This window comes from Chionomys nivalis, chromosome 9 (genome assembly GCF_950005125.1).
Source record: "Chionomys nivalis chromosome 9, mChiNiv1.1, whole genome shotgun sequence".
Taxonomy (NCBI): Eukaryota; Metazoa; Chordata; class Mammalia; order Rodentia; family Cricetidae; genus Chionomys; species Chionomys nivalis.
The window spans coordinates 43,268,600-43,412,778 of record NC_080094.1 but is presented as its reverse complement, the minus strand read 5'-3'; positions in this window follow the sequence as shown (position 1 = coordinate 43,412,778).

The window sequence follows — 144,179 nt, the reverse complement described above, 5'->3', positions numbered from 1 at the left end:
ACCTCGTCTCAAAAAGTAAGGTGGACAGCTCTGAGGAAGACTACCAAGGTTGACCTCTGACCTCTACACACAAGCACATGTGCACACCTATGCACATACACACGTATCACGTGAACCCATAGCAACACACGGAATAATAATGATAACGATAACCACAAATGACCCTTGTTCAGTCTACGTCTCCCAGGCATCAGGAAACAGCATCCACAGAGGAGCAGCTGCCCACGTTGATACCTTATCTTAACCCGTTCCTTTGCGTCAGGCTAAGAACAGCAAGGTCACAGGTAGTTTATTAGTCATGAAACAAGACACCGTGAAGCATCTATGGCCCCGCTCTTCTCACCTGTGTGAAGATGTGGAGCAGACAGGACCAAAAGAGAGAGGCACAAAGATTAACCTATGAAAGGCCCCACCTACAAACATGGAAGAAGGTGGTCACTATGTAAGTTACTCACAGTGGGCCACCACCTGCAGCCTGCTTGCTATTGTCTGTCCTCCGATGTGAGCCTCTAATATATTATCTTCATTTTTACTACTGTCCATGTATCCCTGGTCCAGTTCTTTGTTATGGAATATGAGAACCTGGGAATCCCAGCAGGTGCCCCTGGATTCTGATCCATGTAGCCCTTGTTCCGTTGTTATAGGCAACGAGGGAGTGAACACAGCTGAGAAGGTTCCAGTGTTTATGGAATGACGAGTAAATAAATAAGCAAGATTGTTTAGCTAATAATGAGTCAGAAGAAAAACCCAGCAGGCCAAGGTAATACAGAAGCAGCTTCTTAAGGTTCATAGGTAGAGCATGGGACAGGAGTCAAGAAAAGCAAAGGCCCACGAAGCCGGAGCTGCTGGAGGGGGACAAAAAACATGGTCAAGGGTCCGGGCTTTATTCCAGATGTGATGGGATGACCAAGCATTGCTATGCATATCTCCCGGCAGGAGTGGGTAGCAGCTTTGACAAGTGCGCAGGTTGAAAGGTGTTTTGGAGGCACCTGGAGGAGGCTCCTGATGAGTTAAGTGTAAAGGGGGATTCAGGTGTTATGGATGGAGCATACGTTTCTGAGCTGCATAACTGACTGGGTGGGGGTGGATGATATATCTGGGTTTAGTGATGTGGGGCCAGGAGTTATAGCTGGGGTGCAGCACACTCGAGATGCTCTGAGGTGTCCAGGAGGAGGCATCAGGGCACTTTGACATTCGGCTGGGAGTCCTGAGGAGGGGAGTGAGGACACTAGTCTGGGTAAGGGCAGCACCTAGAGGGGAGAAGAGAAATGCCACTGAGGCAGGAGACTAAAGAGAATGTGGCAGGGGCAGGGGTCGGGTGGGGGTAGAGTACGTTGGGTGTGTAGTTGTTTTTAATGTTTGTTGAGCTACTGAAGGATTGTCTCTGGAGTTACCAGACAGGTTCGAGAACTGGAGTTCCTTAGGCCTAAGGATTAGGTGTGTTCAGCCCTTTTCCTTTCCTTGTGGGGGGAAGGAGCTGCAGCTTCTTTAGAGCAGTGGCTCTCAACCTTCCTAGTGCTGTGACCCTTTAATACAGTTCCTCATGTTGTGGTGACCCCCAACCAGAAAATTATTTAGTTGCTACTTCATAACTGTAATTTTGCTACTGTTATGAATCATAATGTAAATATATATGTTTTCCAATGGTCTTAAGTGATCCCTGGGAAAGGATTGTTCTAACCCTGAGGGTTAGACCCACAGGTTGAGAACCACTGCTTAGACTGTGGCCACAAAGACTGCTGTGGCCTGAAGAGGGCAGATGAGAGGAGGGCAGGGAAAATGCCCCAGAACCCAGAGTTCTTGATGAGATTCACCCCTGTTTTGGAACAAATGCTATATGATACACAAACTCTGGCTAAATTTCAGAGTCTTGAAAAAGTGGCCAAATTTTTGGCCAATTTCCTCATTATTTTTATGTGAGAGAATTTTCAGAGGTCTGCCTGTACTCCGTGGCTTTGCTAACGTCACCTCATTCTTTGCTTGTTTTTATGGTGCTGTGGATTGGATCTATGGCCTTGCGCATCAGGAGATTCCCCCACGACAGCTGCAGTGTGGGAGTGGATAAATCTGGAGTGAGTGTGTATTGTTGGCGAGGGCACAGCCACGTCAAGGACCCCAGTGCCTCACACTCACATTCCATGGCAAAGCCTTTCCTGGGTCAAGCTCAGGGAACCGGCAAAGCTTCCTTCCTGTCCATGTGTAGATTTTGACAGTGTGTGGAAAAAAACAACTATAAATGGCAGCTTGCCCTCCATGATAACTACAGCCTGAGCCTGCTCCGCCAGAGACCTCCTCCCACGCAGCTACAATCCGAGCTGCTCCGCCAGAGACCTCCTCCCGCAGCCACAACCTGAGCCTGCTCCGCCACAGAGACCTCACCCTGTGACTACAATCTGAGCCTGCTCCGCCACAGAGAACTCCTCCCGCGGCTACAACCTGAGCCTGCTCCTCCAGAGACCTCACCCCATGACTACAAGCTGAGCCTGCTCTGCCACAGAGACCTCACCCCACAGCTACAACCTGAGCCTGCTCCACCACAGAGATCCCACCCCACGACTACAATCTGAGCCTGCTCCGCCACAGAGACCTCACCCCATGACTAGCTAAGTCACCTGCTTGTGCTGACACAATAAACCCCGAGTTTACAGGTCGCCTAGTGCCCTCCACCCGATCCCAGCTTTTCTGTGCAGAGCCTGTCACTTCTTCAGCATCTCTTGCTTCTTCGTCTCAGTGTCGCCTCAAGCAGGTGTCCAGGACCAAGCTGTGTTGGACATAGCCCTACACTGGGATCTCATGGGACATTTTCTCAACTGAGTTTCCCTCATTTCAGGTGACTCTAGCTTGTGTCAAGGTGACATAAAACTAGCCAGCACACACATCTAAAGGGATATATACAAGGGTGTGTGTGTGAGAGAGAGAGACAGAGAGAGAGAGACAAAGAGAGAGAGACAGAGAGAGAGACAGAGAGAGAGAGAGACAGAGAGAGAGACAGAGAGAGAGAGAGAGATTGGTAAGTATAGATACTGTGCACCCTGAACTTCTAGGAAGGGTCCGAGAAACAGGTGACAATGCCCTGCTCTGTGGAAAGAAATGACTCAGGGGCAGGGCTGCTAAACACAACCGCTTGAATTATTTTCCTTGTGAGTTTTTCCCTCTTGAGCTTTCATTTTGCATATACACTATGATGTATTCAAACATAAACTGAATAGCAGAGTTAAGTACACATTGGGAGCAATAAAGGACTTATATGAATCACAGAAAAAAATGTTAATAGAGAAGCAAAGATAGAGCTGTTTCCTTGATGCCATGCGGCAGGTTACAGTGGAGAGCAAGGACTCCCGAAGAGAGAGGACACTTTATCGCAAGGAAGGGACAGAAGCAAGAGCCGAAGTCGCATCATTCTTTCCTAAGATAGGAAGTAACCAAAAGTGCTTCAATGACCACTGTGCATAACTCAGCACCTTGATGAAGCTTTCATAGTTGAGTACAAGAAAAGAAGTTGGCTTATGATCTTGGTACTTGGAAGGCTGAGACAGGAGGATCTCAATTTCAAGGCCAGTCTGGGGTACACAGTGAGATCATGTCTGAAAGATAAAAAGGGTTGGTGTTGGCTTGGCTCACTCCCTGATTAGGAAAGCAGGGTCAATGCTGCCACAGCGTCTTTAAGCAGACCAGCCCGTCCCATTGGTTTGGGAGAATGTAAAATACAGACTCTAAATCAGAGTCTCCAAAGCAGAGCTCCTGATCAAATGTGGAAGTGCTGCACACTGCAGACTCCGACTTCCTTTGGGGATCTAGAAAGCCTATTAGTTTAGGTTTTTTTTTTTTTTTTTTTTTTTTTTTTTTTTTAAGTTTGTCTTCATGTGCTGGCTAGTTTATGTCAACTTGGCACAGTTAAAGTCCTCTGAGAGGAAGGAACCTCAATAAAGAAAATGACTCCCATAAGATCCAGTCGTAGACCAACTTTTAGAGCATTTTCTAATTAGTGGTTGATGGGGAAGGATTCAGTCCATTGTGGGTGGTGCCATCCCTAGACTGATGGTCCTGGGTTCTAAAGAAATCAGGTTGAGCAAGCCATGAGGAGCAAGCCAGTAAGCAGCACCCCTCCGTGGCCTCTGCCTCCGGTTCCTGTCCTCATTGCTTTTGATGACGGAACTGTGTGTGAATGAAATCCTTTCCTCGTTAACTGGCTTTGGCCATGGTGTCTCATCACAGCAATAGTGGCCCCAACTAAGACACTTCATTACTTACGCTTTAATAACAGAGGTTGTCTGTATTCATTTTCACAGGCAGGCTCTCCAGCTACTGGAGAATTAGTAGCAGCACTCAACACCTATGACCCAACACTAGGTTGTTCAAATGCGAAGGTGACAGTCTTGACACACAGAATCTTAGAGAATGTATTAGCTCCTTTAGGAATGTTGCCAGTATGAACATAGCACTACATTAGGATGTGGGATTTATCTAGAGAGGGAATGAGCCAAGGCAGAGTACCACACCAGGCCTCAACAACTCCAGGTGGACCCCTTAATTGTGATCTGATCTTCACTTGCTCAGCTTTTGGTGTCTTGATTCCATCATTTGAAAAATGGTAATAATTTCTACTTAGCCTCTTAGCAAACCATAAAAAATGAATCTCAGCGGGCTAATAAAAATATGTGCACTACCCTAACTTGCATTCTCTAAGAAGTAGACCTTGAGACCAAGGTTTAAATACAAGTGGTTTATTTGCAAGTTCCTGCACAGCTTAAGAACAGGAAGACGAGGTGGGGAGGCATTTGGCTTATGAAGACTGCAGTTAAGTTCCCTGAGGAACTTTGGGATTTGGTGGAGAGCACACATCTGTTTCCTTCTTATAGGGTGAGGGTGATGGGGTAGCCACACACCGCTGCTGTCAATCATAAGGCTGCCCTGTTGCGGTGGGTGTTCCTTTCCTGTCCTTGCTAGTCTGACTCCTATTCATGCATAGAAGGCTCCAGTATGATAGGGTGGCTCTGTGCGTACATAGAAGTAGATATAATTCCTGTACACTCACTCTTCCAGGCTTAAATGCCTTCAAAATTAATGTTGGAATAGAAATGCTTCGGTGTTACCACAATCTCTTTTCTAGACACTATCTCAAGATCTTCCTGTCTACAAGGACAGCTCCAGCTCACCCTCCTCTCTGGGTGCAGTATTGTTGGGTTGCTGTCTTCAACCCTTTCCTTCCTGCTCCCCTTCTCCACCTGCCACCTGTTTCAGTAACAGACTAGGAACACACAGATGTTGGGGATTAAATTCAGGCCAAGGCTCGGGTTACCGCTCTTAGACGTCTCCATAAGTATCGTTTCAGAGCCAGATTCATCCTGCAACTTGAAACCAACCTTCTTGGGACAGTATTTTTTTTTTTTTTACAAGCAGGCATGTTCTGCCAGAATCTTTCTCCCCTCATGCCAGCCCCTCTAATCATGGCTCCACCTTGTGGATGCTTCCACATGTGGTTGGTCCCATCTTGTGGATGCTTCCACATGTGGTTGGCCCCTTCTTGTGGATGCTTCCACATGTGGTTGGTCCCATCTTGTGGATGCTGCCCCAAGTGATTGGCTCCTTCTTGTGGATGCTTCCCCATGTGGTTAGCTCCACCTTGTGAATGCTGCCCCAAGTGATGGGGGCAGGACTCCTGTAATATTTGCTGACTTAGTTTCCCTCTAACTCACACGGGGCTTCTCAAGGTTGCTTCTTAGCTGGACAAATGGACTTCCCATCAAAAGACAGCCCCCCGCCTAAACTAGCTGTGAATGAGAATCAAGTGGGAGAGATGGACCATCCTGTAAGCATTTCTGTTTTGCATTCCTGCTCCTAAGTCTGGTGTCTGGAGGTGGCACTTGCTCCTGGGAAACAGCGAGGGCCTTGACTTTTTCCATTGTTACCGTTTTCTGGTTCACAGGAGGTGAAAGCCCTTGGAAAAGTCAAAACAGTGCCTGAAACAACCCATTGCATGTTCTCAAAAAACGCCAGCGATTTGCCTTTGGCTTTATTTTCTGATAATATAAAACAGTGCTTTCTGCATTTTTCCCATTCAATTGAGTGACTTTTTGATGGATTTGACTGGTTGTTTTGGCATTGCGTAGGCACAAACTCAAGCTGGGGCTCCACAGAGGCGGCAAAATCAGACATGAATAATAATCACAGTAAGCCTTCATAGCGTTAAAATTCCAAAGGACTTTTTCTACATTTATCTTGCTTCATTCTAACATGCCCCATGGCAGTGAAGGCACTGGTTCTGTTTGTTCTAACGGATGGTGGAGAGGCCTAGGGATGGGCATTGACTTACTACTGATCCCGATCAAGCCTGGAATTCTCATCCAGAAACACACACACACACTCCACAAAAACACACAAATGCACAAGAGCACAACACAAACACACAAGTTGTGCTGGGTAGTTTTATGTCAACTTGACACAAGCTAAAGTCATCTGAGGGGAGGGAACCTCAATTAAGAAAATAACTCTGTAAGATTCAGCTGTATGCCAGCTTGTAGAGCATTTTCTTAATTAGTGGTCTATGGGGGAGGGTCCGCCTATTGTAGGTGGTGCCCTCCCTAGGTAAGTGGTCCTAGGTTCTATATGAAAGCAGGCTGAGCAAGCCATGGAACAAATCAGTTAGCAGCACCCCTCCATGGCCTCTGCATCAGTTCCTGCCTCCAGGTTCCTGCCCTGTTTGAGTGCCTGTCCTGACTTCCTTTAAGGATGTACAGTGATAAGGAAGCATAACCCAAACAAACCCTTTCCCCCCCAACTTGCTTTTTGGTCATGGTGTTTTATCATAGCAATAGAAACCCTAAGTAAGACACACACACACACACACACACACACACACACACACACACGACAATGAAAACTATTTCTGATCCCATTAATGACCACCACAGTGACCAGTTTAATGGCCAGTCAAAGTAGAAACTACAAATGCCCAACAGAGTGATCACTATGGTGGACCACAGCAATGACCACCACAAGGCACCACTATGAATGACCACCACAGCAGCCACTGTGACTGACCACCACAGTGACCACTACAACTGACCACCACAGTGAACACAAGTGACAGTAGAGTGAACATGGCAGTGACTACTACAGTTGACATCAATGACCACCAGAGTGACCATTAGAGTAACTACTATGACTGACCACCACAGTGACCACTGTGACAGACAGAATGCCACAGTGAACACTAAGTGACCTTTAGAGTGACCACTAGAGTGACCATTATGGATGACCACATCAATGACCACCACAGTGACTACTGTGACTGACCATCACGGTGACCACTATTACCACCACAGTGACCACTGTGACTGACCACTACAGTGACAACCAAAGTGACCACTACAACTGATCCTATCAATGACAACCACAATGACCACTTTGACAGAATGCCACAGTGAACACTAAGTGACCTTTAGAGTGACCACTATGGATGACCATATCAATGACCACTACAGTGACCAATAGAGCTGACATCACAGTGAACACTACAACTGGTCACCAAAGTAACCATGACAGTGCCCGCTATAGCTGAACGTATCAATAGCCACAACAGTGACTATTAATGACTGGCCACCACAGTGGCCATTATAACTGGCCATCATGGTAGACATTACAACTGACCATCACAATAACCATGAAAGTGACCACTATGACTGACCACATCAGTGACCGCCACAGTGACCATTAGGATTGAACATCAGAGGAGACACTACAACTGGTCACCACAGTGACCATTATGACTGACCATGACACTACAAGTGACCACCAGAGCAAACACTACAAGTAACCTTCAAAGTGACCATGACAGTGACTACAGCTAACCATAGTGAACACCACAACTGACCATCATAGTTACCACTATGACTGATCACACAGTAGACGTTAAAGCTAACCTCAGTGATCACTGGCTGAGCACCACAGTGACCACAAATGACCACTAGGTAAATATGACAGAGATTACTATGGGTTGCAACATCAATGGCCACCACAGTAACCACACAGAGGACACTAAAAGTGACTACAATGATTGGCCACAGTGGACACCATAGCTGACCACCACAGTGGCCACTAGAATGACCACTATGGCTGACCATATAAATTACTACCATAGTGACCACTATTACTGATATCACAGTAAACACAACTGACCACACAATAGTGACCTCTATGACTGATCGTCACAGCGGAAACCACAGTTAACAATTGCTGTGTGCTGGTCTTTCCATAGGCTGTGAATATGTGCTGTTCTCATTGTATGATAAATAAAACTGCTTTGGCCTATGGCAAGGCACGGTGGAGCTAGGCAAAAAATTCAAGCAGAGATACAGAAGAAAGGCAGAGTCTGGGAGCTGCAAGTCAGACACTGAGGAAACAAGACATATAGAAAATGAGGTAATGGCCAGGCAGTGGTGGCGCACGCCTTTAATCCCAGCACTCCGGAGGCAGAGGCAGGGCTACAAGAGCTAGTTCTAGGACAGGCTCCAAAGCCACAGAGAAACTCCGACTCGAAAAACCAAAAAAAAAAGAAAATGAGCCATGAACCACATGGCAAAACATAAGAAACATGGATTAATTTAAAAGTAAGAGCTAGCTAATAAGCCTGAGTCATCAGCCAAACATTTATAATTTATTGTGGACCATGACAATTTCTGTCATATTGTTCATTGTGGTAATCATTGATGGCTCATGCTCACCCATAGTGTTACTATGACCACTAGTGATCACATAGTGGTTACTATGGTGGCCAGTTAGAGTGTCCACTGTGGTGGTCAGTTGTTGTGCCCCCTTAGATGGTTGGACATAACGGTCACTGTGGTAGTAACCTTCACAGTCAGTCATAGTGGTTACTATGGTGCTAATTGGTGTGGTCAGCTGTAGTGGTCACTGTCATGGTCATCTTAGAGGTCAGTTGTGGTGTTCACTGTGATGGCCAGCCATTGTATTCACTGTTGTGGTCATTGTGGTGCTAACTGTAGTGTCCACTATGATTGTGAGCCATAGAGGTCTCTGGAAGTCAGTTAGAGTGTCCTCTGTGATGGTCAGTTTTAGTGTATACTGTGACGGTCAGTCATAGTGGTCACTTGAATGGCTACTCTGGTGATTAGTTGTAGTCTTCACTGTGGTGGTCAGCCATTGTGGCCACACATACCCAAATACACACCTAGACATACACACACACACACACACACACACACACATATACATACACACAAACATTCATACACAATCATACACAAGCCGGGTGGTGGTGGCACACGCCTTTAATCCCAGCATTTGGGAGGCAGAGGCAGGCGGATCTCTGTGAGTTCGAGACCAGCCTGGTCTATAGAGCTAGTTCCAGGACAGACTCCAAAACCACAGAGAAACCCTGTCTCGAAAAACCAAAAAAAAAAAAAAAACCACAATCATACACAAACACACAAACACATGTAGACATACACAAACACACACAGAAAGTTACCCACACAAACATACAGACACAAACAAACACACACACGTGTGTGTATGTGTGTGTGTGTATATATATATATATATATATATATAAACACGTAAATACACACAGAAACCCCTCACAAAGACACATATAAGCATATATGCACACAGAAAACACCACACAAACCAATATACACACAGAACGATATATACACAAACACACACACGCAGGCGCATGTGCCTGTGTGTGTGTGTGTGTGTGTGTGAGAGAGAGAGAGAGAGAGAGAAAGAGAGAGAGAGAGAGAGAGAGAGAGAGAGAGAGAGAGAATTAGTGAGTACCTGGTGGGGCCTCCATGACTGAAGGCGAGGGAAGAGATTTCAAGTTTTGTTGCGTAAATGAAGGGCCCAGGCTGCAGTGGTTTAGAGATGCAGATTCTCTGAAGAGATGGTGCCCAAGTCACTGTGTGAAGGCATTGGTAGTTCCCAGTCCACGGTGGGTCATACCACACTTAGGGACCTCCCATTCTGTCTTTATTTGCTGTCTGCTGCTGTGATGAATCACCTTGACTGAAAGCAACTGGAGTTTATTTGGTGTACACATTCCGTTTAGTCCACTATGAGGGGAAGTTAGCACATAACTAAAGGCAGGATTCTGCCGGCAGAAATTGAAGCAGAGATCATGGAGGGGTACTTCTTACTGGCTTGCTCTCCACGGCTCGCTCAGCCTTTCTTACACAACCCAGGACCACCCGTCTAAGGGTGGCACCACCCACTGAGCGGGGCCCTCCTGCTTCAGTCATTAATTGAGAAATGCTGCTGCCAGCTGGGCCTTCTGGCAAATCTGTGGGGACGTTTTCTCAATTGAGCTTTTGCCAAGTTGACCACAAACCTAACCAGCACACACCCATCCTCTACTGCCTTCCTCATAGCAAATGTGAAGTTATTGTCATCGTCCACTAAGAAGCATATACAGTTTCATTTCATGATAGAGGATCACGATTATTCAACTAACCACATGACTGTTCCCTCAAACAGAATCACAAGAGCCTCTGTGAATTATTTTTGTCACCGTTACCGTATATGCCAGCTCACTAAAAAGTTGTAATCAAGTGAGGCCTCTCTGAATTTCCTTCTCCTAGGAAAGGCCTTGCCAGTCTTGGTGACAGTCATATACTTGCATGGATTACACCACTGGAAACATTCGGATCCAAGCTCTTTCAGCTCCTTCTATTGCTTTGGAGCTTCCTCCCTTCTCCACTCCCTCAAATGCTGTGGTCACACGCTCCTGGTGATCCCCAGCGTCTTCATGGGCTCTACTGTTCTTATTACCCAAACCTAGGCAACCAATACATCTCTTCCTCCAGAGTCCCCAGACCTGGAGCCACTGGAATGGAGGGTTTGTGTCCACAGAGTGCTCATGGAAGGTTTGTGTCCTCTGGGCAGAAGTCTGGAAGCTTCTTGGTGTGGGACAATTGTCTATATTCTACCAATTATGTTTTAAATAAATGCTGATTGGCCAGTAGCCAAGCAGAAAGTATAGGCAAGACAACCAGACAGGAAGTAGAGGCAGGTCAATGAGAACAGGAGAATTCTGGGAAGAGGGAAGCTTCCTCTGCAGTCCTGTCCAGACACAGAAGCAAGATGTTACTACAGCGCTGAAAAAGGTACTGAGCCGTGTGGCTAACACAGATAAGAATAATGGGAAAATGTAAGTTATAAGAGTTAATAAGAAGCCTGAGCTAATGGGCCAATCAGTTTATGATTAATGTAGACTTCTGTGTGATTTCTTTGGGATGTAACAGCTGCGGGAACTGGGCAGGACAGAAACCTCAGACAACAGCTTCTGAAGTTAATCAGAAGAGAGAAGGGCTATGGTTCATGATGATTACACTCAATTGATTATCTATTTTTTAAAATTTTCCACAGATCTTGTCTGATCCCTAGATGGTCACAGCTGACAAAGAGTTCACACCTTCTTGGCGTGTGGTGGTTTGAATAATGCCCCCCATAGGCTTCTATAATTGAATGCTAAGTCATCAGGGAGTGACATTATTTGAAAAGGATTAGGAGGTGTAAGCGTATCACTGGGAGTAGGCCCACCCCAGGCTCAGTGTCTTTATCTCTCTCTGTGCTCACAGATCAGGATGTAAAAGTCTTAGTTATGCCTCCCAGTGCCATGTCCCCTGGTACTGAGGGGTGGTGTGCATGTGTGTGTGTGTGTGTGCGTGCGTATGCGCATGTGTGTGTATGTGTGTGTGTGTGTGATCTTTGTACATCTTAGAGGTGAGCCTAAGGTAGAAGAGGGAAGACAAGGTAGTTGTGATGACATAGTGAAGGTAGCAGATGGGTTTGTATGTAAGCCACTCTGAGGATGTCAGAATCATTGAGCAGGGACAGGATGCCTGTGTGAGCAGGGGACAAGCACCAGAGCATGCTAATCCTTACTGCCAAGGGGACCCTGCTTTAGCCAACCTAGAGAAAGGGGGTTGTAGGCGAGTGGCAGGAAGGAATTTGGGTGAGCTTGGTAGACATCTGTGTATCTGGCATGGTTTCAGGCAACTTCTACACGTCTCATTTCATTTTTTTACCAAGAGCCCATTCGTTTATTTATTTGATTTTTTCAACAAACATTTACTAAGCAAAAGACTATGGTGGAGCATGTCTGTAATCTCAGCACTTGGGAGACTGAGGCAGGAGGATGAAGAGTTTGAGGCTAGCATGGGCTACTATATATAATGAGACCCTGTGCCCAAAGCACATGAACCTCACTAAAAACATATTTCCAGGGCCCTCTCATTTATTTGACATGTTTCTTGGCTTCAGGGATAAAAGTCAAATGACGAATCTCTCTCCTCCAAGAACTTACAGTCTAGAGTGAGGCGTGTATGGGCCCTGTTGGGTGGTCCAGAGGGAGGCATGCCTAGGACCTGTTAGATGGATGTGGTCACTGGTGTCTCCTGGAAGAGAAAGCCTCCAAGTTGTGTTTGAGGAATTTGACTAAGAAGCAAAACAAGAAATACTTTGTGGGCCGGGCGGTGGTGGTTCACGCCTTTAATCCCAGCACTCGGGAGGCAGAGGCAGGTGGATCTCTATGAGTTCGAGACCAGCCTGGTCTACAAGAGCTAGTTCCAGAACAGCCTCCAAAACCACAGAGAAACCCTGTCTCGAAAAACCAAAAAAAAAAAAAAAAAAAAAAAAAAAAAAAAAGAAAGAAAGAAAGAAAGAAAGAAAGAAATACTTTGTGTCTATAAGAAATCTCCGTGTGTGATGTCCATAGTGGATGACCAGAAAATAAAATGCGTGACCAGAAAATAAAATGCGGCTCTTACCCCAGGGCTCTGGACTTCAAGTTCAGGTTCAGTTCCCTTAGCCTGTCTATAGCAGTTGAAGCCATGGCATGAATCATGAAAATGATTGGCTCTCTTCTCTTCCTCTCCCCTTTCCTTCTGTCTCGCCTCTTTATTCTCCCCCACTCCTAATCACCAGGTCTTTGAGAAGAGAAATGCGTGCACATAATATTCAAACAACACAAAAGGATGCAGTGACTAGCACATTTCCCTCATGCTCCCGATCCCAAGCCACCCTGCCCAGTCCCCAGTGTTGAGCTAGATTCTTCCACATTTATCCTTACAAGCTCTGTGTCTGTCTGACAGTTTTATGGCACCTAGAGAGATGGCTCAGTAGTTAGGAATACTTGTAAAGGCCCTGGGTTCAATTCCAGCACCCAAGTCAGGCTGCTTATAATCTGCTGTAACTCCAGTTCCAGATGGGCTGGGCTGTGTGGGCACCTGTGCGCGCGTACACACACACACACACACACACACACACACACACATACACACACACATCTTTTAAAAAAACTATATAAATGTTAGCACACTGTGCTGGCTTTTCTGTATCTTTTCTTAAAAATTTATCTAAGTATCTTAGATGCCATTCCATCTTAGCACTAAATATCTATCTCCTTTATACATTTATAATAGAATTCCTTATGCATAACTCATAATTTAATTAAATAGTTCCCTCTAACCAGGAATTCAGGCATGTTTCTATGTAAGCAATATTGCTCAAATATCTTTGCATCCATAAATTTAGTTAGGGGCTAATTTTGGCTACATGTGACTGAAAATACCAACAGCAGGGATTTAAAAAAAAAAATTAGATTTGTTCTTTTCGTGTAATAAGAAATCTAGAGTAGGTAAATGAAAGCATTTCTTTAGTGGCTAAATGAAATCCCGGTGAGTTCTCCATGCCATTTCTGTGGTCACAAAGTAGCTGCTCCAGATCTAGACACCATGTCATACTCTGGGCAGGTGGCTGCAAGGAAGAGAAGGGTACAGCAGCACCTCAACCTGCTCTCGTTCAAAGCTTCCTTGGAAGCTGTAAAAACAATTTTTCTTAGAGTGACTGTCTTAGTCAGTGTTCTGTTGCTTTGAAGAGACCCACGGCCACAGCAACTCTTATAAATGAAAGCATTTAATTGGGGCTGGCTTAGGGTTTCAGAGGCTTAGTCCATTACCATCATGGTGGGACATGCGGAGCATGCAGGCAGACAGGGTGCTGGAGAAGTACATGAGAGGTCTACATTTGGATCTGAGGGAGACACTGGGCCTGGCTAGAGCTTTTGAAATCCCCAAATCCACCCCAAGTGACACACTTCCTCTAATAAGGTCACAGCTTTTATACCTTTCAAATAGTGCCACTCTCTGGTGACCAGATCAAATTTATGAGCCAATGGGGGCTGCCCTCATTGAAATCATCATAGTGACCTAAGACTTTAGTTGTGTTTTGTTTTTTTCTTTTCTATTTTTTATTGCTTCTGGGAAAAAAATCTGTTTTTTCCCCATTGGATAGCTGTCTAGTTGGTTCTGTTTCTAAAATAAGTTTCATAAACAGAATTGCTGCATTAAGTTCCTAGAATTTTGGTTGTGCTCGACATTCTTACCCTCACGGGGGTTTTACTCCCTTACACTCCTGTTATGTATGAGAGCACTGCTTCCCCACTTGGGTCCAGAGTCTTGCCTCATGAGTGAAAACCATTTATCCTTTAAAATCCACAGCACGTTTCCTCTGAGGAAACATTTGGAGGCTGAGGGGTGGGCACTCTGCAATGGACAATTAGAAGCAGGGACTGGAGGGTGTAGAATCAGAACAGATGGGGGTGAAGAGGATGGAGGAACTTTCCAGAAAAAAGGGGACAGGGAGGGATGTGACAGGAGCCACTAAGGGCTGGCAAGGACAAAGGAGCACTTTGATTTTGGTGACAAGGAGGATACCTGACTCCATGGAGGAGAAAGCAGGTGACCGCCCTTCCTGCAGGGCTTTGTTGGGTGGATAGGGCATCCAAAGGGTTAAGTAACTCCTGCAGGGACCTTCTGGGGGGATGCTGGGTTTGAAGCCAGGTGGTTCAGTTCCCTGGAATCTCTACAGTGAATCCTACAGATGTAGCGGCTGAGGAGAGCAATTGTTTGGGGTTAAAAGAAGTTTTTAATTTGTGGATTCACTTGTCTGGCTTTTAAATAAGGGAACTGGGTCCCTGCATTTTCGAGTTTTCCGTTACTATAACAGAATACCAGAGATGATCGACTTAAAAAAGAAGAAAGACTTACTACTTTGGCTCGCAGTTTTGACGTGTTAGTTCATGACGGCTTGTCCACTGCCTTTGGGGTTGTGGTAAGGAACCACAGTGTGGGAGAGGGTATAGCCATCCTACAGAATGGCTCCAGTAGTCTGAGATCTTTGATGAGGCCTCACCTTGTAAAGGTTAAACCATCTTCTAGTAGTGTCATGGGCTGGGAACCAAGCCTGCAACACAGGGTCTTTCAGGAATTTTGAAGATCCAAACTTTAACAGCTTCACTAAAGCAAAGACTGGTCAGAAAGTGTGAGACCCTAAGAACTCAGGACATGCTTACCCAGCCTTGTGTGGCATGACGTTTTTCTTGGTGCCAGTCAGTAGCTTGGGCAAAACAGAAGTCCCCTGAGCCTATCAGAGAGATGGCTCTGACGGACAGAGTCATGTCCCTGGGCCCTAGAGAATGTTTCCCACCCTCCTTCATCCAAGAGACCTGTTCCAACTTAAGAAAAACAAAAACAGACAAATAAAAAAACCTAAATCATATTATTGATTATTTCTGGGCCCACTTGTTCTACTTTGCGGGTGATCTAGGAGCTTGAAGCAGACACTGTCCCCATCTTCTCTCATGACAGAGTCTCTCAATTGTCCTGTCTGGCGCTACCAACCTCATTTGCCTTCCCCATTTAGCTCTCAGTAAAGCTGCCAGATGGCCATACCTCCAGGGTGTGGGATGGCTCATTCATCCTTTCATCTAGAACATTGTTATCATCAGGCGTAAGTTAATTTACTGATATCCTAACAAAATATGGGTGAGCACCCAGAAAAATCACAGCTGAGAAGTTCGTTAAGCATGGCAATGTGTAGACCCCAACTGGCCAAGCCAGACGGTATGGTTAATGTTGCTTTTTCTAGAAATCCTTGCAAGTAGATGGATGGTCATATGACACAGTCTGGCTAATGAGATGTAAGAGACAAGCTTGTGAAGAGGTCTCGTAGGCATCAACTACTCTACCTTCTTCCTGTCTTGAATGTGGATGTGGTGCCTAGAGCAGGAAGTGACTGCCAAGGATGGAGAAGCGGAAAGTCAGGTCCTCAGTGACTTTCTTGCTGTATGCAATCATTAAGTCTCTACTACTTCAGCGACTGTTACTTGTGCATCACAGCATTTACAGGTGAAAATGTTTTTGTTATTTAGTCATTAAGGTTCACTCACTGGTTAGTGAATTGACTACTTTGCTTTAGATTCATGTGTGTTAGAGGTTTATTTATACCCTGGTACTTATGTCTACCCAGTTCTTTGCTGTTACCTAGCATATTGCATTACAATGTGATGGTAGACATAGCGCAGTTTGCTACCTACTTCCATATTGGTTGAAGATGAGGTTTCTTTTAGTGGTTGTCTTAGTTACTTTTTTATTTCTATGCCAAGATGTGGCGGCGCAAATGAATGTAGACAGATTATATAGATATATACAGCTTTAATAAGGAAATAAACTTACAGGACCACAGGTTCCCGCGGTGTACCGGAAAAGCGGAGCAAAAGAAAAAGGGCTGCTGGGCTCACGCCCGGCAGATTTATCCGTAAACATTAGCCCGAGGCGAACACGCCCCCAATGGGTGGGGCTATGTCCCTACACCAAGACACAAAGGTAACTTAGAAAACATTTACTTCGGGGCTCATAGTTGCGGAGGATTACTTCATGTCTTCACAGCAGGGAGCACAGCAGCAGGTAGGCAGGCATGGTGCTGGAGAGGTAGCTGTGAGCTAACATCTGGAGACACAACCATCAAGCAGAGAAAGCTAACTGGGAATGGCATGGGCTTTTGAAACCTCAAAGCCCACTCCAGTGACATACCTCCTCCCACAAGGCCACACCTCTCAATCCCTCCCAAACAGTTCCACCCACTGGGGACCAAGCATACAAACAGATGAGCCCATGGGGGCCATTCTCATTCAACCCACCAGAATGTTTTACTACGCCACAGAAAAGACTCAACAAGAAACTCAAATATTAAAATCAGATACATTTGAAAGTTAAACTGGCAACCATGGAGCTGTGTGACATGATACTGTGTGAATTGTACCACATGGTGGGGTTGCCAAACCATCCTTAGGAGGAGTCTGTCAACACACACCTACTAGCAATGTGCAAATGCCTGTTTCCTCAGCAGAGACTCCATGTTCCTGACAATGCAATCAGTGTCCAAAGACATCTTAGCATTCAAATTCACATTTAATTGTTTATTGTTCAAGTGGTACATTTTTCTTATGTTTATTAGGCATTTGCAATTCTTTTTTATAATAGATGTTCCTATTCATTTTCCATTTTCTTCTATGGGGTTTGCAGCTGTGTGTGTGTATGTATGTATGTATGTATGTATGTATTTGGAGACTTTGATATACATTTTTACTATGTTGCCTGTTGTTTATTTTTTGGTTTTCTTAATGTGCTTTTTTCATTCTTAAAATGATTTTTATTTTGATGCAGTTGTATGCATGAATCATTTCCTTTGTGGCTTTTGGGTTTTTAATTTATTCAGAGAAGGCTTTATACTCTACAATTACTGACACATTTACCATTTTTTTCTTCTAATACTTTCAGTAATTTGAATAAGGAATAAGATAAAAATATACCTTTTCCAATGGCCTCTGTGAGCTGGTTCAGAAGGAGTGGCCTTTCACGTGAGGCCTGGGTAAGTCATGGTTGTCTTGCCATTTCTGGCACTCAGTGTGAAGACACTAGGTAGTGTTGAAACAGGGAAATGTTACCATGGAGACTAGTACAGGTGGGATGGGGGAGAAAACTGGGGAAAGAGGGGTCTGTCCTGAATCTATTTTGATGGATCTGTTTTGAGGAGACTCCTGGTGGGGCCTAGATTATAAAATCCCTAAGGATTTTCTTTTCACCAGGCTGGAGCTGTTAATCAGACAATCTCCAGGGGCTCGTCCAGGTTCTCTGAGGGCAGGTGACAGGTCGCCAGCCTTTGCTTCCTCTGTCCTGTACTAAGTTATCCAATAGCCCTGAGGCTTCCCAAGGCCCCTTTGCTGGACCAATCCCACTCCCAGAAACTTCCCATTAAAATCCCAAGACAGAGATTTTCCTCTGACAGGATAGGGTCCAGGTAAAACCAGGACTCTTGGCACCAAGGGAATTGGATCTTAGTGGTGTAGAACTATTCTCAGTTGGAGCTCTCTGGATCTAGATGCAAAACTCTTCACAATTCTCAGGATGCAGATTCCACAGATGGATGTGCTCTGATTCATTGTTTAGATTCTTTGAGAAAATCTAAAATAAACTAAAGTGACAGATGGCAGCATCCGCAAAGGTATGAAGTAATCAGACCTCAGGCAACCCTTGTGGGGACCACATGGCTACTTTGTACAAGTAAGTATAGTGGAGAACTGCTGGCAGGATTTGTTAGTCCAAATACATGTGCAAAGATCCACATTTTAGGGTGCATGGGCTATATTTCTTGGACTGGGTAGAAGGACTTGTGCCCCCAGAAAACATGTAGCAGAGAGGGTATTATTAGATTTACTGGTTGGGATCTCAGAACTCAGGAGCAGAGGTAGAAGGATCACAAGTTGAAAGTAAACTAGAATTGCATAAAAAGTTTGAGTGTAGTTTGGGCTACATAGCAAGACCCTGTTTCAAAGTCATCTAACCCTCCCCCAACAACCAACCAAACAACCAATCAACAAAATAAACAAAAGGAAAAGTAAAAAAGCAACTTAAAAATGTTATGTCCTAGAGATATTGAGAGGAGCAGTATTTGCAATAATGGAAACAAGTCTATCAGTAAGAGAAAGAATAAGTATGGGTAGAACCACACAGTGAAATATGACTCAGCTTAAAAGAGAATAAGCTGGACTTGGTGATAGTGTTGCCTCCCATGTCTTGAGTTGCAGAAGGGATAAACTATTACATTGTTCTTATGGTGTTAAATGAATTTTCTGTACTTTTAGTGTTTCATATAACTAGTAATCTCTCATCCTACCTGGTCCTGCATCCACTTTTAAAATAACCACTCAGAGGCTTGATATTAATTAAGTACTGCTTGGCCTATTAGCTCAGGCTTATTATTAACTAGCTCTTACAACTTAAATTAACACATTTCTGTTAGTTTATATTATACCACAAGGCTCATGGATTTTTATGTCACATCTTGCTTCTCTGGTGTCTGCTGGCATCTCCCTCGACTCTACCTTCTTTCTCTCTGTATTCAGTTTGGCTTTCTCACCTAGCTATCTTCTGCCCTGCCACAGGCCAAAGTAGCTTCTTTATTTATCAATGATAATAAAACAGATTCAGAGCATACAGAGGGATATCCCATATCATCTCCCCTTTTCTGTCTAATTAAAAAGGAAGGTTTTAATTTTAACAGAGTAAAATTACATATAACAACACAGGTATCAAGCAAGAATTACAGTTACAATATTTAGTCTATTTATATCTGATAAAATTAAAGAAAATACTTTATCATCCATCTTTGTTTGTCTAAGGTTTCATATTTATTGTTTATCATAACTAAGGAAAACTATAATTATAGCTATCTAGTCTTCAACTCCATCAAAGACCCCAGAAGGATATATTAACTGAGTAACCGGGAAGTGCATTGCAAGCAACTTCCAAAATTCTAGAAATGGCAGAGACATCAGGCTGCCTGATTAGTCACCCAAAGTTCTTCTGTAACATTGGAGCATCTATCTTCAGCCTGTAGGCCAAGAGTATCTGGCAGATTTCTCAGTGAAGCAGGAAATTTGAAACAGTCCTGCTTATCTTGGTAGTTTGTCAGTTATTTTCTCTGTGTCCTGCAGAATGTCTGGCGGACTCTTCCACGAATCAGGAAGCCTGAAGGACCTTGTTTTGGCAAGTTCAACAGTAATTTTCCTGTGGGTCCTGTATGTCCAGTTTATACAGCATCTTGTCAAACAGTCCAGGCAAGTGCAGTTTCCTGCCCAACAGCTAGCCTTGTCATATTGAAAACAAACTTCATAAGGAGTGTCTTTGATGCCCATCATCCTCTTGAAGTAATTGGTACTTCCAGGATCAGACATGTCTCACTTTTGAGAAAAGTCTTAAGTTTTTAAAACATTAAAAATGCCATATTCTGTAGGTATTTGAAGATTACCTATCCATCTGAACTATATCTCTGTATATCTAGAAAACTTAATTAACGACTATAAGTTTTACTATTTTGAATGACTATTAATTTGTATTTCTTAACTATACTTTACATTTTAAAATGAGCTGCATAAACATAAACCTTAAATGAGAGTAGAAATATACATATAGTATAACAAAACTGACCTTAAATTTATATCAGTAAACCAAAATCTATACCAATATAAAGTATCCTGAGATTAACTGTTGTTTTTGGTTTAAGGATTTAGATTCTACCCCTTTCACTCATTTCTATATCAAATCCCCTTTTCTTCTTCTAGGAAGAGATTGATTATGACTATTAACCATTTATAACCAAACCCCTTTAACTGAAACCAAACATTTATAAACAACATTTTGGGAATTTGGGCATAGTTTTCTATACTATTTACTACTGATTGGGGTGCTGGTAATCTTATGGGGATCCTGAAAAATTTAGAATTATGGTTAAATTTTGGCTGTAGAAGTCTGTGAGATTATGTCATCTCAGTCAGTTGTTTCAAAGTTGTTCTGGGTGTTGGATCACCTGGGCCATTGTTCTCATGGAGACCTTTTGGGGGGGGGGTCTTACTTAATCAAACCATGTTAACCTGGAAGGAATTCACAGCTTCTTATCTTCTGTGGAAACAAAAGCAGAATCTCTTTTCCAAAGAAACATAGCCTTAGACCAAAGTTTTGACATCAAGATATCTTTATGTTGGTTTAGCTTAGTGTCTCCCACAATCAAATATCTCCTCTATCTGCAGTTAGCTCATTAGCAGCCAAAAATTCAAAGAAAACAAAATAGTATGCCCAATCCAGACTCTCTGTGTATTTTCCATTTTTATGTGGCTTATTATTTTTATATTATTTTACAGTCTCTTTAATGATTTTATTTTTATTTTTAAAAACTATTTATATAACTGCCTATATTCTTTTTCCTCTCTTTCCCAAGCCTATGTACATTTTTAAAGCACACTGTTACCCATTTAGAGGTTATTTTTGTCTGAATATGTCTTTATTGTGTATGTAATCTTTTCTAGATCAGTTTTAAACTTTTAAATGTGAGTGGCCATAATTGGTTTCTAGCCATAAATAAAGGACATTGAGCCTATAATTCGTGATCCTAGAGAAGCTAAATAAGAAGGTGAACCCAAAGAAAAACATATAGTCATCCTCCTGGATATTAACCTTCATCAGGCGATGAAAGGAGACAGAGATAGAGTCCAACATTGGAGCACCGGACTGAAACCCCAAGGTCCAAATCAGTAGCAGAAGGAGAGAGAGCACGAGAAAGGAACTCAGGACTGAGAGGGGTGCACCCACACATTGAGACAATGGGAATGTTCTATTGGGAACTCACCAAGGCCAGTTGGACTGGGTCTGAAAAAAGCATGGGATAAAACCAGACTCGCGGAACATAGCGGACAATGAGGACTGCTGAGAAGTCAAGAACAATGGCACTGGGTTTTGATCCTACTGCACGTACTGGCTTTGTGGGAGCCTAGGTTGTTTGGATGTTCACCTTACTAGACCTGGAAGGAAGTGGGAGGTCCTTGGACTTCCCACAGGGCAGGGAACCCTGACTATTCTTCAGGCTGACGAGAGAGGGGGAGTTGATTGGGGGAGGGGGAGGGAAATGGGAGGCGGTGGCGGGGAGGAGACAGAAATCTTTAATAAATAAATAAATAAATGAAATGAAAACCAAAATAAATAAATAAATAAATAAATAAATAAATAAATAAATAAATAAATGTGAGTGGCTAGGACCAGAGTGGTTGCTTTGGCTGTTGGTTCTGTCCTGCTCAGTTTTTCAACATGGTTGAGGTAGCAATGAGCATCACGCTTGCCCTCCACCCCCAGCCCCCAACCTGCCTGCTCAATGCTGACATCAGGTAGCATGAAGCCAACCCACAAACCTTTTTGTGTGTATGAACAAAAGCTAAATCTGTCGTACAGAGCATGACTGATTAGCCTCTCTGTACCTAGGCCTGTGTGAGACTGCAGAAACCTGGCAGACAGCTTAGCTCGTGGTCGCTGGCATTCAGCTCCATCTTGTAGGCAGCTATTGGGAGACCAGTCTCTGTACCATGACCAGTATGAGAGACTAGGAAGCCCACTTCAGCTCTGTTTTTATGGTTTTGTTTTGGTTTTTGTTTGTTTGTTTGGTCTTACGTGGATCCACACAAGACAGTCGGAGCCATTTGGAACTGGTGGTTTCTTGTCCTGCCTGGCCCATCAGTTTTTTAAAATAGTCACTCAGAGGCTTAATATTAATTGCATACTGTTTGGCATATTAGCTTAGGCTTATTATTAACTATCTCTTACAACTTAAATTAATCCATTTCTATTAGTTTATATTATACCACGAGGCTCATGGTTTTTTACGTCACATCTTGCCTCTCTGGCATATCTCTCTACTCTGCCTTCTTTCTCCCTGTATTCAGTTTGGCTTTCCTGCCTAGCTATATTCTGTCCTACCATAGGCCAAAGCAAATTCTTTATTAACCAATGCTAATAAAAAATATTTACAGCATACAGAACTGTAAGCATATTTCTTAGCGTGTGTAAGAAATAAATTGTTATGATTTGTTTTTTGTATAAGGTATGCTGTACTTAGAGCTCATCGGAGTCACAGATAAGCAGGGACTGAGAGGCCCTCTGGTGTCTGTCTCCTAAGTGACAGAATATTCATTAGATAAAACTTTGCATCTTGAACCAATTTCATAGGAAATTTGGGAAGGGGGCTAAGCTAGAAGAGTATGAAATGCTCTCTGGGGTACCAGTCTATGGGGAAAGGGGGTAGAGATCTCTCGAGGTCAGGGACTTTCCAAACTACTTTTTAGAGTGCTGGACAGATGTCTCAGCAGTACAGAGCACTGGTTTTCTCTTACAGAGGACTTAGGTTTGGTTTCCAGCACCCACACTGTGACCTACAATTATCTTCAACTCCAGTTCCAGGGAATCCAACATCCTCTTCTGACCTCCACAGACACCGGGCATGCACGTGGTGGTGCAATACATACATGCAGAGAAAACATTCATATGTATTTAACAAAGCAAAACAAAACAAAACAACTTACTACTATTTGGTGGCAAATCAGCATGTTAGCCATTTCACATGGTGCACATAACATGTAGACAAGTGCACAGACATATAATAAATAAATCTTGGTTAAAAATGTCACTGGGCAAGTCAGGCATAGGGATGCATATCTGTAATTCTAAGACCTGGACGTAAAGGCAGGAAGATCAGGGTCAGCCTCTGACTTTTATACCGCCTATAGGATGCAAGCCTAGGCTATGTGCAACCTTATTTAGAAAAGAAAAGCAACAACAAACCAGTGGGAAAGGCTAGGTGTATGTATGTCTGGATCATTCAAGCAGCCCATCTGAATTCTGAATGTAGACAATAAAGAAGAAGAAAATGGTGGGAAAAAGCCAGTTGACATTATCTATTATGGAATGAGTTGTATCCTCCTCCCTCCAATGGGTACACCAGGGCCTCTAACCTCTAGTACTTCAGAGCATGACTCTGTTTAGAAATATGGCCTTGAAGGAGACAATGACCTCAAAATGAGGTTTTTATAGTGGTTTTATAGATTAATGGTTCGATAGATTAGGGTGTGCATACACATATAAGAAAGGCCAGGTAAACACAAAAGACAGCTATAGGAGCCAAGGAAAGAGTCCTCATAAGAAGTCAGCCCCCCTTACCCTTTCAGATTTCTGGCTATCTAAATTGTGAGAAAATGGATTGTTGTTCAAGCCATACTGTCAGCAATACTTGGTTATGGCCGCCTGTGCCAGCTGGTAGAACACGGGATAATTTTTTTTTATGTATACTATTGTGGTTTTTTTGTAAAAATTTTTTTTGTATGTCACATCTCTTTTTCTTCATTCAAAAATTTACACTTCCTCCCTTCCTCCCATTCCCCTCCTGTTCCCCCACTCACTCTCCTCCCTCCCCCTCCCTGCTTGAGAGAGGGCAGGGAATCCTGCCCTGTGTGAAGTCCAAGGCCCTCCCCCCTACATCTAGGCCTAGGAAGCTGTGCATTCAAATAGACTAGGGTCCCAAAAAGCCAGTACATGCAGTAGAAACAAGTCCCAGTGCCTTTATCAATGGCTTCTCAGTCAGCCTCCATTGTCAGCCACAGTCAGAGAGTCTGGTTTGATCACATGCTCCTTCAGTCCCAGTCCAGCTGGATTTGGTGAGCTCCCATTAGAACAAGCACACTGCCTCAGTGGGTGGACCAACCCCTTGCAGTCCAGACTTCCTTGCTCATCTTCTCCCTCCTTATGCCCTTCAATTGGACCTTGGGAGCTCAGTCCTTGCTCTGATGAGGATCTTTGTCTCTATCTCCATCCATCCCCGGAAGAAGATTCTATGGTGATATTCGAGATAATCATCAATGTGATAGTGGGGCAAGGCCAGTTCAGGCACCCTCTCCTCTGCTGCCCAAGGACCTAGTTGGGGACAACCAGAACACGGGATAATTGTGATGAGTCTCTATGCTGTTGGGAGTGGATGGAGCCATAGTGGAGGCACACATAGCACACAGCTCCATTTGTGTGAACTTAAGAATCTGTGAATCTAATCTGGTTGGCCCTGAGGGGTGTGTATTGCCTGGGAAGGAGTACGGGGGAAGCCCTTTGGGGTGTTAGAAAGGGTTTGTGTCTTGAATTGGGCAGGAGTCTTATGGTTATCCACACACTGTGCCCATGAAGCTCTTAGAGTGTGAGCATTTCAGTGTTTGTAAGCTATACCTAATAAAAGAACAAAAATAGGAATCTGGAGCAGAGACATGAGCACTTGGGGTCAGCGTCACCTCTGTGCCGCTCATTCTGTGGCCTTTACAAACAAAGTGGTGGGAATCCAGGCCAAGCCAGCAGTGTCCAAGTCAGAGGCAAAAATAACCATGCCTCAAGTATGTTCTTTCCTTTTTTTTTTCCAAAAGGGAAAGGCACAAGCTTTTTTCAGATTCCCAGCGAGAGGGAATCTTTCTCAGACTTTCCACAAAGATTCTCCTTGGGGTAGACACCAAACATGGATATTTTCTACCAGGGAACAACAAATTTTGGACTTCTAGGCATCCAGAGAGGAGAGCTGGGGAAACAGTGGCGGGTCTGCTCTCCTCCTGGCCTTTCCCTAGCTCTGGGGAGCCAAGTGGAGGATTCTTCTGTGCTTCTCCCATGAAGGCAAAGGACTGTGACATCATCCCGAGGATCCTGGGGACAAGGTGGGAAGTGGGCTGAGCGGAGCAGGCAGGCTCCAGTGTACTTTGGCCAACTTCTGGGGCTCCTGTTTGTTGAGTGTTTCCTTCTTTCCAATTAGCTTCGAGTGCTGAAGAATGGGAGTCCGAAGGGTCGACGTGGAGTTCTTTGGTTCTGTCAACTTCTGGTGGTCTTTCAGTGTGTCCCTCACATTCAAGGCTTTCTTCTTGTTTCAAACCTTGCAATCCCTGAAATGGGAAACTCACTATTGCTAGTTGTCATCACTGCTTTGTGACTAATTTAGAACCAGAGTAATAAAATTGCTCAAATTTACTTTTTGTTTAGTGTCATGTTCAATATAAATAAAATAAAATAAACATATAAAACATATGAACATATAAAATAAACAAGAAGTAATAAGTCATTAGCTAAACATAGTGAGAAATATGCACTACAGTGATGTGTTACATAACCATGCTTGTTAAGAATGTACTCTAATGCCAAACAGCCAGTGTCAACAATGTGAAAACTACAGTTGCATTTATATCAAAAAGGATGCAGCAAGGGTGCTCACAAGCTGTGCTGGTGTTTATTTTCAAACGTTTCTCATAGATACCTTTTATTTTTCCTTTATGAATCCGGATGAACCATACCTTCAACTGACCCCTCCTGGGAGATTGGAAGAAGCAGCATCTTATCTGAGGGCTGTAGCTGGGGTGTGGGGAAGAGGGAATAGCTTGCCTTAGAGTTGGGTAGGAAGGGTAAGAAGTCAAAGGCAGGACTGATGTTTTTGAAGTATTTTCTTATTCAATATTTAATTCTCTGAGTGACTAGTGAAAATCCACGGCCTTCAAGGCACTCGCTAGGAACTATGGAGACAAAGATGAAACACCACTTAGTGCTTGGAAAACTCGCTGCCTGGTAGGAGACACACACCTATGATATATTACAACCATACTACTATTCATCCTTCTAGAACATACCATTTGGAGCAACAAACCGTGCCTGAAAATATGGGTTTGGAAGGTTTCCCAGTAGAGGAGATACTGAGCTAGACTTTAACATTGGATGGGATGAGAAACATTGGTGATGGTGATACCTGCGGTGAAGAGGAAAAAGAACCAGAAACCCAAGATATGACAAACAAGGAGAGATTCATATCACAAGGTGATGATGGGGTTGAGGAGGTGTGCTGTTTAGCTTTGTCAACTTTACACAAATTAGACTTACCTGGGAAGTTGGACCCTCAATCAAGGACTTGCCTCCATCAGATTGGCCTGTGGACATGCTTGGGGGGTGTTTTCTTAATTGATGATTGATGTGGGAAGGCTCATCTCATGATGGGCAGTGCCAATCCTGGGCAAGTCGTCTTGAGTTATGTAAGAAAGCAGGCTGAGCAAGCCACGGAGGGCAAGCCAGTAAGCAGCGTTCCTCCACGCTGACCCCCTCTCCTCTTGTTGAGTTCCTGCCCTCACTTTCCTCAGTGATGGACTGTGATCAGGATATTTAAGACAAATAAAGATTTTTCTTCAAAGTCGCTTTTGGTCAGTGTTTTGTTGCAGCAAGAGAAGCAAATTGGGACAGGAAGGAACTTCGGTGACACTAATGCAGTAACAGGGACTAAGCAGTGACGCTGGCCACCCTAAGCAAGATTGCTTGATTTCAGGTCCCTTCTTGTAGTAGTGGCTTAGGAGCTAAAGTATAGCTCGTCTTTTAACTTACCTTCTTAAATGAGGAAGCTCTCAGATCCCAAGGCATTTGCTGGACTTACAAGTGGGATATGCAGATCTTTTTTTTTTTTTTTCTGACTCTCCACTTAGAGCCACTTCCTTGCTCTGCAGTCACACTGATGAATTTTTGCCACTGGCTTTGGCTTGATTTTTACATGAATAAAAAGTCACTAAGAACGGAGCAAAGGGGATTTTCACACTAATTGCAAGTTAATCAACTGGCAAAGAGGTTGGACAGTTGATCCCATTCTTCTTTCCCCAGTGGTGGAGTTGTCCTCTGATTCAGCATCCGTGACTAAAGGACTGGATCCCAGGGGAGTATCCGTGCTGTGTTTGGAAGGCTTGTGCAAGACTGAAAAAGACTCTGTGTGCTGCTATTCTCTTATCCTAGGACCACTGGCTCAAACTCTAGAGGGTCTTTTTAGTCTGGAGAGGATCTCTCACCGGCCTGCCTCATGCTTTGAGCCCCACCGCTGACTTAGGTCTTGCATTTTCATTCAAGGATGCGACAAGGAGCCTATGACTTCCTAGTGTGGTGAAATTTAATGCTCACTGTCTCTTGAGTCACTATATCTCAGAGCTGTGGAAGAGGAAAGGACTGCTCAGACCGAGTCTGGGATAATTCTCAGCAGGAAGGATTCTTTGAGGATGTGTGACAGAATAGTTGACAGGTTTGGTACCTCCCTCCAAGCCTTGTTGAGTGGGATCTTCAGGTGATGGGACCTAGGGAAATGCCTGGTGGTGGCATAGAACTTTGGGTTGAGCTAACTTGGTAAGTAGAAGACACTTTAGTTGGCTTAAAGACATGGGATGTGATCCTGGAGACAAATTGGGAGTCCCTGCCACTTCCTCATGCTCTGCTGCTGTTCTCCACAGCTTTCTCTTTGGCAGAGTGGGCACAGTTCCACGACATGGTTCATGCCAGACTTTCTACAAGCAGCCAACATGGCAGTTGTATAGTCATTTTCTCTGAAAAATGACTTGGAGGGAAGGGGGAGGAGCATGCGTGGGTTACATGAAGCACGGACAACTTAAGTGGCTATACCCCTGAAGGAGGTGTCTCCCTCTCCCAGCAACCACTGACTACTTATAGTGTGGAGGCCAAAAAACGCAGGCCCATTTCTACCTTGTCTGACAGTGAGAGAGCTTTGAGACTGACAAGCATAGATGCTCATCCCAACTCAGGATGTGATTGCTTGGTTCTTTTGAAATTGAAATAGCTTCATATTATCCTGACAGGTGGTCAGGATATGCAAATGTACTTCTGCTCCTTTTGTAATTATGAGGTCACCTGGGGAAGGGGGGTCTTCAAAATAAGTGACCAAGAGCAGCTTTGATACCTAGATTACAAAATGCTAATGATTTGATGTCTCAGAGTGATAAAGCGATTGACTATGTGTTATCCTTTGTATCATGTTAATAAAGTCTTTTGTTATTGTTTCCTGCCCCCCCCCCATTTACGTTGGGTATCAAAGCTATGGAAAAATAAACACAAGTGATTTCAGTAATCTCTGAAATACCCTAATACCCGCCTGGTATTACTTTATGTTTTCTGTCTTATTATTTTTATATATCTTCATATTCTTTACTTATATTTCTCCAATTCCCATGCCCCTACCCTGGCAAGAGGCGATTTTGTGGAGACCGGTCCTCAACATTAAGATAACAAAGAGGGGTGAGACCCTGTGGATTCCTCCCCTTTCTGTGATGGAACGTTGACAGGCTCAATCTTGTGCAGGCCTTCTGCAGTAGCTACAGCTGCTGTGAAGTCTAGAGTGTCTCTCCCATGCATGCATGGAAGCCAGTGTTACAAACACTGCTCAGACAGCCGTTTCTGCTCAGCATTTTGATCAGTTATGAGTCTCTGTAGTCACCACTGCCAACGGCAAGAAGACTCTTCTTTGACAGAGCTGACAGCAACGCTAATCTATTGGGAGGAACACAATTATTTAGAAGGCAATTTGGTGCCAACAAAAGAACAATAGAAGCTTCCCGAGCCTGTGACTTCCCTGGACACTGACTTCTGGCCAGCTTTCCATTAACAGATGTGAATTTCTTCCCGTGGAGTAGATTTTAATTCGATCAGAAAGTGGTTGGTTCTCCCCATAGCAGACTTGCGTCAGGGGGCAAGTCTTGTCTTCCATATTGTTACACACAAAGTCCACAATGGTGTAAGACTACTGATTGCGCATCTTCCCTATGGAGGCTGAAGAGATGGATTATGGGTTAAGAGCACTTGTTCATTGCTCTTGCAGATGACCTGGTTTGATTCCCAGCACCCATATGATGGCTTACAACCATCTGTAAATCTAGTCCTAGGAGATCCAACACTTTTTTTAATCCCTGTGGGCACCAGGCATGCACATGGTGCCCATACATATATGCAGGCAAAACATTTAAACACATAAAATAATAAACTAAGTAAGTCTAAAAGTAGAAATTCAACAATAACAACATTCTCCCTCAGAAGCCTGCATGACACCTTCTGGTTCTGTGAACACTAGTAAGGAGGGAAGAAACTTGATTTCTACTTTATGTCCTACAACCACAACCGGTACCCTCTCTAGTTATGATAGGGAACCCACCATAGTGACAGCGCCTAAAATGCTTTGGGCATCCCAGCAGCCCCCTTGACCTATAACTCACAGGGAGATAGTCTGCCTCCTGTGCTGGGAGCAGCTTTATACATCCATGCCTGTTATTTCTGTTCAGACACTGACATTTTTGAAGTATATAGGCATTGTGGAACTGAAACTTTCCACTTTAGAGAGACACTCTCTAAGACTCAGGAAATAAACAACTCATAAATCTCAGGAAGTTCCTGAAGACAGATTCACAAGGCCACTCCCTCACCCCAGGTCCCATAAGCAGTAAGATGGGCTGAGGAGAAGAGCGTCTCCAACCTGCAGTTTTGTGCAGCAGTGCAGAGAGCTCTAGAGTTCAGCTTCGAGTCCTCGCCCACACTGCAGGAGCCTTTGCAGAGATGAGGCTAAGTTGGGTTTTCAAACTCCTGGGAGAAATTCAAATGAACTCATTGGCTAATCAAGCTGGGATGTGGTACACTCTTTACTTTGGTCTGACTTTGGTGCCTTATCTGAGGCGGTAGATGTCTGTTCATGTCTCCCTAGAAACAATTTCACACAACAGAGTGATGCTGTGTACAATTTTTCTCAATTTATCTGCTGCTTCCTCAGATGGGGCGTCATGTTTCCAGTTACTCCACAGATGTGACTGTTGCCTGTCTTTGTTCATAAATCGGGGGGCAAATGATATTAGTTGCCTAATTATTTGTGAAATTAACTCTGAAATATTTCATCTGAGTTGTCGAATTCATGTGTTTAGAATTGTTTGTAGCATTCCTTTAATAGTCTGAGGTGATAATTTCATATCTGATATGAATAAGTCACACATTTTTAAATTTTTGTCAGTCTTGCTAGACATTTGTCAGTTGTATTGGCCTTTTTGATGAACCAGCATTTGTGTTTATTGATTTTTTTCTCTGTTGGCTTTCTACTTTCAATTTAATTAATCTCTGTTATTCTGTCTTCTGTTTATTAATTTCCAGCTTTCTTGATTTGGACTTTAAGCCTCTCTGTCTCTCTGTTTTTATGTCTCTCTGTCTCTCTGTTTTTATGTCTCTCTCTGTCTCTGTCTGTCTGTCCATCTGTCTCTCATATGCACACACAGTATAGCCTGTGTGTGAAAGTCAGAGGACAACTTGCTGAAGGTGGTTCTCTCCTATCATGTGACTCTCAGGGTCAAAGCTGGTGGTCGGGATTGTTGGCAAGTGTCTTAACTTGCTGAAAGTCTTGCTCTTCTCTTTTTAATTTTTAAAAATTAAAGAAGTTGTCTTTTAAAGTAGGTTTCCTTATGAAATTTTTGTACGTATTTAGTTTAGGTTATCCACGCCCCTCCATTCTCCCTCTTCCTTATGCCCATGCTGTCTCTCCCTGCTCAAACACTTCCAGCCCCACTGCTCCCCTTCTGCTATCCTATCACACGTGTTCTAACACCCTCCCTGCCTGCGGCTGTTACAACATCTTCTTTTCCCCTCCTATCATGGGTTCCTTAGTTTGCTGTAGTCCTTCACACACTCACTTCTACACAGATGCAGACTATAAAAATTAAAACCTAGGACCCACATATGTGAGAGCACATGTCCCATTTGTCTTTCTGAGTCTGGGTTACTTCACTTAACAGAACATTTTCCATTTCCTTAATTTTCTTCCAGGTTTCTTTTTTCTTTATTGTCGAAAAATATCCCATGGTTGTGTTTGTTACATTTCCATCATATACCCATCAGCTGATAGACACCTAACTTGGCTCCATTCCCTTGCTGTTGTGGGCAGCAATAAACATGGAAGGGTGGATATTGCTGTGGGAGGATATAGAGCCCTTGTCTACCTGCCTGGGACTGGTTATGCTGGGTCAAATGGCAGATCTACTTTTAATTTTTTTGACAAACCTTCGTGGTTATTTCTAGAGTGGCTGCACCAGTTTGCACTCCCAACACCCTTGCCAGTGTTTGCTGTCACTAGTAACCTTGGTGATTGTCATTCTAACTGAGTTGTATTAGTTGGCAGTTGAAACGCTGTTCCTTTTCTATCTCTGTGGTCTGTGAGAAGAAACTTATTATCATAGGCTTGTTTTCCTCCTATAGAAAATTTCTGTTTTGTGACTTCTGAGGTTTTCTGGCTGTGATGTGTGAAGCTGTGGCTTTCTTTGGGTTCATCTTGTTCAAAGCATTGAATCTTCAGGTTAATGTCTTTCACTATATTGGAGACATCTTCAGCCAGAATTTCTTTTAATACTTTGAAAACCCTACACACTTTCTGCCTGTCTATAGAACACAGATGATGCTGATTTGAAATCTTCTGTCTTGGCCGCACCTGTTTCTGATGATGTTCTTGTTTTCAGTCTTGCCCTGGGAAAGTGATTTTCAATCTCTAGTCTTCAGAATCATCATCTATAAAACGGAAATAATATTTCATAAAGGTTAAATGACACTGAGTCTTCAGAAACGCTGATGGAAGAAATGAGATAAATAACTGAATAATTGACCAGGGAGCCAGCTAAGGCTTAGGCTTTGCCAGTTTCCTATGACCACTATTACAGCACTACATTACAGTAAACGTCTGCATCTTTCCTCTCTCCACTCCTACTTGGAAACCCTTGGTGCTTAATATTTGCTTTCTCTTTACAGTGTCTTGATTATCTTCCTAGCTGACAGTGGTCTCTTCAAGAGAAGGATAAGATATCTTCCATTTTTCTCTCACTTTGGCAGATGCTCAATAAAGTATCACCACATATCATGTCCTAATTGTCTAAAATGACCCTGGAATGCTGACATGGAGACAGCAGCGTTCAGGGGAAGGGGCTATATGAGTGGCTTCTGTCTTCACACCCTGGCAATCTCATTCTTGGTATGCACTCACTCACCTTGGAGTGGCTGAAATGCTAACCCACATGCAGGGAGAAGACAGAAGAACCTAGGGACTAAGTACAGATGAGCAGAAGAGAAATAAAAGTATAAAGAAAATAGGCAAAATGTTCATAACTTACTGGCTTTATTGGACACAGAATAGATTGCTGTGGACAATATTGTGGATGTAATACTGGAATAGTATTTTCATCCATATTTCCTGAATACTTTGCTACTTTTTCATATGGACAGTTAATTATTCATTAACCATGCACAAAAGTGCATTTGAAAGAGGTTTGAATGGTTCAGCACACTCAGTTACCATCATGTCCCGTGAAAGACAATGGTGGTAATCTCAGAGGATGAGAAAAGCACATCTAACAATTAGGCCTTCCACACCCATGGTCCTTCTAAAGATGTAACCACTGACAGTGGTCAAGTATAAGGAACCCAGTAGTGGGTCCCCAGCAGGGCACCAAGGGCAGACGATGCACAAACTGGTGGTAAGAAGACAGATGTGAGGTTCTGCCTAACAGAGTACAATGGATACTTAGGACACTGGAAAATCTCTTTAGAACATTTAGCCAGGGAGTCAGAGAAACCTCCTGTAAGGATTATGGTGAAGAGGAAGATTAAGGCACAAAGGAAGCAGAGATCAAGCAAGTGGCTGAGTTTCAACAATGGTGAAACAGAAGCATCAAGCAGTAAACTCCTTGTGGTGAGTCATGGCACCAAACCACTTTGTCCCTGCATGACTGAGTCTCTCAGTCCCATTGAATAGTGGTATGTGGGTGGGTCCTGCTCTTCGGTTATGACTAAAACAGGTTCATTTCATGGAACATTTTTCAAAATGGAATTATATACTTAAACCATTGCTTCTTGATTTTAATGTATACATGCCTCTCCTCCAACTTTATGTCCTTTCTAATTTTCTTATCTCATTGAGTCCATTTAATGCTGCCTATCTATGCATGGTGTATAGTTACCAACTGCTGCTATGCCCACCCCATACACTATTCCTCCCTCAGCCACCATCAATTGCCAATCTTTTCTCAGTTTCTCAGGAGATGGGACTCACAATCTCCTCCCTCATTCACCTGGAGATTTGAATGTGTGGTTCACACCTGGCTTGACGGTGTGCACATCATTACAGATGCTGCGGTCATGACTGTCATGGCTGTGTGCTGTTCAGAAGGCAGCATTCCACAGCTCTCCACATCATTCCACTCTTTATTCGCCCTGGTACAAGATCTCACTATGGAACCCTGGCCGTCCTGGAGCTCACCCTGTAGACCAGGCTGGCCTCAAACTCACAGAGATCCGCTTGCTTCTGCTTCCCAAGTGCTGGGATTAAAGGCCTGTGACACTATGTCTGCTTTATCCTTCCAGTTTTAGGTTCTATTATTTATTTATTTATTTACTTATTTATTTGATCTGTTGTAGCTTTGGTTGTCCTAGAACTTGTTGCATAGACCACGCTGACCTCAAACTCACAAAGATCCATCTGCCTCTGTCACCAAGTGCTGAAACTAAAGACGTGTGCACACCACAGCACCCAGCTCAGTTCTTTAACTCTAAGACTAGGAGATTGGGATGTGTGAAAGCTCCCCGCTGAGACTGGTGCTGCTGGCTGGAGTTCCACATTTTGAAGGGCAAGACTTACGCAAGCAACACACATGCATGCACGTGTACACACTCAAACATGTATGCAGGTGTGAACATACATGTGCACTCACATACCATCTATTCCCAATTTAACATTTCACACAGGACCTATCTGAAAGTCCATGAAAGACCTCCGAGCTATTTGGCTGATCTTGTCCGCCCTTCATTTAACTGCATTATGAAGACTTTAAAAGAACCAAATACTTCTCATTTTAATTTTATTTTTGGATTTATGGGAATTTGGCTTCTGATAATTAATAATCAAGCCTTTAATTTGGGCAAACTTTTTTCTTTTGTATTTTAGACCAAGAAAATTCAGTACTTAAGAACTTACAGTATTTGTTTAGGCTGCTGAAATCATATTGTTAAACATCTCCCTGGGAAAGGACCACAAAGCATTAGGAAAGAAATGAATTATTCAATATACGTGGTGCTGAGATAATTATCTAGCAATTCAAAAATTCAAAAATTCTCTCTCATCTTTTTGGAACAAAAATAAAATTTAATTGATTAAATAACCAAGCATAATACTGAAATACTATTAAGGCACAAAATAATGCATAGGTAGAGAATACTTGATAAAGTTAAGAGTTTTAAAAAATCACAAAGAGTTACACATTTTTATTAGATAACATTAAAATCTTCTCTCTGTAGCCTTTTCCCTACCCACCACAATTGAATAAAGATCCTGATAGCTGTATTAAGTCAGAATTTTAAATCAAGACATTAATAGTTCTATTAACTTTATGTACTAGTTGAAATTCAGAATTCTACTTCTTAAAGTGAAAACATTTTATTTAGATTAATAGACAAATTTTGAGAAGGATGTAACAGAAGAAAATAACTGTTGAAAACACAAAAACCTTAAATACTATCAAATTAACTAGGAAAAAAACATTTTCGAGATACATACCAACTAAAGGCAATGTTCTTTATGTAGAGAAGCATGCTGGGCTTGGGGCACACAGCACTGGTATTCCAATAGGCATGCATTTAGAAGATGAATTAGAAAGGAGAGAATTTAAATCGCTAGGCTGTAAAATCCTAATTTACTTGTCACTGGTGTTTTGTGCCCTGCCCATCAAATTAACCCAAAGCAAAGGGAAAATGACAAAAATGTTAGCAGGGCTGTGGTGCGGCAGGCTGAATAATGTGCAACCTTCAGAGATGTGTGATACGTTAGGATTAGACCTTCATCCCCAGAATTAACGCACATCACCTTATGAGGCCTGTGGTGTTGTGTGTGTCTAAATAAAGGCCCCTGAGTGGAGGAGAATGAAAGGCAGGGAGAGGGAGGGAGGGGGAGAACGTGGGGAGCGAAGGAGGGAGATACATCTGTCTGTCTGTCTGTCTGTCTATCGGGAGATTTTTTTCCACAGGAGACTACCGGAGGCATTATGATGGCAATAGCACTTTGGCATTGACTCAGGGTGAAGCTAGAAGGTCACAAGTCAAAGGATGTCTTCTGGGTCTAAATGGGGCAGGAAAAATAGATATTCTTCCATGACTTCTAGATGGAAGTAGCCCTGATGACCTTTGGACTCTAACCTAGTGAAACTGTGTTTTCATAGCTGGCCTTAAACAACCACAGAGAATACAATCACAGTGTCTTGAGGCTCCGGGTTTGTGGTGATTTGGTACAACAGCTTTAGGAAATGACTATGTGCAGTCAATGGCTTCCCCACATGTTTTCAATAAATAAGAACAGCTTTAAACGTTTCATATCTACCAAGTCAGGGATTCTATATCTTGGAAACTATTTTAGGGTGAAAGTTCAGTAATGAAATCAGGTCTTAAGTGAAAATGCCACCAATCACATTAGCAGCAAACCAAAAAAGAAAGCAAATATGGGGAGGGAAAGATAAGTAAGCTAAGAGTACAGATAGACGCTCTTTAACTATAGAACATGCATAAGCCTTTTATTAAAATATAGGATATTATATATTATCTAAATATTGTATTAAGATGAAAAATCAAGACATAAAGTACTATATGTACTTTTATGACTGAACATGAATTGTCTCCATAGGCTCATATGAGACTTGGGTCCCAGTTGGCGGCATTACCATGGAAAGTTCTGGAAGACTGTAGAGTGGGACTTAGCAGGACCTTAGGTCACTCGGGTATGGGTTTGAGGTTGGCACCTGGTTCCTGGTTCCTTCCTCCCTCACCACTTTCTGTCCTCCATGAAAAGAGCAGCTTCTTCCTGACATGCTCCTGCCTCCATGGGGGACTTGACCCAGGTTCACAGGGCCAAGAGCTATAAAGCATCAGAAATCATGGCCCCCAAATAAATATTTCTTTCCAGAAACTGTAGCCGTGCACTGTGATTTTGATGATATAAAAATGAATAGACAGCAGACTGGAAGGTTACAGGCCAAACTGTTGTCTGCAAAGAACGACAGATTTTGGTCATATGGCTGTCCTACCTTTGCATATTTTCTACAACAAATCAAAAGGTATTAGTTCTAGAGTAAAATTCATATTGAAGTCTGTATTTGGGAGTGGACGACTGTGGGGCTTGGGTCTCAAGGCTGGACTTGACAAAAGTTGAAAAAAGTATATCTAAGAAGCTTACTAGGGACAAAAGCAGAGAGGAAGGGAAGAAAGGACAGGGTGGCCAGGCTCTTGGTGGTCTGGCCAGTGGAGGTACAGAAGACAGGGAGGGGCCAGTCTGTTAAAGAACAGCTAAGAGAGAGCTGGGCAGCTAAGAGAGAGAGAGCTGGGCAGCCAGTCAACTGAGTTGGAGAAGAATCACCTTAGATTTTCCCTTGCCTCACAAAGTAAATATTAGAAAGAACAGTTGAGGAGAACATATAATTACCCACTATCCACTGCTTCCATTTCCAGAAGAATCCCATTAATTATGTATGTCCCAGCCCCACTCTCTTCAAAACATGTGAGCAAAGGGCGTCCCAGGCTTAGCTAGAGACTGAGGGGCATCGGGAGTTCAGGTTGGTCTAAGAAAGTTCATCTCATCACTCTTGGTATTCATTTCCAGAACTCAGATTTCAGCTCCTGCAATTGCAGACCTTAAAATGCCCCACGTGCAGCAAACATTTATAGATGAAGTGCTTAGTGTTCCTCTAGCAATTGCTCTTGGTCCGGGAGTTGGGACATGAGGCCATGATGGTCCCAGCAAAGCCTTGGGGGGACTTTTATTGTCTGAGGATAGGTTCGCTGAGTTCCAGAGACTTCGAACAAAGAAGTATACATCCCCAGAGACTGTTAGATGTCATCTTGTCACTTTAAGAAGCATGATGAAAACAGAAAACCCAGAGAAGGATGGGAGAATCGGCGCTTATCCTACCTAACTTCCAGTTATATGAGTTGGTGCGTTTTCTTCTATGCCCTTTGAGTTGGTCTTTTCTTCTTTTCTATTAAGAAAAATGTCCTTTGACTTACCTTTTATCCTTGTGTGTACAATGTGTTTATGTGTATATGGGCACATTCATGTATGTGTCTGCACTCATACATGTCATGGCAGGAATGTGGAAGTCAGAGAACAACCTTGGGTACTTATCCTCACCTTATCTGAGACAGGGTCTCTTGTTGCTTTTGTTTTATTCTGCTGTGTATACCAGGCCAGCTGGCTCATGAGCTTTTAAGGTTCCTTTTGTGTCTGTCTCCCATCTCCTCAGCTCTAGTGTAGAGAGGAGCAAGAAGATTTTGTTACAACAACCTTCAAAATATTTAGAATGTTTAGAATTTAAATTATCTGGGCGAGACACGGTAATGAGCACTAAAGTTATGCAAATGGCTCATAATTGGATCTAGATTACCACCCAATGATGGAGCTAATGTCTCACTGAATTGTGAATTGATGAGAAGGGACAGATGTTATCTTTTTGGTTGTGGAAGGGGTATGTCAGTGCTTATCTTATTGTGGTAAATACATGTCAAGCAAGAATTCCTTATCTTAGTGAGGGGTGTCCATAAATCCGGATGTGTTTTATGTTGCAATAGCCAGCACGCAAGCACATGTTTATCTTTCGCTGGGCTGCAAGTCTCTTATGGAAGGGAAGAACACTGATGGATTTTCACAATCTTGAGTGTTCCTGTTTTTTTCTGTTAGAGGGAAAGGAAGATCTCTGTAATGTATCACGGGCAATCAGCAGCTTCAAGCAGGATATGTATGGTCGGCTTTATGGGCATGTCCAGTCACACTGGGTCCCACTTGCAGAAGAATTTTAGGTTTGGGTTAATTTTCTTATCTTTAATTTTAAAATAATTTTTCTTAACAAGGGACTCCACATTTTTAGTTTTCAGTTGGCTCTAGGAACTATGTACTCAACTTTGGTGCATGTCATTTATATACTGTGGTGGTTTGAATGAGATGTCCCCCACAGACCCTAGCATTCTAATACTTCATCCCCAGTTAGTGGCATTGAGGAGACGTAGGGCATGTGGTCTTTTGGTGGTAGAATGTCACTGGAAGCAGGCTTAAAGATCTGCCGTTTTCCATTTGCTCTTTCCACTTCGTGCTTGCGGTTCAAGATGTGAGCTCTCAGCTTGCTATTCCAGCCACCATGCCTGCTGCCGTCCTGCAACAGGACTTTTTGTTCTCTGGAGCTGTGAGCCCAAATAAACCCTTCCTTCTCTACGCTCCCTGGGTCTAGGTGTTTTGTCGCAGCAACAGAAACCAAATTAGTAATGTCCTTATACCTCATTGGCTAGAACTGGCTACACAGCCACACTCTAACCACAAGGGAGCGGAGATGTGCACTCTCTTTTCCACCCGCAAAAGGGAAATACCAGAAATACTTGGTAAACAGCATAGATGCTGACAGAGTATCTGTCATAAGGCTTTTGTGAGTCAGAAGGCAAGCTGCCGGTTGGCATGCACAACTCTAGGTGTGTGTGTGTGTGTGTGTGTGTGTGTGTGTGTGGTAGGGGAGGACTTTTACAAAGATCACCAGATCTTTTGTAGAAAAGCAACGAAGATTCCAACCACTATTCCTCGAGAGCCATGACTGGTACTATATGCTTGTTGAATATTTGAAAGGCAACCACACTGTGTTCATCTCACAGATGAGGTTACTGTGGCTAAGGAAGTGGATCAAACCGGGTGACAGCAGGCAGAAGGCTGGCCCTCAGGACATTCTGTTTAGTCTAGAGTTCTTTCTCTCAAATTTAACTGAAACATCCCTTTCTGCATCTTTCCTGCTTCATTCTCTAGAATGGCTTTCCCTTCCACAGGTGGGAGTGGACAGATTGGCATAGACTTAAATATTTACACTCCATTGTCTTTCTGCTGACAGCATACAGAGCCAGCTAGCAGTTTTGGGGTGTACATTCAGCTTTGGACAATAAGCATTTAGTTTGGACACACTGAGGAAACACCAGAACCCATTTTTAGCCTCCTCATTGAGCATTCTGTGTTCTTCCTTCCACACCACGCTTTCTTTCTCTCTCTCTTGAAATCCTACAAATTGCAGGAGAGCAGGTGGCAAGGCACCTGTCTATACTCTTGGGGTGTACCACTGTGGTGCATGTAGGCCCCCAAATTCTGACTGCCACCACTGACATCTGTTTGTAAGTTTTTCTTTGGGACTCAAGGTTCATCTTCTGCTGCAAACTTCCTGCCTCTCCCTAGAGCAATGGTTCTCAACCTTCCTAGTGCTGCGACCCTTTAATTCAGTTTCTCATGTTGTGGTGACCCCCAACCATAAATTTATTTTTGTTGCTGCTTCAAAGCTGTAATTTTGCTACTTCTATGAACCATAATGTAAATATCTGTGTTTTCTGGTGGTCTGAGGTGGTCCCTGTGAAGGGGTTGTTCGATCCCTAAAGGGTGATCATGACCTACAGTGTGAGAAACGCTGCTCTAGAGGCTCTCCTCTGACGGTAAGTGGGAGCCAGTGTAGGAACAGTCTAGTCCTTTCGCCCTGCGAGTGGGCACCTCTCCACCATGTCCAGCGTTCTCCTCAGACTGCTCCCCTGAGTTTAGACTTTAGTGGACTCACTGGTTAAGGCACCTCGTATTGACTGACTTCTCTTCTGCTTCCTCCTTTCCCCCTTACTCCCCTCTTGGCGTTTTCCAGAATAGCTACTCAAAAATAATTTGCTCTGCAATTCGTGTCAGAATTTATCTTATCTTGGGGAACCCAAAGGAGGCAAAGAAGTTCTTCAGTGGGATGGCAAGTCTCCCAGAAAGGCTAACATCTTGGAGAGGGTAGTTGAGGAAGCAGGCTGGTGATAGACTTACAGATGGAGAGTCCTTTTAGGGTTCACTGAATGCCCCCCTGCACACTGGCCTCAGAGGCCCCAGGCATTGTGCAGTTGTCTCCTCATATAGCGCTCCCTGAAACCCTTACTTTGGGTCCGTGCTATCAGCTGACTATGTCTCCTTCAAAATCCAGGTGTTACCAGTGTGAAGGTCTTAAGAGGTGGAGCCTTTAAGATACAATTAACCTGGAAGGGCTTCTTCCTCATGAACAGGATCAAGGACATTACACAAAAGGCTTAACAGAGCCCAGTTGCTGTCCTTTCTGCCTTCCTCCATGCGAGGACACGTCTTCCTCTCCTGGAAGATGCAGCCCTAACTGGACTTATTGGAACTCTGATCTTGGACTGCCTTGCCTCCATAACTGCACAAAGTTAAGTTCCTACTCTATAAATACCGAGTTTCAGTTATTCTGTTGTAGAAGCAGAAGTTGACTAGGACACCTTGCTAGTTCCGTTTCCTGGAACATATCCGGGGTCAGATACGCTACTTTTATATCTATCTCATCAAAGGGCTTGCTATCTGGTCCTTTTATGAAATGACAAACCCTTAGATAAATAGTTTCTTTATCCCCAGCTTACTGTTTGAGTGGATTCATTTTGTCAATGGTAAGATTTGCTACATGGAATCCTGCCTACTTTTGGACAGGTCAAAGTCTTGTGTAAATTAGCATATGATAATCTCAGTTGTCTATACGGAGCATTATCTGCGGTGGAAGTTTTAGGTGCAATGAAGATTTGTAATGTAGCCTAAACCTTCATTCACTCAACCCAAGGCCTTGCCCTCTCTTTCTCTCATTTTCTTTCTTTCCCCTCCTTCCTCCACTTTTTCCTTCTTTCTCTTTCCTCTCTTTCCCTCTTCCTCCCCCCCCCTTACTTTCAATGAAAAATAAACTGAAGGAAAATGATAAGGAATGTTAAAAATAGGAGCTGTCTGCTGCATCTGAGCCTACGGCTCCTCGGCCTCCCCACCCCTGACTTCCAGCACATGGCAGGAACAAGTTCCACTCCCTGGGGCCTTGCTCACTTGCCCCTCAGCCTCCTTTGGCCAGAGGACTCTGCCCTGAATCTAGCCTGGCCAAGAGCAGCCGACAGAGCAGAAGAGTTAGAATGACCCACATACGCTGATAAGGTCTCTGTTTGTTGATTCGGGGACTTGCTTATTCTCTAAATAAACTTTCCTGTTTTTAAATTTTCTCTTTCAACTGGAGCGGAGTGTTTCCCTGTCACCATTTCCCAGGGGAGATGTTGTGTTTCTCTTTGTATAAATTTATATAAACGGTTCCCACACTCATACCCACCAAATACCAAGCTCTTTTGATCCCTCCTCCCCAGACTGGCCACAGAGGGTGTTTTTGCTATGATGGAAGAGTCCTGTGGGGTAAGTGGGAGGACGAGAGGGTTCTGCTACGAGAAAGGAGACTTTCAGGATTGAGGATGGACAGTGCTCTGATGTCACATCAGAACTGGCAACAGAGTAAGAAGCATACTCGTCTTGCCTGTGTTTTAAAGATGGAGAGATGGATGTGTGTGGATACCTCATTCATAGCTACATGGTAACTAAGTGAGGGATAGAAAGTCTATACCACAACCCTCATACTTCCTTGCCTCCCTAGCCGGCGGTACAAGCTCATTACTACTAAATCAACAATTACCATAAAATAAGAAACTCTAAAACTTAGGAATAAAAATATCCTTTTACTTAATCAGTGATTGACAATTCTGGCTAAACTAAGATGAGAGGTTCTCGTGCTGATCTCTCACAGGTTAGCTCAAGAACCTGAAGTCAGCTGGACGTGATGGCCAGATGCAACGACATGATTGGTTGACTGCTGGCTGGTGTGGTGAGCATGACCAAACCACATGGTCTCTTAGACTCAAGTAGACAAGGCCAGGCTTATCCCAGGGTGGTACTTGCAGGTTTCCTAAGAGCTGTAGGAAAGAAGATTCTAACCCTCAAGCACACGCACAGTTGATTCTGAGGTACTGCCGTCGTCCATTTGGCTCTAAGAGGGTTCAGCAGGCAGTGGTTCAGCATCTTCAGAGGATGCATTCTTGACTGAGGATCTGCTGTAATGTCCGGGTGGGCTTCCTCAATAACAATGCGAGGTTAAGTTCAACTCTCAAGGCTATAAGCCATATCAGCTGGCCAGACAATCTGTATAGTTGGGGAAAAGATAGCGATAGTTGAATGGTCAGTAGGGCACATCTTGACCTCTCCTCATCTCCCAGTACAGAGCTGTTGGCCTGGGATGTCCTTTAGCATGGAGACCAGGACCTGTGGGTAGTCTGTCGGGTGATAGCTTCTAAGCTTCACTATGGCCTCCCACATGAGCCATACATACGTGAGCAAGTACAGTGACTTAACCGGTTCTGTGCACGGCCAGCAAGGGAGATCAGGGATGCTCCACGTATGTGTGAGGCAGCAACAGGCCAGAACAAGATCCCATCCATTGTTTAGGATGTGAAGTGAGAACCCACAAAATTCTATTTAACAATTTATTATGGATCGAGCTCCCACACAAGGATGGACTAAACTGAAAATCAATATGGAAGTATTTTGTAAACTGTGAAGTGATACGCATATATAAGAGAGGAGGATCACTTTGGGGACTACAGTAGAAGATGGTCCTCTTCTTAGTAGTTAAAGAGAGTGCCTGCTATAGGTGTTTTCTTAGGACCAAGTCATCCAAGGGCACCCGTTAGACAAGGTGTTGAATGCCCATTCCCAGGCTTGGCACTGTGTGGCCTGCAAGGGAAATGAGAGCCAAAAATTTCCCAGGGAACTTTCTGCCAGGAGAAGAGTAGAGGCAAGTCTCCCTGCACAGTTGTAGGCAAAGCTGCAGGTACCACACCAGGTGGAGATTAGATGGCTTCTTCTTGGGCTACTATGTCTCCCACAAGCTCTTGCGGTAGTTTAGTGCTTAGAGAGTTTCTGATCAATTGGAAGTCTATCTCATGAGATGCACCAGCCATTGTTCACCATGGTTCACTGGCTTTACAGAAAGAAACATAAAAGGAGACATGGGATGCCTAACACCCTTCTCATCACGTAGATCAGCATCTACTCAAGGATACAGCTTTGTGAGCCTCTCAAAGCATGTCGGCTGTGATGGGGGAGCCAAGGTTCTTGTGGGTCACCCTGATGCATAAAAATCAAAGTTTGGTTCCCCCAAAACATTCCATGCTATTTGAATCTGGAAGGCCCAAGGCCTGCCTGCCACCTCACCACTCACAGTTACACCACGGTACCACGGAAACAAGGTAATGTGAAGTCTGGATGCAAGGGCGGGCATTCCCAAGCCTACCGAAGCCCAGATGTGCCGTTAGCCCTTTGCACCAAGGATCTACTACCTAGTGGTGTTAGTTCTTGCAGTCCCTGAGTCTCTTCTTAATGTTCACGGGTGAAGGCAGAATCCAGGGGTAGAACATAATGTTCCTTTCGCACTCAACTTGAGCTCTAAAGAAAGCCTTTCACAGAACGGTAGCTATGAAAGGCAAGGATTTGTTTTCCCAAGCCAGGTATGTAAAGAATCTGTAAGTCTCCCACAGCTGTTCTCTCCATATACAGCAGGATCAAGAGCACCCCCCCCCCAAGTCCTAGCTTAGGAACATAGCAGGCTATGGGGGCTCAGGGAGAAGTCTTTTCTGAACTTCTAAACAGTGCCGCTGGTGGAAGACTGGAGATTGAGAAGCTGATACCTGCTCCAGGCTTCCTTGAAGACAAAAATCTTAGTGATAGGGGAATTTTTGTGGTTGGTCGAGTCAGGCTTGCAAGGTCAGTGAACTATGATTGCCTACTTGGTCTATGAGGGCCAGGATTCTCAGTAGAGTGATCTGTACAATCAGGGATAAAGATAGGGGCCGGGTCTTTGTGAGACGCCCTGCAAACACCTATCTTAGCTTCTCATGGTCTCTGTTGTGCTAAGAGAAAATGCAGGAACACTCTGTAACCCTAGAAAGGAACAGAGAGGGGACCAAGAGGAAGCATTGCAACAAGGGGTTCTGCATGTTTCCTCAGAGGGATTCCCAACACCATCTCTGACAGGGCTGGATAATGGTGGCCTAGTGCCACAGCAAAGTTAAATAACCATTGAGTCCTTCTCTGAGCTGGCAGCCCCCACAGGCTAAGACAGAGTCCCAACTGCAGGGCCCAACTGAGCCTGGGGGTGACTGAAATTGTGCTTATTGTCCACATTCCCCCGGAGGTATTTCTCATTTGCATTTCAATTGACTTCTTATGTTATTAATTTTCCTAAGAAGCCTCCGGAGTGTAAGGACCAATTTCCCATGAAGGCTGACCTAGAGAGGCGCCTAATGGCCTATGCATTATTTGCTTCTGCAACAAATTAAGCTAATGAACAGTCTCTGGCTACTCATTTCCTTGCTGGTGGATGGGAATGGGAGAGCTGCAGCAGTGGTAGGCTCCTGCTTCTCTGTCAAAGCAGTGCATTCTTTCCTCCCTAGGTGAGACTCAGGAAGGCGGAAATGCTGCTGGCTTGAGCAGTCCATGCCCACAGTCCTCCAAACTGAACATGGAGTGAGGTGACTCCCAGAGAACTCAATCCGGCTTTCCACAGCGGTGTGTGTGTGGGGGTCTGTCGATGCTCAGGTCTCTAACTTCTTCTCTGGAGCTGGGCTGGGGGAAGCACCAAGCACCTCACTCCTTTTCTGTGTTGACACAGGGCCTAGTGCCGGTGGAAAACTTGTGGAGACAGGACAGGAGAGGTAGCTTGAAGTTTTCCCAGCAGAATGGGAAAGGAACTGGGAGGGATATCCACCCACTCCTTCTGACCACCACCGACTGCTGCTGGAGACACTGGTTCTCAAGCAATGCAGGTTTGTCCTATGTCTGGGCAGAGTGGCCATCCTGAATCAGAAGAGCTGCCGGGAAGTGAGTTGCAGGGTTCTCTAAGAAGCAGCGTCTGGTTTAGACAGATGAGTTTGAAGGAAGGATGGACGACACGGGTGGGCACCTGTTCCACCAGCTCGCTAATGGACATCTCTTCTGTGACTCGCTCCCCCACCCTCTCAGCTCCTTTGTGTCTGGAACTCGACTCCTTAGACACTGGTCTTCTACATACCCATTAGCTAGCCACATTCTTGAATTGGTCTCTCTGGATTTCAGCCCTACCCCCCACTCAGTTCCTTGGATCACTCCCAGCTGGATCCAGAAAGGTCAAGCTCAGCTCGCTCAGCTTGCTGCAGACTTTCTTTATAAAGACACTCCTCCTTACCCAGAATTACACAGCTCCTACACCTCCCATAGACCCCTCCCCCAACCCCGATATACTTGTCTATTCTAGCATCTTCACTTGAATCCCAATTTACCTCCTAAAATGTACATTTCAGATCTTGCATGTGTGTGAGGTCTGTGTCTATGTCTGTGTGTTCCTGATTCCAGACAGTATGCCCTAAGTAACAAATTTGTAGTTAGATGCTTCTCGTTGCTCTCCTGCCAGAGATGCCTTTTTCTCCCAGTATTGATTTAGCAGCTGCTACGCATGTGGTATAAGAATGTTGCTCACAGGCTCAGATACTTGAGTACTGGCTGTGATATTGATTGAGTAGGTTTAGGAGATGTGGCCTTGCTGGACGAAGTGTGTCATTGAGGGCAGATTTGGAGGTTTACAAATGGGAGCTGTGACCCTCTCTGCTTTGTGCTTATCATTCAAGATGTGAGCCCTCAGCTTCCTGCCACAGGCACCATGTCTTTACTCTGCCACCACGGACTCAAACTCCCCAGAAATGTGAGGCCAGATAAACTTCTTTCTATAGGCTGCCTTGGTCATGGTGTTTTATCACAGCAAGGGAACAGCAACAAATACAATCTTTTCCAGAGATCTTCTGAGGAGAGAATAAGAGATCACATGAATCTATGTTGATCGCTCAGGTTCTGGGGATGGGGGAGGGAGGGGAGGAGAGGGAGAAGAGAGGAGGGAGAGAGAGGAGAGGGGAGGAAAAGAAGAGGGAGAGGAGGGGGTAGAGCAGAGGGAGGAGAGGGAGAGGAAGGAACATGAAACAAATGGCTCATTTCTGAGATGTAGTTTCCCCGCCTGTTATTTTTGTCTGGCTTGGACAAACCAAAATAGAAAAGTCTAAGCAAGAAAAGACAGCACACTTGCCCCCAAGAAAGAACCACTATGGTCATTCTCTTACAAACAAAAGTAAGATTGGGAATTAGAAAGACAACAAAGTAGTCTATTGTTGGAAGCTGGCAACCGAATAAGTCAAGTCAAAAACACTGGTGGTACTCTTAAAAATCGTAAATTTTATGTGATGTGTATTTAAAGCCACAATTAAGAAATAAAAGAGAAGAAGAAAGTATGCAGTGTAAAGAACAAACAACAAAAGCAAAATCCCAGACAAACAAATACGTAACGACAAATAGGCAACCTGAATTAATTGTTAGGGATTTAGAGACTGGCGACGAAGGCAGGAACTTCTAGATGACATTAATAAACATCCTTAGATTGTGAAGACCCAGGATCCTGGCACAAATTCCTATCCTGGATCAGAACGGCCCTTTCTGGAAGAGAAAAATGAGGCATCTGCACGGATCTCACAAACACCACCTCTGGCAGCAGAGTGAGCTCTGGTTGTGGATGTACTTTGATCAGGACGAGAGCATCCAAAGAGAAGCATGGTGGGTAGGAAGCTGTGGAGGTCAGGTTTGTCCTGAGGAAGGGATGGAAAGCTTTCAGGTCTCCTAAAGAACGGTCAGTTTGGTTCAGGGAGAAAGCCTGGAGGAAGTATAAAGTTATTTAGACTGCCTGGCTTCGTCCCAGAAAAGCAAAAACCAAAACTGAACACCACGTAGTCCAGGCTGGCCTCCAACTCTCAAGTAGATGAGACTGATCCTGTGCTCCTGATCTTCCTGCCCCCACCTCTCAAGTGCTGGGCTTCCATGGGTATACCATCGCACACAGTTTGAACTCAGTTTGAAAATGTGTTTGTGTATGTCCACGTACAGTAGCTTTAAGATGTATTTGTGTGTGTGCACACACAATAGCTTTAAGGTGTATTTGTGTATGTGTATACACAATAACTTTAAGGTGTATTTGTGCATGTACACATATAATAACTTTAAGATGTATTTGTGCATGTGAACACACAATAGCTTTAAGGTGTATTTGTGCATGAGCACACACAATAGCTTTAAGGTGTATTTGTGTACATGCACACATAGTGACTAATCACTGTTACAAGTTCATGTTCTGAAGCAGCACTTTGTTCTTCTCCCGCCCGCTTATCCATGTCTCAGAGTCTCGGTTTTCCTCTGGCCCTGACAGACAGTTTGTGCTTTTCTCTGTGAATCTAGAGTCTTGAAGAAAGGCACTAAGAGTTCACGATAGCTATTTTTTCCCATTAAAATCCCATTAAACAGCAAAAATAGCCTCTATTTCCACTGCTACCCACCCGCATATATCTCAAACCAATAAAACATTATGTGATTTCGGGGGCTTTCTGTGCTAACTTTGGGACTCAGTGAACCCTTAGAACTGCAGCGAACTGTACCCCATCCTTCCCAAGGGTGATTTTGTTTAAGGGCAAGTTGTAACCAAATGTCTAAACAACCACCACGTGTTCAAGGCTCCCAAAATAAACATTATTAAACAAATCTATCCTAGAGTCTTGTTAATTTATGTGTACTTTCAAAGAAGTCAAAGAAAAAAAAAAAGAAGTCAAAGATTTAGGACTTTTTAAAGAAGAAAGTGGATTCTTTGACAACCCTGCACAAGCTGGCATTCACTGGTCCTTACTCATCTTTCCAAGCACTCAGAGTTAAATACCTAGACTCGCAAGCCAGCTACGGCAACAGTGGGTCATGCATGGCCAAGTTGGTGTGACTTGTAGGAAGTCGTCCTTCAGGCTCTCTGCATCCTTGGGGTCTCTCACCACTCAGCTGGATATGTGCAGGCCTGCTCATGGAATGGAGCACATAGAATGGAGTTCTAACTCTCTCTTTCATACAGTTTGCAAGCTTGGTATAAAGCTCTCCCTCCCCTTGCCAAAGCAAGTACTTTTGTCAGTAATCACACCCTGGAGCTCATCTATGGCAGGTGTTTGACACTTTCTACCTGGTATTTTGCCAATACTCCATCTCTTTTTAAGATTTTTATTAGTGTGTATAAATTATATAGAATAACATGTTATAGCATTTTCATCCATGCATATAAACTTGATCATATTAACTCTCGTATCTCCTGCCACTCTTGCTGATCCCCTTCCTCTTTCCAACCAGGCCTCCTTCTGTTTCCATGTCATTTTTTAAAAAATCTTTTTGTTTTTCTGACCTAATGAGTCAGTGACATGGTGAGGGGTTCTTTACAGGATCATGGGATCAGTGGGTACATCACTGAAGAAAATGTTTCTCCTTCCCTCAGCATCCTTTACTTATCTATAGATCCCACATTCCTTGCAAGCCCCCTCCCAGCAACTCTAAACTCTGTGTGAATTCTAAGAAAGTGGGTGGAGCCTTATAAGCCCCACCCCTCCATGAAGGAAGATGAATGGACCCAATTTTCTGTAAATCTTGAGTTCAAGATGTCAGGAGACATGACCCGAGTAGAAGCTAGTGTTCTGCACCTCACCACCCTTCCTTCTGCTCTTAAACAGCTTTCCTTCTCTTCTGTAGCCTTCTCTGTGCCTTAGAGGGGTGATGTTGATGTCTTCTTTAGGGCCCAGCCTGGAACAGTGGCTTATTCTAATCGCTTTGACCCGAGTCTCTGCAGTAACTGCCACCCTCTTCCAAAAAAGCTGAGTAATACACTAATGTAGAAGCATAAACAAAGCTATTTAAAAGACAGTTTTATGGGCATACTATGTCCTTTTAAAAGCCAAACAATGGCAGTAGCTTACCAACTGGAGTCTATGACCTCTCTGGCTGAATCTTCAGTACCAGATGTGACTTCTCTCCCAGGGGACAGGCCTTGAATTAAAAAAGAAAGCATTTGGTTGACACCTTAACAGGTAAGTCACCATAACACAGTGTGTACACCTTGCTAGCTAGGCAGTATTGTTGTACAGTAAAACTGTTGATGACCTTCTCCTCTGACCCCACAGAGGACTGCACATCACTCTCTGGAACCATGAAAGCTAATTAAGAGAGAAGAAGCTTTCAACTCAACTTCAACTTTATTTTTCTATGTTCTACCATCAAATCATGTGGAGTCTTTGACAACACGATCCTTGTTGCAGTATGAATAGGTATGGTACCCACAGACTCATGTATTGGAATGTTTGGCCCATAGGGAGGGTCACATTTAGGAGGGATGGCCTTATGGGAGTAGGTATGGCTTTGTTGGAGGAAGAGTGTCACAGGGGAGGTGGGTTTTGAGGTCTCATATATGCTCAAGCCACACCTTGTATACAGACTCCTTCTGCTGCCTGAGGATCAAGATGCTGCCAGCTCCTCCAAGACCATGTCTGCCTACCCACTGCCATGTCCCTCCGTTATGATAATAGACTAAACCTCTGAAACTGTAAGCTAGTCCCAATTAAATTTTTTAAATAAGGGTTGTTGTGGTCACAGTGTCTTTCATAGCAATAGAAACCCTAACCAAGACAGTCTTACAGTCCTATTCTGGTGGGCAACTAACAGCAATGATGATATTGTTTGGGGGCCCTCAGTGGCCTTCCTGGCGGACAACTCATAGGGAAATTATCCACCCCTGCCACTGGGATTTTTGTTTAGTGATCTGTGGATTCTGGGAATGACTTTAACCACCCTTGTAGGATATTTAAGTGTCTTCTGTAGAGGTGTCTTAGCGATCATGAAATCCTATAACCTATTTTTATTACAGAAAATTTTTCTTTCTCCTTCTATTACGGCAGATAGCGTTGCTGTTGTAGTAGCTGGTTTGGAAGCTGAGTAATCTGCCTTTCTGGTTGGATTTTCCTTCTCACATGACTTGGTGCTTCTCTCTTGCCATGTTCAATACTTGTTTTGGCTTCTGTACGTTTGATGGTTCAACTATCATATGCCAACAAAAGCATCTTTTCTTGCATGTATGTTTGGTGTTCTAAATGCCTCCTGAATCAAGATTGGTATCTCTTTCTCCAATTTTGAGAAAATTTATGCTATGATTTTATTGCAAATATTTTCTATGCCTTTTGAATAAAATTCTTTTCCTTCTTCTATGTGGTTTTTTTTTTTTTTTTTTTTTTTTTTTTTTTTTTTTTTTTTTTTTTTTTTTGGTTTTTCGAGACAGGGTTTCTCTGTGGTTTTGGAGCCTGTCCTGGAACTAGCTCTTGTAGACCAGGTTGGTCTCGAACTCACAAAGATCCGCCTGCCTCTGCCTCCCAAGTGCTGGGATTAAAGGCGTGTGCGCCACCACCGCCCGGCTTGTGCATGGTTCTTATATTTGGTCTTTTTTACAGTGCTGAATATCTTGAAAATACAACTCCTAGCTTCTTACCAATTATTTTATTCTTGGTTCAAATTCCTCTATTTTGTTACTTTGTTTTTCAAGCTAGGATATTCTGTCTGCTCTCTGAGTCACTCTATTGGTGAAGTTTTCCATAGAGCTTTTAAATTTGACTTTGTTCTTCATCTCATTGACATTTTCCATTTCCAGTATCTTAGTTTGGTTAGTCTTCAGTACTTTTATCTTTTTTTTTTTTTTTTTTTTGTTTTTTGAGACAGGGTTTCTCTGTAGCTTTGGTGCCCATCCTGGAACTAGCTCTGTAGACCAGGCTGGCCTCGAACTCCCAGAGATCCACCTGCCTCTGCCTCCCGAGTGCTGGGATTAAAGGCGTGTGCTACCACCGCCGGGCTACTTTTATCTTTTTATGAAATTCTTCTTCCATATCTTTTATTAACATCTTTACTTATTTTATTCAACTGTGTTTTGTGTGCATATGTGCACATGAGTGTTCTCTTGGGATATCTCAAGAATTTATTTATTTTTTTATAAATTTATTTATTTATTTATTATGCATACAATATTCTGTCTATATGTATGCCTGCAGGCCAGAAGAGGGCACAAGATCTCATTACAGATGGTTGTGAGCCACCATATGGTTGCTGGGAATTGAACTCAGGACCTTTGGAAGAGCAGGCGATGCTCTTAACCGCTGAGCCATTTCTCCAGCCCCAAGAATTTATTTTCTTCTTTGACCTTTTGAACACACACACACACATATAAAATCATTCTTTTAAGTTCTTTGGGATTTCATCTAATAGTTTGGAGAAATTATGTTGCCTTGGGTATTCGTATTTATTATGTTCCTGCATTGTTATTTATGCATCATGCAATATTTCATTGTGTGGAGTTGTCAGCTTTAAGCCAAAGTGTATATATTGGGTTCAAGTGGACCTAAGTTGTGATATGATTTAGTTGTACATAGTCTAGAGTAGATCCTCGGTTCAGATGCTCAGGATGTCTGGAATGACCTCTGAATTAACTGCTGGAGCAACAATAGCTCCACTATGCAAACATTGTACTGACTAATTGACATCAGCCGTCCCTTTAACTTCAAAAACTGTTGGAGGACAAATAACCAAGGGTAATGGGTGCTCTCTAAGATTTAGTTACTAAGAGTGGGTGAGTGAGGAAAGGAATTAATATTTGATCAACTTTGGAAAAAAACCAAGGTGGAAAAAGATAGGATTCTATTAGGGCCCCAAAATCTTAAAGAGTATTAACTGGCTATGGAAGACTAGTTAAGAAGTGTAAAGAGGAGGAGATAGGAGGAAAGAAGAAAGAAGGGAGGGAGAGGGTGAGGGTATGAGCTGTATCTGGGAAGAGGAGAGGAGAGTGCCCCAAGAGCAGGATTGGTGGAGAAACAAACAGAAGCCTCAAACCTAACTGGGCAATGCAGTGAAGAAAGGAAAACCATTGTGAACTATGTACGCAAGAAAAAAAAATTAGAAAATAAAAATGCTGACAGTAACAAATAAGCAAAAGTAAATAAAAAGGTGAAGTATAATAAAACTGCATTAGTTAAAAGTGTACAGCCAGTATTTCATCCTGAGTAGGAGGGATCTGAACTCTTTCCCTCCTCGGGATGTTTTTGTAACAAACTGTCTTGATGAAAAAGGCATAATTTGCAATTCCAATAAAACCTATAAAACCAGATTTGAGGGCCTGGAGAGATGGCTTGGTGGTTAAGAGCACTAGCTGCTCTTCCAGAGGACGACGGTGACGGTTGTTTTGAATGAGAATGGCCCCCATAGGCTCATAGATTTGAATACCCAGATACCAGGGAGAGGCTATTTGGAGTGATTAGGAGGCCTTTTTGGAGGAATCATGTCAGATCCAGTGTCTCTCTCTTCCTGCTGCCTTTGGGTCTGATGAAGGACTCTCAGCTCCTTCTCCAGCACCACGTCGGCATGTTTGCTGCCGTGCTTTCGGCCATGACGATAATGGACTAAACTCTGAACCTGTAAACACGCCCAATCAAATCCTTTTTAAAAATAAGAGTTGCCGTGTCATGCTGTTGTTGGAACACTGACTAAGACACTTTCTGGCTCAGGTCACAGAAATGTGTGCAGACCCAGCTGAACCACACGGTGACCCATAAGGACTATGCTAGGAGCCAGGAATTCTGGGACAGAAAAGTACAGTATTTCATTAAATAAAACGGTTTTTCTGTTTATGTTTTTAGCATGCCTAAGGTGAGTTCACTTTCCTAAGGTGAGTTCACTTTCCTAATTAACTTTGACTAGGTTATTGACCTGGAACATTAGGTCTCTACCCAGGCCAGAGATTCTATTCTCTTGACCAGAAGGAGATTTTTTCTGCTCTAAAATTTGTATCCTTCACAGGCCCATGCGTTGAAACCTGACAACCTGATGGCATTAGGAAGTGGGACCTTATTTCTACGCTGGATTCTCTTTGTTCATTCATTCTTGCTTCAGCAACCTGTTACTATTTAAGAGTATGAACCAGAAAAAGAGCACTCCTTGGGAAGACCAGTGCATTTCTTGGTCTGTTTTGACTTCATTCTACATTACCTCTTTCCTTCCCCCTCCTTTTTGTTCACACCTCCCTGAAAAGACCAAGTCTATCTGTTGCCCAGAGCTTTTGCAACGATTGTGGCCCTTGTGTGAGACCGGTCCCCTCAGATGTCAACATCCCTGACTGCTCACTTGAAGTCGTTGCTCTACACGGATTTCTTCATGAGTGCAGCCTGCCCTCCTCTCGGGAGCTCCTCACTGCACTTCATGATACACGTGCCCCATCTCTCCCCACACCTCCTTTCCCACCCACTGATTTTTGAGAAAGGGTCTCCCATAGCCCATGCTGGCCTTGAACTTCCTGTGCAGCTGAGGATGGCCCTCTTGCCTTCATCTACTGAGTGCTGGATTGCAAAGTGCGCTACCCCGCTCTGCTATGATGTCTGTGTTGTGGAGGTTATTTCTTTGCCGTCTCTCCCCGCTGGAGTATGAGCTGAAGCAGGGATGCTCATCTTTTTGCTTGTTCTTTCATATTTCGTGTTGGGACACTAACTGGACCAAAGTGGACACCATTAAAATGGGCTGAGTGACTCATTCATTGACAACCTCTGGCTAGTTGTGTAAAGCTATGACTACGTATAATTTGGGAAATAAATAGTATAGGAATGAATTTTTGACCTGGGTTCTGGAATAACTTTGAGGTTTAGTTAATATTATTATTTTGCAACATTTCATGTTGTTGTAGAAACAAAGGAAATTAACCACTTGTGTGCCCACAGACATTAAAAAAAAGAGGTTGTGGCTGCAGGGTTAACGACCTAAAAGCCTCGGGTGGACGAAGGAGTTCTGGACGGGAATGCTGACTTGACAATGCCTGTGGAAGCTTCCGATAAGGAGACCCACATCCCAAACCCACTGGTGTTTACCACTCCCAGACTTCAGGGGAGCTGACGTGCTGTAGTACCTGCACTAGGGGGTGGTGTGTGAGCAGGGAAAGGGGCTGGAGATTTAAACACATACACACACAGACAGGGACACGGGTCATCCTTGAAACAGAATGCCCCCTTTATTGTGGTCCAGGGCAGCTTATATAGGGATCCTTAACTGATAGCCACGCCCCAGCCAAACCCACCAGAAACCACTCCCCTGGCATCAGGAACTCCTGAGGGTCTCCTGCTCAGAGCAGCTGCAAACACAGGAAAACAAGTTGTTTTGCTCAGAACAGCTGAAGCATAACAAGTTGTTTACAGGAAATTCAGGGTCTGGGTGTCCACAGCCCCCCAACAACCTGCTGATGGAACCTACAAAACCACGAGACCCCTATGCCATGTGCACACAGCCTCCACTTCTGAAGACAAACAGCTGCCCTTCAGTTGTTCTGATTAAAGAACAGTTCTGCCTCTGAAGTTGCTTGTGTTTCCCTGTATTTCCCATTGCCTCCATCTGTCTCAGTCTAAGAAATTCCTATTTTTGTTCTGAGACAGGGTCTCACTGTGTAGTCTTGGCTGGCCTGGAACTCACTCTGTAGACCTGGAATACACTAGGTAGAACACACAGCGGTCCGCCCGACTCTGCCTCCTGAGTGCTGGGACATGTGCCACCATGCCTAGCTAATTATTACTGTCTTGACAGTGGGTGTGGGGCCTCCCTAAGACAGCATACCTCTTATTTACCACAAGTTGAAATAGCAAGTCCACTTTCTAAGAGGACAAAAAGCTAGCAGTCGCCCGGGAGGACTGACGGAGCTTTCAGGCTACTCTTTTATTTGCTCTATCCCAGGGGAGGCGGTGATGATGCAACTGGTTGCTAAATGCAGGAAGAATAAAGGCAATGTGCTCAGCTCAGCAACTTGTTTTCCATTAGGGAGAGAACACCCTTTGGGTATTTGTTCTTCTCTGCTGATTTAGCCCCCCCCCCCCCCCCCCGGTCTTATCTGTCTTCCCACCCAGACTCTTTGTCATTCAGACACCCGTTCCATTTCATAATAAGCAGTGCGCTCCAGTTATTTAGTCTTTCAGGTAATAAAAGCAAGTCTCCCCGTCTCCCCTTTTAAATCCCACTCTTTGAAAATTAATTCTCAATTCATTGAGAACCTGGGAGAGGGTGAAGATGCCATCTGTGAAGCCGTTGAGCGAATCCAGATAGTTCCCTTGCATTGTACTGTGAGCAATTGTTTACATGGCAGGCCGCTTGGCCACACAGAAATGGATTGCAAAGCCTAAGATCAAATCTGCCCCTTTCTAGCAAGTGTGCTGTCTCCTGCTCTGGATCAAGTTGGTAACACAAAGGTAGCCTGGCTGCTGGTGTGGGGGAGATAGATACTTGATGGGGAAGCTGGCTGCTGTTGTCGGGGAGATACTTGATGGGGAGAAGCTGAAGTTTCTCATCCTTCAGAATAAGAAAACTTGAAGAGTGTTAAAGGGTGGTGCATGAGAAAGAGACCAGAAGGAGACATGGGGGGGGGAGGCAAGATGGAGTTGAGGATGAAGGGGAGAGGAAGAGTGGAAGATGGAGGCTGAATGAGAACAGGTGCAAACAGGAGAGTTGATAGATTCCTGGCTGAGTGGTCTTGCAATTCTGAATTTCCCACAATGTCTAACAGCCAACCTAACTTACTATGAGCACCAATTCATGTTTGCTTGTTTTTTAATTTGGAAAAGGTAGCAGTTGGGGTTCTATACTGAACTGTTCGCCCCAGGATGGGAGGAGACTGGAGAGCTTTCTTCTAACTACACAGTTGGGAAGTTGTAGGCAAGAGGGGACCAGTAACCATCTGGAAGTCACAAGCTAGGAGGCCACCCCAGACTGCCAATCCGCTGAGGATGAAAAGCTAGAAGTCACTGCGGAGGGCTGGAACCCAGGGCTTTCCATGCAGACCATCCTCTTGGAGAGACTGCACGTGAAGATGGGGCAGGGGTTGGGAGCAGGCTTTCCACCACAGGGAAAGTGCCGTTAGTTTTTGTTGGCTACGAGGGACTCTGGTTGTCGCTGTCAACCAATCAAAACTTGAGGTTTTGATTTTGAGATACCTGTTTCTAACAGTGACGTTTGTGTTGCTGGTACCAGTTTGAATTCTCACTGGAATGGGAAGTGGGATGGGGGCCAGAAGGGGAGGAACTGGGAATTCCTGCCAAATATCTGATGCTCAGAGGGACCCGAGATGACAGAAGACGTTAGGACAGTTGTGTGGACCTTCTGTTCTGGGGGGTTTTCTTCCCCTCCCCTGCCCCGCGTCCCAAACTTCCTCTTTCTTCACTGTTTCCCCAGCTGCCTGAATCCTGTTCCCCAGAGCCTCCCTGTGCCTGAGTTCATGTATATTCTCTGACCATTTTAATTTCGGTTCCCAGGCTCTGTGTAAACTTCTCTGCTCTGAGCTGCCGATGCTCAGGAACATTTACTAAAACACTCACCCATGCTGACCTTCAGCAGAGCCTTGCAAGTGCAAATCCAGATGTTCAACAGAGTCGAGCTTTCCAGGACTAACAGTGGACCAGCAGGCTTAAAGCCTGAGGGACAAATGCTCCCATCTCCTGTCCATTGTACAGGAAGTTCTGGAAGATTTCTGTGTGGGTCTGAGATCCTGGTGGAATGGGTTCCCACTGCATGTGGAATCAATCTCGAGGATACATCTCCCTTTAACTTTCTTCCCCTCTTAGGACTTCCCCAAGCCCTGGGATCACCTCCAAAAATATACCATCTGCACCCATGCTTGTTTGTGCTTTGCCTATTTTTTTATTTTTTTGGTAAAGATATTTTTGTATCGTTTCTCCCAATATTTGCACCTCTTAATTTTCTTGTTTTATTCATGACTAGGCTATATTATTTCCTGCTGTGCACAGCTGTAGGTTGGCTGAGCACAGACGAGGGGGGGGGGGAGTGGGGCAGCTGTGCTGAAACTCTAGCTGCCGCGCTCTAAGATGAGACTTTAAGATGCATATAGGGTTTTTTTTTTTTAAGCTGAGGTCATTGAAATGGCCCTAGGGCAGCATTGTTCCCAGACAGAGGGTTATTTGGACACAGGCATAACTTGGCAAGGACAGTGCTGTGTGACCACAAAGACAGAGTTTGGGGGGTGCTTCTATAAGCTCAGGAAAGCCAAAGATGCCTTCCAGTTGCCAGGAGCCAGGGCAGAAGCCCACAGATCTGTAGCAGATCTCTCCACCGTCAGGAGAAAGCAGGCCCAGTGATACCTTGGTCTTGAACTTCCAGTCTTGAGAACGCTGAGACAGAAAGCTCCTTCTTTTGTTCAAATGCCATCACTTTGTGACATTTTATTCAATCAACTTAGCCAATAAGCATGTCTCCCAAACAATCCTCCTGGCAAATGCTTTGAGAGTCTCAGAACGGTCACTCCCCCGTGTTCAGCTCAGCTCCTAAAAACTTCAGCTTAAAAGCAAGCAAGTAAGCAAACACACACACACACACACACACACACACACACACACATTTTTGTGTCTGGGTATGGTGGGGGCCCATGCCGTGGTGTGGGTAATGTTTCTGAGGAAGGAGGTGGCAGGACTGGAGGGCACAGTTCCATGTGGGAAGATGGAGAATTATAGCATGGGACTCCCCAGAGAAGTCTAACTCTACCCATTTATATTTAGTCAATAAAAAGCAATGGGTTTGTGGAGGGTGTGTGTGTGTGTAAATTGTTATTTATGCTTTGAGAGAAAACTCCCACATAAGATTCCCTGGCAGGGAAGATCTGAGAAAAAAAAAAAATCACAACACAAATTCTGGCATAAGCAAGGTGTGGCCAAAAGGAACAGTTTTCCTCTAGTGCTTGTCAATATGTCATCATTAAGAGGGAAAATAAAATCAAAGGGTACCCCTTCAGCCAAGCATGTTTATTAGTTAACATATATTTATTGAGCAATCACACTGTGGTAGGTCTAAACGCATAGCATTTGCTGAGTTGTTGTGGTCCCTGTTCATATAAAAGAGGCAAGACAGATGGCCAACAGTTTTAATGACATTTTGGGACAACCCCCAAGAACCACCCTTTCTCTTGTCTTGGTTCTGAGGGTGAAGGATAAGAAAGCACATGAAATACCAAAAGTGCTAGAGTTCTCGGTGGCTGGGAGAGAGCTCCGGCCTCCTGTTCAGAACTCTCAGGGAGGTTGAGATCTGAGGGCAGATGAAGACCTCCATGCCTATGTGTGCAAGAGGTCAAAGTCAAAAGCCAAAGTCAAGAGCCCAAAGAAGCTTGGCTTGTTATTACCTAACTAAAGAGAGAAAGAATGTGGGAGAGAGAGACGGGGTGGTCCTTTCCTTGCAGTGGCCTCTGGGAAACTGTGCTTCAACCACACCCTGAGCCTTCACAGTGAGTTGCTAACAGAAATGGTAAAAGTGATGCACTTACTAAGACTCAGGCCATGCACAATTGTCTGAGGAACTGGGAATGTAAGTATGGTGGTTTGAATAGGAATGGACCCCATAGACTCATGTGTTTTAATGCTTAACTCAGGGAGTAACACTATTAGGAGGTTAGGAGGTGTGGCCTTGTTGGAGGAAGTGTGTCACCTTGGGGGCGGGCTTTGAGATCTCATGTGATCAAGCGATGCGCATTGTAGCACACAGTCTCCTAATGCTGTCTGCAGATCAAGATATAGAATTCTCAGCTCCTTCTCCAGCACCATGTCTGCCTGCACGCTAAACCTCTAAAACTGTAAGCTAGCCCCGAATAAATATTTTTCTTTATAAGAGTTTCTGTGATTGTGGTGTCTCTTTACAGCAATAAAACAAACAAAGGCAGAAGCTGGTATCAGGAGTGGGGTACTGTTGTGACAGGCCAGACCATGCTTTTGTTTGCAGGAATTTGGACTTTGGGAGTTTGGGTTAGAAAGGCAGTGGAATGCTCTAAGTTCTGCTTAATGGATTGTACTGGTAGGATCATGGAAGATGGTGGTGCTGAGGGTGATTTGAGCTATGGGGGCCTGGCTCAAGAGGAGAAGAATTTTAATGTTATCTACAGATTGTTCTTCAGATATTTTGATGAAGAATGTGGCTGCTTTTTTCCCTTGTCAGAAAATTCGGCCTGAGATCAAAGTAATGAGTTTTAGATTAATGGCATTGGCAAAGGAAATCACAAAAGAGCCTAGCATAGACTATGCTGTGTGATTATTAGTGTTCACTCTTTATGAAGATTTATAATGAAAAGGAGTAAGCTGAGCAAGTAAAAACACAAAACATACAGTTCAAGGAGAAAAGGAGCACTAGGAAGCAGAATGGAGCTAAACCTTATGTTTAAGGGCATAAGCAGATTAAGAAATGGAATAAAGGGAGTAGTGACCTCAGGTCAAGACAAGACACCATCCAGCTAAACTTTCAACTTGTGAAAAGGAATTAAAGAACATCTTAGGTCCAGGTATTGCTGTTCACACCTTTAATCCCAGCACTCTGGAAACAGAGACAGGCAGATCTCTAAGTTTGAGGCCAGCTTAGTCTACAGAGTGAGTTCCAGGGCAGCCAAGCTTAGGCAGTACAGGAAACCATTAAAAACAGAAAGCTGGTGAAGATATAATTAAATGTAATTAAATGCTCCAGTCCCAGCAAGAAGCAGAGCTTGGCAGCTTTGGCCACATGGTTCTGTTTTAGAGTCAATAATAGAAGAAAGGGACTGTGGGATATTCCTCTGTGGCTAATGAGAGCAGCCGAGGCCAGGCAGTGTCATGGTTGACCTTGAATAGAGGCCTAGAGAGGCCATTGTGAAAAGCTGTGAAGATGAAACCCAGATTGCTTGGAGATCCCAAAATTTTGGAGATGCCAGAGTCATGGAACACCTTCTGAGGAGAGCTGCTAGTAGGGAATAGAACCATTCCAAGAAAGAGAAGTGTGTTGCAGTCAAAAAGCTGAAAGGGGTTGGAGACCTGAAGATCAGACATGGAGATGCAGAGTTTAGAGTTTTCCCAGCAGGTTTTTGATCTTGCTTTGGTCCAGTATGTTCTTATTATAATCCCTTTCCTCCATGTTGGAACAGTAATATAATATAATATACTATTATATGTTGGAAAAATGTAATCTGTTTTTTGATTTTGATTTTATAGGGGATTACAGTTAAGAGATCATATGAATCTCAGAAGACACTTTAAACTTTAAGTTTGAGACTGTTACAGACCATGGGGGACTTTTGAAGTTGGATTGAATGAGTTTCAGTATTACGTTATGATTACAAACCTATGAGGATTAAGCCTATGGGGGTCAGGGTGTGGAATGTGGTGGTTTGAATAGGAATGACCCCCATAGAATCATGTGTTGAAATGCTTGGCCCACAGAGAGTGGCACTATTAGGAGGTGTGGCCTCGTTGTAGTAGGTGTGGCCTTGTGTCACTGTGGGGTGGGCCTTGAGGTCTTGTATGCTTAAGCTACACCTACTGTGGCACACAGTCTCCTTATAATCTCTGCAGATCAAGATATAGAACTCCCAGCTCGTTTTCCAGCACCATGTCTGCCTACACACTACAATCCTTCCCTCCATGATGATAATGGACTATCAACCTCTGAAACTGTAAGCCAGTCCCCAGTTAAATGTTTCCCTTTGTAAGAGTTGCTGTGGTCATGGTGTCTGTTCACAGCAACAGAAACCCCAGCTAAGACAGTAGGTGAGGCCCCAATGACAGGAAGAAGTCATGGCTCTGGGCTCTTGAGGTACTGATGTGAGTGGACAAGCCAGAGCTTGAGGAACATGGGGGATCTGGGCATTTACTGTTGGAGAAGAGCTGTGAAGAAAAGGTGGGGGTACAGGATGTACCTACCTTGTGCTGTATCTACTACAGCTCTCCATACCCAGATCTCCCATATTCTCCTCCAGAATCTAGCGTAGTGAGTATATACTTGTTACTTCTGCAATCTGCCAGATCTATCCCAGGTCCCACATTTCATATGTCTGGCCTAGTCTGCCTATATAGGCCTTCTAGAATTTGACATGTAGGCTTCTACAGAGTCCTACATCCTGTGCCCCAATCTAGTCCCACCACTTCCTCCTGCACCAAAGTCAACCTCTAGACTTACACCAGGATGTGCCTATCTGCATCTACCCATAGGACCATCTGTGCCACCCCCACCACTCCACTCAGTTCCCAGATATTCCATGTCCTCTTCAGGGTCTAGCCTGGGTCCCATGGCCAGTGCACTATCCTAGTTTGGCCTTTCTTGCCTTCACTGCAGAGAAGCTCTAGGCTTGCAACACCGTCATCCTCTCTACCTATCTGCCAAGCTACAGGACTCTCCCATGTCATAGCCAACCTTTCCACTCGGCCTCTGTACTTTCATACTCCTGCCTTAGAATAGGAAGTACACCCTTTAACCATCCCAGTACCCTGTTTCTATCTGACTTCCACCCAAGCCATTTTCAACCGCTAGACCTAACCCACTCCCATATCTTATCTTCTCCTTCAACCTCCTTTATGCATAACAAACACAGAACTAACAGAGAAAGTTCACATGCCCATATCTCTTCTCAGGAATACCAACAACATGAAAGATCAAGCCAGTATCTTCTCTCCCAAACCCACCAGTCTTGTAGAAATGCTTGCCAGTGAGAATTTCCTAGATGAACCTCAGTACAGAGAAAATTAAAAAATTATAAACTCCCTCAAAGACTTAAAGAAGATACACAGAGAGAGCTCAGTGAAATCAAGTAGAAAGAACATAATAAGAATAAATGTCTGAGTGCTGGCCAAGGAAACACAAGTGTAAGGCTGATGGAAATGACCAAGACTACCCAGGACTTGGGAATGGAATTCAATAAAGACAGAAACATTGAAGAGGACTCAAGTTGAAATGAAGATGAGTAGAAAAATCAGTGGCCCAACTAGAAAACTCAATGAAAGGCCTTACAATTAGAATGAATCAAGCAGAAGACAGAGTATCAGGGTTTGAAGATAAACTAGAGGATCTGGACCAAATAAGTGAGGAACATGAAAAGAATCATAGGAAAGGAACCCACAAGATATATAAGGAACCCACAGGACACTTTGAGAAACCAAACTTTTCAATTACAGGAATCAGCAAGAGACAAAATCCCAACTCAATGGTGTAGAATGGATTTCCAACAAGATCATAGAAGAAAACATCCCCAAACTAAGGAAAAGCACACCCATACAAATACAAGAAGCACACAGAATACAAAATAGATAAGACCAGAAAAGAAAAATTCCTACAACGTATCATAGTTAAAACACTAAATATACACAACAAGAAAAGCATATTGAAAACTACAAGAGAAAAAATGCAGGTTACATATAAAAGAAACACATCAGAATAACAGTAGATTTCTCAATGGAAACTTTGAGAGTGAAAAGAGCCTGCAGTGATTTATTCCAAACCCTTGCATTCTATGACAACCAACCTAAATTCCTTACATACTAGGACATCCAATCTACAATTCCTTACATACTATGGCAGCCAACCTAATCCTTACATACTATGACAGCCAACCTACAATAATACGCACAGAAAAGCTATCTGCCATGATTGAAAGAGAAAGAAAATGTTTCTATGACACAAACAGCCAAACAAATGATATCCAACAAACCAAACCTACAGAAAATAGAAGAAGTTGTGTTTCAGGTTGAAGAGAGGAATGAGCATAGCAGAGAGACTGTGGAAAGAAATGTAAAGCCATAGTCACTAAAACACAAAATACCATTGAGAACACAAACAACACCAAAAGTCAACAACACGATGACCATAACTAACATTCACAATTTAATAATAACTTTAAATATCAATGGTTTCAGTTCTGCAATCAAAGACAAGACTGACCAAATGGTTCAAGAAAGAAAACCTATCTATCTGCTGCCTACATGAAACACTCTTCAGCTTTCTAGATGGGCACTGCCTTAGAGGATGGACAGTACTCCAGTCAAATGGAAGCAGGAATCAAGCAGGTATGGCTATCCTAATACTGGACAAATTACACTTCAAACTAAAACTGAGAGGAGATAGAGGGACACTCCATTCTGATCAAGAGAACAGTTAACCAAGGAGATATTACTAGCCTCAAAGTATATGCACCAAACTCAAGAGTGTCCAGTTTCATAAAAAACCTGCTATTGGATTTAATAACCCAGATTAACATTAATCCATTAAAAGTAGGTGATTTCAGTACCTCATGTTCTCCAATAGACAGGTCATCTGAACAAAAAATAATTATGAAACATCATAATTAATCAACATCAAATGAACTTAACAGATACCTACAGAATGTTCTAGCTAATATCAAAGAACACACATTCTACTCAGCAGCACCTGGAAGCTTTTCTAAAGCAGACCACATTCTGGGGCACAAATCTTTAAAAATTCAAGATTTAAGTAGTTGCTTGTGTCCTGTCTGACCATGATACCATAAAACTTAAAACTGACAGCCAAAAAAAAAAAAAACCTCTAGTAAATATGCAAACTCATTTACTAAATGCTGAATGAGTCCAAGAAGACATCAAGACAAAATTAAAAAGCTTTCTGGAACCAAATGAAAATGTAAACACAGCATAATACAACAAAACCTCCGGAACACATTGGAATCAGTCCTATGGGGAAATATAAGGCTTTTAGTGCCCACATTACACAAACCAGGAAGAGTACAAATAAATGGCTAAGATGCAAATAAAAAACTGGAGAAACAAGAACAAACCAAGTTGATGGCAAGGAATACTAATCAGAGCAGAAATCAATTAAATATAAATGAAGAAAATAATTCCAAGAGTCAACTAATCTAGAGTTGGCAACTTTAAGAAGATCAACAAAATTGACAGATCCTTGGCTCAACTCATCCAAAGGAAAAAAGATGACCCAAATCAGCAGAATCAATAACGAATAGGTAAACATTACAGCAGGCACCAAAGAAATCCAGAATACTATAAGGTAATATTTTTAAAACTTGTAATCCATTAAGTTGGAAAAATATAAAAGATATGAGTGATTGTCTAGAGGAAGCCAAACCAATATAAAATTAAACCAAGAAAAAAAATCAACAGCCTAAACTGACCCACAATGAATGAGGAGATTAAAATAGTAATAAAAATCCTTCTGGTCATAAAAAGTCCAGGACCAGACAGATTCATAGCAGAATTTGACTAGACATTCAAAAAAGATACTCTGCAGCTCATTCTATGAAACCAGTACCATTCTAATATCTAAACCAGGTAGACACAACAAAATAAAGAAAGTTGTAGGCCAATATCCCTATGAACATAGACTCAAAAATACTCTGTAAAATACTGTCAAACAGACATACATCAAAAATATTACGAACCATGACCAAGTTGGCATTATCCCTGAAATGCATAGAAGAAATAGAAAAAAGAGGGGGAGGGAGGTAAAGAAAGAAGAAAGAGGGAGGTGGGTAAAACAGCAATAATGACATCTGAAAAAGGACCAATGAATAATACTATTTAACTATTTACAAAACCAAAACCCTATAACATATTCACCCCTGTGTATAAATACATACACAGTTTTAGTGAACCTTTCTCACCTGAGATAATGGTAGTCCCTCTAAGAGCCAAAGATTGCCTAAAAAAAAATCCAATACCAGACATGAAAAGTCCTCATTTGATTTGTTGGCCAGGGCTGTCCAAGAGACTCTCAAAACATAAAGCCTATTGCTGTTGTCCTCGTCATCCCCTAGATGTGGAAGGTAAGCCCCAATTGCTAAAAATGCCATACACTTCAGAAACAGGACCCAAAGACCCCTGAAATGAAGTTAACCTGACAGCTCCCTTCCTGAGAAATAGCTTTCAGGGTACCAGGTATGAACTAACCATCCTACCCAGCTATGATGTCTATGGACCATATCAATAACTAGCGTGGAACAATAACCCCAAGGATGCAGTAGTGGCACACATAGCTTGGTGGTAACCAATAACTTTCTAATCAGACTTAAGACCCACTCAAAAGAGGGAGACCATGCTTGGTCCTGGAAACCTAGCTAGCTACTCAGTGCTAGTGAAGTCATGGTTATTGGAGGAGAATCTGCAACCACTAATTTACTAACTCAGTCTAATCTCTGGCAGAAACCTCTAAACATCTGTCCTCATACCCACAGATAGGATAGCCTTCACTCCTCATCAAGGAAATGTCTCTTTGCAATACATGGAGACCATTACAGAACACCACAACCAATCAAAATGCAGAGTTGTGAATCCCACCTTCAGTGGATACATCTACAAAATGCTCCTGCACCAAAGGGTCTGGGAACATTGTGGAAGAAGGGAAAGAAAGATTGTCAGAGCCAGACGTTCAGTGAGATTGTATCTGCTTGTAATATCAGAAGCTACACACACAAACTCTCACCAACATGACCACTCCAATGTGAGCCGAACAAGGTTGACACCAGCGATCACGCCAAACTGGACAAGAGGCCTCAGACCTCCACAAAGAACTGTGGACAATTGGGGAAACCTGGGAATGAGAAAGATGCCTTTCCCAGGGAAGAACACAGAAACTGGTGGCCCAGTGCCAAATGGTCACCCCTGAAAACATGCACACAGGTGGCAGTTATAGGGACTAAATGACTAATAAAGGAACATGTGCAATAGCAACTGATTAAAAAAACTGAGATATGAGTTTGAAGGAGAGCAGAAGGGCTACACAGGAGTGCTTAGAGAAGGGAGAAAGGTCATGATTAAATTACAATTCCAAAAAGAAAAGAAAACACAAAAAATGATGGCCCTATTAATACACTGCCTGATATCAAAATTAATACCCAGTAAACACGCTCATGAAGAAGGTGAAAGCAAGGTGGGCGCCTACAGAGGCCTGAAGCCACTTCAGTGGCTTGTGCTTACCATTGACTAGCAAGACTGGCAGTTAGGGAATTTCCTGGCGACACAGGCTGCTGTAGTCCCTGAATACAGACCAGGTGGAACCTGCTGGCACTTGAGTATGTCTCTTGTAGCCTCTAGGTATGAGAATTGAAGCATTTACTTATATTGTTATTTATTAATAAAACCTCAGGAATCAAATATTTGGGCAAAAACCTGATAGATCCAAAGACTGGCAGAGGAACAGTCAGTTGACCCCACCTCTTCACACTTCCCAGATTTAAAAGGCCTTGAGTCTCTCCAAACCCCTCCCTATATCTTCCTGTGCTTCCCTGTCTGGGTCATCTAAACCCTCTATTGGCTAATTTCGGTCAACGAATTGCCGTGTCCACCCTCTGATTCAAGGTAACCTTTATCAGTAATCTTGAGTCTCAGCGCAAGCAAATATCCGGCAACAAAGAACCATGAGAATAATGACTGATGAGTTACTTTATTTCACCTAAGTGCTACAAACCCTTCCTTTTACAAATCCAGCTTTAAAACCACAAGGAAGAGAACCCGGTGAAAGACAGTCCAGCTTGGCCAAGTATACAGAATTATCAAGCCCTGGAGGAAGACCTTTTCAGGATAGGGGAACCACCTCCCAGTCACAGCCATCTTCAGCTAGGAGCATTTCTGTCAACATCAGGGTTTCTGGGAAAGTGCCCTCCCTAGGCCTGGGCTAAGCAGAAACCAGTCTCTCAGTCAGAGCAGACAGAGCCGAAGTCACCGAAGTCAGCTGATCTAACTAGGGGATTTCTCAAGGAAGACAGCTGAACCCAAGAAAGCTAGTCTGTCCAGAGCTCATCCCACTGTTTTTTCAGTAAGAAGAGTCATGGACATGTCCTGATTTTAGATATTAAATAATTCAGCTCCTGCAAAGGAGACACTTAAGATTTTTCCCTTCCATAACCAAGGCCGGCACTCTGTGGAATTTAAGAGTTAACACGTGTTTGCCAGGACATAGAAACAAAACAAAACAAAAAACAAACAAAAGAACTCAAAATGTTGAACGGAGACAGAAACAATCGCCTGCTGCAGAAGTTATCTATAACAACACTTCAAGTAGGGGAAACCTTAGAAACCTTGGGCTGGAGAGAGTCACTGTGGAATAATCTTTTGTACACTGTGAAGATGTATCTTTGCCAAGGCATCTTCTGACTGGTTTAATAAAGAGCTGAATGGCCAATAGCTAGGCAGGAAAAGGTTAGGTGGAACTTCTGGGCAGAGAGGGAGAAGAAAGGAAGATGGATCTAGGCTGGGAGAAACGCCAGAAGACGTGGAGCAGAAACAGGAGGTGCAGGATGGAAGAGAGGTAAAAAGCCATAAGGCAAAACATAGATTAGTATAAATAGGTTAATTTAAGTTATAGTAGCTAGTAGGATAAGCCTAAGTTATAGGTCAAACTTTCATAATTAATAATAAGTCTCTGTGTTGACTTTTTTTTTTTTGTGGCTCAAAGAAAAATCTGTCTACAAGTCATTGCAGTCAGAAGGAGAAAGGGACAACCAGAGAGTGGACATTCCTATTTGTCGCAGGCTACTATCAGAGGGACAGGATTTTGGGGTAAAAGGACATAGAGCAAGGAGCCAGCCTTATCACAGGCCTATAACCATGGGCTAGGCAAACCAGCACATTTACACTTGGGGGGCGGGGTGGTTATCCTGACCTAGTGGTGGTCTGTATTTGGTATTTAGATAGTGGGAGACAGAGCATCAAAAAGGGTTCCCAGAAAGCATCAAGAAATAGAAAATGTGTCCAAGGTTTAGGAACTGAATAGGAAAGACTTATGGAAGCCAAGCACCTTCAAATATGAAAAGGTTTTTTATACTTGGTGTTTGTCACCTCCAAAGCTCATATAGAAAATTCATCTTCAAAGTCACATACTAATGGCACTTTGGAGTAGGCCACAGGAGGTAATTATGACTGTATGAGGTCGTGGTTGTGGCTGCATGTGTGAATTCATAAGGAGAGAAAGGGCCCTAGTTTCCAAGCTTGCTTTTTCTTGCCATATGGTGCTTTGTACCTTCTTCCCCAGGATACTGGAATGGGTTACATAACAAAGAAGCTGTGTTGACAAAGGTTTCTGTCCTGCAGCCATTTAATCCCAAAGAAACACACAGAGGCTTACATTAATTATAAATTGGTTGGACTAATATTTCGGGCTTCTTATTAACTAATTCTTACATCTTAAATTAGCCCATAATTCTTGTCTGTGCTAGCCACGTGGCTACCATTTATCAGTGAGGCATTCTCATCTTGTATCCTCTGCACCTGGGTGATGAATGCAGGCTGAGCCTTTCCTCTTCCCAGAATTCTTCTATTCTGGTAGCCCCACTTGTACTTCCTGCCTGGCTACTGGCCAATCAGCGTTTTATTAAACCAATACAAGTGGCAAATCTTTGTCCAACAGTAAAGCTGTGTTCAGATGCACCCCTGATCTTGAACCTCTAAGCTTCCAGAGCTGTAAGAAATGTTGCTTTTGTTTTTTTAATAAATCACCTATTTGTGATATTTCATCTTAGCAACAGAAACTGGAGTAAAACATGTATGGAGTTGAGAAAAATTCATCATAGTTCTTGCACAGGCAGACTTAGACTTTGAGTCTGACACACCATAGACTGCTCTATGGGATGATGTTTTTCACACAGTAGTAAGAGCTAGTCTTAGGGTAGTCACTGAGGTTCAGCAACTGCCTCTCAAGAATGGCCATGGTGGAAGTCTTCTTAGGTGAACAAACTTCTCAGGAGGTGATTTGGCACCGAGTATGTTAGCTGATGGCAAGCGGGTGAACATTTGAACAGTCTCTGCTGTGTACAAGCTATGCTTTGAAGGATTGTGGTGATGTAAAAAACAAGGTTTGGTGGCTTGGAAAAGAGACTCTTCCACTCTCTCCCCACTCACAATCTTCTTTTGTAGGTTGGACTTCTGGGGAAAACGGATTCTAAGATGGAGATTTATATGTGGGAAGCTGACCACAGAGTGCTCTTGGGCTGGGATGAGAATGGTGTTAGCCTCTCAGGCCTGTGCAGAGGAAGTGGATTCTCATGTCGTTGCAATAAAAGGCATGGAGAATTGGGGACCAGGGCGAAGGAAGAGAGGAGAGAGAGGGGCGGTTTCTTTTAAGGAATTGTTTGACTTAAATGTGGAAGACTGTTGAGTCTGACTTCTACTGTGACAGGCTGACAGGCTGGAGGGTAGGGACAGCTTCAATCAAGTCCAAAGACAATTAGTTATCTTCCATCATTCCCCTCACAGGGAAAGCTCAGTCTTTGCTCTAGTATGATTATCACCTGGTGGAATAAGACCCACCCGCATTACGGAGGACAACCCACTTGGCTGAAAGTGTGTGTACTAACTTAGATACTTAAATAATGATCTCATTCCTTACACATACAGCACACACACGCATACACACACACACACACACACACCTTCACACATACAATCAGAATAAATTCCAGAATCTAAATAAACTGCCATCGGGAACTAGTTTTTGAGCCCCAGAGTCCTTGGATTTGGCTCATCAGGGGAAATGCACAATCTTTGATAGAAGAGCCCCTGTTAGTACAGAGCATAGGATGAAGTTGTGGGACCACATCAGTCAGCACTCTTGGTAGCTAAAGGAGTGGGTGTCTTGGTTGATTTGGATAGTGTACCCCAACAGCCTCTATGCTTCCTTGGGACCACATCAGTCAGCACTCTTGGTAGCTAAAGGAGTGGGGGGTCTTTGTTGATTTGGATAGTGTACCCCAACAGCCTCTATGCTTCCTAACGCTGATCCATCCTTTTAGAATCGACTTCTTATTTGATAAAATTCCTTTTCCTGACTGGTGTCTATCTACTTACTCAGGTATAAGCTGTACCTCCCACAGCTCCAGCCTGGAACACTCCAGTCCCTCACTCCGTCCATTCTTGTGTTGTTTGTAGGCACTTCCTAGAGCATGACTCTTCTTTCCTGGCTCTCTGGATGATGTGAGACCATGATGACCTCTTAAAAACAAGAGGACATTCTGCCATTTATATGGCCTGCCAGCAGTTTGGGTATTTGAAAAAAATCTTAAAATGTTTTTATGTATGAAGAGACCGATCTTTCTGGAAGATATCACTAGGGTAATAGGCTTTCCGCAAAGAAATGATCCCTGGCTTGAGGTGTTTGATTGACAGCTCTCAGCTGTCTCTCTGCCCAGTGAAAACTGTGAGTGGGTAGCAATATTCTGGAATGGAATGTGGGGCTACCTCTCCTTTACTCCCTGCCTCTGCTTCCATTGTCTGGAATCAGTGAGATACTAGCCAAGGAGGGCAGGAGGAAATGTTCATACGTCAGTCAACTTTCCATCAATGTGTCAAAATTCTTGAGATTAAGTCAACATAAAAAAAGGAAGGGTTTGTTTGGTCTCATGTTAGTAAAGCTTTCTGCTCACAGTGCATCAACCCCTTTGCTTCTGGGCTTGCTGGAAGCTTGCATGTTGTAGTGAGAACATGGAGCGGAGAAAACTGTTCTTCTCGTAGTGACCAGCAATTAAAGAGGAAGGGCTCGGAGTCTCCCCACTTCAAAGGAATGTCCCAAGTGATCTGGCTTTTTCTGCTAGACCCAACAACGCAAAGGCTCCACCATTTCCTAATAGCCTCACATGTGGGAAATGAAGCATTAACACATGAACATTTAATATTATCTAAGCCATGGCAACCAGTAAAGGGATGGCCCAAATTCCTTTAAAATTTCACTTAATTGGCATTGGAGACTGGACTTCCACACGCTCCTCAAGCGTCCTACCACTGATCTACACGCTGTGCCTCATGAGACATATCACTGTAAGCAGATTCCTAAGTTCCTTATTCCAGGACTGTGGTCTGTAGACCTTCATCCTCAGCAAATCCCGACTCTTCCCCACCCCATCTGAATCACTGCTTGTGTAGGAGGTGCCTAGGATTTGGGTTCACAAGCCTTCTGGTGACTAGTGCACATCTGAGAACATGGTAAAACCTACTTTGTCCCAACCATGCTTTGGGAATGGCTAAAGTCGAAAGGGCGGCTGGTGATTATGCCAAAAAGCAGATAACGATTTGTGGTATTTTGGTAGAAGCCAACTACTGTCCTCACAGCCGCTATCTGTGGCTAAACTCCCCGCTTAGAGCAGAGCCGTGGGCGGCCATTTGGGCTCTGTTGAAAAGCAGTCATTTTAAACCTGCCTTGTACTGTCTATCTCCACCTCCCTTCCCTCAGCAAGAACCAGCTGCTGAAGAGACTGTTCAAAGATAGATGCAGACAGTAGGGGTTCCACAAATGGAGGTGGGGGAGTAGCTAAGGTACTGGCTGTGGGTGCTGTTTTAGAAGTTCTGGTGCTTAAATCCCAAGGCACTGGCTGTGGGTGACAACAAGGACCCCTTGTTCTACAAGTAGCTCTGCCAGAAAGTTCTAACCACTGTTTCCACCCCAAAGAGGCAAGAGCTTGTGACCCTGTGTTCAATAGTAAAGTAGCTTACTTTTAAATAGCAATAAAATTAGCTTTGAAGGTCATAGTATCTTTCTGTAAGAAAAGGAAGGCCACATTTATATCTCGATTCCAAAAGTGTTTACAACCATGTGGGAAATCCACCAGTTTTATGCACCTAGTTTTAAACAATAAAATCACCCTAGAGGCTAGAGGCTCATGCCCCACAGCACTGGGATGCCAGGTTCTCTGGGGCTCATTCTCATGACCCTGGGCTGGTGGGCTCCCTGAGGTGCACTTTTCATTGGGGTGGGGACTGGCAGGTGAACCCAGGCAGCCTTTCTTGTCCTACCTGCTGTTTGTTATGAGAGGAATGTCTGTCTACTCGTATAAGATCCCAGTGATTCTACCCCAGTGATTCTAACCAATTTGCCTATAGGAACATGCAGGACCCCAAAGCAGCCACCCTGGGAAGTTTTCATCCAGTGTGGATATAGCTTCCCTATAGAATGTATAGAGAGCCCCTTTCTCTAGTTTTTCCCAGTTCAGTACCTGAGGACCCTCCCCTAGACCTGAAAGCATGGGGTCTTAGGCAAATCTGTGTACAGATGGATTGTTGGGAGGAGTAGCTGGAACCTCAGGTGATGGGCCAATGACTCTCCTCTATCCACCTCTTCCTCTGATGAAATGTCTGCAGCCCACAGGCCCATTCCTGATGGACTCTTGCAAGCAGTCTCGGTGGATCTGATGAGCATGGCGGCTATTTTACAGGACAGTGCTGTACAACAGTGATCCCTGTGCAGGAGCTGCCATCGCAAACTAACACCCTGCGTGACCCTGGCACTCAAAACTGGCATTTTGTAGGACTGGGATGAAGTCTCCGTGGCACAGGCTGAATAGAATAGACGGCTGGGAGAGACCCAAGGAGCTCCACGTTTCTTCCTTGGAAGACTTTTGGTCTGGTCATTACCCCCAAGAGATGTACAAACTGTTATTTAAAAAGGGGCGGGGGGAGCATGGGCTGAACTTGCCTAGACTAATGGAGTCTGCAGTGTTCTGAATTCAGAACAGGGACCCAGAAGCCAGACCTTAATGGTTCTCTTCTAGCCACCCACTCTGTTTTGATGTCCTCCTGGTTTCCCTTTGAGCAAAATGACAATTATTAGGCAGTCTGGGAGATAATTGTGATGTTGCCATGAAGCTGCGTTAGAGCCCTGCCCGGAACTGTGGTCAGAGGATGCAGGCTCTCTGTGGAGACAGTACCGGGAAAGGCAGGATGGAAAACAGCCTGTGAGAGGCAGGAGAGCTGTGATTTTGCCGATGGCCTTCTCTCAATGGAGTCTTGGCTTCCTTGTTGGGGACCTGTGGAACTCCCCCCCCACCCACCAGATGCCGAGGGCCACAGCCGCCACAGTGCTCACTGGCACAAGACTACTAAATGAGGCTTGAGCCCTCATTGCAGATTCTCTGTCACGTGAGGAAGGGGTGGGAGGCCCACCTATTCCATCCTTTGGGGGAAACTGTGAGGCTTATATTGTATGAAATGGCTTTTAAAAAGTGGATTCTACCTTTTAGATCAACATTTCTATTTGAAACTTGGGATTTGGCAATGGCTAAGGAAAAAGCTGAAGAAGTTGGAGTTGCTTTTGTGGGATTTGTTGCCCAGCATATCGCCACAACCCACTGCACTAAGGCAACAATTATATCCTATGTAGGGCAAGAAAATCATGTTTTTTTCCCCCTCTGCTTTCAAGTCACTAAAATATCCTCCTGTTTTTGTGTGAGCCCAGGTGCCATCTGTCTGTTCTTAGGGGACGAGCCACACACAGGTTAGACGCTTCCTGACTCTTTTTTTAAATCGCCATAAGAAGAGACAGTAGACATTTTATTACTTATGTGCGTCTCCCAAATGTCTTTTAAACTTTCACAAGTATAGAAATTGGAAAAGAAGAAGGAAAGGAAGAATGGATGAGATAAAGGTTTCAACAACACAGGGGTGAGAAGGAGCAGAGAGGCTGGGGAAGGAAGGCCAGACAAAGGCTTCTAGGACCACAAATGAGTTGGAGGCTTTCACTTCGGGGAATGATGGGGTTCTGCTCACGCCCCTCCCAAAGAACTAAAGGGGTCCAAGGGTAAACTGCTAGAAATCTGGTGAATGTGAACAGGGACAATTGTGTCTACTCTTATTTTTTGTTTTAACTTTATTTCAAGGTCATGTACAAGATTACCCATGTTTATGAGACACACAGTGATACTTCGGCACTTACTACGGCACACACACATGCTGTGAGATGGTCAAATCAGGGCAGACATCCTCCCCTCAGGCAGCCATCATTTCTCTGTGATAAGATCCTGCCTTCTAGCTCTCTTGCAGTGATGACTGACATTTAGTTTTCCTTAAAGGGCTGCTCTTGTTTGCCTGGAAGTGCTTGCTGCAGTTTGCTGCAGGCTTTGAACCTTTGATTGGCACTGGCGGGAGGTGGAGGAACCTCTAGGGGTGAGGTGCGCCCTTGAAGGTGACCGTTGGACATAAAGACAGAGAACTGGAGGAGGAGAGGAGCGAAGGCAATCACTTATCCTGAAGTCTAGTTGAAGCCTCTCACCAGCAGAGAATCAGAGAATTCCAGCACATTTTACAATCTCCCAAGGCTTCTTTGCCCTGGTATAAGCATGAAGTTTTCTAGGAACTCCCAGAAATGCCAGGTAGAGGATAAGCTGTGCCCTAAACCTGTGTGCAACCTCATGGCTTTTGAGTTTTAGCTGGTCAGAGCTTAGTTCTACCCAGACACCTCTGGAGTCACCTACAATCTTACTCATCAAGAGAGAGGGGAAAGTTTGCTAGCAACCTTTTGAGATATAATGTGAGAGCCCTCAAACTGGTATATATGGCTAATCCTGTATAAACTACTGTGATTCTCCCTTGAGGAGCCCAGGCCCACGGTCAATGAGTCTCATTCTCTGCAGCTCTCCTCTCCAGAGCCCGGACTCCCACTTGGGCATGTCTTTTTCTCTGTGATGCCTCGGGGAACCCACATCTATGTTCCACTGTACCCCTTTCTCGACTTCAGTGCCTGTCTTCCTTACTATCATCTACAAACTCCTCCAGTTCGGCTTTCTCGTACAGGCTGGCCCTGGAATTCTTCTCAGTGTCAAAGTCATAAATCTGGTTCTAGCCTGAACTGAGATCTCTAAAAGGTGGCAAAGGAACTCCTTGGTCAGGCAAGGCTGGCAACATGGAACTGTGCCTCTGTCCCCTCTGGCCTCACTTTCCTTTTTTCTTATCTGCTTCCAGCTCCTGAGAGGAGTGGTTTTGTTCTTCTACACTCCTCCCAAAGCCCCAGGGCCAATTAATCACTGCTAAAGCCTCTAAACCGGTGCTACCAACAAACCCTTTATCTGAGTAAGTGGATTCTCCTGGGTTTTCATTACAGTAGTAGGAAGCCGAGCAACATGGCGCCATATTTTGAGCTATTTCTAATTTAAAGAATATTGACTGAACTAGATATTAAGCTAAAAATGATAACTATTTTTATTGGAAAAAATTCCTCTCATGTAGTATCTTTGAATCACAGTTTTTCCCTCTGAAAAGCTGTGCTGGAATTTTGGTGGGGATTGTGTTGAATCTGAACATTGCTTTTGGCAAGATGGCGATTTCCACAGTATTTTTTTTTTTTTTTTTTTTTTTTTTTTGGATTTTTCGAGACAGGGTTTCTCCGTAGCTTTTGGTTCCTTGTCCTGGAACTAGCTCTTGTAGACCAGGCTGGTCTCGAACTCACAGAGATCCGCCTGCCTCTGCCTCCCGAGTGCTGGGATTAAAGGCATGTGCCACCACCGCACGGCTTCCACAGTATTTTTTAATATAATTTTTTTATTGATTCCTTGGGAATCTCACATCGTGCACCCCAATCCCACACATTTCTCAGTCCTTCCATATTTACCGTTCACCCTTGTAATCTATGCACCAAAAGAAAACAAAAAATTAAAGTTAAAATAAAGAAAAACAAACAGACAAACAAACGAACAAACAAAACCACCACCATCTTGCCGACCCCTCTGGTCAATGGCCTGCTCCTCCATCAACAGCAGCCTCTCACATCTGTCCAGCTGCCACTTCTCCAGTTCCACAGTGCATGGACCACTCCTCTGTCTTACCCACCTCTCCCAACGTATCCATTCCTCTTAGTGACTGGAAGCTACAGTGTGACACACAGTAGACCCTTTTGCCCAGACAGCTTTACTTGCAAATGTTCATTGCATTGAGTCTGGTTCAATGACGGTTGCACCATCATTACCGGACCCTCACTGAGACCCCTTCCGGATATCCTGCTGTTGCCCAGCGTCACGGAGATCCTGCAGCTATGGTTCCACAGAATCAGTCCCTTCACATGCTCCAGCAACTCACAGATGGGGTAGAAGGTGGGACAACTCAAAGCCCTGGGTCTGGGCCTGGATGGTAGCTGAGTTTGTCAGCCTCTCCCCAACCCCTACAGGTGCAGGACCAACTGAGCCATTGCTGGCTCTCCTGCTTGCAGCCGCCCAGGAGGGACAGGGCATTTTCTTTCTTTCTTTTCTTTTCTTTCTTTCTTTCTTTCTTTCTTTCTTTCTTTCTTTCTTTCTTTCTTTCTTTCTTTCTTTCTTTCTTTCCTTCCTCCCTCCCTCCCTCCCTCCCTCCCTCCCTCCCTCCCTCCCTCCCTCCCTCCCTCCCCCTCTCTCTCTCTCTCTCTCTCTCTCTCTCTTTCTTTCTTAAAAATTTCCACCTCCTCCCATTCTCCCATTTTTCTCCCACTTCCCCCCTCCCCCTCCCCCTTGCTCTCCAGTCTTAAGATAAGTCAGGGTGCCCGGGACAGGGCATTTTCACAGTATTAATCCTACTGATCTTTGATAATGCAAGATCATTCCATCTTCTGATATCTTCAACTTCTCTCTTCAGTGTCTAAAAGCTTTTTATCATACAAGCCTTTCACTTGTTTTGAAAGGGTTATCCCAAGATATTTTCTGAGGTTATTGTAAAAGACATTGTGAAAATGGCACCTATAATTGGCATCTTCTATAAAATTCGTACGTTCAAGGAACCCTCAAAACATTTGAACTTAATTTACTTTGTAGCTTTATATGCAACATGAGGACGATGGTCCTCAAGCTAGAGCATCCACCCCAAGGGCTTGTTAAAATAGAGTCCTGAGCTCCACCCACAGATGGTGGGATTAGGTTGTAAGGTCTGGTCTTCCATTTTAACTGATTTTCATTAGCAAATAATTCTACATCATAATTGATTTCGTTATATTTTCACATATGTGTATAATATATTTCAATTATATCCACCTCTCTTACCCTCACATGCACCCTTCTCACGCCTGTTGATCTCTTTTCTCTTCCCAACTTGCCATGGTTCTGTGTGTGTGTGTGTGTGTGTGTGTGAGAGAGAGAGAGAGAGAGAGAGAGAGAGAGAGAGAGAGAGAGAGAGAGATTGAGATTAGTGAGTTTCATTGGGCTTGCTTACAGAAGCATGTAAGTGTTTGTTTACAGGAACACAGCCACCTTGCCAGTGACTACGCCACTGGATAAAATGTCTCTCCCTCCCCTGTCAAGCATTAACCAAGGACAGATATTCTGAGAAGGGTAGAAAGTCATGCACCCTGCTCCTCTGCATACCAGCATGACTGACTCAATTCTGCACAGAGCATGTTCACATAACCACAGCTGTTGAAAGTCTAACAGTGCAACAGCCTTGTTGTGCCCGGGAGTCAGTGTTCCACACCCTCCCCTTCCTCCACTCCTCTGACTTTTACATGCTTCTGGCCACTTCCTCCATGACATCCTCTGAGCCGTGGAGAGAAGGATACAGATGTCTTATTTATATCTGAGACTCACCAGTCACTTATTCTCATCACTCATACCTGTTTGTAAGTCTTCAGAGTATCTGTCTATTACAGAAAGAAGCATCTCTGACCAAGGATGAGAACAGTGTCAATCTACGGACATAAATGTAGTTATTCAGAAGGCAATTTGGGGGGCACATCATGTCTATTTGGCCAAACATAGCAATAGGCTCCCAACTAGAGCTAATGACCTGCCAACCATGACTTTTTGACTGGGTTTGTAGTAACAAATGTGAATTTTCTCACACAATGTAGGTAAAAAATGCAACCAGAAAGTAGTTAGCTACCCCATAACAGACTTACCAATATGGCCTAACCAGTGGGCACATCTGGCCTGGCCAGTTTGTAAGGATGCACACAGGATGCCAACAGAGTTAGAGTGCTGACGATTCTTCCCCAGCAGCCGGCATAGCACCTTCTGTACCCTAAAAGCCAGGCAGAAGCAGGAAGTCCCCGGCTCAGTAGCAGCTTGGTTTCTTTGCCTGTGGAACAGCTTTATCCACCCACATGATACCTCTACTCAAGCTCTTTAACATTTTTTATTGTCTTAAAAAGTATTTGATTTCCTTGTGTTTTTGTTCATGCATTGGTTGCCTTCACCACTGCTCTCCCCAAGTCTCCCTTTCTCCATCGCTCTGTCCACTTTCCTGCTTAGACCTTTCCACCCTAGTAATTCCTCCTCCATTTTCAGATCGCATGCATCTGCTACAATCCCTTACTCCATTTAAAGAGGCATTTCCCCATTTTCATGGGCCGCTTTCTAATTTTCTGGTCTTGACATAGATTTTCTCCCACATACATGCACATATAATGACAAAAGCTGAGATTTACATGTGTGAGAGAAATACCACAAGGAATGGCTTTTTAAACCAATGCCCAGGTTATCTTGACACCTTTGACCTGCCTGGGGGTTATGCTTGCAGAACCTCTGCCTAAGAGAAGTATTTCTAAAGGAGAAGAGATCTTTAAGTTCTGAAGCTCCAAATGATCCCATAGAGGGATGATAAATATATACAAAATTTACTTAATAATTTTGAAAACTTAAGGAAAAGCTCTTTCTGTCTCCAACACCTTAATTCTGGCTTCTTATGCCTTGAGACCTGTGTATGTCTTTCATAGATGTTTAATTTGCGTTGTGCTGTGATTTAAATATAATTGACCCCCGTAAACTTATAGGGAGTGGCATTATTAGGAGGTGTGGCTTTTGGAGAAAGTATGTCACCGTGGAGGCAGTCCTTGAGGTTTCATATATGCTCAAGCCACATCCAGTGCCTCAGACCACTTCCTATTGCCTGCAAATCAAGATGTATCTTCTCCACTCTCAGCTTCTTCTCCAGCACCATGTTGGCCTGCGTACCACTGTGTCCCTCCATGTCCCTCCATTGATGATAACGATGAGGATACCAAACTATCGGTATCATGATGATAACGAACTAAACTTACTCTGAAACTGTAAGTCACTCAGTGAAATGTTTTTCCTTATAAGAGTTGCCGTGGTCATGGTGTCTCTTCACAGCAATAGAAGCCCTAACTAAGACAGATTGTAACAGGGGTTCATTAGCTGGGTTTAGATCTTACACATCTATAGATATTAAGGATGCTACTTATCATTTGACTTTGTATGAACAGAAGCTAATCATTTTTATGGCGCTTGTTCTAGTTTCATTTCTGTTGATGTGATAAAATACCTTCACAAAAAGCAAACTTATTTCAGTATCAATTTGATGTTGTGGTTCCTCATTGTGGGGAAGCCAGGGCAGGAACTTCCCTAGTGACTCTAGGATGTGTCAAGTTAGATTAGAGCTGGTCATCACACATGGCAAAGTCAACTTGTGAAGATGCAAAATATCCATTTCCTACTCAGCCTATGACTGAGAAATGCTTTTAACTTTTTGCTTGTTTGGGTTTTTTGTTGTTGTTGATTGTTTTTCGAGACAAAGCTTCTTTGTGTAGCCCTAGCTGTCCTGGAACTAGCTTTGCAGACCAGGCTGACCTTGAATTCACAGAGATCCACATCCTCCTGGCTCATGAGAGCTGGGATTAAAGGCATGTGCCACCACTGCCCAGGTTTTAACTTTCAATTCATGTTTTAGGAATTAGCTTTGCACTGTCTCCATTTGAGAGCCTATGACTCAGAACTGTTGGCTGGCAATAATAGAAACTGCTCCTAATTAACTTAAGCTTGGGAGGAATTTTTAGAGCCTTTGGGCAATTCCCAGAAGACTCAGGAACCCAAAGAGCTGACAGAGGAGCTGCATAAGGTACCAGTTGCAAATATTCTATTTCCTGCCCCAGTAGACACCCCACCCCACAATAGCTCTCTTGCCACAGTGTCTACCACCCTCTTCTTCTATGCCCGTCCTGATCAGAAAACTCCAAAGGAAGATAGGACTTTGGACCACTCTATTTAGACTTGAAATCCTGAGCTGACTTCATATTTAACTGTGAGGAAGGAAAGCCCTAATTTCCTCCCACCAGTCCATGGAAAACGAACCTGAACAGATTCAGGGCAGCTGAAATGGCAGCTACCCACTTCAGCCTGGTATTTCTAAGTAATGTCTTTAAGACTGAATGTCCCATAGTCATCAATTGGCCCAGCTGTCCTTGCACTGATGGTGCAGAGAGGAAGCTGGCAGGCCTCAAAGAAGTGAACAAGATGCCCCAGACTCCTCGGCAACCAGGGGCAAAGATGGGATGTATAACTAGATCTCCAGAGCCTTTCCCATTGCACTGTAAGATGCAATCCCTCTGGCCAAGAAATCCAAGAGGGTGAAGGGCCACTCTAAGGTCCTATGTGAAGCCTGAGAGGCAGAAAACCTGTAGTGAGGTGTCATATGCTATGGACTTATTTTTCCACTTCCAGAATAGGAGAATTAGTACCTCCTGCTTACTGCACTTAAAAGAGGCCAGAAGAAATCTCAGAAGAATGAGACCTTTAAAAGCAAGAGAGTGTTTGCTGGGTAAGATGTGTCCACTGGTGTATTAATGGCATCACTGTTGTGGGGATATCTAACAGCTCGTGGCATCCACTTCGTGAAAGAAAACTGATATCTGGTACTGTAAACTTGGTTCAAAAGAATCCCATGTCTGAAGAGACCTTAGGCCCTAGAGGTGAACTGATTTTTAGCTAAACTGTTGTTATGCCAAGGTGCCTTCTAAATATTTATCTTTATGCCCATAAACAGATGCTACACCCCAGCTTTACCCACAGAAACCCCTCTTTGCAACGAACGGCAGGGAATGCACAGATGCATGGATGTTCAGGATGCTGAGAGTGATGGCTGAGTGTCCATTCCTACACAGGACATTTATACCATATCGTCTAATGTAGGAAGCACAGCTTAGAATAAGCATTGGATGAACTAGGATTGTCAATCATGCGGGCCTATTTTCTTCAATGGAAGAAATGAATGATGCTTAGTCACCGGAACACCAGAGTGAAAAGTGGGCAATCAACCTGGTGATTCTTCTACTGTCTCCACCCGAATCCCCCAATACCCTGAGCATTGTTCATACCTCGATCCTGCAGTGAATAGAGCGCATCCCTATGACAGAGGACCCATGTACTTGGCATCCTCCACCAATAGAATCTACCCTTGGATCCTTCCTCTAGGTCCTGGCCCTGAGCTCTTTTATCAGCCAATAGAATTCATTCTTACTGTAAAGGTCACAAGTTCTACTATGTTTAAATGTGTAAGGAAAGTAAACCACGAGGTCAGTCCCTGGAAGTCTTGACCCAGTGCCCTCAGAGATGGTGCTGTCCTGAGTTTCATTCTCCACCTTTCAGGCAAACCATCCCCTCTGCCAGCCATAAGGCTTGTGAGTGGTGGACTGGGGGAGGTCCCTGACGCTCTAAGCTCAGGGGACATTGTAAGAGAGATGGTGGGAAGAATGTACTAGCTACTAGTCTAGCTACTAGAGATGGTGGCACAGCCAGGGCAGTCACGGGCCTCTCAACAGTCACCCATCAGTCAGAGATGGGGAGGAGCTTGTGGAGCCTTCCTGCTTCCTTCTGAACTGTGGGCTGCTGATGGATTCTGAGAGTGGGGCAGCCTTTGTTTTTAGTTGTGGGCCCAATGAGGAGCCCACCAGATCTAACTCCAGTTACACAGATGTTCCTGGCTAAACTCGGAGAGTCTCAAAAACCAAACCAATGTCAACGAAACAACCACCCCCAAACCTACAAAACAATAACAACAAAAATGTCATGAATAGAGAAAGGGGATTTGTGGGAGCAGACAAGAGCAGGAGGGAGATTGGAAGGCATATAATAATCAGAATGCAGTTTATACATGTGTAAAATTGTCAAGAAACAAACTCACTTAAAAATAAAGAAGCTTCTAGTAGCCAACAGTCCCCATCATTGTGGGCCACACTGAATCTGCAGGGATGCTAAAGCTGAATAGTTTCCTTCCCTGAGATTTGCCCTCTCCGGTTACGCTTCTTTGTTTGCTTAGGGAAGGCAGAACTTCAGAAATAAGCATTGTAGAGGAACCACGTGATCACTTCTCATCAGGTATAACTGATCCAGGCATTCTGTAGTATGGATAAAGACTGAGCCAGGAGCTGTCACTTGATATTTATACCCACAAAGCAATTTTTCTGAGACAGCGACGCCTCCTATTTGTAATGAGAAATGTTATGCCCTTTCAAAGAAGAGGAGAAAAAAATCATTATTTGACTTCTTAGTATTATAATTTTTGCTAGTCCCAGGTACCCATGGAGGATAATAAAACCCTGAACTCAAAATGAGATCTTGCTGAGTTATGATGGATTCCATTGTGTCTGACTCCATGAGAATTCTTTAGGTGACTCACAGTTGCTACTCGTAGTTGCCCTGAGGCGCACCCTTGGGATTCAGATGCATTTAAGGACAAATGATTTGGGAACTTGTTGCACCATTGCAAGAAAGGATCTGGGAAACCTAAGGTAATTCCTTCCTTTCTTTAGGACTCAGTTTTTCTGTCTGTACAATGGCATAGCTTCTATCTGTTCCTCTATATAGGGAGACTGGGGTGGTTCAGGAGGTGTGAGAAATGAGTATTTACCAAAAGACCACAGACAATGGAATGTGGGTCATTAACATATGATCAGTCTGTGGTTCTCAGACTGAGAAACCAGTAGAATTTCAGTAAGAAGTTTGGGGGTAAATGAAGGGAAAATGTAAAGAAATATTTATTAATGGGCCTCTATAGACAGATGAAACTTGGTATGTGGTTTCATTAAGAATGGCCCTCATCACTAGAAGTAGAATCAGTATTTATCCCTAGTGCATGAACTGTCTCTTTGGAGCCCATTCCCTATGTAGGGATGCCTTGCTCAGCATAGATACAGTGGGGAGGACCTTGGTCCTGCCTCCAGTGATGTGACAGACTTTGTTGACTCCCCATGGGAAGCCTCACCCTCTCCAAGGAGTAGATTCCTTGGATGGGGAGAAGGTGGGAGGAATGGGAAGACAGGAAGGAGAGGGAACTGGGATTGGTCCGTAAAATAAGATTGTTTTAAAAATAAAAAAGAAGCTCAAAAAAAAAAAATATAAAAGAATGTCCCTCATAGCCTCATATATCTGAGTACTTAGTTACCAGGTATTGGAACTCTTTGAGAAGGTCTGAAGGATTATTGCCTTGTTGGAAGAAGTGTGTCACTGGGGGTGGGCTTTGAGGTTTCCAAAGCTCAAGTCAGGCCCAGCGTCTTTCTCTCTTCCTGCTGCCTGCGGATCAGGATGTAAAACTCTCAACTACTACTCCAGCACCTTGTCTGCCTGTGTGCTGCCATGCTTCCCGCCAAGCTAATCATGAATTAAACCTCTAAAACTGTAAGCAAGCCCCAATTAAATGCTTTCTTTTATTACAATTGCCATGGTCATGGTGTCTCCACACAGCAATAGAACACTGACTAAGATAGGTCACAAACATTCAGTTCATAGCAGATGGGGAAAGAGATGAAGCAGGAAATGTGGATATGATGGTCTATTTGGGCAGCCGGTGACAATGAGGAGTGGATATGTGTGACTCTAGGAGACTTGCCTATATGTGCTGTTCTTTGTCCTTTTATAACTGTAAATCCCCCACTGTAATAGACCCGCTCTCAAAGTCATGTGGCCGTACTCTAAGCCAATCACTGTTTCTCTTCATGCTGAGATGAAGTTGTACTTTTTTTTTTTTTTTTTTTTTTTTTTTTTTGAGACAGGGTTTCTCTGTGGTTTTGGAGCCTATCCTGGAACTAGCTCTTGTAGACCAGGCTGGTCTCGAACTCACAGAGATCTGCCTGCCTCTGCCTCCCGAGTGCTGGGATTAAAGGCGTGCGCCACCACTGCCCGGCTGAAGTTGTACATTTTTTATCTTAAAAAACAAAAACAAAAGCAAAATATGCTACCTTGTGTTGACTGGGTGTGTCTCTCAGACATAGAGTGCTTGCCTAGCATGCATAAAATTCTTGCTCTGATCCCTAACGACACCACACACACACATATACACACACACACATACATACACCACATACACACACACACCATGTACACATACACTACATAAACACACACCTACACCCACACACCTCCCCCCCCCCACATACCACATACAATACACCACACACTATATACACACACCATACATACACACATGCACACCATATACACTACACACACCACATTCAGATCACATACACACCACACACACACAAACACACACCATACACACACACACCACACACACATTCATATCACACACACATCACACACAGAGAAAGATCACACCCACAACACATACACCACACCTACACCCCCACACCCACGCCACACCCACCACACATTAAAACACCCACACACCACAGAAGAACATTCATAACACACACCGTATACATCATACCCTCCCCAACATATAAATGCTTTTCTGACCTGGCTCTCCAAGAATCAGACAGCTTGATACCAACTATATTTGCCCATGATATTGTTCAAATCAGCCAACCCGCAAAGAGCTTATGAGCCCGCACTGACTCCATTCCTCTCACGTAAGCCGCCCCTACTGCTCCAGCTGTCCCTGGGCACAAACCCCAGTGTGTAGCCCTGGTTGGCAGCCGACTCATTTAGAGATGTAATTACAGCTGCAAAGGGTTCTGCCCTTAATCTACGCAAGCACTGCACCCTTCAGCTAAAGAACTCATGAATCAAATGCCACAAGGTGCCCAATAGATCACCCAGCACTAATTAACACTGTCCGTGCAGAAACAAAGGAATAAGAGTTAGTTTATTCTGGAGCCAAACATGATTGACCAAGGACCAGGAGCACAGATCCAGTTAACCTCAATGTCTGTGTTCCAATGTGCTAACAGTGAGATGAAGTTTTAAGAGTAACAGAACAAAGAAACATATGTCAAGACATTTTAAAAATATGTTAGTGGGACATCAGGTAGGTGACACTTCTGGCAGAGATTTCGGAAGCTATCTGATGACATTCTTGACCTTTGGGATGGTAGAAGCTAAAGCTGTACATTTCAGATGTCCAAACTGATAATCACAAGGATCTGCCATGTATTGTCCACGTATAGAAGTGTACAATGCATGGTAATTAAGTGATAAAGATGGGTTAATCTGGCTCTGCACCTGCAACATTCCAACTCTCCACAATCCCCGAAGTTCTAGTCAGTCAGCCTTACTGAAATTTTAACACAGATTCACCTTGACCCTGAAGACTTCAGCTCCTAACACCCACGTGCTGCACTGGTGGCTCATGTTCCACCTCGGATGACGCTGGCTACTCAAGATGACTTGGCTTAGATCACATTATGAGCTCAAATGATGGATTTTAGTAACTGTTGTTATAACAGGGATATAAAATTGTCTCTAACTTGAATAACAGTATCCGTCCTCTCAACATTGAATACTTAGATGTCTGAGTATAAACATAGCCTGAGATATGTAACATAAAAATTGTTAAAACTCCACAAAATGAAAGTCTTGAAGCCACCCTTGTCAGTGTGAGCTTGACTGCATCCACCGTGAGGGTCTTGCTACAGTCTTGGTGTGTATTTAAGACATCCAAGTAGAATTTCTCAGCCTGGAGTTAGGGACCAACAGTTTGTATAGAGGAGACTCGAGCAGCCATGATGCGGATGCAGGTGATTCAGGGATTCACCAAAAAGCAACACCCTAATCAGATAGCTCAGTGAAAACCACACATGCACACTCGTGCACACACACACACACACATGCACACACACGGTCATTGCTGACAGGTCATGCTGTGTTAGGAGGGCCTGGGAGCCGGTGATAGAGAAGAGTCATCTTGGCTTCACTTGATGTCATTGCTGAGAGGTGGTACAGCATTGGGAGGGTCTGAGGGAAGCTTGAGGAAGTCCAGTACCTCTCTCCCTCTCCTGCTTAGGAATACACCTTTAGTTTTCTTGGATTTCCAACTACAATGAATCCTCAAGGACTAGGATAAGTTTGATACTGAGATCAGAAAGAAAGAAAGAAAAGAGAGAGAGAGAGAGAGAGAGAGAGAGAGAGAGAGAGAGAGAGAGAGAGAGATTAATGTTTTACTTAAGACTGACTGGCCTTGATACAAGATGGGTGATAGGGGAATCTGGCCAAAGAATGAAAGTTTAAATTAAAACACTGGTCTACCACTGGTTATATTTTGTAGAAAACCAGGGAAATGGCCTAAGGCACCTTATATCCAGACTTTCATAGCTCTATACTAGGAAAGGGGGCTATGAAAAGAGAAACCAAAAGAAGAAATTTGTAATATCTTGGATAAACCCTGTCTTTTTCCAAACCCTACTTTTTAAAAGAGACAGTAGGCCCTGGAGGAAGTGTCTCCTCCCACTCTCAGGGCTCTGGCCACCCCTGCACCCCCACCAGCCACATTCTTCCATTAACTCCAAGTCACAAGGAAAAAGGGAATCTAGGATGTGCTGGGAGTAGAGCCTCCTGGGGACAATCTTCTCTAATGACTATGACCCTTCTCTTAAGAGATGTGCCTGGCTCTACGGAGGTGACCCTAGTCGGAGACCCCTTTTCAGTCACAGATCTCTAGAAACACAGGGAGCTTGGGCTCTTCTCTGAGGATCCATCGGATTTACCAGTAATTTCCAGACCTTAACTTTATCCCAAGAGTGTACATGGAGAGACCTTTATTTATAGACTACTGTACCAGGTTACCTGCTGTACCCCGTGGGACAACAGAGATGGGCCATTTATTCAATGCCCTCATGTCCATCAGCCAAGTGCACAGGTCATCCCAGGTCCAGAACTCGCTAATTGGAGTCCTAGCCATAGAATGATGATAGACAGCTGTATTGAAGAGATGGAGTAAACCTATTAACCATGGCAAGGTCATGGAGCTCACTCAAGAAAGGAAAGAAAATCCTGCCTTATTTTTTAACAGGCTCATTTAATCTTTGAGAAAATTTCCAATTTGATTCCTCATTTCCTAAAGGACAAGGACAAGCCCTTTAAAGCCAGCATTTTATTAGTGCCCAGCCCTTGACATCAGTAGAAAGCTTGAGAAACTGCAGATGGGACTTCAGACCCCTCAGGCTCAGCTACTAGACACTGCCTTCTCAGTGCTCCATAACGATCTGGAGGAAGCATACCAGGAAGAGAAGAGAACAAAGGGGACCACATCATTGTGTTTGCACTTGAAGATCCTCCTGGCCCAACCTGTTCCCTGAGGAATTCCCGTAAGAGGTCTCTGTAAAAGCTCAACCCATCGGACATGAACTGTGCAGCCATAACATGAACTGTAGATCATCTCTGCAGCCATATAAGGAAGGACCCAAGAGCCTGGCCTTCAATATCCCCATCTTCAGAGAAGAGAGGGGCAAATCCCCAACATCATGGCCTCCTTATAGGAGCAAAAGTGCCCGAGGCCAGACTGACTCTGGTTCCAGACAGCGCAATCTCTGCTGAAGGGCCTTGAGTTGCCTTAGACGAGGAAAATGTTTGCAGATACCGGGGCCAATTATTTAACTCTTGCCTCTTTTTCCAGAAATCTTTCATCCCAATATATAAATATAGTAAGGATAAAGGAATTCCCTAGTTTCAGTATTTTACTCACCTAGCACTGTGAAAATTAGAAGGCCAGGTTTTAAAATATGTTCCTGGTTATCCCTTAAAGTTGAGGGGCCATCCAGCAACTCTGCAATAACCCCAGAGTTATGGTAGACCCAGCCCCGGCAGTGCCCTGAGGAATTCGAACAAAGCTGTTTGGGATACAGGGATGCCATGTGGAGTCAAAACTGTTAGCCCAGTCAAAATCCAGTGAGAGCCTGGGGGCAAGCTATTCCAGTAGAAAAGTTTTCATAAGAGGGGACACTAGAATGTTCCCTTTTCCCCACAACCTCTCCAGCATAAGTTGTCATCAGTGTTTTTGGATCTTGGCCATTCTTACAGGTGTAAGATGGAATCTCAGAATTGTTTTGATTTGCATTTCTCTGATGACTAAGAATGTTGAACATTTCCTTAAGTGTCTTTCAGCCATTTTAGATTCCTCTGTTGAGAGTTCTCTGTTTAGGTCTGTACTCCATTTTTAAATTGGGTTATTTGTTCTTTTGATGACCAATTTCTTGAGGTTTTTTTTGTGTATTTTGGAGATCAGACCTCTGTCTGATGTGGGGTTAGTGAAGATCTTTTCTCATTCTGTAGGCTGTCGTTTTGTCTTGTTGACCTTGACCTTTGCTTTACAGTTTTTCAGTTTCAGGGGATCCCATTGCTGGTGGGAGTGCAAGCTGGTACAACCCCTTTGGATGTCAGTGTGGCTATTGCTCAGAAAATTAGGAAACAACCTTCCTCAAGACCCAGTAATACCACTTTTGGGTATATATCCAAAGGATGCTCAGTTGTGCCACAAAGACATGTGCTTAACTATGTTCATAGCAGCTTTGTTTGTCATAGCCAGAACTTGGAAACAACCTAAATTCCCCTTGACTGAAGAATGAATAAGGAAAATGTGGTACATTTACACAATGGGTACTACACAGCAGAAAAAAATAACATCTTGAATTTTGCAGGCAAATGGATGGAGCTAGAAAATATCATTTTGAGTGAGGTAACTCAGACACAGAAAGACAGTTGTCACCATGTACTCACTCATAAGTGGTTTTTAAACATAAATCAAAGAAAACCAGCCTCCAAATCACAATCCCAGAGAACTTAGACAACAACAAGGACATTAAGAGAGACTTACATGAATCTAATCGACATGGGAAGTAGAAAAAGACAAGATCTCCTGAGTAAATAAATTGGGAGCATGGGGACCTTGGGAGAGGGTTGAAGAGGAGGAGAGAGGCAGGGAGGGGATCAGAGAAAAATGTAGAGCTCAATAAAAATCAATAAAATTAAAAAAGGAGGGAATGCTAGAACAAGAACCTATCACTGAAAATTCTCTAAAACATGGTCTACTGGTCCCTTGCCAGTCTTCAGGTAATACACGAATCCTTCAAGTAATTCAGTCAAATGGGGGATTACTCATGATGTAGACCACAGGTTTGTTGAAGAGACAATAATTCCACTGGATCAGCTGGCGGGTCATCACTAAATCCTTCTTTGTCAGGTCCCAAGTCTACTAAGTAGACCCTTGGTACTTGCCTGCATTTGAACGGGAGCATCCAGTGACTACAGTGTGCCAACAGTGTACTCGCTCTGCCCTCCTTTAAGGGTTCAGGATGGCCCGGATCTTTTCATTGGGTTACTAGAAAAAGACACTAGGGACTTACTTTTGCCAGAAGACGACATTCTACAAATGTGTAGATGACATTTTGCTATGTAACCCTATCAAGGAAAGTTCAAACTAAAATACCACCAGAATCCAAAATGTCCTTAGCCTCTCAAGGCCACTGAATTTTCCAGGAAAAAGGGCCAGATAACGCAACAAGAAAATGAACAATCAGGGATATATTTTGTTTCTGGGGCTATGACAATTATCCTCATGTAGAGTTCAAGCTAAGTTGAATGACTTCCACCACAGGCAAAGACAACATTAATTCTTTGGGGTTGACTGGATTCTGTCGAAATTAGATTTCCAAAATCTCACTAAGAGGCTTTCAAGGGCCCAGATTCCGAATACCTTAACCGTGATGATCAAGTGGGAGAGTTCTTTAATTAGATAAAAGAGACTCTCACAGAAGCCTCAGCTTTGGGGGTGCCTGATCTCCAAGAGCCTTTTTTGTTATTTGACATAAAACACAGCCTTGTCTTCTGGGTGTTGACTCAATGCCTATGGATAGAAATGAGGCCTGAAGAGTAATTTCCAAAGAAATTAGAGGTGGCAGCCTCAGAGGAGGTCCTCTGTCTTGAGAAGAGTAGCAGGCAAAGCTCTCCCAGTGGAAAAAGCTTCTAATCTGACACGGAGTTAGAAGTTTTTATACCATATCAAGTAAAGGTTGTCCTATATAATAAAAGAGGTATGTGTCATTACCTGGGAGTAGATTAACAAAATAGTAGGCAGCTCTGATTGGCCACCACAGATGGTGTCTCAGTCAGGGTTACTGTTGCTGTGATGAAAGACACGGCCAGAGTAAACTGGGAGGAAAGGTTTGTGTTTCCACATCACTGTGCATCACTGAAGGAGGTCACACCGGAACTCAAACAGGGCAGGATCCTGGAGGCAGGAGCTGATGCAGAGGCCATGGAAAAGTGCTGCTTACTGGATTGCTCAGCCTGCTGTCTTGTAGATCCCAGAACCGCCAACACACGGTGGAGTGGGTTTTCTCCCACCAATCACTAATTAAAAAAATGCCCGACAGCTGGATCTTATGGAGACATTTTCTCAATTGAGGTTCCCTCCTTTCAGATGACTCTGGATTATGCCAAGCTGCCATAAAACTAGTCAGAACAGATGCCTATCAATACTTGTGGCACCCTAAACCTTACCTTGCTCACGCTCATAGAAACTTTTGCTCTGGCACACTGTGTACTGAGACCATCTCCTCAACCTGTGCCAGACATAAGTGACCAATCTTTGGACAATCGGGGAGAGACGTGGTTTACTGTTGGGAACGTTTATGCTCTAAGTGAAGAACATAAAGCAGGATACACAGTGGTCAGCCAGACAGCAGTGATTGAAACCTTCCCCATGCTCCTTCTACCGTAGCCAGAAAGACTGAACTAATGGCCCTACTATAAAGGGTTCCAGCACTAAGCCAATTCTTTGTGTGTGGGTGCATGCATATCTCTCCGCTTCTCTGTCTCTGTCTCTGTCTCTGTGTGTGTGTGTGTGTGTGTGTGTGTGTGTGTACAGGTATGCCTCTGTCTATGTGCTTGAAGTGGAGGCCAAAGGCCAATGCCAGGTCTCTTCTTTTATAGTCCTCTATTATTTTTTGAGACAGAGTTCCTCAGTGAAATTGGGGCTCACTGCAGGCTGGACCGACTGGCTGGTAAGCTCTGAAGCCTGCTTGTTCCTGTCCCCTCAGTGTTGGGGCTACAGATGCAGATCACAATGCCCAGTTCTTTACACGGTACTGGACATCCAGACTCATGCCCTCATGTTTGTGTGGCAGACATTTAACCTTCTAAACCACCTCCCCAGTGCCACTCCAAGTCAATTCTTTTTTTAAAAGCACCAACCAATGTTTAACATCTTAACCTGCACTGTAGCCAAGACTCCCTTTCCTCCCTGTTGGGCTGCTACACAGTTCATTCATCATCTCCTGTTTTCCTTCCCTTTTCTACTTCACAAAAGTCATTCTTATGAAATAATATCCAAATTAGAACATAAATTGGACCACATCATTTATACAGAATTAATGTAAGAACAAATAAAAGTCAACTTACAACATCTTTTATCAAAAGAGGCTTATATTTCTTGTATGAGGATGCTTCCCACATAGACAGTCTAGACTGTAGGCATATGTTGAAAATGTTGTTATGAATCCTATCACTGCACATTTTCACTTCACTATTAAATATCCCCTCTGTTCTCGTGCTTATTGTATTATAGCTACCATTCTTCTGGGCATCACATTTGTGTTCAGGATAAGAGTTTAGTAAGAAAAAAAATACAGAAAATTTAAATTGTATTTCCTTTCTATTACATAAGCCAAAAAAAAAAAAAAAAAAAAAAACCTTTAGAGACTAGGCAAAAGCTTTTATCTCATTTGTCAGAAGTGTGTCACATGACAATCCTTAGCTGCAAGGGAGCCTTGGAAAGATAGTATTTCATTAGAGAAAAGAATGAGAAAATGGTGTTGGGAAGGTCAGGTCCTAGTCTCTTTTCTCGGTGTCTTGTTGAGAAGTTCAGTTTGATAGTTCAATGCAGTGAAAGTAAAAATTGGATATTCTCTCAGCCTCTGCAGGACCATCATTGTCCCTGTCATCACAGTGGCCTTTGCCCTAGTTCTCTCCTGACTTGGGGATCTTTGCTCGTGCCTTATCTTTGGTCTAGGGGATAGATTGTGGTTTTGTTTCCAGTTCTCCACTCTGTTCCTATGATGAAGTTTCCAGGGCATCTCTGAAGGAGATTGGATGTGTTTTCTGGCTAAATTCCTGGCGTGCTGGCTGATGAGGGCTAACAGATGATGACAGCCAGGGCTTGAAACGGTCATGGTAAGTTTGTTTTGCCCTCTTCCTTTCTGTCATCCACCATGAGAGAGAACATCTCCAGAGCCATTTATGTCCGCATGGGATCCTTGAAGCAGCTCCCAAAGCAACCTAGAGCTCAGGCTTCATCCCCACTGAGTTGAGATAAGATCACCCAGACCCACGCCATGCTGCAGAATTGTGCAGGAGAGCAGCAGTGCATGCTGCTGAACAGCATTTGCTTGCGGTATTTTTGTAGTACCAGTCCTGCAAACCCTAACCAATCGGAAGTCGTCTCCTTCCCTCTTTCTCTTATTGCCAGCCACCCAGCCTATGGGTCTGGCAATGAAACGACACTTCCTTGTGGAGCTTGCTCTTGGGTCCCCAGACCTGCTTCACTTCACGTTCTGTCTGCATTCAGCTGCCTCACAGGTGCCTCTGGACCAAACACCTGAGAAAAACAACTCAAGAAAAGGACTTGTTGCTTCCAAGGTTTCAGAATTATTATTTCTTACGAGTTCTAAAGTTCCAGTATGGGGCCAGCTGGTCCCGTTGTTGTGGGCCTGAAATGAGGGTGGGCATCATGGCAGGGAACATTTGGCAGAGCGAAGAGCTCACTTCAAGGCAACAAGAAACAGAAAGTAGATAAGCAGCTGGAGACAGGATATGCTCTTCACAGGACTGAATTCTGTTGGGCTCCCACCTTCTCAAGCATTCGTCACTTTTCTAAGCAGTGAAATAGCACCAATGGGACCAAGCCTGGGACACATGAGCCTGGTGGGGGAACCTCTCATATTAAAACCCCGGCATCACTGTGCTCTCTCCACCCCTCCTCACGCTTTGCAACTTTGTTTTCAAGTTTGTTTGTTGAAAGTATCCTTGCTATTGTTGACTGTGATGGTGCTACCGGTTTTGTTCTTGTGAGGCTGACCTTCTACCTGTTCCTTACTGTACAAACAGCAACCACAAGGCCCGCACAAACCAAGCACTCAGTAAATTTTAGCTTTGCTTACTGAATAAGTACTGCCAATTGAACAAACAGTATTATATTAGTAAAAGGTTTGATCCTTAAAGTTTCTTAGTGTTCTATAATCATGATCCAAATTGTGTGACCGAATATGGGTATATTCATGCAAAAACTACTCAAAGGAAATACACTGCAGAGTTAGAAACGCTCATTTTTGTTTGGCGGCATTGTAGCTTCTTACATTGTTTAAATGTCTGTGTTTTACATAGATCTCCCCATGTATTGGCCACATGTTTTATAATCAGAAAATAGAATAAAAGTTACTAAAAACAGAAGGGGGACGTGAGTGTTTTGTCGTGTTTTTCTTAGCAATGTGACGAGAAGATTCTCCAGAACATCAGAAAGTGGAACAAAGCCTGGGCAGCTGGCCAAGACACGCTCAGTTGGAAATAGCTCTCCTGGGCGTCTCTCTTCTCAGGGCTCCCCAGAGTCTGTTCCTCGCCTTTGGGGAGGATGCTTGACAAATACAAGGAGCATTGGGGTTGAAAGGAAGAAGTGGCCTCCTGGGGCTGGCCTAGCTTGGAGGACGGGCAACTGGCAGTTAGGTGGGACATTCAGATCAAGGCTAAGGGCATCCCTAAACAGCTCCAACAATGGAGACATTTTTGCTTCACAGAAAACATGACCTTGAAACATTGAAGCGAATGTGCACCTTGACAGGCCCATTCTACGAGCTGTTTGAACTTCACAAGCTGGAATTTCCCACTGGACTCCTTACCTCCCAAGAGACATCAAGGAGAATCTTGGGATCCTAGGAGGTGGTTGAAGGGGCTTGCTGCCACATCCTGATTTCACCCCTAAACAGGTCCCCTCATAACTGTTTAAAATGACACAAAAGAATAGTGTCTAAAGTAATAATGACCATGGGACACGCTGAGGACCCATGGAGAGAGGGAATGACCAATTCAACATGAAGGTGTTTCAGGATGTCCAGTGGGTCGGGTTTTAGACCAGGAGGAGGAAGGACAGTCTGTGGGACCAGAGGCTGTCACAGGCAAATAACAGGAATAATTGCAATTACCTTTATTTCATAGCTAAAGAAGCCCGAGGCACAGACTAATGAATTACTAGGGCCCTGAGGACACAGAGAAGTGGAGGACAAAGCTCCAGCTTGATTCTGAAATCCTGGTGGTGTGGACATTGAAGGAAAGAGGTGAACCTTGTTTCGAGGTCAGGGTAAAGGCTGTGTCTAACATGGGATGTGGAAAGGACCCAGGAGACACCCCATTAGGATTTTTGTTGTGGCAACACTGATTGTCATTTGGTAGCCAGGTATCTAGGGGGCTAACTTGTACCACAATCAGCTGGAGAGATAGGACACCGAGAAGCCACTGTGGGATTTATCCTTGGAGTGTCTGGTTCCATCAAATGTTATTCAGACACGTCCCAGGTGGTGCTGATGCTACTGGTCCATGGACCATGCTCTCGGGAGCACTGTCTCATTGTACCAGCTGGCAGACCCTTTCACCATGCTTTTTGGAGCGGAGGGTGGGGAGTGGAGGGAGACCTCATACTCAAGATCCATTTTCCTCAGCCTGAAGTTCCAGGATTAAAGGTATATGCCATCATGTCTACACCACCATGTTGTAGTGGTCTATTATATTTTTGTTACATCAGTGGTTGAGAAACACACACGAAAGTCTGTTTCCTCTTGTTAGGATCTGACTCACTCTGTCTTAGTCATTAAGCCTCCTGCTGTGTGACCATGTCTTTACATAAGTTGTTCCTACAGTCTGCTGTGCCCATCCCATCCTGCTTCCAGAATCAGCTGGTATTTTTCCTCCTGAAGCTATCTACCCTAGGAAGATTTCTCTGCCCCCTCCCATCTTATTTGTTTGTCTCCAGGGTGCAGTCCCATGGACTTCCTGTTTACTACATGGCACAATAGCCCTAATTATTCTTCTTCCCCATTCACATTCTAGACTTTGTCTTTCGCCATGCCTAGGACAGTGTGTGAATGCTCAACAAACATTGAATGGTTTAACTTAATAAACAAAGTTTCTCCACCAGAATGGCTATAACCTGCCTCTCTTCTGCTCGACATTATTCTGTGTGTGTTTGGGTGGGTACATGTATGTTCTGTGAGTATGGCCAAGTATGTGAGGTCATCTTCAAGAGTTAATCCTCAGAATACTATCCTTTTTGTTTGTTTGAGACAGGGTCCCACTGATCTGAATCATGCACAGTAGGCTACACTGGTTAGCCACTGAGTGCCAGGGGTCTGCCTCTGCCTCCCCAGCATGGGGGTTAGAAGTACAGATAAAAACGCCTGATGTTTTTATGTGGGTTTTGGGAATCAAACCTGGGTCTTTAGGTTTGTGCAAAATCACTTTCTCGACTGAGTCATGTTTCTTTCATAACATGGAACACCTTTTTGATTATTTGTGTGTGTGTGTGTGTATGTTTGTGTACGTGTGATGTGTGTGTATGCGTGCGTGCATGTGTTGGAATGAACATTCCACAGTGTGTGTGAAAATCAGAGGACACTGGGAGTCAGCTCTCTCCTTCTACCGTAGGTCTTAAGGACACATCCTATAATCGCCCAGTCATTTCCCAGGACATGTGAGAATACTTTATGAAGTTGAGGGAGTCAGAGAGGGCCCTGTGGTGAGGGAGGTACCCTCAGTATAGGATATTCTCAGTCTCTGTGCTAGCCACTGAGACATAAAGCTGATTCCCCACTGATGGAGCACGTGTGGTCAAATGCTAAATGACCAGCTTATATAGCGTAAGCTTCTTTCCTGTCACTAAAATTTCCCAGGGTAGAGAGGCCCAGATTGGGTATCATGACCCGAGGGAGAATGAACAGATCTTGGCACATTTTTGGACTGGGGTAGTTTCCAAATAAAGACCTGCAAACCCTGACTGGTTGTCAGATGGAATTAGTGACTTTGAGTTCAGCCTGTTCCTCCCTAGAATGACCACATATAGGGAATGTTCTGGCACTAGAGGAATTCCAAGTGGCAGACAGCAGGGCCGGAGGAGCAAAGCTGAGGAAGCAGGGCAGTGGGCTGCTGGTTAAACACATACAGGCTCCTCTAGGGGGTTTCTAACTAAATGTGTTTGCTTTTTTATTTTGTTTGGACCTCAATTAAAAATTCAAAGTAGATCAGTTAGTTCCACTTGTGAAGGAAATGCTTTTCTATCCCTTGTTCAGCTGGGGTTCCAACTGCCCTGGGGACAGTTAAGGAAGGCTTTCTCCTTGCACTGTGTAGGTCCTGGTGATAGAGTTCTCAGGTTTGCAGCGCGGAGTTTACCCACTGAGCCATCTTGTCAGCCCTGTTGTTATGTCTTTATATGAATGTTTGATATTAAAGGACACTACCTTTTAAATCTATACCATCTAAGCAAGGATTTTTATGGGCCTTTGGGGTAGTATTAAGGTCACCAAACTTTATGAGTTGTGCCTGGAAAAAGCACTAAAAAGGAATAGCTTCTTAATACAAATGAATAGCTCATGGATATAAAAGAGTATATCACGAGTATAAACAAATAATCTTATTGCATTTATGTGTGCAGGGGTGCACATGCCGTGATGTGTATATCTGCGTGTGTGTCTACATGTGTGTGTGTGTGTGTGTCTGTGTATGAGAGAGTGTGTGTCTGTATCTGTATGTGTGTTGGTCAGAAGACAATGTGAGTGAGTTGATTCTCTCCTGTCACCATGTGAATCCTGGGGACCACACCAAAATTGTCAGCCTTGATGAAAGGTGCCTTTACCCTCTAGGCTATCTCCTCAACTCAAACAACAAATATAAAGGCTATTTTATAAATATAAAGAAGTCATTTATGTCCCACCTACGAATCACAAGAAAAAGAAATGGCCCCAAGTCTCACAGGGATGCAGAGGGTCCGGAAAGAGGACACAAATAACAGCAGTTCTAGACCAAGTTCTCTATACAAATGTGTATTGAAGTTTTTACGTTATCAGCCCTCCTTGGGGAGCCATAAGATAAGAATGTCAAAGGTTCCAAAGTGTACAGGTCCTCAGGTGACAATCTGGCTTTTTTAAAGACCTAACTATTAGAATAATAAAGAAAAAAAAGTGATGAATGAATGGAAAGCAATTATGAATTTGAAACAATGTATATCGGCACCAAGCCTATACCCAGGAAGTTCTCACAATCTGGCATCCGGTCCTCCTATCCCCCTTGGAGATTCTGGGAATCCTGCTTTCCCCACAAGGTTTCTTCATATGTGGAGCCTGAAGACATAACCTTTTGTTTCTTCTTCTTCTGGCTTCCCCCAGTGGGCTCCAGGCTGGGCAGCCAGGCCTGGGAAATTTGGAAGTAGAACTATCTCAAGAAAGAGGCCAGTCAAGATGCTGAAGATGTGTTTCCATGACAACAAAGACATGCATTTGTCGTGTGAACACTAACTTTTTTTTTCCTATAGGAAAACCATTCGGTGAGTAGAAAAGATTTCTCTGATGGAGGCATTTGCCAGCTACGGTCCGCAGTCCCATGGGAGTTGGTCTATCTGTGAGATACTGAATACTGAGTACTTATTGGATAAGACACTGTGTTGAGCCCACCAGCACAACTGGGAGTGGGGATGTTGCAGGTCACCATGGCTTCAGCACAATCTGTGGCCTTAGTGAAGTCCCATGACTTCCTTTAGGTCTGAGTTTCACTTGTTACTAAACACATGGCTGAAAACTTGAAACATGTGTGTTGAAGCTTCAAAGATGTATTAAGTTAAAATCCCAACAGGATTTCTCTTATTTATTTTCTTTTTCCAGAAATTGTCAAGTTGTTCTAAACTATATACAGAAACAAAAAGCCTATCTTAGAAGAGAACAAAGTAGAGACTCTATATCCTATGACTTCTTCGCCACTATTAAGCTACAGTATCGAGATCAGAATGTAAGGAAGTCAGACAGAGAGATCTATGGAATAGAACACAAAGCCCAGAAACAGAATCTTACTCACGGAAATGCCCATTCCTGTGGTGAACAGAAGAAGGTCTTTTCAATAAATACTCCTGAAGCAACTGTGTGTGTGATTGGAGAGGACAGACTCCAGCTCCTCTTTAGACCATGCGCAATCATCCCTTTGGCATGCACAGGGGATTGGCTCCCAGTTTCCAGAGGACCCAAGGACCCTCAGGTGTTCTAGACCGCCATATACAACGGTGTAGCATTTGCCTGTAACTTCGGCACATGTCCTTGTATTTTTGGAATGGTCTCTGGATTATTTACATGCCTAGTACAATGTAAATACTCCGTACATCGCTACAGTGTCAAGAAAAGGGCAAGAAAATGTCTGCAAGTGTTTGTCTGGATGCAGGTGTTCTGTCTGGATGCAAGCAGTGTAGGCCTAACTACACAGTCTCTGTAAAGACTCAAGGTGAGCAGCGCTGCAACAGTCCTGGGAAGAGGCATATGTGCTGGGAAGTGGCAGGAGGCTAGGGTAGATTGTGCCTGCATCTCACTTCACACTCATGGATTCAGCAGAGCATGTGGCAAGGGGGAAATCAAGGTTTGCTCTGTAGAGCTTTCTGGAACTGTATTTTCTGATATTCTCAATCTGCGGTTTCTTGAATTTGTCAGTATGTTTGTTTATTAGTTAGTTTTCTCAAGGCTGTAACCCAAACCTCACAAGAAGTGGTCAAAGAAGGTTTATTCTGGCTTACAGTTCAAGAAGATCTTCATCTTAGAAGGGAACAGGAAGCCCACCCATCACGCTGCCTCGATAGTGGTCGCCTGGAAGCAGTGAAGAAGACCTAACTCTAAGGTCTCAAGTCCCACATCCAGGGAGGTACTCAGCCTCCAGTGAGGCACTCTGCCCCCACCTTCAGTGAGGCTCCACCCCCTAAGTATTCCACAACCTTCCTAAAGAGTTTCACCAACTGATGAGCTGGTTTGCAACACATGAGCATAGGAGAAATTTTACATTCAAACAGCAATAACATATAACCCATGGGTTGTGGGAAATGAGTGGTTAAAAATTAGTTAACAGTGAGTCATTAACATAAAGTATAAAACCTAAATCTTTGGGAAAATATTCTACTGCATATAAAATCCTGTTCCCTGTGTTCCCTGAATGCTCACCACAGACCTCCTTCATGCTTGGTTCCTTTTGCCCTGGATGTGATCAGGAGTTTATTTAAGTATCTCTGGAGGTTGTTATTGTGAAAAAAATTTCTCAAGGTTAATAGTTCATTCTTTAAGCTGAACAAAAAATGTAGCCTTCCCAGCATGCACCGGGCATTGTGTTCAATCTCTAGCCCTCTCAGTTCAGCGACCTTATCCCATTTAGAAGTGGCCTCTCCCAAATGTCTCTTATTTATAAATAAAGGGGCAGGTCCACAACATGACCTCTCAGGTTCTTTTTGGACATAAATGACGAAGGAAATGATGCATCCCAGGCCAAATGCTCAAGGTCCAGAGGACAACAAGCCACACTCTAGTCTGAAACCAGGAGGATGGGGATGACAGCTCTGTCTAGACTATGCAGTCAATCGGGGGTGAGAACAGTGGAACACGTAGGGGAAAAGAGAGAGAGAAAGCACAGCTCAGCCCATCAACAGCCTTGGGGTGCAGTGGGAGAGACCCCAGGCCACACAGCAGCAGAGAGGAAACACGCCTTGCCGAAGAAACCCAGGGCTATGATAAAACTAAGCCATCGTGAACAAACCCGAGTTCCTGTCCAGGACCCCTTACTATGTGGCTTTGGACCCTTAGCTTCAGCTGCGGTGAAACGAATGGCTTGGCTCATTAGCAGGCGTGCTTTCTCCGTGTTAAACAAACCCACCATCTTATCTCATTAATTACTCTAAAAAGCTCCATCCTTTTAACGTCTCCTCCTCCCTTTCCGCTCCTACCGCCAGCTTCCTTCCTGTTGTACTGTGCTCTTCGGCTTGAATGTGTCCTCACGGAGCGTGCACTGTGCAGTAGCACAGTCAGCTCAGGCACATGGTACTGTCTTCATCGCTTCCCTCAGTACTGTGATTTTGAGTCTGGCTTTAGCCACTGGTTTACAGACGCCGTCTTGGGAAACCCTGGGGTTTCTGCTTCCTGCCTTACAAATCTCTAGTAGATGAAAGACAGGGTGCACGGCAGAGCATCCCCACCACTGCGTCTGCCATTCAGGTCCACGTGTTCATGTTTAGGAAGTGGACTCCGTTCTTAGGGTCCTTTTCAGCAGCTGAAACCCTAGGCTGCTCTAGATCCGAGGCAAGGTTCTTCCTACCCCAGTATCAGCAGCACGCATGGAATTGTGGGAACCAAGGACGCTGCTCAACAGCAACAGGTTCAGTGAAGGAGACACAGGGGCGGGTGTGAAATCACTGTGGACCCTGTGTGGTGGGAGCCATGAATGGATGAACCTTCCTCCTCTATTCTCTGGCCAGACCCTCAGGCCTGTGATGACAGGAGAGTTTTATTTGGAACCCTTTTCCTCGCTGCTACAGGGAGGTTTTTCTGGAGTTGAAGTGATGGTCAGATCTGTGAGCCTGGAAGAGGTCAGTGCCAGGTCAACACACAAAGTTTGGTCAGGGTGGACATGGCAGTGTATTTATTCTGACTTGCCTCAGACTTGTCTCCAGCTTATTCTAGGCCTGAGTGGCCACAGACCAAGTCTAGTCAGCGTGTTCTGCCTAAGTGTTGCTTTGGTTTGCAAGGAGAGCATGGCTTCCCATATGGAGTCAGGATACCTCATCCAGGAAGTGCCTGGGGTGCAGGCATGGTGCAGCAAAGGTTATTTTTTGGCTGAATGATTTGACAAGGTGTTGTGGTGTTGATATCATTTCCACATCTGGGAGCCTGTTCTTTGCAGGTTAGAAATGGAAACACCAAGAGCTAACTTATTATTATACAGAAGACTGCTAGACTTCCAGCCTAATGATGTACATGAGGTTAGCTCTGTTGAGGGTTATCTATTGCTGTAAAGAGACACCGTAACCATGCAACTCCTAAAAAAGGAAAAAGTTTAAATGGGGCTGGCTTACAGTTCAGAGGCTTAGTCTGTTATCATAGTGGCAGGAGGCATGACAGCACACAGGCAGACATGGTGCTGGAGAGGTAACTGGGAGTTCCACATCCTGATCCCACAGGCAGCAGGAAAAGTCTGCCACACTGGGCATAGCTTGAGCTTCTGAAACCTCAAAGCCCACCTCCTAATGACACACTTCCTCCAACAAAGCCACGCCTACTCTGACAAGGCCACACCTCCTAATACTGCCACTCCCTTTGGCCAAGCACTCAAACACATTAGTCTATGGGAGCCATTCCTGTTCAGACAAGGATCAACAGCGGGTTCTTCAGGACAGTCTCCACTTACAATAAGCACATAACGAGCAAGCGAGGACTTTAGCAGAAAGTAGCTGGCCTTGCGGAGCAGATAAGCTTGTGTATGAGATACATCACCAAGGTTGGCTAGGACAGGGGTGGCTGGTTTCGAGTGGCACTGTTAGAACAGTTGAAAAATAAACCCACAGAGCCAATGTCTATGAACTAAGAGAGTAAATGCCAATGCTTTTGTTCTACCCACCCTCCCTGAGACAGAGATCACTTAAAAGTTCCTTACTGGGTAACTAGTGATGAATGTGGTAGAAATACATACATACATATATATACATACATATACATATATATATATATATATGAATGAAACTATCGATGAACAAATAAATACTTTATAAGAACTTTCATAGTGGTGACTATCAGACGATGCCACGGTTATTTTCATTTCAATTTGCAGCAATGCACTGCCTTGTTAGAAAAGATGTGATAAAATTTTACAAAAGTAGTAACAAAATTGTTGCTGGTGTTGCTTGATCCAGAACCCAGAATTATGAGTTACCATTTCATGTTTACCCTGACCAGCGCTATGACCCCTGCTACAAAGACAAAGAGATGCCAAGGGGTGGGACTGCGGCACTATGTCCCTGACCTGAGTCCTGGTCAGAAGCATCCAGGTCCATTCCTGTCTCCAGAGCCTTTCCTGAAGCAGCAGCTGTACTCCGATTCTGACTGTCTCCTCCAGGGTTAGCAAAGTCCCCCTCCAGGTGTGACTTGCCACTTCCCATCAGTCATCTCAGTCTTTTGCCTCTGGCCTGTGCCTCTTCTTAAGTCCTGATGCCCACCCCAGCTTCTCTTTCTCCCCCAGGACAGAAAACTAGGATGAGATGAGACCCTGTGTCTTTCATCTCAACCCAACTGAAATCTCTCTCATAAGGAAGAACATCCATATCAGCAAACGAAACATGCTTTGTCAGCAGTCAGGCTGGAGAACCATTTAAAACTCCATCTTACCTAGTGTTGACGAGGGATAGACATGTTTACATACTCTTCATGGAAATACAAATCATTGCATTCTTGTTGACATTGATTTTATTGTTATTTTTGAGAATTTCATACATAAAATGTAACATTTCCACTCACGCTTTCCCTCACCAGCTCCTTCCTGTCCTCTTCTACTCCCTCTCAACTTTATGACCTCTTCTTTGATTGCTATTGCTGCAGTTAGGTAGTTAGATAAATAGGTAGGTAGGTAGATAGGTAAGGTAGGTAGATATAGATAGATGATAGATAGATAGATAGATAGATAGATAGATAGATAGATAGATGATAGATACATAGATGGATGTATAGATAGATGATAGATAGATAGATATAGAGATATATAGATAATAGATAGATAGATAGATGATAGATAGATAGATAGATAGATAGATAGATAGATAGATAGATAGATAGATAGATAGATCAAACCTGCAGAGTCCGTTAAGTGCTGTTCCTATGTGTATTTACTTAGAGATAGGTTGGGACTGGAACCCACCAGGGAGTTTGTCCCTGGAGAAATCTGATTCTCTCTCTTATATCAGCCGTTATTTGCCTGCAGCTCTTCTAGGGATGAGGCCTTGTGAGATTTTCCCACTTCCATGTTGGGTTTTCATTGTGTAGGTCTTTTTAAGGTGACCATGTTCTTAATGTTCATAGATGTAGCTTTCTTGTCTGCCTCCAAGCAGATGTCCTGGTCCTCTGGCTTTTACAGTCCTCCACCACGTGTAGAGGCTGTGTTGTAGATGTATCTACCAGTCAGGGACTGGGATCCCCATGGTTACTTGTCCTTTGCATTTTGACCAGCTGTGGATGTCTGTGATGGTCTCTATCTGCTGTAAAAAGAAGCTTCTTTGACAAGGGGCGAGAGCTACAGTTACCTGTGGACATAAAGGCAGGTGTTTAGAATGCGGCTGGGGATTATACTGGTCTGGGATGATGGCAGTGGTAGTTTCTCCTCTGTGGTCCATGACCTCACCAGCCATGGTCAATAGGCTGGGTGTTCTGCTCTGAGCATCAGTTCCCTCAGGGTTGGCATTAAACCAAATTAGGCAGCTGTTGGTTACTCCAAGATATAAATAACACTATTGTACCCTTGAGTATATCTTGCTTTGCTGTGGTTGTGGTTTATAGCCTTTACATCTGGGTAGGACTTTAAATTGCTTTTTTTCCCTCGGCAGTTTACAGAATCCCTCACATACTCTGAGAGCTAGTTCTAAGAGTAAGGCTTCTGGATCAATTTCAGTTTGATTCCTCCGAGTCCTATATCTAAAATGTGAGGTGTCTTCAGCAATGGAGACTTACCCTCAAGTTCTGGGAGGCAACAAAGGGTAATAGCAATAGCCTACATTGCTTTGGGAGTCTCTTGGACTCCTATGATCAAGGGGTGTTTTCCTGTGCTTGGTACCTGGGTTCCTGTTAAATAGTCTATGGCTCTTATGGGGAGCATTATCATAGAAAGAAATGCTGCATTGATCTCTCTCGAAGGTGGAAATGGGAGATGATCTTGGAGCAGTAGAGAACAGATGGTCCTGGCCATTGGCTGGCGCCGTTAGTGTGGCAGGGGTGATGGGGCAGTTGGTTAAAGAATATACAATTATAGACTAAATCACCCTGCAATGTAGAGCTACTTGAAAGGATTGCTTATACATATGAAATGCATATGGTGTTATATCATTGAAAAATACTGTTTTAGAAATTAAGAAATGAGAGACGGAGAGACAGAAAGAGAGAATGAATCATGAAGCAATAAAGCAAAAGAACAGAAGGGAGAGACAAATAAGGAAGAAAAGAGATGCTGAAAGGCTAGAAGAGAGGGGAGAATAGCAGAACCTTATCCAAGAGGCTGGAGTGTTCATAGGCAGTAAATCTCTCCCATAAATGTGAGGAGGATGAGTTAGATTAATAGGAATTCAAACATATGGATTATATTTCCCTTCAGAGCCAGATGGAGTTTCTAAAAGAAGTAAGTCAGAGACTGGAAGCAAAAAGCAAATAGAGTTTTCCAAACTCATCATTTAAAACTAAGTATTTGTAGTTAGAGGCACTTGACAAGCTTTTGAACCCGGTTAATTCCATGTTCTTCTCAGATCACAGCTGCCTCCTCTCTCTCCATTTCTGACTCTAGGAAGCAGTATAATTTTTGAGAAAATGAAATTGATCATGTTGGAGAAGAAAGACAGAAACAAGTGTGTTATCATGATAGAGGCTTGTGAACTTTCCAGGCACTCACATGATGCTGGCCCTCAGGGACAGGCAGTGGGCATGGGGTGTATTCCTGGTGGACCAATCTATCTCTTTACACAGAAGTTGGGGACACCTTCTTTTAGCCCTCGTGTGCTGAGTTCTTGCAGATCCAATAAGAATATCCTTGCTGAATCAGGAACCCCAACATTTAAATAGGATGTGAGGTAGACATATACCCCATTTTCTACCACATTTTGACTTTCCTTCCCAGTTCTCCCAACCTATGAGCTGACTGACATCACAGAGAAGCCTGGTCTAAGGGGCATGGGTGACTTCTTGGGACATGTTTTGATTGTCAGAGCTTAACTGATAGAGAAACTTAGAGAACTTAGAAGCTATTTAAACCACAAGAACATGGTTCCATTTCCACAGGACCTACCTTCTCTTGTAGACGCAACTCTAATGAAATCCTGGGTGTAGACACTGTTTACACAAGATTAAACTGTGTTGGGGATCTTGAGTACCAGCTTCAGTACCCCCTCAGGGCTCAGAATGGATGTCTATGGCAGGCGAGGATCTGAGGGTAAAAAATTAACTCAAGCATGTTACCTCTGCATGTTCATGTGAGGGGAAAAAGGGAAGTGAAAGGGGGCACAGAGAAGAGGAAAAATAAGGGGAAGAATAAGGAGGAGAAAGAAGGAAGAGAGTAAGGGGAAGAAGTAGAAGTAGCAAGGAGAAGAATAAGAATAAGAATAAGGAAGGTGAACCCAAAGAAAAACATATAAGCATCCTCCTGAATATTAACCTTCATCAGGCGATGAAAGAAGACAGAGACAGAGACCAACATTGGAGCACTGGACTGAAGTCTCACGATCCAAAGGAGGAGCAGAAGGAGAGAGAGCACGAGCAAGGAACTCAGGACCACGAGGGGTGCACCCACACACTGAGGCAATGAGGATGTTCTATCGGGAACTCACCAAGGCCAGCTGGCCGGGGTCTGAAAAAGCATGGGACAAAACCGGTCTCGCTGAACATAATAGACAATGAGGACTACTGAGAACTGAAGAACAATGGCAATGGGTTCTTGATCCTATTGCACGTAATGGCTTTGTGGGAGCCCAGGTAGTTTGGATGCTCACCTTAATAGACCTGGATGGAGGTGGGTGGTCCTTGGACCTCCCACAGGGCAGGGAAACCTGCTTGCTCTTTGGGCTGAGGAGGGAGGAAGACTTGATTGGGGGAGGAGGGGGGAATGGGAGGTGGTGGTGGGGAAGAGGCAGAAATCTTTAATAATTAAATAAATAAATTAATTAATAATAATAATAATAAAAAGAATAAGAATAAGGGCTGACTTCCTTGTTCATGTTCTCCCTCCTTCTGCTCCTCATTAGGACCTTGGGAGCTCAGTCCGGTGCTCCAGTGTGGGTCTCTGTTTCTATCTCCATCCATCGCTAGATGAAGGTTCTATGGTGATATGCAAGATATTCATCAGTATGGCTATAGGATAGGTTCATTTCAGGTTCCCTATCCTCAGGTACCCAAGGAACTAACTGGGGACATTGCCCCGGGCACCTGGTAGCCACTCCAAGTTCAAGTCTCTTGCCAACCCTTAGGTGGCTCCCTTAACTAAGATATGAGTTTCCCTGCTCCCCTATCCAACCTTCCTTTATCCCCAGGAAGTCAGGACCACGAGGGGTGCACCCACCCACTGAGACAGTGGGGCCGATCTACTGGGAGCTCACCAAGGCCAGCTGGACCGTGACTGAAAAAGCATGGGATAAAACCGGACTCTCTGAACATGGCGGACAATGAGAGCTGACGAGAGGTCAAGGACAATGGCACGGGGTTTTGATCCTACTTCATGATCTGGCTTTGTAGGAGCCTAGACAGTTTGGATGTTCACCTTCCTAGACCTGGATGGAGGGGGGAGGACCTTGGACTTTCCACAGGGCAGGGAACCCTGACTGCTCTTGGGACTGGAGAGGGAGGAGAAGAGGAGTGGGGGAGGGGGAGGGGGCGGGAGGAGGGGGAGGGAAATGGGAGGCAGGGAGGAAGCGGAAATTTTTTTTTCAATAAAAAAAATGTTAAATAATCCTAAAATATTAAATAAAAAAATTTAAAAAAAAGAATAAGGGCTGATCTCCATGAGGTTTCTAATTTTTACAGACATAGTTGGAAAATTCCATAGGCAAGGACAATGATAATATGCATATCAAAATCACAAAAAGGGGCAGGTAGAACCTAACAAAGCAGTACTCTGGAACAGGTAACCAAACCCAGGAAAGAGCCAACATTCCAGGGAAAGTACCTGATATCCCAAACTATTAGATAAAGTTACTAAACATCCCTGAATCCTGGACTCACCCATTCTCCTCATCTAATCTCTTTGGTGATAACCAGATTTGTTTGTCAGCAAAGGTGGGGCATGCTGCTTTCCTGCCCAGTGCCTGTCTTCTATAGAAATTTCTATGTGCTCTAATAGCAGGTGATTTTGTGGGACTGACTCTATGTAACTTTGACTGTTAGAACAAAGAGTGAATGCCATTGCTCCAAAGCCTCACAGTGTGGGGAAATGGAACAAGGTCACTCTGATGACTGTGTAGAAGTCACACTACTGAGGTGTTTTGGGAAAGAATCCCATTTTAAAGGGAAGAATCATGGCTTCACAAGGTTTTTACAGATATGACAGTGACTTTTCCAAAAGACAAATGTTCCTGCAGCTCTGCAAAAGGGGTTATTCCATGTGAATGTGAACGTATAGTATATAATTCCCATGGATCTGCCTATTGGTCTGTCAACTGTGCATTCACTGTATAGTCTTGTGGGCTCCAACATCACTGCACTTATTAAGAACTAATTAACCATCTGTAAATCTCCCCAATGAAACTTGACAAATTAGTTAAGTGACATGCAGCTAATACGTGGCTATGCTGTGTCCTGTCACAATGGATGCTGTCATTGTGCCAATAAAGCTTCCTCAGTGTATCTACTTACAAGTTTGTGTTCTGTCTCTTAGCTCATGTGTGTTTTGTTCATAATGGCCTGGACCTTTTCAGAAAGAAGAACCAATCGTTGGGGCCATTTTACTTAAATTTGGAGAGAATTGGAAGTGCTTGGGAATTCACGTCTCCTTGTAGCCAGTGATGGATGGGGGCAATGTCTGGAAGCTATTCGCTCTGAAGTACAATCTTCAGTCCAGATCACACCAAGGCTGGGACTCTCCAGAGACTGCATCTTTGAGTGGTACTTCTGCTTTTATGGGGCTGCATTCCTGATACAACATTTGCTCCTATATTACTGTCCCAGAGAAAGGATCTGGAGAATGTGCCTAGGACACCAACTTCCTCTGTGCAAACTGGCACATTCCTGTTCGACGTTCAGTGCAGTCGTCTACAGAAAGACTTGACACATGCAAAGCTATGAACATCATTTCCTGTTGTAGGAAGGCCACTTGTTCATTTCCCGGCTGCCCAGACTCCTGAAATAATCACACAGAAACTACATTAATTAAATCACTGCTTGGCCTATTAGCTCTAGCTTCTTATTGGCTAGTTCTTACATATTCATTTAACCCATTTCTATTAATCTGTGTATCACCATGTGACAGTGACTTAACGGCAAAGTTTCAGCATGTCTGTCTCTGGCAGCCACTCCATTACTTCTCCTGGACTCTGCCTTTCTTCTCCTGGCACTCAACCCAGTCTTCCCCACCTAGCTAAGCTCTGCCCTGTTATAGGTCGAAAGCAGTTTCTTTATTCATTAGTGGTAATCACAGCATAGAGAGGGGAATCCCACATTAATTTCCTGAACAATAAAACAAGGAATAAAAACAGTGTTCTAGCCCACTTTACCCATGCATTTCACTGAGTGCCTGTGATGTGTCTAGCACTGATGAATGTGAAAGTGAAGGGCCATGTGGGGAAGGGTGGATCTCCTGGGAGAGAAGTCAAAGTGCTATTCAGAGAGTAGCTTTGGGGTCAGGGTAGAACTGCAGTATTTTTGAATGTTGGCAGTGACATTGAAGATAGACTGCATTCTTTCTCTTTTGATCAAGAATTTTTCGAGGCAAGGGAGGGAGACAGAGAAGGGGAGAACGAGAGAAGAAAGGGATAAGGGGAAAGAGAAGTTAAAGGGAAATGACTAGAGATCTGTCCTTTCTTTTTGTCATTGCCTTAGTCAGCAAGGGAGCTGTCTGTCACAGCTCTTTCCTGTGAGTAACTGTGCCCAGACCAGAGTCCATCTGCTTTGTTTATCAACTTTCCTCTAAGAGCTTGCCTTTGGATTTTCTTTTCTAAAAAAACTTATTTATTCAATATTTAGGGATTTCACATCATACACCCCAATTCTGTTCACCTCCTAATCCCCCATATTCCCATCTCTGTTGCATCCCCCATAAAACAAAGCAAAATAAAGTAAGCAAGCAAACAAACAAAAGCAACAACAACAAAACCAATAAACCAAACAGAACAAAAACCACACCTGAAACAGAAAAAAATCTCTGCTTCTCCTCTCCTGATTCTTCATCACCTCTTCATCCATCCTGATGACATTGGTGGCTTCGGTGTGTCTTATAGTATATTCCTTTGTCCCATCAGCTTGACTGGTGACTGTTCATTGCAATGAGTCATTGGTCTGGTTCAAGGCCTCTGGGTTTTGGCACACCAACCTCACTGGATCCTCACCAGAGCTCTTCTTGGGTATATCCTGTGTCTTGAAGCTCTTTTGGGTCATTCCACAAGACCAGTCCCTTTATGAGCTCCAGCAGGACCCAGATGGGGTAGATGCTAGGGTGGGTCAACCCAAGGTCCAGTTGTGGATCTGGATGTTACAGGCAGCTCAGATTGAGCCACTGGGTCCACTCACTTCAGATGCAGGAACAGAGTCAGCTCCTCTGCATGCCTGTCCTCAGGGTAGGCTCATCCTCGCCTGTAGTGAGGGGTAGTGGCCCTCTCTCCCAAGTGCAGGGGCCAACTTTCTTGCTGCAGTGGCCAGCAAGAGGCAAGACCAACTTTCTCAGAGTAGTGAACGGCAGGCCTGGCTCAGTATAGCCATCTGATTTAATCTCACATAATTCCTAAGGTCTCCTGAGATAACACTGGCTACATATCCACCTGGGTGATTGGTGACTGTGGGTGTCATGTGAGTGAATGAGGGTCAGAACTGGAGGGGTGGAACTCCAAATCCTCAGCATAGAGCAGGCAACACTGCAAGATGATGAGGTCATGGTGGGGCTAGAGAGATGGCTCAGTGGGTAGGAATTCATGCTGTGCACACATGAGGACCTGAGCTTGGATCCCAGTGTACATGTAACCCATGTACCTGTAACCCCAGGACTGTAGTGGGGTGACATGGAGAAGGGAATACTGCTGGGGTTTGCTGCCTGTTGGCCTGGAGCCAGGCTCAAAGAAAGATCCTGTCTCAAAGGCTAAGGCACAGAGGAGTAGAGTCAGACCCCATTGTCCTCCATTGACCTCTGCTCTCATCTGAACTTCCATGTGCACAACTCTCTCTCTCTCTCTCTCTCTCTCTCTCTCTCTCTCTCTCTCTCACACACACACACACACACACACACACACACACACACTTCAAGGGGCAAGCAAAGGCATAGTGACCCACAGAGGTAAAAGGAACCATTTGGCTCTCTCTGGAGAAACAGTCAAATGAGTGGGAACAGATTTTTTCAAAGGAGAAGAAGCATCTTACATGATGAGTGTGTCCTCTAAAGCCTCTTTATTAAAGTCCTAAACCCCAAATGGCTGATATCTAGATCTTAAAACCACCAAGCCTGCGCTGCTATAAAAAATAAATTCCTATTTATTTAAGATACACAATCTGGCCTTTCCAAACGTTTCCGTAATAGACATATTGCATTAAAGATGCAAAGAAATCCGGCAACTTGAGGGCTGAAAAGAGTACAGAGGCTACGTGTGCCTTCTGTGGGGAGGAATGAGAGCAAGCTGGCCAAGGTAAGGTGTGATTTCACAGGTTAGAGCAAGAGCAAGTCTTCCGGGAGCCTGATGAGTCAGACAGGAAGGATGCAGAGCAGAAAAGGGCCGACCTGAAGTGCAGGTTATTGCTTAGAATGCCAGCTGTTCAGAGCCCAGAGGAAGCTGCTGGGAAAAAATTACTAGAAGAAGGTGTTAGGGGAAGGGATGACTGGCCGTAGATACCTGTGTAAGGGCAGGAAGTTAGAATTCCTGTCTAAGAACTTAGGCTTTCTTAGTTAAGTAGAAGGAAGCCACCTGCTGACAGGAAGAAGCAAGGAGGAGAGGAACTTGGGTTCTAGAATGGTGTTGATGACTGTCCTAGACAGCAAGCATTAACTGGCCGCTTGACACAGCCCAGAATCACCAGGAAACACAGTCTCAATTGAGTAACCATATTTATCAGACTGGTCCGGGAGGGTTGTCCTGATTAGCTTAACTGATACAGGAGGGGCTAACTCATTGATGACAGCACCATTTCCCAAGCAGGTGATCCTGGGCTATATAAGGACGCTAACCACGAGCCTGTGAGCTAGTCTGAGGGTATGCCAGCAAGCAGCATTCTTCCACGGTTTCTGCTTCCAGTTCCTGTACCCACTGCTGCAATACTGGAGGGAATGTTATGGGAAACCGACTGCTTTCTGATTAGTTTGCTCCACGGTATGAAACTCTGGCCTGGTACTGTTAACTGGGCCCAAAACCTGTGGCCGACTAGGTCATAGGTCTCGGGAGAGAACCTAATGCTATTATTTTGCTCAGTGGACTTAGTAAGAAGCTGACCCTTAAGTTCTTCTCTTTCGAGTCCTGGGTTAGTGCGTTTCTCAGCCCTCATCAGAAAAGCTTCTTTTTGCAGGAGACCGATTTATACAGAGACTACCATTGGTTTAGATCATATGTATTTATAATGATCTGGATGCTTTAGAAGCAGAGAGACTTTTGCCATTGACCCTAGATGAGCATTTTGCATGAAGGGTGAGACAGAAGGACAGGTTCTAGAGAGCTCAAGACTCATACTCAGAGGATCCAGGAAACAGATAAAAGTAAGGTCTGTAGAGAATGAGGGATCCCAGTGTGATCGGAGGAAGAGTTGTCTGCTTCTGGACCCCAAGTTTTATAGGGATAAGACACGTGATTGAGAACTACAAGCCTCGGTTCTACAAAGGCAGTTTGGTTCTAGTTGCTGGAGGCTTAAGCACGGATGGCTAACTCCTGGACTGTGAAGTAGCCGTGGAGGTTCTGTTTCCCAGTGCACGGATTATCTCCCACACGCTTATCTCAGAGGATATTCACAACTGCCCAGTGGCTTCAGTCATTCAGGGATAATGACCATGAGGTGTGAAACTCAACAGCAGTTAGTGTCCAAGGTGAGCAAAAGGGAGTTTAGGGCCCAGGAGACAAATCTGAGTACTCCACAGTTTTGCTGAAACTTGAGCATGATCTCATTCATCCTAGACACCGCAGCACGGCATGCAGGGACCAGGTTCTCCTGTTTTAAAACTGACCTCCACCACTTACTGTGAGAAAAAAACATTGAGACAGAGTTTCTCTATTATGTAGCGCTGGCTGTTCCGGAACTGTATAGATCAGGCTTGCCTTGGATTCACCTGTCTCTGCCTCTCACTTGCTGGGATTAAAGGTGCGCACCACCATGCCGGGCTTTGTAAGCAAATTCTTGACTCTTTGGCACTCAGTTTTCTCCTGTATATAACGTGAGCTTTCTTCTAAGTATAAAATTGAGTCTTGATAATTTCCAGCACACTATAAGAATTCTTCTCCCTTATGTCCTTCCCTGTTATCTAAATAGAGCCTGTCTACAAAGCCTTGAGCAGCTACCGAATCTTGTCTTGGGTTAATATCGAACAGCTTCAGTCCACATCTCTGACCTGGAAGACAGTGTGGTAGGAAGCGTCTGCTGCTGACGCCATCCAACTAAGCTGTTCCTGCCACTTGTGTTTCCTGCTCACTGTCCTCACTCAGGGCACAAGGGGATCCACATGGGGCTTGATGAGTAACTGTATGCTACAGGATTTGGCTCGTGCTGTAAATAGGACCTAGGCTTCCAGTGCGGGGACTTAGAAACTGTGGTGACAGACTGTACCAGGACAGGCCTGACTGTAGGATCTGTCTAAAAATCCCAAGCCAGGGAGTGAATAAGAACAATCAAGGAGCCTGTCTGGCCTACAAAGCATTAATCAGTGTGTTGGAGCCTTGCTTAGCATTTCCCGAGAGACCAGTCTGGCACTGATATCAGTGGAGAGCCAGGGGTAAGAATGGCATTCTTCAGTAATCGGATTTTTGTTTTCAGCCTGGGCAGGCAAAGAAGTGTAGCCTTTTCATGTCATAGAGGCTCCCAGCCCAGTGGTCTCTGAAACTGAAACTTTGGGGAAAAAAAAAATCAAATGTGGCTGAGGTATAGAAAATTATACTTTTAAAAAAAATCAAATCTTGGGAGTAGAACATAAAGCTTATTCACTGAAGTCCAGAAGTTAGCACCAGGGCTACTGGACTCTTGGATGCCTCACCTCAATCTGAAGAAACTGAGGGAAATTATCATCCCTGTATAGCCATGGAAACACAAGGTTTCTTAATCTGTCTCTGCTGCCACACAAGATACCTTGAACCACATAACCGATAAACAGGGGCTTACTTCTCATAATTCGGGAGGCCGAGAAGAACAAGATCAAGGCACTGGCAGACTCAGTGTCTCATGAGGGTCGGTTCCCCTTTCTTCCTGGATGCATCCTTGTTCCTGCATCCTCTCAGGGATGAGTACTGTCCCATCACATGAAAACTGGGAGAGACTGGCGACAGCTCTCTGCTGTTCTTTCATGAGGACATGAATTCCAATCCTGAGTGCAGCTCTCAAGTCCTAAGCCCTTCTCAGGGCTCCAGCTTCTGTGTCCTTTGGCAACGGCTCTCAACATACACACTCAAATCACAAGAGGAAGCTTGGAGAAAGACAATAGTCCATCTCTACTCCATGAAGTGCCCACAGCTACTTTACTTTGGGTTGTTCTTTGAACCAGGACTGGAAGGAAGGTTTGTGCACAGACAGAGGGACTAGAAGGTAGAATACTTCCAGATCATAGATGATGGTAGTGCTTTAGAAAAACTCCCAAGGGAAATAGGCTAAAACTACCTTGCTCTTTTGGGGCAGGACTCACACTAGCCACATAAAAATGGAAATCCTGGATGTTGTTCTTATCCAGATCACAGAGAACTCCATCACTCTGAGAAGGGCATTGCTTTGGACTTAGCTATAGTAAGTCTAAAATGCCTTCTAAGAGTTGTAGCTCACTCAGGGCAATATTGAGAGCATGCTGGCTCCCGTAATTTCCTTGCGGAGGCAGCAGAACCTAAGAAGGTGAGAGTTTGGATACTGTGGTGGGCTGGGGGCTACCAGTTGATGAAGACATCTGCTGCACGATGCCTGATTTGTCACCGGGGCTCGGTGAGTGTTGTAATTTGGGTAATGGTGGCTTTTCTATTTTTCTTTTTTCCTCATTTTCTATTCTTGGTCTGTTCACATGAAATATTTAACTTGGATCCCTGGTCTAAAATTAAAAGCTCAGGTTAGAACAATGTGCAAAAATGAATCATATGTACTCAAGGGGTTCTCGCCTAGGATGACTGGCCAGAGGAAAAGCTCGGTGTCTGAGCACAGTTCAAGGTCAGTGTGCACTGTTTTGTTTTGTTTATGTCCAACTGATAATGGCCTTTGTTGCCAGTGAAAAGACTGGCTTGATATTTACTTACTATGAGTTCTAACCTTTGTATTCCTCTCTGAACTCTAAGTACAAACCCCCAATCCCAGGCAACACCAATGCTATGCTGTGATTTGAATATTTATCTCCTCCAAAACTAGTGGAATTTAATTGTCACAGCACTGATTATAACAGTATTATAAGGTGGAGCATTTCAAACATAATTAAACTGGCAGGGTTCCACCCTCATGTCGACAAGACTACTGTTCTGACAGAAGGAGTCAGACCCTTTTATCTCCTTGCCTGTGCTTCTCTGCCATGTGATGGCACAGCATGAAGACCCTTACCAGATAAAGCATCTTTACCTTGAACTTCCCAGCCTCCTGAAGTACAAGAAACACATTTATAAAAATCATGAATTGCCTCAATCTTGAGCATTTTGTTATACCAATAAAACATATGAGATACCAGCTATACCTACCTGACTTTAAAATCTGCGACTCTTACAAGACTCGAACGTTTCCAAGAAGTCTTCACAGAGAAGAGGGCTGTGACAGCGAGAGAACGAGGCAGTGGTTGGAAGGGCAGTGTCGCACTCAATAGATCATCTCTGTTTTCCTTGGTTCTAGGAGTGGGTCACTGTGGGGTCTGTCACAAATTGCACTAGACAGCTGGGGTGGGTTATATTTAGTGGTAGGAGAGGAAGAACTTCCAAAGATAGAATTTGTGCCTAAGCTCTGCTGTGCAAGTTCATACTTTGGGGCATCTGGCAAAAGGGGATGGGGGGATCTAAGCCAGAAAAAACAAGCATGCAGGGATAAAGCCAGCGGGCCCGGGGGTGGGGGTACTGAGGTGGCAGCAGGTCCTATGTGAATGGCGTCGTCTGGGAAGGGGGCTGAGGTGGCAGCAGGTCCTATGTGAATGGCGTCGTCTGGGAAGGGGGCTGAGGTGGCAGCAGGTCCCATGTGACTGGCGTCTGATGACCTCCATAGGGTCTTGCATTCAGTCCACATTTCTCTTCCAGTCATATTTACAGCATGAAAGACTCATTTCTGTTTCCTTTCTTCTTTTGTCTCGTCTCCTCAATTCCTGGCCTCTCCCTCTGCTCTGTGATTGACAATGTAGGGAGCTGAGCTGATATTTGAAATGAGCTACATGTGGGCAAAGTAAGCCTTGGTTATGGGGTGTGGCTTTATCATTTGAAACAGATGTCCGCAACCCCAGCTTGGTGCCGCTCTGCGGTTAGCATGCATCCTACAATTTCCTGGTAAGTACAGAGCATTTCCATAGGAAGGCTCCATGAACTAGACTATCCAAGACCCCGAGAAACGACGCCAGACATGAGAGCAGTGATGAATGGGCTGAGACCTGGGACCAGCCTTGATCAGCCCAAGACTTACCAGGTGAGTACCAAACTTTCAGATCAGGTTTTCTTTCTTTCTTTTTTTTTTTGCCATCTTGCCTCCTCTTGTGAGGAGAGGCTCTGAAACACTTGCTCATGAAATGGACATCATCTGAAGATGGTTGCTAGGTTGTTGGTTGTTGATGGTTGAAGATGGTTGTTCATCCAAGCAGATGGAGATGCTCTCAGGCAAGTTGTTGTTGTTGTTGTTGTTGGTGGTGGTGGTGTATGTTTGTATGCGTGAGTGCACATGCATGCACATGTGTTTGTATGTATATACTCTTTTTTTTTCTTTTTGGTTTTCAAGACAGGGTTTCTTTGTGTAACAGTTCTAGCTATCCTGGAACTAGCTCTTGTAGACCAGACTGGCTTCAAACTCACCGATATCTGCCTGTCTCTGCCTCCTGAGTGCTGGGATTAAAGGCATGCGTTACCACCACCCGACCGTATGTATATACTCTTAATAGACTATATTTTAAACATAATGCTATGTTCACAGAAAAATTTAATTGGAAGGTACAGAGATTTTCCACATATTCCCTACACTAGCATATCCATCTCTCCTACATTGAACTCCATATCAGAGGGGTGTATTGGTTACAATTAATAAGCATTCATTGGTATACTAGCCGGTTTTGTGTCAATGACACAAGCTAGAGTCATCAGAGGGGAGGAGTCTCACTTGAGGAAATGCCTCCATGAAATCCAGCTGTTAGGCATTTTCTCAATTAGTGATCAATGAGGAAGGGTCCAGCCCATTGTGGGTGATGCCATCCCTGGACTGGTGGTCCTGGGTTCTATAAGAAAGCAGGTTGAACACCAATGATAGTTTATGCTAGAGAGGATGTGGAGTAAGGGGAACACTCATCCACTGTTGGTGAAAATGCAAACTTCTACAACCACTTTGGAAATCAGTATGGCAGTTTCTCAGAAAATTGGGAATCAACTTACCTCAGGATCCAGCAATACCACTCTTGCATATACACAAAAGATGCTCAATCATACTACAAAGGCATTTGTTCAACTATGTTCATAGAAGTATTATTTGTAATAGCCAGAACCTGGAAACAACCTAAGAACCCCTCAACCAAAGAATGGTTAAAGAAAATGTGGCACATTTATACATTAGAGTACTACTCAGCAGTAGAAAAAAAATGGCATCTTGAATTTTGCATGCAAATGGATGGAATTAGAAAACACCCAGAGTGTAACCCAGTGAGGTAACCCAGACACAAAAAGATGACTATGGTATGTACTCACTCATAAGTAGATACTAGCTATAAACAAAGGACACTGGGCTTATAGTTCATGATCCTAGAGAAGCTAAGTAATAAGGTGAACCCAAAGAAAAACATATATAGATCCACCTGGAAAGTTGAAACAGACAAGATAGCCTGACAAAATTGGGAGCATGGGGGTGGGGGAAACAGGAAGGGTGGAAGGGGAAGAGGAGGAGCGAGGAGAACTTGAGGGAATAGGATAGTCGAGAAGGAGGTAGGACAGAGATGAGAGCAAGGTAAGAGACATCTTGATTGAGGGAGCCATTATAGGGTTAGCAAGAAACCTGGCTCTAGAGAAATTTCCAGGAATCCACAAGGATGACCCAAGCTAAGACCTTAACCAATAGAGGAGGGGGACCCGATCTTGACTTGCCCTGTAGTAAGACTGATGAATATCTTAAATATCACCATAGAACCTTCATCCAGAAACTGATGGAAACAAAGACAGAGACCCATATCAGAGCACTGAACTAAGCTCCCCAAGTCCAGTTGAAGAGTGGGAGGAATGAGAATATGAGCAAAGAGGTCAAGACTATGATGGGTTCATCTACAGAAACAGTCTACCTGAGCTAATGGGAGCTCACCAACTCCAGCTGGACTGGGAAGGAACAAGCATAGGACCAAACTAGTCCCTCTGATTGTGGTTGACAGTTGCCTGGCTGGGGCAGACTGAGGGGCCACTGGCAGTGGCACCAGGATTTATCCTTACTGCATGTACTGGATTTTTGAGAACCTATTCTCTTTGGATGGATACCTTGCTCTGCCTAGATATAGTAGGGAAGGCCTTGGACCTTCCCCAAAGCAATGTGCCTTACCATCTCTGAGGATTGGATGGGGGTGGAGAGGGAGGATATGTGGAAGGAATGGGAGGAGGGGGGGAGTGGAAACTTGGATTGGTATGTATAATGAAAAAAGATAGTTTGTTTTCTTTTTAAAAATAAAGAAAGAAAGAAAAGAAAAGAAATAAAGCAGGTTGAATAAGCCAGGGGAGGCAAGCCAGTAAGTAGCGCCCTGCCATGGCCTCTGCATCAATTCCTGCCTCCAGGTTCCTGCCCTGTCTGAGTTCCTGTCCTGACTTCCTTTGGTGGTGAACAGCAATGTGGATGTGTGAACTGATTAACCCTTTCCTCCCCAGCTTGCTTTTTGGTCATAGTGTTTTGTTGTAGCAATAGGAACCCTAGTTAAGACAAATGGCATATCATATTTTCCCAGAGTCAGAGTTACATAATATGTGAGTTTGGGTGGATGTACCATGCATGTGCTCCCCACTAGCGTTCATATAGAGTAGCTTCTCTGACCTAAAAACTCTTTATGCTTCCCCTTGCTTTCTCTCTCATCCCTGACTCATTTACTATCTTCGTGATTTTTCCTTTCCAGAATGCCATGTAGTTGGAAGTATACACTAAGTGGCCGTTTTAGCTCTATGTCTTAACACTATGCACGTAGCAACTCTTTCCAGCCTGGAAAACCTTGATAAGATATACATTGCTTTCTGTTTCGCAGGTGACACGGGATACAGAGATGTTCAAGAGCAGCCTGTTTGGCTTTATTCAGTGGCCTTTATAACTATGCCCTTGCTCCATGCGTTTTAGTCCTTAATTGTTCTGAATAAAACTCGGCCAAGAGGATAAAGAGGAAGGAAAACAAGCCTATGTTAGTCTGCTGGAAGACAAGGGAGGGGAGGAGGGAAGGTGAGTGCTTAGCCAAAAAGCAGCTAAGGCAATTATGAAACAAGACACTTCATTCTTAAAGATTCCCAATATCGATCATGTATAGGAAACAAAGAATGCCTGATACAAGTGGAGTAAGGAAGAGGGGGAATACTGTACCTTATTTCAGAGAGAAATACCAAACTTGGATTCTCAGGACATTCTACCTACTCAATGGAATACCATGTCAATTAATACTTGCTCATATAAAAGGTGTTTAGAATTGTGCATTATTTGCTTGTAGTAACTGAAGAAGCAGCTTGTCCTCCCCGACTCTTAAAGCCCAATGGACAAAGGCTACCAGGGATGCAGCTGGGATCAAACAAAGCTGAGTTTGCTTAGCAAGTCCCTACAAGAGAGTGCTCCCATAAAGGGACCCAAAAGACACCTTTTCGACCTTGTGCTTAGTGATTCTTAGAAGACTAAACAAAATCAGTTGTCAGATTTGGATTAGATATGTCAGAAGGGGGAGACCAATGCTGAGGCCAGTTCTGCCTGAAAATGTTTTGGCATTTTGTGTCTTAGTAATTTGTATATGCCTTCACATAATATTTATTTATTGTTTTTATTTGTTTATTGGGAAGTGCATGCACCATGGCACAAGTGTAGTGATTGGAGACCGACTTGTTAGAGCTGGTTTTCTCCTTCCACCTTATGGGTCACAGGGATTGAACCAGGCCATCAGGTTTGGTAACAAGTGCCTTTACCTGCTGAGCCATTTGGCTGATGCTGTAAATCTTATAGGCAAAAGGACTGAAGCAGATATCTAGAGAATTGTCACTTGTAAAGAAGCTGTCACTTCTTCTATATCAAGAAAAGGTCAATTAAGCACTTATCTCTGTGGCTCAGGCATACTCTGGTCTCTGTATGTCCTCAGGTGGTCTCAGAGCAGCACGGTCCAAGCGTCGTTCAGATTCTGTGAAAACTGTTCACGTTCCACCGAGAACACTTGGCTTCATGCTAGTCCTTAGCTCCCAGTCGATGGAGTCATTTATTTATTTCTTCAAAATGACTGAGACCTCTCGGGAGGCTCTGTAGAGCCCAAATTCCTGGAGACACTTGTGACAAAGTTAGGAAGCGCTCTGAGAGCAGAGCATCTGGTACCTGTGGGTTGTATGTAGACATTGCCCCAGGAGGCCAGAGAGCCTTCTAGGAATGGGGACATGACCACAAGCCTACATATCAATACACTCCTGATCATGCCTCCGAGAAGTGGCCTTAACCGTGGAGGAGGTGAGCAGCAGGAAATAGTCCGACCACCTATGAGAATGGAGAGGCAAGTTGCCAAGAAGAGAAATGAGATTTGTAGGCAAGGAGCTGTGACCTGTCGATGAAAAAGAGTCTATCCAGAAGATTCAGGGGACAAGCCTGGCTCCAAGGATGATCATAAGCAGAATTCTGAAGCTGCTGCCCTGGCGTTCCCCCACAGCGTGAAGAGAGGCCAGGGACAAAAGTCACATGGAGACTGCAGGCAGTTATCCAAAAGTTATGAGTGGGCCAACTCAGGAAGAATCTAAAAAGAAATTATCCTACAAGTGCCAAGGTTAAAATCACATATAAAAATAGTAAAGAATAAACCACACACTGTGAGACTCGAAGAATGTAGGAAAGGCACAAAGAGATAAGACTGAGGGCAGAAACAGAGGGAGGGAGAGGAGCGCACACATCAGAGTATTCAAGGCAAGAACCAAAGATCGGGTCAAACCATGTCTCATGAGTTCAAATGTCTACTTCCTCCTATGTGTCTTCTTCCGTGAAATTAAGATGTGTTTTACACCTTAAAATAAGCCTGTCACCTCCCAACCCATAGTCAATAGGATACTTTAAAAACTGATGCCGTGTTGGGATCAAGTCAGTTTTAGCTAATAGGAAACTTCTCCTTAAAGCATGACCCAGGTTGTAGGCTTTTGAAAAGACTCACCTGAGCAAGCAGACAGACCACAATAACTCAGTGGGGAGATCATCAGACTAAAATGGCTCATTAAAGGGAAATATTCCCAGCTGAAGATTTCTTGGTCAAAGTTTCTAAGTCTTTGTCTTCTAAGTCTAAGTCTTTGGCTTCTAAGTCACACTGCTCTCTGGGCCTAAATGTCAAACTTCACACAAAAGAATAAATGCCAGTTTTCATTATGACTGCTTCTCAGCACCAAGGGTTGGAAGTTCATAGAGGACGGGATTTTTTTATTCAGCTAAGTTGCTCAGTTTTAAGAGCTATACAGAGATATAGAAGGTACGGCAGTAAGAACTCTTCAGCAAAACAGAACCTAGAGGAGAGGAGTGGGCAGGCATGGGCTGGGGTGGGATGAGGGCAGGCAGGGAATGAAACACGAAGGAGAGAGACTAGAGTCCTGCCTTCCTTCCATTGGACCCTCCCTCCCTCCCGAGGGTAGTTGTCCTGGTGACATGGTACATCCGTTAGCCCACGAGCTTTTGAACACACTTTCGAGCTACCCAGTAACAGATAAACCAAGTCTGTTGGGAACCCTTCTACCCTTCTCCCTCTCCCAGTCAGAAGGCATTTTTCCCGGTTCTTTCATACAGTCCTGTTTTCATCTGATTTTATGTTGTTAACTTATCTGTTATCTCCTAAATTGTGGATTCTTTGAGAGAAGAAAATATGCCCTTTAACCTCCTGCTCCACCAGTGAATGCTTGTAGAACAAATGTCATGGGTCACATTCCGTCTGAATGCCTGCTAACAGGGTCAATCCACGGTCATTCCAGAGGCTAGGACCAGTCTACATTTCATTTCAACATGAGCGAGTGTTTACTGCAGAGGACTCTGTGGCCTAGTGGACAACCCCTGAATGGTCTGTGGAATCTCCATGCGTTCTTCCATCCGGCCTTCATTTCTCACTAGTAGATTGTTTGTTTCTTAGGCTTTCCTTGTTTATTTCACATTGACACATCCCTTTAGGGCCCTGATTTGTCCAAGCTGGCCTCAAAAGTTGAATCAACTCTCTGGGAATAATGACTGTACTTCTTTTAAATTGGAGGACAATATTGGAAATTTGAATTAAGTGTCAAAACAGCCATCAGGGGATTTGCTTAAAGAACTGTGGAGGTAGATATTTGTGCCTTTTGTCAACTTTTTGTTGTTGTTGTTGTTTTGTTTGTTTTGTTTTGTTTTTTTCTTTGAGACAGGGTTTCTCTGTAGCTTTGGTGCCTGTCCTGGGAACTAGTTCTTGTAGACTAGGCTGACCTTGAACTCACAGAGATCCACCCGTCTAAGCGTGCATCACCACAGCCCGGCTCTTTTGTCAACTTTTAAAGACAACAAAGCTGTCTGCCTGCCTACAGGAGGACCCAATGACAGATTTTAGTAGCGGTGCAAAGGCCTGTCTTAGTCATACTATCCCTGGGTCCCTCCACAGCCCTGGGTCTCTCCATAGCCTCTGCAGCCTGAGACGCCAACAGATCAGATGCCCTGAACTCACTAACGGTGGCAGAGCTGACTCTCTGGAGGTGCAAAGCCTAAGATAAAACCATCTATGAGGGCAGTCGACTTTGACAAATATTTTGAAATACTTGCCTTTCCCCACCACCCGTTCCAAATGCTCTCTTTACCACATCCTCTCCCTTGTGCACAAGTGTTATTGGTTGCTGTGGAAGAGCGATGCTTTCTCAGGTGTATTGACAGATCCTCTTGATCAGGCTCCTACTCACCTCTCCAACAAAGCATGAGATCCCAGTAACACATAATTAACTCAAGAAAAGCAAGTCAAGTTTGAAGATGATAATAAGAAGAACCTTGGGATATGGTTACTTATTAAGCCTAATGTACCACTAATTCTGGGGGGGGTGGGACTCCCGGAGCACGTCTCTAAGGAAAGGTAGTAATGATCAGTATTTCAAGTTATTGACCTTGTGGAAAAGTACACTGAGAGGCTATTGGAAGCTATGGGGAAAGTTATCAAAAAGTTAAAAGTTAATAAAAAAAATCTCATAATAAAAAGCAAGGCAATTATTAACTTTGGAGAAAAGCAAGAAGTAAAATAAGAATCATCACAGTAATATGAGACAGTACTCAGCCATGAACAATATTTGTAGAAGCATTGTGTGAATACAGAGTAATACTTAGCCTGAAGTAATAACATATGGATTGACAGAGGGCTGTAGAGCAGAGACGGTGACATCAAAATTACCTCAGTTCATCTTTAACATGGATTCTGGTGTTGTGAGTAAAGCCAGGGTCTTTCCATATTTTAAGAACCATCTATTTTATAATGAATTGTCTTCATATCGGTTTTCTAAAGATTTATTTTATTTTTAATTATGCATGTGAGTATAATCCCCATGAAGAGCAGAAGAGGAAGTCAGATTTCCCAAAACTGGAGTTACAGGCGGTTGTGGGCGCTGGAAACCTAACCCAGGCTATTAACTGAAGAGCCATCTCTCCAGCCCCTCTTTTGATCAGCTTTTTATCAGCTGAAATTTCCTTTCTTGATTTCCAGTAGCCCTTTCCATAATAGGAAGACTAAGCATTTGTCTATGTAGATAATCTTTTGACTTCTTTATGTGGTGTTTGGCTATGTGATAGTTTTGTATTATTAACCCAGAATCATTTGTCAAAATTTTATTTTACCGTTCCACAAATTTACACTATTTTCAGAAATTCCTCCCAACTCTAAGATTATAAAGTGATTTTCCACATATTTTCTTTTTTCCCTTTATGGTCTCTTATTTTACAGTTGCTTTGTTTTTGAGTGTATGGTACAAGATGCGACTCCAGTCTTGCCTATTCCCAAATGATTCCCAGCACAGTCAGAACAAGGATGTGCTTGAGGTGCTGTGGGATTGGTCATCAAGCTCTCACGTCATCTGTTGCTTCTGTGCTGTCCCTTGTATTCTGTAAGTAAATCCTCCCAACATCAAGCTGCTGCTTATTATTCTGTCTTTGTCATACGTTGAATTACTGGGTGAGCAGGGCCTTCAAACTGTTGCTATTTCCCTGTATTTGTTTCCGAGTGAACTTTAGAACTAAACTAGCTTGTCAAGCATTATGGAAAGAAAATTCTGTTGTATTTTCATTAGAATCATTAAATTTGTAAATCATTCGGGGAAGAATAATTAATCAAGCATATAACACTTGAATACCTACGTACCTATACACCAAGCGATACAATTTGGGCAGTTCTGGGGTTTGAACTTAGAGCCTTATGCATATGGAGGCAAGAGCTCCGTCACTGGCCCAAATTATAAGTGTAGGCAATGTAGAGTAAACAGAAGCACATAGCTGGCTCTAACAGCGCATGCCTGTAGTCCACCACTCAGGAAGCTGATACAAGAGGAGTGAAAGGTCGAGGCTATCTTGGGCAACCTAGTGAAAGTCTGGACTGGGGATGGAGCTTCTGGTCCAGCGCACACTGTCATGTCCTGGGCTTGATCTTCGGTAGAGCACAACAAATGAAAACGTAACAGAAGTGCAATGGCAAGAGATTTCTACCCAGTGTTTTTGGTCCAAGATAGAGCAAATGAACTCTGGAAAGGCTCAATAAAACCAAAAAGCAGAAATGTAAGACAATATTCTCCAGTCATACTGCAGGAGGTCTAGAAATGAATAACATTTGAACATGAAAAATAAAACGCTTCATTTTTAATCCCTCGCTATTCAAGCTGCAGTCTTAGAGCCCCTTGAGCATCTCTTGTGAGCATTTTAAAATGCAGAAACCCAGGTGGCCCAGATCTACTGAGCTGCTATCTGTGTTTTATAAGATGCCTAGGTGTCCAAGGGCCTTCATGTTTGCCCATTGTATCCAGAGAGCAACTGTAATTCAAATATACACAGGACTAGGACGGACGAACAGAATAGAAACAAGGCAAAGGCTTCAACTCTAAACATTTGTGTAAATAAAATTGCAGAAAGTGTCTGTTATAGTGTGGATGTGAAGTGTCCCCAGAAGCCTCTTGGTGCCCAGATGGCATTGTTTACGAAGACTATGGAACCTCCAGAACCTGCTACTTCACTAGCAGAAGTGGTTTACTGACAAGTGGCATTTAATGTTGTATTTGCCTCCAGTTCTGGCTGAGTTTTCTCCTTCCTGGTCACAGAAAAATGTGTAGACACCCAAAACGAAAGCTCTGCTACCACAGCTGGAGCTGCTCCAGCTGCCATACTTTCCCCACCAGGGCCACCTACATGTTGTGTGGATTCTAATTGGTCTCAATAAAAAACCGGAGTCAGATACTAGGGGGTGAAAGCTGAAAGATCAGAGAATCGGAGCAGCCAGCCACTAGTTCTTACCTCTGTGAAATTCTCAGACCAAATGGGGTATCATCTCTCTACAAGTCCTCAGACTGAATTGCCATGCGCTCCTGTCTCCTCCCGTTTTATATTCCTCTTTCCACCCAGCCATATCCCTCCAGCCTCCACCTCCCTAATGCTGGGATTAAAGGTGTGAGCCATCATCACCTGGATGTTTCTGTTTTAGACCGTCTCAATCTAGTGTAGCCCAGGGTGGCCTTGAACTCACAGAGATCAATATGCCTCTGCCTCCCGAGTACTGGGATTAAAGAAAGGTGTGTGTCACCACAACCTGGGCTCTATGTCTAACTAGTAGCTAGCTCTACAGTCTGATTCTCAGGCAAGCTTTATTTGTTATAACACAAACAAAACTCTCTGAAACTGGGAATCAAAACATCTTCATCACTTAAGCTGATTCTGTTAGGTATTTGACCACATTAAGAAAAGTAATTAATAGGGTATTCAACCCCAAATATTAGGGAATATATAAAATAAACTAAAAACTGAATATCAATATAATAAAACAAGTTGTTGATGAGCTATAAAAAGGATTTAACAAATTTAAATCTTTCTTACTAGGAAAACATATGAATAAGACAGACTGATGCACATTTATAAAGCAAAAATGGGGGAAGAAATGATGAAATAAAAATGCACACAAAAAATCTTCCACCACAGAGCAGAAGAAAGATGACCTCAGCCACAGGGCAAGTCGCATTTTAAATAAGACTATTTGCACGTATTTAAAATATGCAGATGTGGATAAAAATTCAAAAGCTGGATGAAACAAATAATTTTCTGGGAATTTAGAATTCACTGAAATGAATCCCAGGAGAAACATAAATCATAAAAACTAGGGCTGTCCAACCATGTGGCTTCTGGGTCTTATACTGAAAACACAAACACAACAAAACCTAATAGGAAAAATGCCTGCATATTAATTTTTATGATATTCACCATCACGGATAAACAAAAATCCACACATAATAATCTTAATTATACCATGTTATGTTCAGGGAGTATTTAGACTTTTTGATCAAGTTTTTGCATTTGCAATCACTAACTAGGAAAATGAACTTATCTAAGCAATAAAACTTTTAGGGGATTTTTATTTTAATTTTAAAAGTGAAAACAAAAAGGCAACATAAAACTAGTTATGTCTTGATATTTGTCGAACTAGAATATTCGTCACTGTGTATGTGACAGTAATGCTGATTATCAATACCTGGTTGATGGGTGGTTACGATTTTCAGCATTTCCTCACAGGACTCAGCAGGTTTGTGGGTTTTACTTTATTCGGTGTGCTTCCTCCTTATAAAATAGTTGCCGACAAATGTAGACACTTCCCAAAAGCAGAGACATGATTGCAAAGCTGCTGGTCTCTGCGAAGACAGGACCTGTGAACGTCTAGCAAAGAGACACGGACACAATGAAAACTGAAGCTGGCAAATTTATGTTCATCTCCCAGGAATCTTGAAGTCTGTTTTCAAATTCTCATATCAAATAGAAGAGAGGGCCAGCGTACTATGTCGGCTGCTGAGGGAGAGAAGCATCCACCATCTTATAAGAAGATAATGTTGGAATCTAGCCTCTGCTCAGACCACAATGCTTTGCAGCAGCCCTCCCCCTCAGGGACACTGACAGGCACCCTAGTGAGACACAGTCTGAGAGTCCTGTGTAGCAGATTTCCTGGTCCCAGCATCTCTCAGCTGAGAAGTGAGTTAACATCAAAGGGCGTACTGGTGCCATATCCAGTTAGTCTGCACTATCAAGCCCTGAGCCACCTCTACAGCCCCCACACTATTGCTATAAATTGTGACTGCCACCTTTCTCCCCCCACTATGGACTTCAGCCTTAAACTGTGAGGGGAAAATGAAGACCTCCTCCTCTCAGCCACTTTTGATGAGAACAGCAGAGAGAAACTGGCCGGGCAGTTAAAGACAGAGATCTTGAAACAAGCATTTTCATGCCGTGTTCTTGACAACTTGCTCTGTCTTACCCAGAAGCTGAGTGGTAGCAGTTTGGTTCATGTCATAGCAGCAGTTTTGTTTTGACGGAGGCCAGAAAAGCTAGAAATGTCTAGGAGCATGGGTTCATGTTCTGGTTGCTTGTGTTTCCTCTCCTTTTATATAGTCACCTAATGAGAATAGCTACCTGTAAGCTACGCAGGACCATGTACTTCATGGACTCTTGAACATGCGTGTGGAGCCTCTCACGCAGATAGAGGATTTCTTAGTTACTTTTCTATTGCTGTGGTACAACACCACGGCCAATGCAAATAAAAGAAGAATTTGTTGGGCTTTAAGGTTTCAGAGGGTTAATTAGAGTCTATGACCATCATGTGGGAGGCGTGGCAGCAGGCAGGCATCATGCTGGAGAAGTAGCTGAAAATTTACATCTTGATCCACAAGCAGGGGGTAGAGAGAGCTAGCAAGAAATGGAGTGGGCTTTTGAAACATCAAAGTCCACCCCCAGTGACACATCTCCTTCAATTAAGCCACACTTCCAAAACCTTCTCAAGCAGTTCCACCAGCTGAAGACCAAGTATTCAAATACATGAGCCTGTGGGGGCCATTCTCATTCAAACCATCTCAGAGAAGAACATGAACACCCATGGTGGGTCAACTGGACTGATAAGTTGATTTTCCAAGCTTCAACCCAGTAAAATCTTATTAGCGCCGCAGCTGCTCCTACTGTGAGGGATTCTGCTTTCTTTCTTTCTTTCTTTCTTTCTTTCTTTCTTTCTTTCTTTCTTTCTTTCTTTCTTTCTTTCTCTTAGATTCTTTCCTGTGATTAAGCTCCTCTTTAAGACTTTCTGCTGTCCATTAAATCCATTCTTTGAGTTCATAAAGGACCTGGAAGCCAGTGGTCTAGTGGCCATTGATTTTCTGTGACCATAGACGCTTGGGTTAATCTCATCTGGGCAAAGAAAATCTCTATCATACTCAACGATACCCTTTCCCCTTTCATCTGTTCCACTTTTGCCAGGTATCTTGTCTCATCGATGATAGAAGTAATCAGTGCATGTACCAATCATTGAGAAGGTTTCCAAAGGTCAGACTTCAGAGCCCACAGAAGCCCAGCACTCATTGCTTTGCCTTAGCTGATGTGGAAGTTTAGAAATTAAGGAATCATTTCCAGCGTGCAATGATTACTGCAGCCGTGTAGGACTGTCTTAGGGTTTCTATTGCTGTGAAGAGACACCATGACCACAGCAACTTTTATAAAATATACACATTTCAGTGGGGTGTGTTTATCATTTCGGAGGTCTAGTCCATTATAGTCACGGTGGGAAGCATGACAGCCCCATGCAGGGAGAAGTAGCTGATAGTCATACATCCAGATCCACAGGCAGCAGGAAGAGAGAGTGACACTGAGCCTGGCTTGAGCATCTGAAACCCCAAAGCCCACACGCAGTGACACACTTCCTTCAACAAGGCCACACCATCTCAAGAAGGGCACACCTCCTAATCCCTCTCAATCAGTGCTGTTCCCTTGATTACTGATTTATGATTCTATGGGGCCATTCTTATTCAAACTGCCACAGGCACCAGTCCATCTCTTCCCCATCAGGAGTCAGCTTGCTGTGAGTAACTGATCTCAGGTATAGTCCTTTATCCTGAGATAAATGGCATGGCAACATTCTTAACTGGAGTTTTTAAGAATCAAATCCTGGGCCCTGGCAACTCAAAAATAATCAGGATCAGACACCCATCCTCATTATTGGGCGGTGGTGGCGCACGCCTTTAATCCCAGCACTCGGGAGGCAGAGGCAGGCGGATCTCTGGGAGTTCGAGGCCAGCCTGGTCTACAAGAGCTAGTTCCGGGACTGGCACCAAAGCTACAGAGAAACCCTGTCTCTAAAAACCAAAAAAAAAAAAAAAAAAAAAAAAAAAAAAAAAAAAAAAGCAATTAAGAGAGAGGTGAAAATGAAAAACAGAGACTAGAGACTTACTCAGTATAGCCCCACTGTGGAGACTGATAAATTAAAACCTCTAGTCACCCCCCAAGTCTGTCTTGGAGAACTGACATGAAGTTTAGGGTACAGAGGCATGCTTAACTACGTGGTCCTTGTCAAGGCATGTTCCCACACATCACTGGCTCCTCATTGTCTCTGTTCCTGGTCCCAGTCTGTCCTACAAGCTGTCAGCACTGTGTGACTTCTCTTCCTAGCAGGTAGCCCTCTCTCTTGGGAAACTAGAACAGGAGGATTAAATGGAGCATGGAATAGAAGGCAGGATAAAGGAAATAATAGGAACAATTAATACTAAAGGCCTTTTGAAAAGTCCTATGGAAACCTATCACTACAGAAGCTTCCTAATCGGTACATATTATATATGTGTGAAATATTATGTATATTACATATGGATCATTATGTATATTATATAATATATATTTGGACATTAAATGGAATTACATATAATGGGGGAGACAATGCCGTGACTAGATAGATATCTTATGCTTCCAAATAAAGTTCTTAGTATGAGAAAGGTTAAATACTGTTGAGTCATTGACCAAAGGAATCTCATAGGCCAAGCCCTAAACATTACATACTATTGCCAATGCTATTAATTATCTTCCACAACTGAAGAATTCGAATAAGAACCTTATGCTGAAGAAGCACTCGCTTTTCATCAAACATGGAATTAAAAATTGCACTGGTGCCTAACTAGAAGCTTCAGGCCAACTGACTAGTATTCACAGTGCTGGAAAGGTACACTATTACACTCCCAGAGCAAGAAAGTAACCTTTAGTATCACCCAGCTATGGATACTGTGACCTACAATAGCAACCTGCCTGTAAGATATGCTAGCGCAATAAGGGCACAATTGTTATGAGATCCTATCTCAAATAGAAAAGTCTAATAAGACAAATAATTTTTATTATTTGTTTTAGCACCACAACTCTTTGTAAAACAAGCGTTCCTGGGAAAGGAAGGCGAGAAATCTTCAGGTGAAGGCTTCAGGCAAGACTGGTTCTGGAGCACCTGAAGCGGTCGCTCCCATAGTCATTTATCATGCCCTGCTTGATCAAGCCAAAAAAAAAAAAAAGTGCTTCAGCAAATCCTTGGAGCTCAGTTCAAACGCCCTGACCCTGTGGTCAGTTACTGAGGCCAATGAATAATACTCCAATCACTTATCTCCGCACATATACTAAAGTACAGCTTTTCTTGCAGGGACAACTTGGAGAACCAGCTTGTGAGAACTGGTAAGAAAACAAGCTGTAGGAGGGGCATCTTCAACATGGGCACCTATCTTTCTCACGTCATGGTCCTTAACCCATAACATAATAATGAATGTTTTCTCTGCTGTGCAGGTCTTTCCTGGACAGACCCGTCATACATATCAGTGCTGTGACTTAGTACACAGCTCAGCACTTGAAAAACACAGACACACACAGAAGGATCCATCACAGGCAGGAGATACCCCTGAACAAAACTGGCAGGTAGCTGAACAACGGAAAATATCCTTTGTATTTCATAACTAAAGACAAGGTCAAGTCATCAATAGGAGATGCACTCTGTGGCTGTCACATGGCATGGAGTGGGAAGGATTAAATGTGACTCACATTAAGAGAATGAAGTCCACCCTGGCGGGAGGGAAAGACAGCAAGGGTGACTGGCAGGCTGTGGCGCAACAACAGACTAGTATCTGACAGGAGAAAATAAGGAGTCATTTTAATGAAGTCCTTAAAGTTACGCCCCTTATGCATGCCTCAGAGTCTAATTGATGGGCTTTTGCTGCTCTCGGAAGACATCCAGCTTGTTGGTGACACTTCAGCCTCTTGCCGCTCTCACTACTGATGCTTTGTGACACAGTGTCGTTGCATGATTTAGGCTTTGCTTCACCTTTCTGTTGTTTGTCATGCAAATGTGGTGGTAATAAGTATTTTATGAGTCAATTGCTACTTGAGTTTTAGAGATATTTCAAAATAGATTTTTCGATGGAATAGTGAACCGGCTGTCAGGTTTGCACCACTCCTCCCTCCTCACCCACAGACCTTCAAATGTTTTCCTCTTCTGTCAGCAAGGTTCTGGGCCAAAACCCGTAAGCAGCAGCCATGCCACAGCCTGAATGCTATCCTGTCTTGAAATTTCCTTCAGTACACAAACTAGCTCATTGTTTTCAAAATCAGCTTCTCTCAAATTCCCAGAACAGAAGCAGAAAGCAGCCAATTTTTTTTTCAAACATGTAACATGACTGGCTTCTAGGCAGTTAACAATAGTCTTTGTTCTCCCCGGAAACCATTTGCTGGGCCCCTTCCACTATACACACTTCTGTTGGCATTGTAATATCACCAAATCCCACAAGAATAGCCAATTAAGCTTTGCCTATAGCATTGTTGTGGACTGCTCTCTTCGGAGCGGAACAGCCATTCCCATCTTCAGAGCAGCTGTGAGCACGCATAAACCATCCCAAGGTTTGGGCCTGCTGACATTCCCTAATGGAAGACAGGAGTGAGGACAGTCATCAGCTCCTCACCTTACCTCTCAGCCAGATATTCCTCCTGCAGCCCCTCCCTCCTGCCAGATGGATGTGAGTCTATCCTAATGGCACCCCTTGGTCTCAGGAGTTACTGAAGTCTATAGAGGATGGAAGGTCAATTGATGGCATAGGGGAAATTGTGACTGCTTATGAAGTTATGGGAAATGCACCCAAGCTGGGGTGAGAAGTTTTGGTTGTGTGTGTGTGTGTGTCTGCGTCCGTGGTGGGGTGGCTGTTTTAGGATCATCCATGCTCCTTTCAAGTGATCTTTCACCCATTCTTTGTAAGTAACCCAAGTAAACTCCTTGGTTTCCCAAGTTATACTTTGCCAGAATCACACGGGCGTCTGTTGTTGGTGTCCCAGCTGGGTTAAACAGACTTTTTTACATCTCCCCAGGACAAGTTCACACAGCAAACCTAGGGGTTCTCTAACCCACAACTCTGCACACGTGCTTTCTGTTGCTGTGATAAACATCATGAACAAAAGCAATGTGAGGAGCAAAGGATTTGTTTCATCTTTTGGTTTACAGTCCACCATGAGGGGAAGTCAGGGCTGGGGAAGAGGAAGTGAGGTCAGACTCGATAGCTCTGCTCTCTGGGGCAGATGCGATGAAGCTCCGACCCAGGATGGACGTAGGCTAGAATCTTCCCGGTAAGCGCACCTTGGGGTGCTACACACATGAACAGAAATGGGCCAAGAAGTGTTTAAATGAATACAGTTTGTGTGTTGTTATTTTGGGGCATAAGCTAGCTGGCGGCTGAGAGACGCGTGGCAGGAACGCAGCCCGCAGCTCCCAGGCCGGCCCACAGCTCCTTCTACAAGGAAGAAAGAAGGAAAGGAAAAGCAAAGCAAAGCTAACCACTAGAGAGTTCTTACCCCTACCAAGGCTGGGCAATCCTGTCCTCAGCGTGACTGCAGACTGACTACAGACTGAGACCTAGAGCTCCTGTCTCCTCCCATCTTATATTCCTCTCCAATGCTGGAATTAAAGGCATGCACCACCACCGCCCAGCCTCTCAATGGCTAACTAGTATGGATTGCTTGGATTAAAGGTGTGAACAACATTGCCTGGCTTATATGGCTAACCAGTGTGGCTAGCTTTGCACTCTGATTTTCAGGCATGTTTTATTTATTAAAACACAAACTATCACTATAGCTTGTTTTTGCATATAGTCCAGTATCACTGCCAAAAGAAAAGAGAGATGAAAACTGCACTCACTTTACTTCCTCCTTTTTATTTAGTTCAACTCATGGGATGGTGCTCCCTCATGGAGTGGTGCTCCCTCACAGAGTGGTGCTCCTTCATGGAGTACCCCCATTCAGGGTGTGTAAACAGAGACTACATTACATTTCTTGGCTTCCCAGACCCAAATAACCACACAGAAGATATATTAATTACAACACTGCGTGGCCAATAGTTTAGGCATATTCCTGACTAACTCCTATATCTTAAATTAACCCATTTCTATTAATCTGCATCACCACAGGACTGTGGCCTACAAGGTAAGATTCTGGTGTGTCCTTCTCCTTTGGCAGCTACATGGCATCCTCTTGACTCTGCCTGTTCTCTCCATATATCTCTTCCAGCCTGGCTATATTCTGTCCTGCTATAGGCCAAATCAGCTTCTTTATTAACCAATGGCAAGAGAACATATTCATCGCATACAGAGAGGAATCCCACATCAAGGGTGAGTCTTCCCTCTCAATTAAATCTCTGGAAAGATCCCCATAGACATACCCAGAGGTGTGTTGCCTAGATGATACTAAATTTAGTCAAGTTGATAGTGAAGACTTACCACCACAGGCAATAGGAATTTGGTATTAACTGTGCAAAGAAGTGTGTACTAGCTGCCCAATCATTCACCTTGTTGTGAGCGCCTACTTGGTTGGTGACATGGCACCAGTAGACAGTGATCACACAGATAATAGTTTGAGTGTGGGCCTTTTTCCAACTCTGTGACTGTGTTGTCAACTTGACAAAAATCTAGACTCACCTGAGAGATGAGCCTCTGAGAATCTGTGGGTGATCATCTTGCTCATGTTAATTGAATGGGAAGACCTGCCCCTTGTGAGTGGTACCATTCTTACTGGGATCCTAGACTGTAGAAAAGGGAGAAAGGGAGTTGAAAGCATGCATACACACAAGCATTCATTGCAAACTCTGGTCCTGATTATGGATGTTATGTGACCAGTTCTCACTCCTGTGACTTCCCTGCTGTGATGTTCTATGCACTGGAGCTGTGAGCTAAAATAAAGCCCTCCCAGTTAAGTTGCTTTAGTCAGGTCATCTTCTCATACCAATGGGAAAGGAAACAGAGACAACCTTTCACCAGTCCAGGGACTCCACACACTGTGGGCATTTTAATATTAGGGTTTATTTTTCTTCCTCCACTGGTTTCAGAGCTCTTAAATGGAACTCCATACTGTCTTAGGCTCAGCCCAGTATTGGAGGTTTGGCTCTGTCAAGCATGGAGTAAGAAACGAAGATGCCATTGCTCTTGGTGCTGCATTTTTTGCATAATAAAACCAATGCAATAATCCAAGTTTCTGCTCCATAAAGCATTGACCCTCTGGTTAAGTAGATCATCAAAATGAAAAGAAGAAAAAAGTTCTCTGTGTGTGTGTGTGTTTCTCTCTGTCTCTCTCCCATACACACACACACACACAATTTTTTAAAGAAAAGATTAAGACAAAAGAGCAGAGCAAGGAACAATGCCTTTAATCCCAACATAGGCAATATAAGGGTAGCTGAGACAGGAGGATGACAAACTGTAACAAGTTTGGAGCTAGCAAGACCTTGGAGTGGTAAGGAGAGAGAAGGGAGGGAGAGAGTAAGGGACAGAGGAAAGAGAGAATCAACTGAAGATGAGTAATTTATTTTGTACCCCAGAATGACCTCAAGGAAAAGACAAAGAAGCCCCAGATTATTTAAAATAGCACATGTACACATACACACATACACCAAGAGACACACATATGTATATACATGCAAAAATGCACAGTTGTACATGGATGTGTACATACACACCGAGATACACACATGCACAAATATGTACACATGCATGTGTACACACATGAACACACATATTCATTTTCACATGCATGTGTGTGCACACACACATACACACACACACACCAGTTTGATCTTGGAAAGTAGTCAATGATTTTTTATAACAATAATAAGTAGGGCCAAGTAACTAAATGAAAGTTTTGTTCCAAAATTTAAAAAATGAAATAAGGTCCACCCTTTACATGACTTTACATGCCACCAAGGCTCTTTTATTCTTTAAATTAGGAGATTTTATAAAATATCAAATAATTTTCCACAAGCAAAGAGGACAAAGAGGAAAATTTCACCCCCAATAAACCCTATATTTACACCAATAACCTACCAACTCCTGAAGGATCTTCAAAGACCAGGCTCGCCTCCTGTGCTGGCTAGTTTTTTTCTTTTCTTTTCTTTCTTTTTTTTTTTTTGTTTTTCTAGACAAGGTTTCTATGTAGCTTTAGAGCCTGTCCTGGAACTAGCTCTTGTAGACCAGGCTGGCCTCGAACTCACAGAGATCTGCCTGCCTCTGCCTCCCAAGTGCTTGGATTAAAGTCAGCTCTGTGCTGGCTAGTTTTATGTCCACTTGACACAAGTGAGAGTTACCTGAAAGGGGAGGGGACAATGCCTCCATAAGATTTGACTGTAGGACATTTCTTAATTAGTGATTGATAGGGGAGTGCCAGGCTCATTGTGGGTGGTGCCATCCTTGGGCTGATGATCCTAGGTTTTATAAGAAAGCAGGTTGAGCAAGCCACGAGGGACAAGCCAGTAAGGAGCACCCATTCATGGTCACTGCATCAGCTCCTGCCTCTAGGTTCCTGCCCTGCATGAGTTCCTCCCATCTCTGCTTTTGATGATGAATGTTATATGGAACTTTGAGTGAAATAAACCCTTTCCTCTGCAAGTTGCTTTGATCATGGTGTTTCATCAGAGCCATAGAAACCCTAAGACATCTTTTATCCAAAAATATCAAGCAGAAGACATCCCTCCATTTCTATGTCTCTTAGACCCATCTTGAAACTGGAGAGCACTGGAGTGCATGCTCCCCAGAATTCACTAAAGCCAGGTCCCTATGGATTTGGATTCTATCACAAGGCTCTCTATTAAGAGACACAGGATAGACATGGGGCATGCAGCTCATTTTCCTAGTTCATATTTTTACGGTAGACAGAGTATCTGGCAATGACTTAGCCATCATATTACTGTCAAAACTGTCTTGCAAAAGGCTGACACATTCTCTCTCAATCTCAGTATAAACTTCACCCCTCTTATGACAGCAGGAAATTCTCTTAAAAGTATAAGGTGTGTCAGGATGTGTGTAAAGATATGTCTGGTTATTTCTGATGCTGGTGAGGCATTCATCCCCATAAAGAAATAGTCTAGAACAGAGGGATAGTTACACGGTCCATATGAAGACAGTTTCCATGCTCAACTTTGTTAAAATACACTGGCCTTCCGGGTAAAATATCTGTTCCAAGTGTTTCCCCCAACTCAATCTCACTTCCTCCTCTACACACGCTTATGTGCCTAGGATCCCCACATGTTATGCTATGATAGCTGAGAAATACGCACACAGAACATTGTTCTCAACAGTCCGCTTCTTCTTGGGTACAGCTAACGGAAGGTGTGTTTCTTAATTAACATTGCGATGTTTCTTAAACAACATCACTATGTGCCACCTCCAGACCTCGCCCATCAAAACCTTCCACATGTAAGTCTCTTCTGACTGAGCTGGGAGCAATGAGGTCTGACCCACCCAGATGAGCATAGTGGCCACATGTAAAACACTTGTCACTAAAGCGACTGTGAAAAGCACACACACACACACACCCCTCCCTGATGGTCTGAAATATCCTTTGACTACTCAGTCACTGAAAAGTAAATGCCCAAGAGTCGAGTCATTGTATGTTTGAGTCTTTTTATTATTGTAGTCTTTACTAGCCAAAGTAACATAAAGGATTGTACCAGGAATGGGATGTAAAACTGTGTCCCAAATGAGGGTAGCAGTAAGATGCTAATGATGGGGGCAGGGAAGGTGAAAAGTAGGAAGAGAGCCTTAACGAAGAAGCAAGGAAGGATAAGGAAGGAGGAGAAATAAATAATACCAAGGGTGTCTGCAAAGCTTTAAGAAAATATTTTATGTTTACCTAGAATCACATATAGTACCTATGAGCATATTTGTATGCACACAAATATACATATACATGTGTGTGCATGTATATAAGTGAAGTTACAGCATATGCCTCGTGGGTTGACCGTGCCTCTGGAAAGAATCATAAACCATCTAACATGAAACCTAGAGCCAGGCATGAGAAACCTTTTCCTGTGTTGTTGGCCAGGGAGACTAAGAGATTCCCCAAACAGCTCTGAATGCTGTCGTCACTGGTTGCCTCCTGTTGCTGAAGACACCGTGTACTGAAGTTACCATGTACTTCAAATATGGCTCTTGATGTGGGGTATTTGTACACTGTGTGAAGGTGTATTGCTGTGATTGGTGTGATAAAAAGCTGAACGGCCAATAGCTAAGCAGGAGGTATAAGTGGGATTTCCAGGGAGAGAAGGGAAGAAGAGGAGGAATCTAGGTACGTTGTAGTCACCAGGAGACTCAGAGATGAAACAGGAGGTACCAGATGGGAGAGAGGTGATGCCACATGATAAAACATAGATTAACATAAATGGGTTAATTTAAGTTATAAGAACTACCTGAGCTTTCATAATTAATAAGAAATCTCTGTGTCATTATTAGGAGTTGGCTGGCAGGACTTGTTACATATGACTTCCGACATGGAGTCTCAAATACCTTTCACATAGGACCTGAGAAAATGGTGTCTCTATAGCAGCTTTTTAAAGAGGGTCTGCTACGCAGCTTAGCTCTTGAGCAACCAACATGCTGGGTAAGAAATGCCTGCCACATCTCAGATTCAGCGACTTCCCAGAGCTGGGGCTGTAGATACTGCTCCCGCTGGTACCCACTGCATGAGGCTAGGCTCTCACAGACCAAGGAGGGCAGATCCAGCTGCCAGTGCCATTCCACTAAGGTAGCCTAGCAGTTTAAGATTTATCTCCTGCAGTCAGAGGACTGCACACACATGAAAAGCCAGGTCCAGATACAAAAACTCTCTAAAAAGTTACAGTATGTTTAAAAATGTACTTAGGTGCCGAAGAAATAAAAGAAAACTGGTATAGACAGTCACAGAAAAATAAATAGCTTAAAAACAATAAAGTCCTTAAAGAAAGAGCAAAGTAATAAAAGTAAGTAAGTCACATAAAGATGGAAAATACACAGGGTATCTGGATTCTGTATGGTGCTTTGCTGTCTTTTGATTTTTTAGATGCTAATGATCAAAAAAACATAGCTGCTAAGAAACATTGGATTACGGAAACTGAAAAATTAAACCAACCTACATATTTTAAGACCATCTTAACTTCATAATGGAAGTCATAAAATATGTTACATTGGGGAACAGGTTGTGCTTTTGTTTCCACAGAAGAATGAAAGACTGTGGATTTCTTTAGTTGATGGAGATCATATTTGATTGGGGGAGACCTGAAAATCTTGGCTACAGATATAAAAAAAAGAAACCAAGAAAGATAAGTGGTATATATACTGATCCCTCTACAATGGGAACAGCTCTGATACTAGATGACACATGATAAATCTTATTGGGTATAGAGTCCTCATGACTATTACATGAAATTATTTCATACGGCATGGATAGAGACTTGGTTGTGTAGTTCACAAAGACTGATAAGTTGACATAAGATGACTTTTACCTGCTCAAACATAAAAACAAAAATCATCTTTAGCTGATTTTGTGTACACCAAACATTCCATACTTGTGTTAATACAAATATATGTTACCTTCAAAAGTTTTTGTGTTTTCAGAAAAAAAAAAGGACCAGACACCAAAAAAAGGCAAGTAGCCTAGGTGATCCAGCCTCTCAGAACGCCTCTGTTGCAGTTTCCTCAAAATTCTGCATCCAAAACAACTTCAAAGCTGCTAGCTGAGATGGTCCAACCTCACAGACTATTCAGCCAAGACTTCAGATAAGCTCTACACTTTCCCACCACACAGAAACTAAACAAAAAATAATACAGCTAGCTCTCCCAGGACTTGACCATTATCCCAATTTTTCTCAGGGTCCCCTAAAGATGCTGTCACATCAAGAAAACAGGAAGTAATTTTAAGAATATGACACCTTTACCAGGTAGTAGTGGCACACACCTTTAATCCCAGCACTCAGAGGCAGATTTCTTTGAGTTTGAGGCCAGCCTGGTCTACAAGAGCTAGTTCCAGGACAGCCAGGACTGTTACACAGAGAAATCCTGTCTCAAAAGAAAAATCTGACACTCACAAGAGGTGGGGATGGGTCATGGATGTTTGTCACTATTTAGGAAGGGTTGGTTGCAGATTGTTACTGGTCGCAGTAAGGGAGGAAATTAAGCAAGTGAGATTAGATTCGGGGATCTTTTTCTCAAAAGAAAAAAGGGGCATAGGAATGATAGAATAAAAGGGTAGATTATTGAATCTACTTTAAACTAAGAAGCAACTACTAATCTCAAATAGTTTACGTTGATATGGATTTTTCTACACTGATACAAATTTAAGGAACATACTCTATATATGTTTCTACACTTGTTAAGATATTTTCATATATTGATATAAATTTAAGGTTATATTTTTGTTATGCTATATATGTTTCTATTCTTGTTTAAGGTATTTTACCTATGCAGCTCATTTTAAAATGTTATGTAAAGTTCTATTTCTTAAAAGCTATTATTATAAATCATTTAGAATAATTATGAAATATGGGTTAGTAGTTAATCATCTACAGCAATCGAACTTGTAGTTTTGTTAAGTATGTTTTTGATGTCATACAGAAATATATTTTAAATATATAGATGATCTTTAAACACTTTAAAGATCTACAGAATATGGCATTTTAAATGTTTTAATAACATAAGACTTTTCGTGACAGTGAGACACATCTGCTCTTGACAGCACCAATATGCTTTAAAAAATGGTGGATGGTGCAGGATGCTCCTCTGTATGCTGTAAATATGTTTTATTGCCATTGGTTAATAAAGAAGCTGATTTGGCCAATAGCCAGGCAGAGTAGAGCCAGGTAGGAAGTCCAAACAGAGACATGGGGAGAAAGAAGGTGGAGTCCGAGAGACTCAAGCAGCTGCCAGAGAAGCAAGATGTGAGGTAACAAGCCACAAACCTTGTGGTAAAATGTAGACTAATAAAAATGGGTTAATTTAAGTTGTAAGAGCTAGTTAATAATAAGCCTGAACTGATAGAACAGTTTGTAATTAATATTAAGCTTCAGAATGGTTATTTGGGGACTGGTGGGTGAGAGAGAAAGCTCCAGTTTACAGATGGACATCAAAGAACCTCCATATGGAGTTTGCTTTCAGTGTGGCAAAGCTAGCCATTTGTGCAAGAAACTGCTCTTGCCTTGACTGCTAACAGCGTGCTGTCCAAACTAGACAAGCAGGAAACATGCAAACAAAAAAAAGTGACTGTCGAACTTTGCCTGGACAGGGTAGAAAAGACCTTCAAAATTCCTGCTTCACAGAGAAGTCTGTCAGATATTCCAGGCCTGTAGGCTGAATATGGATGCCCCATGTTCCAGAGAAAGACATGCTACAGGATCTGACCTGAAAGCCTCCTCCCTGAGGACTGGCTTTCACAACATTAGAAAGTGCTATGCAAGTTGCCAAAGGAGGTAAGCAGTCAGAAGTCCTACCCAGCTGTGACCCTATGAACCACAGCAATGGACAAGCCTACACTATTACACTCCTAAGGTGTAATACTGGCACACTTACTTACCTTAGTGGTAACCCACAACTCTCGACTTGGCTTGGTCAACAGGTGAGAAACCATGCCTGCTACTAGAAATCTATCCAACTACCTGGAGCTAGTGAGGTCATGGATTTCAGAGGAAAGCTTACTACCAGTGGTTTCCTAGACCAGCATAATTCCTAACTGCATTCTAAAAACCTGCTCTTATACCCACAGGTAAGTGTAGTTTTCACCTCTCGGCAAAGAAGTCTCTATTTGCAGCAGAGGACAACCACCCACAGAAAACTGCAACTGGTCAAAATACAGACAAAACTGATCATGGCATACCCAGCCCCAGTGAGTGGGGTGTAGTTGTTTTTGTTTGTTTGTTTGGTTGGTTGGTTTGTGTTTTTACTCTTTAGGGACCAACCACCCAGCTCACAAGTAAATACACAGAGACTTGTTCTTACTTACGAATGCCCAATCTTAGCTTGGCTTGTTTCTAGCCAGCTTTTCTAACTTAAATTATCCTGTTTCTCTTTAACTACACTTTGCCCTTGGGTTTTTTATCTTTCTGTATTCTATATATCTTTCTTTCCTTCTTACTCCATGGCTGGATGTCTGGCCCCTGGCATCTCCCTCTCTTTCACCTTTTCTCACTCCTAGTCTTCTCCCTAGATTTCTACTCCTCTTTATTCTTTCTTCCTGGAAGCCCTTCTTATTTCTCTCTCCTGCCTAGTTACTGGTCTTTCAGTTCTTCATTACACCAATCAGGTCATTTAGGCAGGCAAAGTAACACAGTTTTACAGAGTTAAACAAATGCCACACATCTTTGCATCATTAAACAAATGCTTTACAGTATAAATGGATGTAACACATCTTAAACTAATATTCTACAGTAGAGGAGTTGGAAAGTGAAGGGTATATCTGTGAAAGCATACAGAGGGCATTGCTTCCGCTACACGGAAGCAAATCTAAGTCCTGTAAAAGTTCTACTACCTCAAAGAATGCTGTGTTTCAAGCATCTGCTTCAGATGACCAAGAAAGTGGCTCCCAGAAGTGTCAAGGCAGAGCCTAAGGACAGCCTTGCAGGGCTTGTCACTGCTGTGGGTCAGTGGCTTCTGGATGCTCCCTCTTTTTTCTCTGTAAGTGGGAACTTTTGTAGTAGTTTTCCAGTTTGATTGTGCAGTGTTAACTTTCATTCTTCTTCATGTATCTTATTGGAGGGGAGAAAGGTGGGTACCTACCTTGGGCCACCGGGGTTACTACAACAAAATACCATAGACCAGGTGACTATATAAAACAGAAATTTCTTTGCACGGTTCCATAGACTGGGAAATCAGAAACTGTGGTGCTGGCATACATAGTGTGTGGTCAGGTTCATGAAGGACAGTTTACTGTGTCCTCACATGGCAAAAGGTAGGAAATACTCTATAGTAATCACTAATCCCATTCAGAAGGACATCACCCCATGATCCAATCACCCACCCAGAGCTCTAGTTCCACCTTCTAATGTCATCACCCTGAGGATTGGGTTTCAACATAAGAATTCTGAGAGGAAAAAAAAAAAAAAGAATTCTGAGAGGGACACAGTCTACAGTATTATTCTCACTCCGCATTTATAATGAAGAATCTACACGCAGGAAAATGTGGCTGTGCTGTGACTTAGGCCCTACCACACTCAAATATCTAGTTAGTTTAATGATAGGGGAACCAAAATTGTCATTTTCATCAACATAGACATGGTACAGCAAAAAAAAAATTCTCTGAAATTATCAATGGTCTCCCTACCCCATGAAATACCAGACAGTCCAGGTGGCTGGCTGGATTTTGCACAAAAGTCACTGTATTCATTTGCTTTCAGAAATTTTGGTATCATAGTCCAGGGTGCAGGCTGTACCCAGAATCCCTCAGTCAATGGCCAGTTCGCACACCATTCTCCAAATCAGTGAGTGTGCTGGACATAAGCGGGCTCAAATTAAATTTCACATCTGATTCCTGCTTGTGCCTAAGAGAAATTATTTTTCTCTTCAAATGAATGCTTCAATACACAATCCGGGACACATCTAGTTTGCAGGCAGATGGGAAGGTGGAGAGACGTTTTGCATTTCAGCTCCTTTTTGGCACGTAAAAAGACGTTTTCCCCCATCCTCTATGTCCCTATGACAGACCTATAAAGAGAGTCAAGTGAATAGTATGTCTCTGGGCTGATTTCATTCCCATAATTACTGCTAGACAAAAAAAAAAAAAAAAAGTTCTTTTAGCTGAGTCACTTGTCCAAATAATAGTTAAAGTTGACATCAAGTCATCAATTAGAAACAGAGCCTGCTACAAAAAAGGCAGATTCCTTGGAGCCATCTACCGGAAGGGGAAACTCACCCTGTCTATGACATTCAGGGGCAGTGAAACACTGAGAAGCATGCAAAGCAGACGCATAACTGTGCACTCATGTAGACAGGACAACATGTTCTGTCCGTGGAGGCTGGGTCATGTACCATCGTAAGCACCGAGCTGAATGATGTTGCTTTTCCACACATAAATCCTTGGTAAGGCCACTCAGGTGGAGGTCTGTCAGGCCTGGAAGGACGAGAGTCCTTCTTTCACCATACTTCCAAGTTTTGGATAATTTCTCCAAGGATTTTAATGAAGCACTTTTCTATTAATTATAAAATAATGAGTTTAATTAGTCCAAGATAGAATATTGAGTTATGATATAAACTCTGCCAAGTGACAATTAACCAGCCTCTAAGCTCAGACTCTAAAGAAGTCTTGATGAGGCTTTAAAACCAAGGTTGGTATTCTCCTGAACCAGAATTTCAGCCTCAAGCCAGAGCCAGCTCTAGGGAAATAGTTGCCCCCAACAAGCAATTTGTGCAAAAAGCCCCTGTCTCAACTCAAACCTCCCAGTCCCAGCGTTAATCAGCCCTGTGTAAGGCCTGTGAAAATGACACCAATCACATTACAAGAGAAGCCTTTTTTCTCTCATCATCCCATACCTTTCTCCTCTCCTTTTCTCACTTCTCATTCCCTTAACTCCCCTTCCCTAAGTCGACTTTCCACAGTTCCAACTCTATATGCACTGGAGGCCTGCAATCACATGTTTCAATTCTTGGATGGTAAAGAACTCACTCATTAGACCAGAATTTAAAATAAACAAAGAGTGTATAAGGAATACCTAAGAAGAAAGACAGGTAGATGGTTACTAGTCTAGTAGCCACGACCAAGGTGAACAAGTAGTACAGCCCAGATTGGCTTGTGTACATTTTGGGGAAGTCAGTGTGAGCTGTTGTTTGCATAATCCCCAGGTGTGCCATCTCTGCCATTCAAACCAGTGTCATACAACACTAATTGATCAAGGTTCTGCACTGGGCTATCTCTCTGTTTGTATGCAGCATCCAAGGCTCCAGGTCAGAAGGCAGCTGTATTCACCACCACACTAATACCACATCAGTGCTCCAATCTGGCCACACTTGTGAAGATTCCAAATAGGATCAACTATATTTTCTGGTCACTTGTCAATAGACTTTCCTCCACAAGGAAATCTTAAAGGTTGTCCTTCTTGTGGTCCTGGAGATTTTTAGGGAGTGGGGACAGGGGGTGGTACTATGACAAAACCCAACCTGAGCTTAAGCCTGCCCCACTGCTGTTGGTACTCTGGGTGTTTGTAATTCCTTGGGCTGTCAACCCTCTCTGCTGTATGGTGCTTTATGGAGTTCATGTCCTGCCTCCTCCTGCCTGTCTGCATAGCTCTACTTAATCTGCCAAGTCTCAGCCACATGGCACCCTCTAGAAAAGGGTCTGTGACAACATATGGGCGTGTTGATCTTTTCACGCATCCTGATGCCATGGAGTTCCTCTTTCACTGCTGGTTCAGCTTGTGAGTACAGACTTACCTGAGGTGTTTCACTCCATCTTAGTCTGTTACTAGATCAATTTGGCCAGCAGGAATGACATTCTGAACACTCTTAGATTCAGTGCCTGCCTTGGTCCCTTTCCATTATCCTACTATATTTCAAAGCTTGCTTCCTCACTAACTATGGAATGTTGGGAATGAGCTTTTG